The sequence below is a fragment of the Herpailurus yagouaroundi genome, unplaced genomic scaffold (genome assembly GCF_014898765.1).
Source record: "Herpailurus yagouaroundi ecotype Mexico unplaced genomic scaffold, PumYag 199, whole genome shotgun sequence".
Classification (NCBI taxonomy): Eukaryota; Metazoa; Chordata; class Mammalia; order Carnivora; family Felidae; genus Herpailurus; species Herpailurus yagouaroundi.
In genome coordinates this window covers 10347433-10491611 of record NW_024412430.1, presented here as the reverse complement: position 1 = coordinate 10491611, position 144179 = coordinate 10347433, and the positions used below count along the sequence as shown (strand labels likewise).

The 144179-nt window shown below is 39.0% G+C and overlaps 2 protein-coding genes and 1 pseudogene across 10 annotated transcripts in view; all 3 read left to right on the top strand.

The window, feature by feature from the left end:
* The window catches only part of MAMDC2 (MAM domain containing 2), a 398140-nt gene extending 379730 nt beyond the window's left edge, over positions 1 to 18410 (top strand). For all 5 annotated transcript variants that reach the window (XM_040449383.1, XM_040449385.1, XM_040449386.1 and 2 more), the window contains 3 exons: positions 10613 to 10872; positions 17137 to 17221; positions 17369 to 18410. In XM_040449383.1, coding sequence (XP_040305317.1) covers positions 10613 to 10872; positions 17137 to 17221; positions 17369 to 17433 — 410 coding nt within the window. In that variant the 3' untranslated portion in view covers positions 17434 to 18410. The remainder of the gene's footprint in view (positions 1 to 10612; positions 10873 to 17136; positions 17222 to 17368) is intronic.
* Positions 18411 to 34648: 16238 nt separating this feature from the next.
* On the top strand, positions 34649 to 131322 carry SMC5 (structural maintenance of chromosomes 5). 5 transcript variants are annotated; one of them, XM_040449376.1, is made up of 25 exons: positions 34650 to 34905; positions 37294 to 37435; positions 51449 to 51501; positions 59214 to 59376; positions 60597 to 60731; positions 62468 to 62608; positions 64000 to 64161; positions 65161 to 65232; positions 84763 to 85018; positions 87407 to 87561; positions 91153 to 91266; positions 93741 to 93835; positions 94464 to 94596; positions 97188 to 97361; positions 97456 to 97625; positions 109114 to 109237; positions 109601 to 109723; positions 122163 to 122288; positions 125005 to 125049; positions 125468 to 125563; positions 126004 to 126108; positions 126311 to 126430; positions 127252 to 127431; positions 127511 to 127606; positions 128975 to 131322. In XM_040449376.1, exons 1-25 carry the CDS (start codon positions 34712 to 34714, stop codon positions 129113 to 129115), a joined length of 3315 nt encoding a protein of 1104 aa, XP_040305310.1. In that variant the 5' UTR covers positions 34650 to 34711; the 3' UTR covers positions 129116 to 131322. The 5 variants fall into 5 exon arrangements, with proteins under 5 accessions (XP_040305311.1, XP_040305310.1, XP_040305313.1 ...); XM_040449378.1 differs by lacking the exon at positions 34650 to 34905 and adding an exon at positions 58572 to 58626 and having other exon boundaries at positions 37388 to 37435; XM_040449377.1 differs by lacking the exon at positions 125005 to 125049 and having other exon boundaries at positions 34649 to 34905.
* Positions 101123 to 102512, top strand: LOC121013708 (circadian locomoter output cycles protein kaput-like; annotated as a pseudogene).
* Positions 131323 to 144179: the final 12857 nt, after the last annotated feature.

The window sequence follows — 144179 nt, the reverse complement described above, 5'->3', positions numbered from 1 at the left end:
ACCAAGCATAGTGTTTTGAATGAAATCTTTGTGTCTCTGGCCTGTTCTACCCAAGGTCTTGCTGTATCTGAGATTGTGTTATCATACGGTGTTCTGTTCTTTGATGAGGGGTAGTAGGAGGAGAATATTAAAATTTACATTTCTATTGCCTTTGGCTATAAACTGCTTGAGAGACTGTAATTTTCTACTTCTTTCCCTTTATAACTCTCAATCTCGTGTAGTAAATATTGGAGACAACCGACACAGTACTAAAGTAGTCCGAAAATCTTTTATTTAATTATCATGGAAACCACTTAACAATCACCTCATATTTTTTATTAAAAAGTTATTTTTATAGTAAATGTAATATTGCTTAGATGAATGTCTCTGGAATTTCTCTCCAGAAGAGAATATGGTCTGAAAGAATAAGAAAATTTTAGTTGACTCAACAAGTTAATAACAGTTCATAGATTTATAGGATGCTGAAGGTAGATAGGATCTTCTAGATCCTAAGGCAACATAGTCATTTTAAATATTAAAACACTGAAACCCACTCAAGGGAGTTTTAGGTATTATCTCCTTGGATCCTAGGATAGCAACAGCAAACCTGTGTGTGAGTAGATGTATGATTTAAACAATAATGGAATTACATCCAGAAAGATCTCTTATTGCCTGCTTTGTTGATTTACTGCTATTTTTGCATTTAGTCCTAACAATATTTGCCATGTGTCTTTTGATAATACAGGCAGTAAAATAATGGAAGTATGAAAAAATGGCAGAACTTTCTGTCCTAGACATTAGTGAAATAATACGTTCAGACTCTGGACCAGCAGCACAGTGTCTTTCTCCTTGATGACTGGAGGGTATTGGTTTGGTGTAGGTGATAACAGAATCCTTTTTGAATGCAGTGCATTCTGGGACATTCAGAGGATATACCCGTACTTGTGGACTGCATTCTACCTTTTTGCTTCCCATCCTTCCTTAAAGCCTATCAATTTACAGTTGGAAGAACACAAGAAGAAAATGGAAAGAGGAAAGGCATACAAAACTGTTTACAGACAACTGGATTAGACGGACAGAAAATATGGGTCCATTAAGTAAGAAGAGAAGCTGACAAAAGGCACAATGTGGACATGCCAGTTTATTGTGTGTTTATTAGACTTAACACTTCATCATACATAGCAAGGGAGCTGTAGTTCCTGACTCACTAACTTGCCATGCAAGTTTTCCACAATCCAGGGTGTAGCGTGGTGTAGTCTAGTGGAAAGTGTTATGCCCAGAATTTGTGATCCCCAAAGACCACTCGGGAGCCGAGTCCGATGTAAAAGCAAAAGAGCCTTTATTCGAGCTAGCTCGAGCTCAATCCCCTACCTGCACCGACGCAGCGGTGAGATACCGGGGGAGAGAGAGCGAGTTTCAAAAGGACAAAGGTTTTATTGGGGCCTAGGGGCAGTTGGTGAGGTAATGGCTGTGGCCTCAGCCGATTGGCTGGGGAAGGGTCCGAGTCCTGTTAGGCAGGTGAGCGGGAGGTTACTCAAGGGGAGGAGGTGTGGTCAAGGTGAAGGACACAGAACAAGAGGAGTTGGCCGGTGGCGTAGGCCCGCCCTTTCAGAAAGACCAATGGATGCACAATGAGCTAGCTCTGCCACTTGCTCCCTGCATAGCCCGGGGCGCGATCACAGGCGTTCTCTGAGCCTCATTTTACCCATATGTGAAATAAAGATAACAAAGGATGTCCCGCTACTCTCTTAGGGTTGCTGTGATGATTAATTGAGATTATATTTGTGAAAAGCCTTGATACTGTATCAGCTCCACTGACATGAATGGTGTTGTTATTTTTTACAATTAGTGAAACTTTTATAAAATGTGCTGTTCTCTGGGAATACTTTCTTGGATTCATTGTTCTGCCTCATCTGTGCTTTTATGAATAGAAAATCATGGCCTGTGGTTACAGATAAAATGACTTAGTAGAAACCGGAATGTTTGGTAGACCTTGAACCAATGTTCTCCAAACTACCACTGGGTAACTTAAGTGGTATGTGGATGAATAGTTTTTAATTTGATACTAATATCCATGTATAACAAAAATATATAACCAGTCCATCAAAGCCATTATTTCACAGATTGATAGTATTTTTTGTTTGTTTTCATCCTAATGTGGCTTCCTATTTGAATAAGAGGATTTATGTAGTAAAAGTGGCATTTGAAGAAGAACGTTAAGTGCTGTAGGTATGTGGGCAGACAAAATAAAATCATGAAGTTGGTATTTGTATGACTACAGTTTGGGAAAATGCCCAGTGTTTAAGTCAGTCACATAGTAGAACAAGTCATTATAGCAGAACAACAACAAAGACAAAAAAAAAAAAAAAAAAAAACAAAAAAAAAATCCACCGGCCCCACAACTTGACTCCTTAATTAATAAAATAACACAGGCATTTGTGAAAGATGAACCTAGACATGCATGGAAAAGGGACAGACTCCAGGATTTGTCTTTTCGGACGGAAATGCTTCTTTTTTGCAAGACAATAAAGATAAGCTTTAAAGATCGCAGGGTTTTATTGTTTATTGCAGTTTTATTAACATTTATATGATGCCATGCTGTCACAATGCTTCTAAACAATTGCTTTAGTTGCCCTAGAGTTTAGAGGGATTTTGTGGCCCAAAGACAGAGGGATAAGTAAATCAGTAGATAACTATCTAGTTTAGTGAGAAAATGCCTTCACCTGTAACTCCTAGCTTCTGGAGTCTACCAGTGAGTAGATTAAAAGTCCTTCAGGCCCTCCTCCCCACACCTACATTCTAGAAAAGCAACTATTCATCATTTTCTTAACAATTTCCAGAGGGAGAGACACCATCCATTTCTTTTGTGACATTGTTGAATGTTTCAGTAAGTCTTCCATGTTTCTGGTAATTAAGGTAGAAGTCTTCTTCATTTCTAAGAATACTCCCTCTTGTGTGATAGAAATATCAAGAGTGGGGGTGCCTAGGTGGCTCAGTCAGGTAAGCATCTGACTCTTGATTTCAGGTCAGGTCTTGATCTCAGGGTTTTGAGTTTAACATATGCAGGGTATGAAGCCTATTAAAAAAAAAAACTATCTATCTATCTATCTATCTATCTATCTCCACACACACAATAACACACACACACACACACACACACACACACACACATCTCAAGAGTGCATTAAAATACCAAATGATCTGTATTTATAAAGTTATGCTGTCAGACAAAAGAAAATCACAACTATATATTTAATGTGTTATTTATACAGCTAAAATTTACTAGCAGTCGTATTCAAGTCCTTGTCTTTTAAGAATTATAGTAGCTGAGGGGCAGTCGGTTAAGCATCTAATTTCGCTCCGGTCATGATCTCGCAGTTCAAGACTTTGAGCCCTGTGTCGGGCTATGTGCTGACAGCTCAGAGTCTGGAGCCTGCTTCCGATTCTGTGTCTCCCTCTCTCTGCCCCTCCCCTGCTCACACTCTGTCTCTCTCCCTCTCTCTCTTAAAAAAAAAAAAAAAAAAAAAAGAATTGTAGTAGCTGATATCCAGACACGTGAGAATGATACCCAGCTAGTCTGTAACTATCTGAGAAATTAGCTCCAAAATATCAAAATCTCCAATGTCCTTCAATCTTTTTATAATTGATCTTATCACTCTAGTTTCTGATGTTGTCAGGTCCTACTTACACACAGAAAGCTTCTTGGCAAGCTTTTGTTAAAAATTGATAATATTTACATCACACAGAATTTACCACTTTAATCATTTGTAAGTTTATAGTTAAGTGGCAGTAAGTACATTCACACGTCTGTGCTGCTGTCTCCGCCCTCCGTCTCCAGAACTCCTTTCCCCAAACTGAAACTCTATACCCATTAAACAATAACTATCCATTTATGGCAAGCTTTAAAAATCACTTGGAAGGTATTGTAAAACAACAATTTTAGGGAGACACATTTAACTGTTGTTCTGCCCAAAGTACTGATGTCTTTTTTTTCCCCGATTGTTAAAAATCCTCGTCAGCTTAATGAATGCAGCTTAGCTGTTCATTCTACGTGGCTCGTACAGGCCACTCGAGCTCCTTCCCAGCCCTGGTGAAAGGGGGCAGACACCAGGAACGAAGAAGGAACAGCTGCCTCACCGTTCCAGATTATGAATCCGGGGTGTATCTCAACACATCACAGTTGCCGCACAAAGAACAGATGGGACCCTGATCTCCCAGTAGACCCACTGGAACCCCGTCTTGAATGTTAAACAAGGACCCACGGAGAGAAAGTGATTTCACTTAATACTCCCTTCCACAGATTGAAATCCTTCATGTGTAGGAACACGTGAGCGGGTCTGAGGTTTCAGCACTGGGGCTTCCTGGCTCCCATCCAGAGCTTTTGTTCCCTGAAACAGACAGCATTTGGAGTTATAATGTGGCAAAGCTTGTCAACACATGGGGCTTTTCTCTGCTTTCCAAACACATGTGAGACAGACTGGCTCTCAATGAAGCTCTGATCTTTTCTGGGGAAAGGAAATGTCTCATGCAAGTCAAAAAAGAAAAACATATTTGGAATCAAGAGGAGTAATGGTGCATCAGAGAGACAGATTCTGATCAGTTGGCAAATATGGTGACATTGTAGTATAGATGTTGATCTAGATTGGTTTACATGGGTATTACATTATGGAATATACGTATATGGGATATATGTACTTACAATAGAAACCGTATCAAGGATTTTTGGAAAGACCGACGTTACTCAAGAAAAATAGACTGGTGTCAGCGTCCCAGAAAGACACAGGGCATTGTACTTACGTTCCCCTGGATGTTACGTCTCTCTTCCAAAAGTGAGATGATTACACAGCTCAAAAGCCTGGGAGATTTCCTTTCATACTTTATGGCCCGAAACACAAAGATCTCCGGAACCGGAGACCTGGGGTAATGGTTTCAGCCTAATATCTGAGACCCAGAGGTGCATGAGCTGAAGGCATTTCCAGAGTAATGCTTCACCCACTGGAGGCTAAATGGCTAGTGCTTTGTACCCCAAGAAGAAAGAATTTAATTTAATCCTGGAGACGATTAGAGGTTTCCCTCCCTCCAGGACCTCAGACTAATTCTGCTCGGGACTCCTACTGTTATCAGTAGGACAGACACTGTCATCACTAGAGGGAAGGTGCTTCTTAGGTCATTTCACACTCATGACGGACCCGTCGCTTCCTTTCCATCCTGCAAAGATGTCGTGTCTCAGAGTCCAGTGTCCACTTTCCATTTTCCCAAAGACAGTGTCCTTCAGAGTAGCCTCCCTCCCCTCCCTCACTGGGCGGCTCATCTTTCACCAAGGTCCTTCACTTCGGATTCAAATGGGCCTTCTGAGAGCCCAAAGCCAGATACAAAAGTTCTTTTTCTTTGGTTTTCTTATTTTTTTTGGAGGAAATGTTGTTTAGGTTAAACATGTATTAAGGTAGGATTTCAGGGCACGATGCCATTAATTTATGTATAGGATAGCAAGGGATGCCTTTGTGCATAGCTAGGTGACAAACCATGGTCATTTTCATGTTTTGGCCTCATTCTTAATGGAATTCAATGAAATACATCCTTCTATTAGGGTGATGTAGATCTGTATTTTGTTTTATCCAGCCTCGCTTAAGTTAGAAGTGCTAAAGAAAAGAATTATAGAAGTTCCTTTCGTTGCTGAAAATGCAAAAACCCCAGTGTTCTTACATAGCAATTTTCTTGCCAATGAAAAAAATGAAGGTAACAATGTACAAAAATGATCTGTGTGTGTGTGTGTGTGTGTGTGTGTGTGTGTGTGTGTGTGTGTGGTGTGTGTGTGGTTTAAAAAAAATACATTGGATGACATGGAACTAGTTTGAGAATATTTGCTTTGATATCACTTTAATTTTATCAAGACTTGTATTTGTTTTACTTTTGCCTTGGAGTGTCCTGGTCAAGTGCATGTCTTGTTGCCAAGCCCCTCACAAAACTGGACATATTGTTTGGCCTTGGCCTAACTGGTTTGTGGCTTAGAGCTGCTGAAGAAAATGCATTCATTTGTTCATTCATCAAATACTTATTGAGTATATACTATGTTCCATGCACTGCTGTAGGAGCTGGAGGCATAGCAGTGAAGTAAACAGGAAAATGTCTCTGCCTTTGTATGTTCTAGGGAAGGGAGATGGACAAAAAAAAAAAAAAAAAAAAGTACACTATCTTAAGAGGCAATTAAATGCTATGGAAATAATAGAGTGTAGGAAATGAGTACCAGAGGCAAGTTGAAGTTTGAAATAGTGTAGTCAGATGGGACCAGTGGAAAAGGAAATATCTGAGCAAAGACTTAGAAATGATAAAGTGAGACCTGAGATTAAATGGAGGGAAAGCCATTCCAGGCAGAGGCATTAACACATGCAAAGGCCCTGAGGTAGTAGCATACCGACTATATTCCAGGAGCGGTAAACGGACCAGTGTGGCCACACAACACAGAATGAGTAAGGAGAGAGGCAGTAGGAGAGGAAGGTGGTAGAAATAAGAGGTAAGAGAATGGACAGGAGATTATAGGGCCTTAAAAGCCATTCCCAGGCCCTCGGCATCTACTCTGAGGGAAATGGTGAACCAATGGAACGTTTTGAGCAAAGGAGTGGTAAGATTTAGTGTTTGTTCATTATGGGTACTATGTTGAGATTAGATTGTAGAGAACAAGGGTAGACACAGGCGGACTCACAGGTAAAGTGTTGGATTAATCCAAGTGAGAACTAACAGCAGCTCGGACCAGGAGGTAGCAACGGAGGTCACGAGAAGAGAAATGACTAGAGTCCGTCCTATTTTGAAGGTAGAGCTGACAGGAGCTCCTGATAGCCTGGATGTGAGATGTGAGGAGAATAGGGGTGGGTGCAGGACTTCCAGGTTTGGAACCTGGCCAACCAGAAAGGATGCAGTAGGTTTTAGGGTAAAGCTGTTAGGAGCTGAGTTCTGAAGGTGTTCAGCTGGAGACGTCCACTTGACAATAAAGGGAGGTGTCCATTAGGCAGTTTGAATAAACACATCTGGGTTTCAGCAAAGGGGTTGGAAATTTAAATTTGTGATACAACGTATGTAGCATTAAAAGCCACAAGACGAGGGGCGCCTGGGCAGCTCAGTCGGTTGAGCCTCCAACTTTGGCTCAGGTCATGATCTCACAGCTTGTGGGTTCGAGCCCCACATCCAGCTCTGGGCTGGCAGCTCAGAGCCTGGAGCCTGCTTTGGATTCTGTGTCTCCCTCTCTCCCTGCCCCTCCCCCGCTCATGCTCTGTCTCTCTCTGTCTCAAAAATAAATAAACACTAAAAAAAATTTTTTAAAGCCATGAGACAAGCTGAGATCACTCAATGAGTCAGTAATCAGTAAGAATAGTGCAGTTCCAGACCTGGGGCTTGGAGCACTCCCAGGGCAAGAGGTCAGAGTAGAAAGGGTGGACCAGCAACGGGGTGGCTAGTGAAGTGGGAGAAAAACCAGAAGAGTCCAGTGTCCTGGAAACCAAGTTCAGAAAGTACTTCTGGGAGGCAGCAGTGATGTGTTATGTTCAGTGCTGTGGAGGAGACAAGAATGACGAGGACTGAATACTGATGGTTTCGGGATGAGGACGTCATTGGTCAACACTCCAGAAACACTGGAAGTATCATTTCTAATACTTAAAAATATTTTTAAGTCTTTATTTATTTTTTTTTTTTTTTAAATTTTTTTTTTCAACGTTTATTTATTTTTGGGACAGAGAGAGACAGAGCATGAACGGGGGAGGGGCAGAGAGAGAGGGAAACACAGAATCGGAAACAGGCTCCAGGCTCTGAGCCATCAGCCCAGAGCCTGACGCGGGGCTCGAACTCACGGACCGCGAGATCGTGACCTGGCTGAAGTCGGACGCTTAACCGACTGCGCCACCCAGGCGCCCCGAGTCTTTATTTATTTTTGAGAGAGAGACAGAGTGTCAGCAAGGGAGGAGCAGAGAGAGAGGGAGGCACAGAATCCAAAGCAGGCTCCAGGCCCTGAGCTGTCAGTACAGAGCCCGAACCCACTAACCATGAGATCATGACCTGAGCCGAAGTCAGACGCTCAACCGACTGAGCCACCCAGGTGCCCCTCTAATATTTTAAAGGAGATCACGGGGATGACCGGTTGATGAAGGCCGCATCCTGTGACTCTGATGGCGCAGTTTTGCAGGGCGACACCTTTAGTGAGTGGAACGCTGGGGAAAAGGGTTGCACGGGGCATACAATCTGATCGGACGAACCTAAGCGGAACTCTTTCTACCCACCGGTTTCCTAGCCTGTGGGACTTCTTGGCTCTGTGTTTGTGGAAGTGGCAGAGAGGGAAAGGAGGAATGCCCTGAAGACGCACAGATAGAGATATTTCTGATCAATTCTGGCTGGAATATTTCAAGCCCTTCATTTTGGGAAGTGACTAGAGCTAATTGATTGAATGTCAAATTGTAAAGAAAGATGCCTAGAAACCATTTCGTTTGCGTGTGTTATTTGCATTCTCTTTCTTTTTGCCCTCAATGTGGCCATTAATTTCTGCATGAAATAATAACAGACATAACACCATGTAAAGATTATGTTTTACATCACGTACATAAGAAAATCGATATTGGCCAAGAAGACAATAAAAATGCATGCGAGGGTGCCTGGGTGCCTCAGTCGGTTAAGTGTCCGACTCTTCATTTCGGCTCAGGTTATGATCTCATGGTTCGTGAGTTCGAGCCCTGCACCTGGCTCTGTGCTGACAGTGCAGAGCCTGCTTGGGATTCTCTCCCTCTTTCTCTGTCTCTCCCCTGCTTGCTGTCTCTCTCTCTTTCTCTCTCTCTGTCAAAATAAATAAATAAACTTAAAAAAAAAATAAAATGAGTCTCAGGGATACAGAATTATATCACTAGTGCATTTATCTACGAGTTACTCTTCATATATTGCTTTATTTCAGTAGCTGGATGATAATTATCTGACATTAACTAGCTCTGTTGGGGGCTGTGGATGATTTGTAGCTATGTCCAGTTTCTGTGGGATAAGTGGGACATCCATCATGTCCCATTTCAGACCACCAACATGAAGTCATTTGGACCCACCCGCAAAAGTCACACAGTGGACTTGGGAGCCAGTGGAAGCTGGTTCGAGCACACCCTTGTTTTATTAATGTGCAGACAAATCTTGTTTCTGTCTGAAACCAGCAAATTAAAAAGAAATTAAAATTAAGAAAGGAAAATGGAAATGTTATATAATTAACATTATAGTTATATTATATATATATAATTATAATATATGTAAATATTTATAAAGGTAGTTTTAATCCTTATTTCAAAATGATAAATGTAGGTTCAGAGACGATAATCCCTTGGTCCAGGATCAAATCTTAGAATCAAGACTTGAACCCAGACCTACCGGATTACAAAATCTGTGCTCTCTCCCCTAAACCAATGTCTGGAAGCTCCAGAACATTATCCATGAATCAGTAGGATACATTCTCTATGGTAATCACCATTTCAGTGACATAATACTAGTATTCTAGTAATAACATTAACTACATCCTCTATACAAAACTGAATTTTAAATTACTAAATGAAAAAAAATATTTTGATGGGTCACATTTTGTAGCATATGTATTCCTCTTGGATTACACATACTCCCCCAAATTATAAAACCCTTCATCAGTATGGTGGTCAGGTCATGCATTTATTCCAGTTTGTTTCCAGGAACGCTACTCAAAAGAGAAAGCAGGAAAGATACCTTGTGGTGGTTGTTGTTCTTTCTTAAAAAACAACATCTTTTTAATGTTTATGTATTTTTGAGAGAGGGAGAGAGACAAAGAGTGAGCAGGTAGGGGCAGAGAGAGAAGGAGACACAGGATCTGAAGCAGGCTCCGAGACTCTGAGCTGTCAGCACAGAGCCCGATGCAGGGCTCTAACTTGTGAACTGCGAGGTCTTGATCTGAGCTGAAATCTGACGCTTAACCGACTGAGCCACCCAGGCACCCCATGGTTTTTATAATAATACCTGGTTTTACAGTGTGGAGGCTCCTCAAAAAATTAAAAATAGACCTACCCTATGATCCAGGAGTAGCACTGCTAGGAATTTACCCAAGGGATACAGGAGTGCTGATGCATAGGGGCACTTGTACCCTAATGTTTACAGCAGCACTTTCAACAATAGCCAATAGCCAAATGATGGAAAGAGCCTAAATGTCCATCAACTGATGAATGGAAAAAGAAATTGTGGTTTATATACACAATGGAGTACTACGTGGCAATGAGAAAAAATGAAATAAGGCCTTTTGTAGCAACGTGGATGGAACTGGAGAGTGTTATGCTAAGTGAAATAAGTCATACAGAGAAGGACAGATACCGTATGTTTTCACTCCTATGCAGATCCTGAGAAACTTAACAGAAGATTGTGGGGGAGGGGAAGGAAGAAAAAAAAGTGGTTAGAGAGGGAGGGAGCCAAACCATAAAAGACTCTTAAAAACTGAGAACAAACTGAGGGTTGATGGGGGGTGGGAGGGAGGGGTGGGTGGGTGATGGGTATTGAGGAGGGCACCTGTTGGGATGAGCACTGGGTGTGGTATGGAAACCAATTTGACAATAAATTTCATATTAAAATAATAATAATAATACCCGGTTTTATATTTGCTCTCCAGGGTACTACATGTACATCGAGGCCTCCCACATGGTGTATGGACAAAAAGCACATCTCTTGTCCTGGCCTCTGAGAGGAGTCACCGGAAAACACTGCTTGACCTTTTTCTACCACATGTATGGAGCAGGGACTGGCCTGCTGAGTGTTTATTTGAAAAGGGCAGGCGATAGTGAAGAGTCCCTCTTATGGCGAAGAAGAGGCGAACAGAGCATTTCCTGGCTACGGGCGCTGATCGAATACAGTTGTGAGTCCCAGCACCAGGTAAGCCAAAGGGGAGAAGAACGAAGTGAGAGCAAATGTTCCTGTGAGCTTCTGATCTGTCTTTTTCTTGCTACCAAAGAGAATGTTCTGTTCTGTTTTCAGGGTCATAGATAAAGACAGTACATGTTTAAAAGTAAACATAATTAGTCTCTATTGATTAAATCTAAGCAGTGAATGGGAGATTAGGCGGCGAGAAAAAGCTTTGGGTATTTACGCATAAAGTGATTTTTGCAACTCAATGATGACAGGGTAGCTATTTTTGTCTTGGCACATTCTGAATGTCAAGTGTATTCTCTGCGTCCCGCACGTCTCCCAAACAGTCTCCTTTTCTTCTAAACATGGTATTACCTAATTAGTATTTTCCAGCTGTGTCTTTCCCTCGTCATTACCCACACACGAGGGCTTGGTTGCAAGCCTCTATTTAAGAGTGCATGGTCCACAGTCAATTATTAAGGCTCTGTCTGCATGGGTTTAGAAGAAACTGAGTCCCGGTCCCAATTCCTGAGTCTTGCCCTGGGTTTTCTCGTGTGCTGTAGGAGACCTCCATCCCACAGCATCTAGACTATGAGAGACTGTAGGCAGTGACAGGAAAGAGCCTTTCAAATGCCAATGGGTGAGGCTGAGCAGCCCATCTGGTCTAGAGGTGAGCAGGCCCTCCTGACAGCTCCTGACTTCCCCTGCCTACCATGAGCCAAAGCTCCAGAAGGCTCTGGGAAGATAACCTTCGGACCCTGACATTCCTGAAATTGCTCTGTAGAATTCTCAGCTGTGAACTTCTACTAAAAGCCCTGCTTCCTCCTCATCCTTGCTTCTGACTGATCAACCTCTTGGATCAGCACCCCTCCGCTTTAACCACTGGCTTGTTTGGTCTAAGCCCAAATCTTCCTGGAAGAGGTGTTCAGAATAAGGGCTTTATTTTATACCATCACACAAACACCCTGAATTTCCTGCGGATCTAAACGGGAAGGAATTGCAGAAGTTCAGGGGGCCAGGTTGCAGGGCCATCGAGGGTGCTGTGTTGCTAAAGAACAAGTGACTGAGGGCAAAGGAGCCATTATCTGGGGGTGGCCCATTATCCTGGCATGGATAAACCTGTCTAGAGATTTAGGAAAGAATAACAGATAGCTCCAGAAATGATTTGGATGGTGCTTTAATGTCTGCTACAGAAGAAAAGCAGATCATTCAGGAGCTTAATAATATAACTGATCATCATTTTGAGATGGTGGATTAATTTCATTCGGCTATCCGGGCACCCCTACTTCTACCCTGTTCGGATGTTCTCCACGTGTGGTCCTGAGACCAGCAGCAATGCTTGAAGTGCAAACCCACCTCAAATGACATTGACCTAAAATGCACACTCTGGGCTGCACTTCAGAACTACTGAACCAGATACTCTGAGGGAGGGGTCCAGAAATCTATGTTTTAACAAGCCCTCCTGATGATTCAGATGTGCACTAAAGACAAAGCATCTCTATCCCAGAGCAAGTGGGTCTGAGTCAAGTGCAGCCCGAGCATTGATGTTTTTGTGATTCCCGAAGGGTGCTAATGCACTAGACCTCTGGGGAACAGGTGACTTGTCAGCGTCTAATCCCAGGAAGTTGAGTACAAGGCCTTGAATATGCTAGACTTGCTGGGTAGCTGGTTGTTTGAAATGGTTTTTGATCCCAGAAGTAATTAGGCATCTATTGGTATCTACCCTCTACCCTCGTGGGGTATTCAAATTCAAAGGGTGCAGAATGGCCTGAGAGGTTTTTTTTAAGTTTATTTTCATTTATTTTGTGAGGAGGGAGGGGCAGAGAGAGGGGGAGGCAGAGTGTCCCAAGCAGGCTCCACATTATCAACACAGAGCCCAACTCGGGGTTCAAACTCACAAACTGTGAGATCATGACCTGAGCTGAAGTCAAGGGTCCGACGCTTAAGCAACTGAGCCACCCAGGCACTCCTGGCCTGGGAGAGTTTTAGCTCACAACTTTGTAAGAACCAAGACTCCAGACCATTCCCTTTGTCTTAGAATGGAACAGATATGAATCTGCCCTGAGGAATTTCCTTCTGGATTTAGTGATTCCCTCAGGAATCCCAAATGCTATCTGGAGACCAGGCTGAAGCTAGTTTCTCCAAAACATCTTAGTGTCTAATAAAACACAGACACATCCACATGAATAAATTGGCCATCTTTTACGTGCCAGGCACTTACAGCACTAGGAGCTATACGTAAGTTCTTCCTGTTGATCTTGTAGCTCCTCTTGACAGAAGGAGAAACTCAATGTCCAGCTGGTAACTGACAGTGTGAGAATTCAGGCCCAGATCTGAGTGGTCCCCAAGTGTGTATCCCTAAGCCACGGTTCCACACTCTCTCTCTTCATCAGTATGTTGATCAAGTCATGAATTTATTACAATTTGTTTCCAGGAACACCACTCAAAAGAGAAAGAAGAAAATCAGTTCCAAAATAAACTCATTCCCCTGGGTGTCATAAGCCCTGGGTGATCTTGGGGAAATCTCATCCTCCCTGAGAGTGTTCGTACATTTTCAAAATGGGGTAATAATTCCTGCCATGCTGACATCACCAGAGTTAGAGGGTCAGTGAGGTTATGTATGTGAAAGGGTTTTATAAATTTTTTTTTCAACGTTTATTTATTTTTGGGACAGAGAGAGACAGAGCATGAACGGGGGAGGGGCAGAGAGAGAGGGAGACACAGAATCGGAAACAGGCTCCAGGCTCCGAGCCATCAGCCCAGAGCCCGACGCGGGGCTCGAACTCACGGACCGCGAGATCGTGACCTGGTTGAAGTCGGACGCTTAACCGACTGCGCCACCCAGGCGCCCCTATAAATTTTAAAATCCCAAAGTATAAAAATATATTATCGTTTCTAAAAATATGTTCCCTCCCAAATATCTCTGGTCTCTAATTCATATCACCATGGCAACCCTGGTATTCTCAATAGTTACATTGGCATCCAGACTGCGTTCCTAGAGTATGAGGCCAAAATATCTCATTTTGGTAAATATTTGTTGACTGCTGGCTATTCTAAGTGCTGAGGATGCAGCAATGAACATAACATGTAAAGCTCCTCTTCTTTTAGAGTTGACATTCTAGTCGGGGAGAGGTAGAAAAAGTAAATCAGGGGCGCCTGGGTGGCTCAGTTGGTTGAGCGTCCAGCTTCGGCTCAGGTCATGATCTCACAGTTTGTGGGTTCAGGCCCCGCATCGGGCTCTGTGCTGACAGCTCGGAGCCTGGAACCTGCTTTGAATTCTGTGTCTCCCTCTCTCTCTGCTCCTCCCCTGCTCATGCTCTGTCTCTCTCTCTTTCTCCTTCAAAAATAAATAAAAACATTCAAAAAAAATTTTTTTAAAAAGGAAAAGTAAACCAAAGATATATAATGTACTATCAAGTACATTATAATAAATGCTATGGTGGGGGGCACCTGGGAGGTTCAGTCGGTTAAGCGTCCGACTTCAGCTCAGGTCATGATCTCTCAGTTCACGAGTTTGAGCCCTGCATCTGGCTCTGTGCTGACAGCTTAGAGCCTGGAACCTGTTTCAGATTCTGTGTCTCCCTTTCCTTCTGCTCCTCCCCTGCTCGTGTTCTCTCAAAAAAAAAATTTTTTTTAATTAATAATACTAAGTGCTATGGAAAAGAATAGGTCAAGCCAAACAGGTACTGAGATCAAAGAAGTATCAGGGCATAATTGTGAAAGGCTTTGAACATCATGGTAGAGTTTGAAATTTATTCCAGAAGCAATGAGGAACCATCAGATGGCTTTAAGGTAATGTGATCTGGGTTTATATTTTTAAATGATCACTCCAGCCACTATGTGGAGAATAGACTGTAGGGGACAAGGAGACTTTGGGGGCTACTGCAGTGGTGCTGGCAGAAAGAGTGAGTGGCAGGGGTGAGATGCATCAGAAGCCCACGGGATTTCTTACATGTGGAATGTGGGGCTTGAGAGAAAGAGGCATCAAGATGCCTCCTTGAGTTTTGACCTGAGTAACCAGTAGAACGGAGTTACCATTTCCTGAGTTGAGGAAGGCTTTCGGTGGAGCACATCTGGAGGTGCGAAGGCAGTGCGCATGGGAGGGAAATTAACAAGTGAGTTTTTCAGACACGCTTAATTTTCTGTGTCAGACATCCACGTGGGCATGTCAGGTGAGCATAGGTGATGAGACTGAAGTTCAGAAAAAAGAACAAGGCTGGAGGAGTAGATGTGTGCCTCACTGGTGGCGGTGGGCAGGTGTGGATGGCTTTCAGAGTGGTATCGTACTGCCACTGTTTGTTTGAGACTCACCCTCTAGGGGAGGTGAGTGGGTGGCCTCCAGATGACATTCCAATCATCCTACCATCCTTGTAGGCGAAGTGCACCAAGTGGCAACCTTTTAATCATGCTCCTTCCTAAGTGCTAAGCTGTACCTGACTTGCTATTGATCAAAAACGCAACGTGATTTTATTTCCTTTGGATTCCTTGCTTAACATTTCCTCCTGTGCTCTCTCTTCTTTCCTCCCTGGGTTCTTTTATTTTGATGCCATTGAAAGAAAGAATGTGTTAGACAAATTCTTAGCTCATCGAAATATTTATATCATTCATATTGTTCATTATACTGCCTAACATTTAGTAAGTATTATTATGTGCTAGGTACTCATTTAGGACCACGTTTCCAAATTTTCTTGTTCATGGTATGCTTAGTCTCATTAATGTTTTTCCTGGTGTTCCTAGACCAAAAGCAATACCTAAGAGTTTCATTTATTAAGTAGTTGCAGACAAACAACTTAGTATTTATGTCCTAACGACTTAGTAGACATTTGGAAAAATAGCACACTTAAATTGAAGGAAAAAAATAAATTTTTATCTAATTCTTAAATAACCACAATTATTTACTAATAGAATGTGTATATATAGGACAAGGGAAAAATCATAATGGTATAAAATAGTTACCACTCAGGTAGTAAGGAAATTCAGAGGAAAAGGTTGTATAAAATCAAGTATTTGGCCCAACCACGGACTCTTCAGAATATAATTCCATCAGGTAATTTGTGTATTATACTTTCGTTGTAGACTTGGTGGTCAAAAACCAGATTTTATTGATGTCCAGAAAACCAAAATGGTTATTAACTGCACTCATATATCCTCCTATCGATGTATTAGAGGCCATTTTTTTCCTCTTCTAACCATTTATTTGTATTCTTGTTTGGGATTGTGTCCTTAGAATTTTAAATAATATTATTGTGCCCATATCTGTCATTAAAGCTTCTTTGAGTCATTAATTTTAAGATAGTTTCATATGCTTATTAATTATCCACTTTATATTCTTTGATTTAATTTAAATCATAAACTAGTCCAAGGGGGAGTCATTTGCTCATAAAGTGAGTAGACCAAACGTGTCTTCTGGATAATTTTCATTACCCACAAGCCTCCCTGGAGTATTCAGTGGTTTATTAACCATTGTTGGGGCAGCGTTCGAGCTGGTAATGTAAGCTATTTTCCCTAGAACCTGAATATTTGATCAGTTATTTTCTTCTCAGGATCTGAAGTTATGAAACTGGTTCTCTCCTCCTGGGCTATTCTTGGATGTTATGGTATTTAACACAATAAGCGAACCGTTGCCTTTGTGGTAAACTTAGTGATTATATATCACCATAGATTTGTAGAGAGCCTAAGAAAACTTAAACTTCTGGGCCTATGACTTTCATAGGCCCTGTGAGTGCTGGGTCTAGAACATTCGAGGTGGGAAAGAGAAACTAGGTCACCACCAGGAAGCATTTCTAGGTAAGCATTTCTGGTGAATGGCCTAAAGAGATCTCAGAAGCAACCTAAATCTCCAAGACTCTAGTAATTTATTGTGCATTTCTTTAAAATTCCAAATAAGTACTCTCTTTTGTACCTAAATTTGAATTTGTGATGTTGTAGTCTTTTCCTTAAAGGAGGTTGAACAACAGTCTAAGCTTCCAGACCCACACAACATGGATCTTCCCCTGATGAGTATTGTTTTATCAAGATGACTTCATTTCTAAAATGTTTTTTAATGTTTATTTATTTTTGAGAGAGAGACAGAGTATGAGCGGGAGAGAGGCAGGGGGGCGGGGGTGGTGGGGAGACACAGAATCTGAAACAGACTCCAGGCTCTGAGCTGTCAGCACAGAGCCTGACACGGGCTCAAACTCACGAACCTCAAGAACATGACCTGAACCGAAGTAGGACGCTTAACCGACTGAGCCACCCAGGTACCCCAAGATGACTCCATTTCTAAATTCAGACCTCATTACTTTTCAGGTAATTTTTGAAGCCATTCGGGGAGTGTCAATAAGAAGTGATATTGCCATTGATGATGTTAAATTTCAAGCAGGACCCTGTTCAGGTAACAATATTTTCCCCAATTATATCCTCTTGATTGAAAAGGGATTTTGCAATAGTCTCAAATCATAAGAATGCAAATTAAGAATTTTTCTATAATAAACACAGAGAAAACTATTTTTGTCTATTTTCTATTTGTCTTTCCTGACAGAAATGGAACATATGACCCAGCAGTCATCAGGATATTCTGAGGATTTAAATGAAATTGAGTTTTAAGAAATGATCTGAATTGGATGAGCTAAACAAGAGCCATACCTCTCTTCAATCAAAATGAACACAAAACAAATAAATACCGGACAGTCTTAACCATTTTGTGAATTATAAGACGACTTCACAGCACAGTATTCTTTTTCATTACTTTTGCAAAAAATACTGACTCAGGGCTTTTTGGTGTTTTTGTTTTTGGTTTTTGGGTTTTTTTTTTCCTTTTTGCCTATGACAACTGTTACGGAAATACAGGCTATTGATTTTGCGTAGATCATTCATCTTAATTTTGGTTCCAGTTAGAAATACAAATATACTATATTGCAGTCGCTTTAAAGTATGCAAATGGAAGGGCACAATCAAAATGAGATGTGTCATTTAAATCTGCATTCAGTGAATGTATTGGGAGGAGAGGATGTCCCGTGGGTTTCTTTTTGAATTTCAAGTATCGCAGCTGTTTTTAAAGTAATAATGTGAGGTGTCAGTATCTGCAGAATGAATGCAGTTTTTCATGGTAACAAGTTAGTCTAAGAAAATAAAATCTTATTTTCTACGTTTTATTCATAGAAATGGAGTGTTAATTGTTAAATATTTTTACCATACGTGATAACTAAGGATCTTTCCTGAATGTCCCAGGGTAAGTCAGTATTAATTAATGCTGTATTACAAGGCAATGCTACTTTCTTTTTTCCCCCCTTTGAACTACTTTGGAAAGTCACTATGAACACATGGGTTAGAAATTGCACTCTTTTTTTGTAAAGCAAGCTTGAAAATGTTTATGTACACACACCTGAAAATTTTTAGGACGTGTTAAGCAATTTTACTGATTTTTATAATAAATGTTTTGGTAAGGTTTTGAGGAGTATGAATTCAAGCAGACATACTAAACTGCTGCTTTTTATTTACGTGCTTAGAAAATTGTACATACGTATTTTATACCCAAACAGCTGTTTTAAGATTACCTAATAAAAGGTAATTTGAAAATCTTTTCCCTAGCAATGAACTCATTTCTATGTCATTTTCCTTGTTCAGAATATCTTCGGTACATAACTGCAGATTCTAATTTGAATTTCTGCTCTGCCAATGTTAAATTCTTCTTATGCCTTCTATTAGTGACATGAGCGTTGCTTACATTGATACAAGAATTGATTTTTATTTATTTATTTTTAAAAATTTTTGTTTATTTTTGAGAGAGAGTGGGGGAGGAGCAGGGAGAGAGGGAGACAGAGAATCCCAAGCAGGCTCCCCACTGTCAGTGCAGAGCCCTGACGTGGGGCTCAAACTCATGGAGAGATCATGACCTGAGCCATAATCAAGTAGGACGTTTAACTGACTGAGCCACCCAGGTGCTCCAAGAATTAATTTTTGGAGTGTTTTATTTTATATAAGCTAACTTACTTTTTCACCACATTTTATCCTATTACAACGTAAACACTATGAGGATGAGGATTCTTGCATGTTTTGTGTTACTTTTGTAGTCTCTGTACCCAGAAGAATGTCTGGTATGTAGTACGTGTTCAATAAAGAAATAGTTGTTGAATGAATGAATGAATTTAAGCCTTCCAACATCCTCCAAAATGGAGATATTATTAGTTTTTTTTACAGAGAAGGAAACCGAGGTTCAGAAGAGTGAACACATTATTTAAGTGGAAGAGTAGAGTCAGGTGTCTCTGACCCCAAAGTCCATACCTCTTCCTGCTTTGTACGGCCAAAAATCCATGGTCCTCACAGACTTGGGTGGTATTCTCACTGAAGAATGTCAAAACTCTTCAGGTGCCTGGCTGTGTGGCTCAGTCGGTAGAGCATGTGACCGTTGATCTCGAGGTTATGAGTTTGAGCCCCACATTTGGACATAGGGATTACTTTTTTTTTTTTTTAAGTTTTTTTTTTTTTAATTTTTTTTTCAACGTTTATTTATTTATTTTTGGGACAGAGAGAGACAGAGCATGAACGGGGGAGGGGCAGAGAGAGAGGGAGACACAGAATCGGAAACAGGCTCCAGGCTCTGAGCCATCAGCCCAGAGCCCGACGCGGGGCTCGAACTCCCGGACCGCGAGATCGTGACCTGGCTGAAGTCGGACGCTTAACCGACTGCGCCACCCAGGCGCCCCGGGATTACCTTTTAAAAAAATGTCAAAACTCTTAAGTTAATCCATAAAGAGTAGTATACTTCCCTGAAGACCACAGTGCTTGGAAAACAAAAATTCTCAACTGTACAAAATTAACATCCTGAGGTTTATGGAGAAAATAAACTTCGTAGTAAAGCAAAATTTTGCAAATCACATCCTTTCTATTCATGATGATTTTAAGTAAGTAAGTAATTAATTATCTATTAATCCCTAAATAAAGCTGAAACATTGAGGAAGGAAGATTTCAAGGTGTGAAGCAACTCAACAGTATGCTAGACGGTATAATCTCCTCAACCTATTATTCCTGTCCAGAGCTTAGTTATATTTGCTGAATAAAGAAATGAAAATTGTGTCTCTGGGACTTAACACAGTACCTTCATGCATAGCAAGTCACTTATAGATAGTGACTGAAGTCATTCACCAACCTCCTTGCTTATAGATTACGTAAATCCATAGTAATAATCAGAGCTAACATTTATTGGATTTTTCTATCTTCAGACATTTTTCAAAGGGCTTTATGTGAATTCACTCATTTAATCCTGATAACGACTCATGAAGTCGATCTAGTGATATTTCCATTTTATAAATAGGGAAACTGAATTTGTCCAAGTTCAGCAGCTAGTGTAGGGCTTGGGTTTGAACCTGGGCGTGTTTCACTGCCAAACCTGCGTTCTGATCTTTGACTGCCTCCTGAACCTGCCAGCCCTCCGGTTGACTTCACCCCCAATACCAATTTAAACCTCAGGCAAAAGTTCCAGGTTTCTCTCACTCCAGAGGATTTATTGGCTACCAAAATTACCCCAAAGTTTGCCAAACTAGAAATACTACTTGGGCCTCCGGCTTTGGTAATTGGGGAGAAAAAAAATGAGGGTTGGCAAGTAGTTATTAGGGAAGAAAGGAAAGGAGTAATTGTTACCAGTTGTTGCTAAGAAACAACCTGAAGTTCATACAGAAGAGAGGAGGTAGAAGGTGAGTGGATTAATGTACCTTCCTCACTTCTGTTCCTTTTGGAGGCTTCAGATTTTGGATGCTTCTCTTCCTGTCCAGGTTACCCATGGCATTCATTTCAACTATACTTCGCCTGGATGAAAATACAAAAGGCTACTTAGCACAGTATAGTTTCCTCAGGTTTAGAAATGCCTTGTGGGAAAGCGTACTAATAGGTACCACGCGGTATTTGCGTTGATTTTAAATCTTCTCTAAACACACAAGTGCTTCGAAAACAAGCTACTTTCTCCACACAGATTGCCTTCTCCCCTACAATTTGCTGTGTGGGTTGGAGATTATTTGTGTGTAGAAGGGAGTGGAGGAGAAAACAGTAGCTCTGATAGAGGGTCTGGTTTAATGTGGAGGAAGAAAGGGTTCAGCAAAGATTCAGTGAGAAATCTACACTCCAGGCATTTTGCCAAGCATGGAGGTTATGAAGATACTCACAGATTAGTGAGGAAGACACAGGTCCAAACCGATCAGCACAACTTGGAGTGCTAAATCCAATGAGGTCATATGCCCAGGTGCTATGGAAGGGTCTCGGAGGGGCATCTGACCAGGAAGGGCAGGGCCAGCCTCCCGCGGCAGCCCAGGCTGAGGTGAGAACCAAAGGAGACCTCCTAAGGCAGCGTTCCAGGTGCACGGATGTCCTCTGTGACTCTCGGGGTGGAGACTGGCCTCTCTTCCGTCTTATTCCCCTATAGGAGACGCGTTTTCCAGGGTGATTTAACCAGAACTTGGGGCAGTAGGTGGGGAGAGTTTTCATAAGTAATCAATCATTCTAGTGTCGCATTCTCTACGTGCTAATTGCTTTACAGATTGATACGGCATAGTGATTAAACACAGGGTTTCTGGATTCAGGGTGTCTCTGTTAAAATCCCGGCCTTGCCTTTTTCCGACTTCGGGACTGGGGGCAAGTCACAGACACCCTCTCTGATCCCTATTCTTTTTTTAATTTTTTTTTTCAACGTTTATTTATTTTTGGGACAGAGAGAGACAGAGCATGAACAGGGGAGGGGCAGAGAGAGAGGGAGACACAGAATCGGAAACAGGCTCCAGGCTCTGAGCCATCAGCCCAGAGCCCGACGCGGGGCTCGAACTCACGGACCGCGAGATCGTGACCTGGCTGAAGTCGGACGCTTAACCGACTGCGCCACCCAGGCGCCCCTCTGATCCCTATTCTTAGAAGAGAGGGAAGTAGAGACTCCTTGTCTACTTCTTAGTAGGTTGCTGTAAAGATGAAATGAAAATATTACCTATCAACGCTTAGTGTCTAACACATGCCATTCTAGTTTATACTGAAAGGTCTGAGTGGGTGTTTGGTTTTGGGTTTGGGTTCTTTTTTTTTTTGATAAATTGTAGTTATTTTTAATGTATTCTTTCTCTACAAAGAACTGTGAGTTTATAGTGCCATCTTAAGGATAAAACAACCATATAATCTTGTTATTTTATCACGTTTTTCTTTTTTACTAGCGATCCTAGGCTCATTTTAACCAGCAGCTGGGTAAATGCCTTCTCCTTTGCTCTCCCTGTTCCATCCACTGTTCCTGGTTCTGGGCTGCCCACTCTGTATATATACCCTAGGAAGATTTATTATGCTAAACCTAAAGTCGTGTTTTCATGCCTATCTCCTCAAGAATGGTTGCTTTTCCAACTTTGTATCCCCACTGCCTACCATGGTCAACAAATATATCTGCATTAAATAAGAAAATGCTCAAAAAAAGTAGTTTAATACGAATCTGTATGTGTGTTCCAAGCATCATAAGGGATATAAACATTCTCTTTCTGTCCATGAACATTTCATAGCCTGGAAATCCACACTCTAAAAAAAATTTTTAATGTTTGTTTATTTTGAGAGAGAGAGAGAGAGAGAGCGAGAGCATGCGCACACAAGCAGGGAAGGGAAAATAGAGACAGAGGATCTGCAGCAGTCTCCATGCTGACAGCAGCAAGCCCGATGTGGGGCTCCAACTCAGGATCAGCAAGATCATGACCCGAACCGAAGTCAGACACTTAACTGACTGAGTCACCCAGGCGCCCCTCCACACTCTAAATATTTAAAATTTTTTTTTCAACGTTTATTTATTTTTGGGACAGAGAGAGACAGAGCATGAACGGGGGAGGGGCAGAGAGAGAGGGAGACACAGAATCGGAAACAGGCTCCAGGCTCTGAGCCATCAGCCCAGAGCCGGACGCGGGGCTCGAACTCACGGACCGCGAGATCGTGACCTGGCTGAAGTCGGACGCCCAACCGACTGCGCCACCCAGGAGCCCCGACACACTCTAAATATTTAACATGAAATTGTGTCCCTGGCCAGTGAGGATAGTTGGGGCGACTGGTGAAAACAAATTTAAGCCTTCTTTAGAGGGTCATGTGCTCTCCAACCAGGCAGCACACGTTTCCCATATATAAAACTGCACAGGAGGCCTCACAATCCAACATTACAACACATTTGGTCAGTGGTCAACACACAGCAGAATTAGATACTCAAGACTTCATAGGATAAGAGTTTTTGATAGACACTTTAAAATAACTATTTTAAAAATGGAGACCACCCCTGCCCCCCAAAAAGTATTGAGCACTTAACAAAAGGCAATAAATACTCTATGAAAAAACAAGCAGGCAGATTAAAGGGAACCAAATGGAAATTCTGCACATGAAAAATATAGTCACTAAAATTAAAAATTCAACAAAAAGGCATAACTAGACCTACTAACTAGACATATTTAATGGAAGAGAACCCGGTGAACTAGAATATAAGGTAATACCGTGAATGCAATACAGAGAGATAAAGAAATGAAAAATATGAAGGTGGCAGAGATTGACAGTATCCAGTGTATACAATGAGGTTTCCAAGAGAGAGAGAATGGGGGAAAGGAATATTCAAAGGGAATATTAGACGGTTTCAGAATTGGTGACAGATAAAAATGTTCAAAATCAGGAAGTCTAACAAATCTGAGCAATTAGTGAAACTAAATCCACACCTCGATCCATCATTATGAAATTATGAAACAGATTCAAATGAAAAAGACAGATGAATTACAAAGGAATAAAAATGAAACAAAATCAAACTTCTCAACAACGAGGAAAGTTGGAATAATACCTTTGACACGATGAGAGAAAATCATGTCACCTGGGAATTTTAGCATTCAGAAGGACAAAATCATGACATTTTCAGATAAACAAGGAAGAAATCTTGTATTTTTCATATGCATGTACATATAATTATATATATGCATATATATGCATTATATATATTATATATAATATATATATATATGCAGGTATATATACAAATACAGGTATTCCTCAACTTACAATGGGGTTATGTCTGACAAACCCATTGTAAGTTGAAAATATCATAAGTCAAAAATGCATTTAATACACCTAACCTACTGATCATCAGAGCTTAGCCTAGCCTACCTTAAACATGCTCAGAACACGGGGCACCTGGGTGGCTTAGTAGGTTAAACATCCAACTCTTGACTTCAGCTCAGGTCATGATCTCACAGTTCATGAGTTTGAGCCCCACATCAGGCTCTGCTCTGGCAGTATTGAGCCTGCTTAGGATGCTCTCTCCCTCTCTCTTTCTTTTGCTCCATCCCTCCCCCTCCCCAGATAAATAAACTTAAAAAGAAATAACATGCTCTGAAGACTTACATTAGCCTACAGTGGGACAAAGCCATTTAACACAAAGCCTATTTTATAACAAAGTGTTGAATGTTGTATGTCGTTTCTTGAAACTGTGAAAAGGAGAATGCTTGTCTGGGTACAGAATGGTGGCCAGTTCTTTACCCTTGTGGCGCTGGGACTGACGGGGAGCTATAGGCACTGCCCCCCGCACAGCACCGGCAAGGAATTTTGTATGTCGCCAACCCAGGAAAAGATCCACGGTCCAAATCTGAAGTACTCTTTCGGCTATGTGTTGCTTTCTCACCATTGTCAAGCAGAAAAATTGTAAATCAAACCATATCTATATCAGTGATAGTAAAAGTACCACATATCGACATTGATGGGATGTAGCTAAATCGATACATGAAAAGAATCCTGTCACCTTAAACAGTTCATTTAAAAGCTGAAAAAAGAGGAAGTTATTGAGCCAAGTAACACACTCAAGAAGTTGGAAAAAGAACAGAAGATCTAAAGAACGTAAGAAGGAAAACAGAAAGAGCATACATTAATCCAATAGAAACAAACAACAAGTAGGGAAAGAATTAATAATCTGTGCAAGTATCTCAAGAATTAGACTAGCAAATTAAACCTAAAAGTACTGCCCTAGACCCAGGCAACCCACCCTGGGGCCTGTTGTAGGGCTTTAAACATTCCATGAATGTTCTCAGATGGTGCTGTGAGTTGAGAATACTGGGCTATCAATGTGTCTCATTGTTTACATTTGATACCGCCGATGGAAGCAGCCAACAGGTGGGCCTGTAGGACCAAAGGGACTGTTAGCAAGCCCAGGAAGAGCTATGGTCTTGGGGAAAGGTTGTATGAGAGGGACTGTGGCCAGAGGTGGAAGAACACAGCTATTCTCCAATCCCCCCGGTAAACCCAATCAAAAGTCAGAGGGCAAATGAGCCTAGATGATGCGGGTCATAGAAATGAATCTCTCAAGCCACAGAGCAGGGTGGAGGAGTGGATGAAGGATATAGTGAAACAAGCAGAAGAAAACACAGCCCCGAATCTTTAAATCTCTTAATGTGTTTTCTCATCTTAGGGCATTATCTAGAATCTTTAATAGTGGGGATTATGGCATCTTTCTTTTGATCTTAATGAGGACAGACAGTTTCTCCATTAATTATCATGTGTGCTTTAGGTTTTTGATCAGCAGCACTTATCAAGTTAAGAAACTTCAGTGCCGTGCATAAGAATGTAATAAGTTCCTAAGAACTTATGACAAATAGACATTGGGCTTTATCAGATGCTTCTTTGCATATGATGAGATAGTATGATTTTTCCGCTTTAATCTTTTAGCATGCAAATTACATGGATACAGTGTAGATTCTTTTTTTCTCAGTTAGAAATGTCTTGAGGTGCCTGGGTGGCCCAGTGGGTTAAGCGTCCGACTTCAGCTCAGGTCATGATCTCACAGTTCGTGAGTTTGAGTCCCGTGTCAGGCTCTGTGCTGACAGCTCAGAGCCTGGAGCCTACTTTGTATCCTGTGTCTCCCTCTCTCTCTCTCTGTCTCTCCCTGCCTCAGGCTGTCTCTCTCTGTCTCTCAAAAAGGAATAAATATTAAAAAAATTTTCTTAAGAAAAGAAGAAGGAAATGACTTGATTTTTACGTGAAACATAATTTCACTGTAAAACAGCATACAGCATGTTTGTAAATGTTAAAGGATAATAATAAAATGACCACTCATTCGCACTGATACAGCATGAGAAACGGAACACTGTCAATAACCTGGAGGCACTGTGTGGACTGCGGCCCAGTCACATATCCTTCACTGCCCAGAAAGATAGCCATTATCCTCAAATTCATGTTAATCGTTCCTTTCCTTTGTATTCTGTAGTCCTCATTCATGTGTATGCATCCTAATATATATGGCTTAGTTTTACTGCCATTTAAAAATTATGCAGAGGAAATCAGTGCATATTAATTCATCGTCATTTGTCTTTTTTGTTCAAAATTATGTTTCTGAGAGTCAGCAATGCTGAATTTCTAGCTGTAGTTCATTCATTTTCATTACGGTATGGTATTCCATTAAGTGATTGTACTGCAATTTATTAATTAGTTCTGCCATTGATGAATATTTGAGTTGGTGGCGACAATGCTGCTAAAATATTTTTGTATAAGGGCCCAGGTACCCATGGGAAAGAATATCTTTGGGCTGCATGTCTAACATGTGAATTGCTGTTTTGTACGATAGGTACGCTCTACTAAATCAGGAGAAACTGCTTCCCAGCTGGCTGCACTAATCTACATAACTCCTACCAGTGTAGACTGCACGACTCCTACCGGTGTAGATGAGTGCCCCCAACATGCTAATGTCAGATTTTAATTGTTGCCAATCTGATAATTCTGAAATGGCATTTAATTGAGGTTTTAATTTGCATTTCTCTAGTGACAAGTTAAATTGAGCCTCTTATCACATGTTCTATGACCACTTGCATTTCACCTTATGCAAAATGCCTGTTTATTTTGCCCATTTTTCTAGTGAACTGTGTATCATTTTCTTACAGATTTGTAGGAATTCTCTTAATATTCCAGATAGTAAGCTTCTGTTTATTTTTTTTTTAAGTTTATTTATTTACTTTGAAAGAGAGAGAGAGCTGGGGAGGGGCAGAAGGAGAGAGAGAATCCCAAGCAGGCTCCACACTGCTAGCGTGGAGCCTGATGTGGGGCTTGAACTCACAAACCGTGAGATCATGACCTGAGATCATGACCAAAATCTAGAGTTGGGTGCTTAACTGATGGAACCACCCAGGCACCCCTAAGCTTCTGTTTATTGCAAGTGTTGCAAATACCATTTTTTTCTTTTTCTTTTTCTTTTTTCTTTTCTTTTCCTTTCTTTCTTTCTTTCTTTTTTTTTAACCTTGTGGTTTCTCTCCCCACCCTATTGTGGTGAATTTGTTTAATGAAAGGTCTTAGTTTTTAATATGTATGAATTCATAATCTTTTTACATTCTTTATGATTTATGTATTTTTTTGTCTTAAGAAACTCTTCCCTACCCTGTGTTTTTAAAGATATTCCCATATGGTTTCTTCTAAAAAAGTAAACTTTTGCCTATTCCCTTTAAGTGTGTGATTTATCTGGAATTATATCCAGCCAACCTGCTAAGCTATCTATTATTTCTCAGAACAGACTCTATATTTACATTCATTTCCTACTGCTGCTATAACACATTACCACGCTCTCTGAGGCACAAAACAACACATTCATTATCGCACAGTTCTGGAAGTCAGAGTCCCGAAAATGAATCTCATGGAGCTAAAATTAAGCTTTCGGCAGGGTTTTGTTTCTAATGGAGACTCTAGCAGAAAATCCATTTCTTGTCTTTCCCAGCTTTTAGAGGCTTCCCGCATTCCTTGGCTCATGGCCCATCTCCAGCTATGCCCTCGCTCTGACATCTGCTTTCATTGTCTGACTCTGACCCCCTGCCTCTCTCTTCGAAGGACACTTCTGGTTATACATGTCCACTGGATGATCCAGGATAATCACCCCATCTCAACACTCTTCACTTACTCACGTCTACAAATTCCCTTTTGCCCTGTAAGCTGCCCTATTCACAAGTCTCAGGGATTACAATGTGGGCATTTTCGAGGAGCCATTATGCTGCCCACAGCAATTTTCTTTTGCTGTAGATTTCTTAATAAGGCCCGTTTTGGTTTTCCTTTTTTAAGTCCTCCAGCTGCTCTATTTTCTTAAGTGATTTGGCAGGCTAAGATCTCCATAAAGTGCTCAATAGAAGGAGTAATAGAATTGTCCTGAACTTGTTCCAGAACTTAAGACAATATTGCTAAACATTCCATCATTGAACATGAGTTTGCTGAAGGGTTCTGAAGTTGCCTTTTCCTGGTCAAAGGGAGTTTTCTTCTACTTGTATTTTCCTAGAAATTTTGACCATGAATGTGTGTTGAAAACAATTGAATGCTTTTCTTTTTCTGCCTTTATCTTTCTCCTGTAAGTTTCTAATCTGGAGAATCATAGTGATTTATTTGATTTGCTAGTATTTAATCAACCTTGAATTCCTATCACAAACCCAATTAGGTCACGATATATTTACTTTTACGAGCATTGCTATATATTTGCACATATGTCCATGAGTAAGATAGATAGGAAATTTTCATTTCCATTAATTTACCAAGAAATTAGGAGATTTAGACATGGTAAGATTCATAAGAGGAGTTGGAAAGGCTTCCTTCTTCTTCTGTACTCAGAAAGTATGGGTAGGATTAGAGTGCTGCTTCTCAGCCTGGGGGACGGGGGCAATTTTACCTCTTCAGCGACATTTACCAGTGTCTGGTGACATTTTTTGTTGTCAAATCTGTGGAGACACTGCTGCCTTCTAGCGCACAGAGGCCAAGGATGCTGCTATCTTACAATGCACAGGACAGCTGCCTCCTCTTTCCCCCAGAAAAGAATTTTATCTTACCCCAAATGTCAACAGTGCTGAGGCTGGGGGTTTCTTCTCACTCTGAAATAAATCATCACCATCCTAATTTGTAATTTTGTATTTTTTGAGAGGGGCTTCAAAACTTTTATAAGCTTCTAGGACCTAGATCTTGTGGGAAAAAGAGAGAGCACTGTGTAGAGGACAGGTGTGTGTGTGTGTGTGTGTGTGTGTGTGTGTGTGTGTATGTGTGTGTGCGCGCACGCGCATGTGTGTAAGCAAGAGAGACAGACAGGGAACAGCCAGCTAGTGGGCCAAAGCCAATATGAGAAACAGGTGGAAAAAGAGAGAGATTTTTGTCTTCATATAATTCTCAATCACAGTTAGTAAGAAATTGGCCACATGTAACAATGTCAAGAAACTGAAGGAAAGTCATCAGTATGGCATATAGTCTAGCAATTTTAATTCTTGGTATCTATCCTAGAGAAATGCTAGCACATATACATAAAGTTGTGTCTGAGGATATTCCCTGAAGCAATGTTTGTAAAAATGAAAAATTGGAAGCAATCTGTATGTCAAATCAGAGCAATAAAGTGAGATACAGTCATACAAAAACCCTACAGCAGTTATAAAGGAACTAGTTTTATATGTGTCAACATGGATATATCTCAAAAATACATTTTTTCATGAAAAACAAAATTGCATAACTATTCTTACCATATTTTGAATGTTAATACATTTATATATGTATGCATGTAATATCTTATATCTTTATACAATACATTTATGTAATGCATTCACACTCAAAATAATACTACATATTTTCAGTAGGTAAAATGCATGTAAATATAAAAATGGCCTTAAAGGACATCATGTTACACCCTGAACAAGTGTATAGAGGTATCTAACTCTGGAGAATAAGGAGTACAGCAACAAGATTGAGAAAAAAAATGTCAAGTGCACACTAATTTGATCTGTGTTGTTCTAATTTTTAAGAAGAGAATGTATACATGTGTTTCATGGGTTATTGTTTAAAACGTAGACAATGGAAAGACAATGAAATCATGCCCCATTGTTAACAGTGTTCATTCTCGATCGCAGGAATAATGCATGGTTGTTGGTTTCTGGTTTGAGTTCTTTTGGGTTTTCCAACTTCCTAAAATCATAACAAAAACACAAGTACAATTTTAATTGTGAAAGGAACATGATGGCTATTAGTCAAAGTGTTGGAGGTGAGAACTTAAAACCAACAAGTTCCTGGGAGAGTTTATCATTTGTGTGGCCGATTTCAACAGATTTAGCATGGTTCTGACAGTCACCAACTTTCTTTCCTTTGGGAAGTAACACGGTGCGGGGGGAGACACTAGCCCTTCCCCTGGAGACCCCTGACCTAGTCTGAACAAGGACCATCAAATCATTTTGCAAGGACTGGTGGAGGGGATTGCTCCTAGCACCTTGTTCCTGATCTTTCCGAAATTGAAGGCAAACTCCTCTCAGAGCAAGTTAACCGTTCTTCCCATTTCATATCTGTAAAAGAAATGAAGGCCCATTTAGCTGTATAGACTCTCTGTCATGCCACATTACAAAGCACATGTGAAACCTGATATTAATCCCTAATGATCTTTCGATCTTTCCATTGGTTTCTGTATCCAAGAGATGGAAAATTGAGAAAGACGCAAATCTGTTGAGATACTGATCCAGAATAGAAAAATGAGTTATGAAAAGGTACTTAGAACAGTAGCTGGTATATATGGTATATGCTGTTAGTATTAGCTATTACTACTAATGGTATAGCTATTACCACAACCAATTCCAAGGCTAATAACACCACGGGAAGAAGAAGCAGATATTTTGATTGTTTAGAGCTTTTCTATGACGTTAGAAACAAATTTTTTAGAAGTTAAAATCTAGAGAGAAAGTGTCCTTATCTCTAGCAGAAGCTTGCTGTCTGTGGTGTAAGTCCCCCCCCCCCCCCCCGAAGGGCGTCCACTCTCCTCAGGACCCCTCATCCCTGCCTACACCCTCCCCAGCTGTACTTTAACAGGGTTAATCAGAAAGTGTGGATGAGGGGGAGCTGGGGAAGAGGGGTTGTTTCTGGGTCCCAAGGACTTCCGTTTCAGCACCCTTTTCCCTCCTTTTCAAGCCTTGAGGGCTCACTTTCCACTATACGAATTAGCCGGAAGCAAAGGTAGCATTTCCTCCCACTTGGTATGTAAACCAGGAGATCATCTCTGTCATTCTGTGAAGGTTCTTATCAGAACTGGAAGAGTAAACCAACTTAGACTCTGCAGAGTCTCAGTTCGTGTATCTTGCCCCACCTTCTTGCTATTATAGCACCATTATCAAGGGCTTGGAGTAAAGCCAAGAAAGACAACACAGAAGGTGGCATTTTGAGGGGGAGGTGAAATATATTCATGGTCCTTGACCCTGCCCCTTTCTTAACTTTTTAAAGTTTGTTTATTTATTTATTTAGAGAGAGGGACAGAGAGAGCTCATGAGCAGGGGAGGGACAGAGGGCGGTGGGGGGGGGGGGCGGTGGTGGGCAGAGAGAGGAAATCACAAGCAGGCTCTGCACTGTCAGCAGAGAGCCCCATGCAGGATTCAAACTCATGAACAGTGAGATCATGACCTGAGCCAAAACCAAGAGTGGGACAGTTAACCTACTGATCTATCCAGGCATTCTGAGCCTGCCCCTTTCTGCCAGGTTTTTGCCAGTAAATAGTTTATTTATTTTGAGAGGGAGAGAGGGAGAGAACGTTTGAGCAGGAAAAGGACAGAGAGAGAGAGAGGGAGAGAGAGAAAATCCCGAGAAGGATCCCGACTATCAGTGCAGAGTGCGACATGGGGCTTGAACCCACAGACCATGAGATCATGACCTGAGCCATGATCTATTTAGTAGATCTATTAGTAAAAAGCTATTTACTATTTATTTATTTTCAGAGGGAGAGAGAGCAAGTGGGGGAGGGGCAGAGAAAGGGAGAGAGAAAATTCCAGGCAGACTCTGCACTGTCAGTGAGGAGCCCGATGTGGGGCTCAGACCCATGAACCATGAGATCATGACCTGAGCCGAAGTCAGATGCTTAACTGAATGAGCCACCCAGGTGCCCCTATAAATAAATAGACTTAAAAAAAAAAAAACTATATCACAGAAAAAATATTTAATGTCATGGAAATACAATCATATTATGTGAGAAAAAGAGGGTGTAATAACAGTATTATAAAATAATATAATTCATGCAGCATCATCCTGAGGTTTTTTTGGCAGAGGGGAACAAAAGGAGTATATATATCATACATACACAAGGAAAAAGATTAAAAAAAAATGCACTAAAACCTTAGCAGTGATTAGTCTGGGTAATTAGGAGAAAATTTTCCTTTTGTGTATGTTTTTCTGTGTGCTCCCAAAGTTCCTACAGGAACTTAACCAGTTTCTATGCTGGTTTTGTAATTAGAAGCAAAAGCAATATTTTCCTTTTTAAAAGGTGGTCGTAGAGCATGACTGGCTGGCTCTTTAGATAAGAACTCATAGCCTGTGTGCATTTGTGGGTCATCATACGCTCAGGGACCCCTTCTCAACTTTCAAGGTCATAAGCACAATTTGATTCATCCACTAAAGAATAATGGCACAGAAATGAGTTCCTGCCCTCAACTACCATTACTCTGCCTATGTTATATTTCCATTAGGATAGAGTCCCCCAAATGTAGTAATTTCTTCAAAGAATTTGACTCTTCGAAGGCTCTTGAAGTGCGGTAACAAATTACTTTTTAAAAACTTTGTAGTAGCGTGGTTAGGGAGCGACAGTCTAGCGCTCTCCTACACTGAGCATTTGGGCAGTTTTAAAATTCTTTTCTGTATTATAATTTGTATTTATTTCTAGTAACCCTGACAAGTTCATATGCTTTCTTTCTCATTATATGTTCTTTGGTAAACACTTTTAGAGAGCACTGATTCCACTCGTGTGAGAGGAAGAAGCAGGCGCCTAGGAAAGGAACACTGTTCTTCGGAGTCAGGAATCAGTGTTCCTGATTTCTTTTCTTTTCTTTTTTTTTAATGTTTATTTTTGAGAGAGTGAGCCAGAGCACAAGGCGGGGAGGGCAGAGAGAGAGGGAGACCAGAGGATCCCAAGCTGGTTCCATGACAACAGAGACCCGGATGTGGGCCCAAAACACACAAACCCTAGATCATGACTTGAGCCCAAGTCAGCAGCTCAACCGGATGAGCCACCCAGGCGCCTCTACTGCAATAGTTTTCTGCATGGCCTCCCCACCTCCATGCTCAAGCCCCTCCAAACACCAACCAGAGGGATTCTTTAAAATTTTTAAAAATTTTTTTTTCTTTTTTCCAACGTTTATTTATTTTTGGGACAGAGAGAGACAGAGCATGAACGGGGGAGGGGCAGAGAGAGAGGGAGACACAGAATTGGAAACAGGCTCCAGGCTCTGAGCCATCAGCCCAGAGCCCGACGCAGGGCTGGAACTCACGGACCGCGAGATCGTGACCTGGTTGAAGTCGGACGCTTAACCGACTGCGCCACCCAGGCGCCCTTCTTTAAAATTTTTAATCAGGGGCGCCTGGGTGGCTGAGTTAGTTAAGGGTCCAACTTCAGCTCAAGTCATGACCTCCCAATACCTGAAACCCGTCAGGCCCTGCCACTGGGCTCTGTGCTGACAGCTCGCAGCTTGGAGCCTGGAGCCTGCTTCAGATTCTGGGTCTACCTCTCTCTCTGCCCGCCCCCCCGCCCCCCCCGCGCCTGCTCTATCTCCCTCTCTCAAAAATAAATAAAAATTAAAAAAAAAAAAACAACACCCACACAATCTTTAATCAGATCATGTCCTTCTCCTGCTTAAAACCATCCAATGGCTTCCCAGTGCTTCAAAAATAAAATTCAGCTCTTTCCTGGTGGGCAAGGCTCTGCTTTGCGACGCTGTTCACTTCACTGCAGCCACACCAGCCTTTCCTTTGTTCCTCAAACATCCCACTTATTCCCATTCCAGAGCTTTTGTCCTTGCCCGGAATACTCTTTTGTCATTTACCTTAGTTCCCCCTCATTCTGGGTTTAACTCAAGCATCGCCTCTGCGCCTCCCCCCATCACATTTGTTCTGGTTATTATTTTTCATAGCACCTAGCATAGCCTGGAAATGTCCTAATCCTTTCTTGCTTCACTGGTTCTTTTTCTGCCTCCCGCATCAGAAAGCGCTCAGACACCCAAGCTTGACTGGCTCCTTCAGTACCGCGGCCCCAGCCTCTTGTAGGTTGCCCATTATTAGCCGAGTAAATGAGGAGCTGCGTAACCCTCCGTGCACCTCTTCTTCAGTGAGGTTAACCACCTGCGTGCGAGTAGGTTTCAGTGAAAGCACGCGCTCATTGAAGCCAGTGAAGCCTAGCTCGTGGATTTCTAGAAACTTCGGGAGAGGAAGCGTTAAAAGGCAAGGAGGGAGCCAGGGGGGCAGAGAGTCTCTGCCGAGTCTGTTCACAAGTGGGAGCGCGCAGGGGACCTAGCCCGACGCTTTTAGGGGAGACACGGGCATAGGGTCATCGCAAGAGTTTCTTTTTGGGACGCGGGGACCTGATTGAAGGCAAACAGGGAGCCAAGTGAGAAGACGAAGAGCCAAAGACCGGCGAGCCCGGGTGCGCTCGGTCGGTGTCCCGACACAGCTGGTCGGAGGTCGCCCGCCCTCGCTCTCAGGTGTCGCCGCGAACGCCTCCCTCTGTCCCCTCGCGGATGGGCTTCCTCAGAGGGCTGAAAGGACTTTCAAAGTACTAAATGCCATTGACATCTCTGAGTTAAAAAAAAAACAAACAAACAAACACCCAACTCTGAAAAATGCACAAACGCTCGTAGAGAAAGATGAGGTAGCCGTCTCCCGGGAGGACGCCGCCCCCACCCGCTCGCGACCCTCATCCTCGCCCGCGTTCTCTTTGCCTCCCGCCTCCTAGGCCGCGCGCCGAGGGGCGGAGCGGCCCGCAGACACCGCCCGGCGGGGACTGCGCAGGCGCGGGGGCGGGCTCGCGGGCGGTGTCGCGCGCCGGGCAGTTCGCGCGGGAGCCGGGCGCAGGGGCGTCGGGGCTGCAGGTCAGTGGGAACGGAAGCGCTTGCGGGGCGGAGGGGAAGCTAGGATGGCGACTCCGAGTAGGAAGACGTCGACCCCAAGCTCCCTGGCCTCCAAGAGAGCTCTCCCGAGAGACCCCTCGTCGGAGGTCCCGAGCAAAAGAAAGAGCTCGGCCCCGCCGGCGCCGCCGCCACTGCCGCTGCAGTCGTCCAGGCCTTTCGTGGAAGGCTCGATCGTCCGTATCGTGATGGAGAACTTCTTGTGAGTGGCCGGAGGCCGCGCCGCGGCGGGGAGGCAAGCGGGCCCGCGCGGGCGGGGGCGCAAGCTGCGTGGGTGGGTGAGGGTGGGTGGATGTGTGGCCGGCTGTGGGTCTGGTCGTGAATTCAAGCCGGCGTTACCGTGAGGATTTTTACTGAGAGGCCGTGGGGATTGACGTAGGTGTTGGTGTGGTAGGTGTGCGTCTGATGTGATGCGGATATTTTATTCATTCAGCCAGCGTTTTCTGAAGGCGTCATATGGCGGGCAGTGGACGTGGTAGGGAATAGATTTCTGGCGGCAGGGAGTCACGGCCTACAGACGGAGGACATAATCTGTAATTGACCAAAGTATGGGCGCTGGGAACTCACAGGAAGCAACAGTTAAATCAGAGGGGCAGTGACGCTGTGGCAGAATCGTGAAGAGTAAGCAGTTGCCAGGGGGACAAAATGGTGAAGGTTGTCGCGGATGGAGGTTGAAATGTACCAGAAAATTAAGCCTTACTCTCAATTGTTGGACCTCCCAGCAGACCCTTGACCCCTCCAAATCCAGCTATCTTTCCTGGTTCCTTTTCTTTCTCTCCACACAACTAATAATCATAATAATCGTCTTAGAATTTAGTATGTTTTAGCACAAATACTGTGTATCTCTCTAGCATCTTACATTTCTTTTGGTCGAAGTCTTTTTTTTTTTTTTTTTCTTTAAAGCTTGCACATAGTGGCTTAGGGTAACAGAATTGTGGTAGCAATACCAGTGTGTTTTTCTTACCCCCAAGTATCTATCCTGTGCCAAGTATAGAAGTAGATGCTTTATTTACACAGTGCTCTCATTCTTGTAACATCTCTTCATCTCCATTGATGAGATGAGCTTGGAAAGGTTAATTTACCCATGTTTACACTGCTAGTAAGTAGCTGAATTGCTGTTTGAGTGCAGGTCAGGAAAGATAAATATAATCAAATGAGTTATCTACCATAATAATATAGATGAGTGTGTGTGTGTGTGTGTGTGTGTGTGTGTATTTGTATTTGTGCCATGGGGCACAAAGAAGTGGTTAATTTCATCCACAACTGTGAGAAAGAGCTTTGTACGGGAGGTTATAAAAGTCTTGAAGGAAGAGTGTCGTAGACAGAAGGAACCACCTGCAACAGTTTGTATATTTAGGAAGTGTCTAGTATTTTAGTATGGCTGGAACGTAGGATGTGAGCGAATATGTGAACAGAGCTGATACTGAAGAGGGAGGCAGCTATTGAGAATCTGCGTTTTCTATACTAAGGAATTCCAATTTCATCCTGTTGGCAACCAGGATGCATTTTAAGCAGGAAATGACGTGATTTATATTACTCTGGAAGCAGTGTGAAGGATGATTTAGAAAGGGTGCAAGATGGGAGGCAAGAAGACTTACAACAGTAAGGGATGATCAGAGTTTGAACCTTGGAGTAGCAGTGGGAAGTAGGAGCAGAAAGAAGAGATTTGTCAGGATTTGGCTTTAGACTGGGAGGCTGAGGGCAAGAGAGTTATGCAGCATTTTTCTCAAGTCTCTGCCTTGGTTCTTGGTCAGATGTGATGCTATTCAGCAGAAGGAACAATTTGGGGGGAAGAATAGTAAATGCTTTTTGGATCCTGTGATTTAAAGTTTCCTGTGGGACATCTGAAAAAGATCTCACATAGGCAGTGTTTTTAAGGGTCAGGAAAAGTCAACAGGTGAGAGATTTGAAAATCATGCATGTAAGTTGCAGAAATGCTTGAGATTGCCCAAAGGGAAATATTAATAGGAGGAATAGAAGGCCAAGTATAGAGCCCTGGAGGAATGCCAACATTTAAGGATGAGCAGAAGAGGACCTCGGACTGAGAAGGAAATGTTCAGGGAGGCAAGAGGAGAACCATGGGAGAGTATTCTCTCAGAAGCCTAGTGGAAAAAGTGTTTCAAAAATATCTGCTGCACCGGAGTTGGATAATAAGACTGAAAAGAGCCCACTGCGTTTAGCAAGTAGAAAATCTTTTACCCTTTGAAGCCATGGAAGCAGAAAATTTTGCAAGTCCTAGAAGAATGAATGAATGTGAGGAAATAAAGCTTGGGTGTGAAGAGAAAGAAAAAGGTGGCTGCAAAGTGTAGAGCTAGCCTGTTTTATTTTCAGGATGAGTGGACTTTGAGTTTTAGGAATGAGGTAGGAGATAGGAGAGGTAGGCTTAGAGAACCGAAGTGGCCTGGAAGACAGTGGTTACTGGAAGAATTCCTATGAGTGAACCAAGTCCAGTTGGATTAGACGGTAAGGTCAGCTGGCCTTTAAAGGAATTCAAGAAAAGCCTGTAGGTAATGTAAAGCAAGAATAAATGTTTTGGCAAAGAAAATATTCACTTCTTATGTCTTAGTAATTTCGCCTTTTTATAATTCAGGACGTATGATGTCTGTGAAGTATCTCCCGGACCTCACTTGAATATGATTATTGGAGCTAATGGGACAGGAAAGTCGAGCATCGTGTGTGCCATTTGTCTTGGGTTGGCAGGCAAACCCGCTTTCATGGGACGGGCAGACAAGGTGAGTTAACAGCAGTATTTTTAAAAAATTGGGAGTTGTGACTTGCTTTTAGTATCGAATCACTTCCTGTATCTCAATTCCTCGGGTGTAACAAACATATAGAGCTTGAATATAAAGAATGAAGTTGGCAGGTAGAGATGGCTGGAGGAGATTGCCACTGTAAAGGTATTTTGGACTATATATGAATCTAGAGAATTCTCCAAGTATGTGACACTTAAAATTCTTAGGAGTAGGGTAAAATGTCTTCTTAAATGTGTATTGTTGGGCTTGTGGAAAGGTGAAGTAAATTTACCAAGGGCGGAAACAAAATTGTGTGGATCTGAAGACTTAAGCTCTGGAGTTGTTTCCCCAGGGGCATTTGCTTACTTTGCACCCTAAAGCCTAGTTTTTGATTGGTTGCTCTGGATTGGGGGTCCTGAAGGTAGAGGAGGGCTAGAAGATGAAACTTGAAGTCAAGCACTGTATTTAGTAGGAAAAATAAACACTGCAGAATGAGATACAGAGTTACTTACTTACCCTGATTGTTAGCTCTGAATTTGGTGGAGAAAAAAAAAATCTTCAAAGAATTACTATTATTTTCTATTGAAAAATAATTGACATACGATATTGTATTAGTTTCAGGTATACAATATAGTCAATATTTATATATGTATGAAATGGTCACAATAAGTCTAGTTGCTGTCTATCACTATACAAAGTTGTTAGAATATTATTGACAATATTCCCTATGCTGTAATTACGTCCCTATGTCTTACTTATTTTATAACTGGAAGATTGTACCTCTGAATCCATTTCATCTGTTTTGTCCACTCCCCTGTCTCCCCTCCGGCAATCATCAGTTCTCTGTGTTTATGAGTTTGTTTCTGTTTTGTCTTCCAAAGAATTCTTAACCACAAGCCTTAACACATGTTTAGACCCACGATTCATCTTACCTCTGTGGCCTGATATCATAAATGATAATTTTAAAGTGGTCCCAGTTAGTAATATCTCCAGGCACCTGGCAGAAGCAGGTGCAAATCCTATGAAGAAAAATACATGAAATTCAGTCCTAAAAATTCTAACGTAAAAGTCCCGAGGAGTTCATGAATCCATACTTAACAATCAAAACATAGGAGGAAATGCCAACACAAACAGCAGATTGCATCATCAGACATGCAAAGCTTGTAGATGGAGAAAATAAACTAGGGATATTTAATTTGTTTAAGGAAATAAAAGAAGTTTGGAAGAATAACAGGAGTAAGTAACAGATGAAGTAAATTCGACACAGAATCAAATAGAACTTAATAAAAATATGTTCCTTGAAGATAGAAATTTGGTGGACAGGTGAAACAAAGCAGACATATTTGAGAAAAGAATTTGTAACTAAAATACTTGAACATATTTCTTAAAATATTATAGAAGTAAAAAGAGAAAAATCAAGGTTAAGACACGATAGGTAAAGGAAGATGATCCACTGTATGTCTGAGTATTTCCAAAGAGAGACAATAGACGAGGAAAAAACAATATTTCAAGAAACCATGACTGAGAATTTTCTAGAAACCTTAAAGTTTAAATCCTCAGAGTCAAGAAGCCTGATCTAGGCAGGATAAATAAAAGAAATACACAAGCAGACATGTTGTAGTGAATTACAGAAGAACAGGCACAAAAGTATTGATCTCAGAATGAAAGAAGTGGAAAAAAAAAAGAAAGCCTGAAATTCTCTCACTGAAATATTTTTGAAAGTATATAATTTAGGAAGAAGAAAAAATAATCCTGGAAGAAAACTCTTAAGAAGTGAGAAGAAATGTTGAGCAAAAAAAAGGCAAATGTATAGGGAAATTATATGGAAACTGCATAAAATAATGTCTAATTTGTGAAGTTTAGATCAAACCAGATAGAACTGTTGTCTTTTCTGGTAGTAACCAGAGTTAAAACACTCCATGGATTTGTATTTTCAGGGAGAAGTTAAGATAATTGGTTAACTTCCAGTTTATTAAATTAAATATGCATGTTAAAGTTACGTAGGTAAACAAACCACTAAAACAATTGAAATTTATAAATCCTCCAAACAAAGATAAAAACATAGAGAGAGGGGAAGGAAGAAACAATGACTGCCCAAACAAGACAGAAGAAGCCTTTAGAGAGGAGGAGAAAAGAAACAAATATAGAAAAGGAGATTATTACAAAACATAAAATGGTTGAATAGTCGCAATAATTATTAGTGGTCTAAGTTCATGTTTAATTTGGAAGTCTGCTGGAGTAGATAAAGAAAGAAAGCTCAGTTCTCCTGTTTACAACAAGCCTATTTAAAGTAATAAAGCAACAGAAAAGTTAAAAATGAAAAGATGAAGAAATACATAGGCAAATATATGAAAGAAAGGGATAACTGACTTGATACCAGGCAAAATAGACCTTAAGCAAAAAGTACTTCTGGAAGTAGATACGGTCATTAAATATTGATGAAAGGTCCAGTTCAGCAAGAAGGTAATTCATTTCTCAACTTGAATTCACTTAATGTAGGTCTAAAACATATAAACAAAATCAGAATTCCTATTGACAAGTTAACAAATTCATAATCGTGGTTGGAGAGCTATCGGTAATCAGATCGGTCAGATAAAAATTAGAATACGGAAGATTTGAACAACAGTTAAGCTTGAGCTGGTGGTCGGGTTATAAACACTGCGCTAAACGCTCGGAGAGCTCACATTCTTCTTAGGCACAAACGGAACATTACTAAATCCACATACTGAGCCATATGCAAATATAAAAAAAGTCAAAAGAATTGCTACCACACATACCATATTCTCTGATCATAATGCTATTAAGAGAGAAATAAGATAAGTGAAGTTTTCCCATTTGTTTGGAATGAAAAATATGCTTCTATATTATATATAGGTCAAAGAAGAAATCTTAATGGAAAATGAAAATAAGAGCAGAAATTAATTAAAAAAAAAAAAAAACCCAAATCAGTAACTTTTGAGAAGAAAGGTGTTGGGGGTAGATAAAGTAGAAAAAAGGGATGGGGGCGCCTGGGTGGCTCACTCAGTTAAGTGTCCAGCTCTTGATTTCGGCTCTGGTCATGATCTCGTGGTTAGAGGGATCAAGCCCCACTTTGGGCTGTGCTCACAGCGTGGATCTTCCCCCCTCCCCCTCTCTCTGCTCACACTCTGTCTCTCTTAAAATAAATAAACATTTAAAAAGGAAAAGAAAAAAGGAATGTAAAAATGCAATAAAGATATGTTGTGTGGTGATTGAAACAACTCCAAAATTTAAGTGGTTTAAAAATAGAGAAGGTTAATTCTTGTTCTTGCTGCTTACCCAGTGTAGGCCCTTTTGTGGTCACTTGGGTACCTAGGCTCATGAGGTCTTCATTTCAATATATACTTCCATGATGGCCACCTTGGGAAAGGGAACTGGCTGTTCATATTTCCTCCAAAAACTCATGTATATTCTACTCACATTTTCACTGGACAGAGCCAGGTAAAACACCACACCTTGCATCAGAGGGAACGAGCAAATGCAGTCCTCCTGTGGGCTTGGAGCAGAACTGGAGTTTTCATGAACTGTTGTAATGCCTACCACCAGGGCATTATCAGAATGCAGTCAAGATTTAAATGATTATAAGAGAATATCATGGTGCCTGCATGTGTCTGCCACTGTGGTGCTGCTTCTGTTGGGCCGTGTGCCTTGTGCACTGGGCTCAGCGGCTGCTGCCCACCGGGCCTGCCCTGCTGGGGACAAAGCTTTTGTTGAATTCGTGAGTGATGAAATTGAGGAGGAAAAGAAGATCTGGAAGCATAAATTCCTCCCCAAGATGTCTCGTGGTTGAGAGCTGGAAATGTATGGGACAGAAGCCAAATTATTGCAGAAAGGTGCTGGAGAGAAGGTCACTATCACTTCAACATTAACAATAGCATGCTGCTAACATTTGATGGGGGGGGAGCAGAAGGTTGAAGAACAGTCTGAATTGATGGCCACTCTCAATTTCTTGGAAGTTACAAAGAATGGCTTAGTGCTGGACTGTCACTATCCAGAAGATGAGGTTGGGCATGAAGAGGAGGTTGGGAGTGATGTTTTCTCATCAGGGAAGTGAGCTATTGATCCATTGGCAAGTCTGCGTGGAAGGATATGAATTACACACTCAACACTGGTCCCCTGGGCTGAACTTTATATGACCACCTGATGGATTTCCCAGTGGACTGAGGATAACACTTTGGCAGATGAGTTGGTAGACTCAGCACAGCCCTGGAGCACCAGGAATACATGACTTTTTTCAAAGATCTCTAAGGTTTGTCAAGAGCCAGTAAAGCAGGCAAGATGTTGAACACCTTAATTTTATGGCCGGCTTTGGCCAGGGAACAAAGCTACTCCGAAGCCACACACACATGTACTTTGAGATAATTTTCATGCTAATATCATGGAAAATCATTCAAATTTAAATTATTTCCCTTGCCCTCTTACTTACTCATTTATGTCCTCTCTATAAATCTGTTGTTCCTGGAGTTTTGGATAATATAATGATGGACAATAAAATTGATTTATCTCCTCCAAAAAAACAAAAAAGACTATTATGAACAACTTCATGCTAGTAAAGCTTAAATTCTTAAAGTTGTAAATGTATAGTAGGTTTCTACCACTGTATAAATGATTCAAGCTGATTCTTAGTAGAAAAAAATCAGCTGTTAAATTTTTTCCTAGGACATCAAAGACCATTAGTTTTAACAACGGTCATTTTGTATTTTACACAAAGAACATGACTTAGGTACCAGAATCCATCAAGGAAAGAATGGGAAAACTATAAGCTAGTCTTACTCATGAGTATAGGAGCAAAAATCTCAAGAAAAAGAAACTATAGTCTGATGAATCTAATACATAAAATGCATCATACGTTGTGACCAAATAGAATTTATTCAAGGAATGAGAGATTGAACATTAGAAAAAAATGAACACATCACGTTTTATTTTTATTTTTTACATGTCACATTTTAAAGGACAACTGCATGAGCATCTCAGTAGAGAAAAAGCATTAAGTTCCACAGTAATTTATGATTTAAAAAACTCTTAGCAAATTAGGAGTAGAGGATACCTTTCTTTCTTTTTTCTTTTTTTATGAATATAATTCGTCAAATTGGCTTACATACAACACCCAGAGCTCGTCCCAAAAAGTGCTCTCCTCAATGCCTATCACCCATTTTCTCTCTCCCTCACCACCACCCCCCCATCCACCCTTAGTTTGTTCTCTATATTTGAGTTTCTTGTGGTTTGCCTCCCTCCCTTTCTGTTTGTATCTATTTTTTCCCCCTTCCCTTCCCCTGTGGTCTTCTGTTCACTTTCTCAAGATCTACATATGAGTGAAAACATGATACCTGTCCTTCTCTGACTGACTTATTTCACTCCATGATACCTTCCAGTTCCATCCACATTGCTGCAAATGGCATGATTTCATTCTTTCTCATTGCCAAGCAGTATTCCATTGAATATATAAACTTCATCTTTATCCATTCATCAATTGATGGAAATTTAGGCTCTTTCTATAATTTGTTGAAAGCGCTGCTGTAAACATTGAGGTACATATGCCCCTGTGCATCACCACTCCTGTATCCCTTGGGTAAATACCTAGCATTGCTATTGCTGGGTCATAGGGTAGCTCGATTTTTAATTATTTGGGGAACCTCCACACTGTTTTCCAGAACAGCTGCACCAGTTTGCATTCCCACCAGCAGTGCAAGAGGTTTCCTGTTTCTCCGCATCCTTGCCAGCATCTGTGGTTTCCTGATTGTTCATTTTAGCCACTCTGACCAGTGTGAGGTGGTATCTCAGTGTGGCTTTGATTTGTATTTCCCTGGCGATGAGTGACGTTGAGCATCTTTTCATGTGTCTGTTGGCCATCTGGCTGTTTGCCTGTTCATGTCTTCTGCCCATTTTTTTACTGGATTATTTGTTTTTCAGGGTTGAGTTTGGAAAGTTCACTATAGATTTTGGATACTAACCCTTTATCTGATATGTCATTTGCAAGTATTGTTTCCCATTCTGTCAGTCACCTTTCAGTTTTGTTGATTGTTTCCTTTGCACTGCAGAAGCTTTTTATCTTGATGAGGTCCCAGTAGTTCATTTTTGCTTTTAATTCCCTTGCCTTTGGAGATGTGTCGAGTAAGAAATTGCTGCAGCTGAGGTCAAAGAGGTTGTTCCCTGCTTTTTCTCTAGGGTTTTGATGGTTTCCTGCCTCACATTTAGGCCTTTCATCCATTTTGAGTTTATTTTTGTGTATGGTGTAAGAAGGTGGTGTAGTTTCATTCTTCTGCATGTTGCTGTCCAGTTCTCCCAGCACCATTTGCTAAAAAGACTGTCTTTTTTCCATTGGATGTTCTTTCCTGCTTTGTCAAAGATTAGTTGGCCCTACATTTGTGGGTCCAGTTCTGGGTTCTCTATTCTATTCCATTGGTCTATGTGTCTGTTTTTGCGCCAATACCATGCTGCCTTGATGATTACAGCTTTGTAGTAGAAGCTCAAGTCTGGGATTGTGATGCCTCCCGCTTTGGTTTTCTTCTTCAATATTACTTTGGCTATTTGGGGTCTTTTGTGGTTCCATACAAGTTTTAGGATTGTTTGTTCTAGCTTTGAGAAGGATGCCAGTGCAAGTTTGATTGGGATTGCATTGAATGTGTAGATTGCTTTGGGTAGTATTGACATTTTAACAAGATTTATTCTTCCAATCCATGGGCACGGAATGTTTTCCCATTTCTTTGTATCTTCAATTTTCTTCATAAGCTTTCTGTAGTTTTCAGCATATAGGTCTTACATCTTTGGTTAAGTTTATTCCTAGGTATTTTATGCTTCTTGGTACAATTGTAAATGGGATCGATTTCTTTCTTTCTTTCTCTTTCTGTTGCTTCATTATTGGTGTATAAAAATGCAGATGATTTCTGTACATTGATTTTGTACTCTGCAACTTTACTGAATTCATGTATCAGTTCTAGGAGTCTTTTGGTGGAGTCTTGTGGGTTTTCCATGTAGAGTATCATATTGTCTGTGAAAAGTGAAAGTTGGACTTCTTTGCCAATTTTGATGACTTTTATTTCATTTTGTTGTCTGATTGCTGAGGCTAGGACTCCCAACACTATGTTAAACAACAGTGGTGAGAGTGGACATCCCTGTTGTGTTCCTGATCTCAGGGGGAAAGCTCTCAGTTTTTCCCCTTTGAGGATGATATTAGCTGCAGGCTTTTCATATATGGCCTTTATGATGTTTAAATATGTTCCTTCTATCCCTACTTTCTCGAGGGTTTTTATTAAGAAAGGATGATGTATTTTGTCAAATGCTTTTTCTGCATTTATCGACAGGATTATATGGTTCTTATCCTTTGTTTTGTTAATGTGATGTATCACACTGATTGATTTGCAAATATTGAACCAGCCCTGCAGCCCAGGTATGAATCCCACTTGATCATGGTGAATAATTCCTATATGATGTTGAATTCGATTTGCTAGTATCTTGTTAAGAATTTTTACATCTATGTTCATCAGGGATATTGGCTTGTAGTTCTCCTTTTTTGTGGGGTCTCTGTCTGGTTTAAGAATCAAGATAATGCTGGCTTCATAGAATGAGTCTGGAAGTTTCCTTCCATATCTGTTTTTTGGGAATGGCTTGAGAAGGATAGGTATTAATTCTGCTTTAAATGTCTGGTAGAATTCCCCACGGAATCCATCTGGTCCAGGACTCTCAATTTGTTGGGAGATTTTTGATAACTGATTCAGTTTCTTCACTAGTTACAGACGGGTCTGTTGAAATTTTCTATTTCTTCCTGTTTGAGTTTGGGTAGTGTGTGGGTGTCTAGGAATTTCTGAGGGATTGGTTTTGATAAATCCATTTTCATTCATGATTTTATCTGTTTTGGTCTTCCTTTTGAGAAGTCTGGCTAGGGGTTCATCACTTTGGTTTGTTTTTTTCAAACAACCAACTTTTGGTTTCATTGGTCTGTTCTTTTGTTTTTTGTTTCTATATATTGTTTATTTCTGCTCAGATCTTATTATTTCTCTTCCTCTGCTGGGTTTAGGGTTTCTTTGCTGTTCTGCTTCTAGTTCCTTTAGGTGTGCTGTTAGATTTTGTATTTGGGATTTTTCTTGTTTCTTGAGATAGGCCTGGATTGCAATGAATTTTCCTCTTAGGATTGCCTTTGCTGCATCCCAAAGGGTTTGGATTGTAGTGTTTTCATTTTCATTTGTTTCCATATATTTTTTAATCCTCCTTTAATTGCCTGGTTGATCCACTCATTCTTTAGTAGGATGTTTTTTAACCTCCATGAATTTGGAGGTTTTCCAAACTTTTTCCTGTGGTTGATTTCAAGTTTCATAGCATTATGATCTGAACGTGTACATGGTATGATCTCAGTTCTTTTGTATTTATTGAGGGCTATTTTGTGAGCCAGTATGTGGTCTATCTTAGAGAATGTTCCACGTGCACTTGAGAAGAATGTGTATTCTGTTGCTTTGGGGTGAAAAGTTCTAAATATATCTGTCAAGTCCATCTGGTCCAGTGTATCATTCTTTATGGGTTTTCCGTCTAGATGATCTGTCCATTGTTGTAAGTGGAGTATTAAAGTTCCCTGCAATGACCACATTCTTACCAATGAAAGTGCTTAGGTTTGTGATTAATTCCTTTATATATTTGGGTTCTTCCAAATTTGGTGCATAAACATTTGTAATCGTTATCTCTTCTTGATGAATAGACACTGTAATTATTATAGAATGCCCTTCCTCATCTCTTGTTACAGTCTTTAGTTTAAAATCTAGTTTGTCTGATATAAGTATAGCTACTCCAGCTTTCTTATGACTTCCACTAGTATGATAGATGGTTCTGTATCCCCTCACTTTCAATCTGAAGGTGTTCTCAGGTCTAAAATGTGTCTCTTGTAGACAGCAAATAGATGGGTCTTATTTTTTTTTATCCATTCTGATACCCTGTGTCTTTGATTGGAGCATTTAGTCCATTTACATTCAGTGTTGTTATTGAAAGATATGGATTTAGAGTCATTGTGTTATCTGTAGGTTTCATGCTTGTAGTGGTGTCTCTGGTCCTTTGTGGTCTTTGCAATACTCACACAGTCCCCCTTAGGATCTCTTGTAGGGCTGGTTTAGTGGTGATGGATTCCTTCAGTTTTTGTTTGGGAAAACCTTTATCTCTCCTTCTATTCTGAATGACAGACTTGCTGGATAAAGGATTCTTGGATGCATATTTTTCCTGTTCATCACGATGAAAATTTCCTGCCACTCCTTTTGGGCCTGCCAAGTTTCAGTAGACAAGTCTGCCACTACCCTTTTGTGTCTGCCTTATATGTTCACCCTGTAGGTGAGGGCTGTTTATTCCTGGCCGCTTTCAGAATTCTCTCTTTATCTTTATATTTTGCCAGTTTCACTATGATATGTCATATAGAAGATTGATTCAAGTTACATCTGAAAGTTCTCTGTACCTCCTGGATTTCCATGTCTGGTTCCTTCCCCAGATTGGGGAAGTTCTCAGCTATGATTTGTTAAGCACACCTTTGGCCCCTTTCTCTCTCTTTTCTTCTGGAACTCCTGTGATACGGAATTTGCTGCATTTCATTGAGTCACTTAGCTCTCTAATTCTCTCCTTGTGATCCAGAATGTTTTTATTTCTCTTTTTCTCAGCTTCATCTTTTTCCATAATTTTATCTTCTATATCAACTATTCTCCCCTCTGCCTCTTCAATTCTGGCTGTCCCCACCTCTAGTTTATTTTGCACCTTGTTTACAACATTTTTTAATTCATCATGACTATTTTTTGGTTCCTTGATCTCTGCAGTGGTAGATTCTCTGGTGTCTTCTGTGCTTTTTTCAAGTCCAGCAATTAATCTTATGACTGTTCTAAATTCTTGTTCAGTTATATTGTTTATATCTGTTTTGAGCAATTCGTTAGCTGTCATTTCTTCCTGGACTTTCTTTTGAGGGGCATTCTTCCATTTCATCATTTTGGGTAGTTTTTTGTCCCTTATGTGTTTTAAAAGCTTGTTATGTGCCCTACACCTGCGAGCACTATTATATTAAAGTGGGGTCATACACTGTCTAGGGCCTGGCCCTTCAGGAGGTGTTTTTTGGAGAGTGTCACTTGCCCTCTGTTGTTGTAGTGTAGTTACTTTATCTCCCTACTTGTAGTGATGTTTTGAACCCTCCACTAGGTGTGCTTTGATTTGTTCCTTGAAGTGTCCTAGAAAGGAAAACAAAGAAACAAAAAGCAAACAGAAAACAAAAACACCCAAACACACAAACAAACCCCAAAAACAAAAATCCAGAAACATCAGCCACAAGTAAACAATAGGGTGGAGGAGGTGTTGGCAGAAGAGGCCTTGTCCCGAACAAAGAGAGAAATGACAGGAGCGGGGAAAAAGAACGAATAAAAATTGACCAGAAAAACTATAGGGCTTAATCCAGAGAGTGAGAAAGGGGAATAAAGAAGGAGGTGTGGAACATGTATCAAGAGAATGGATTAAATATGTCTGCTTAAACGAACCGACAACCAGAGTAACCAGACTAGAGGAGGGAAGAGATAAGAAGGAGAAAAGGAAGGAAGACTATATCTGTACAGTAAGAACTGTCTGAGAATTAAATCAGGCAATTAAATCAGTGCAACAGCGCTGGTCTGGAGGAAGGGCCGTCTGGTTCATCAGCTTCAATCCCACTCCAGTAGATACGCAGTTACCAGTCACGGAGGGGCGTGGTTTGGTGTAAGCAGGTCCTGCCTCCACTGTGGGCCCCGCTCTCCCTTTGCTGAAGTCTCCCCTTGTTGGTGATGGGAAGAAAAATGACGACACCGAAGTCTCTCCTCCATGGACCAGGTGTCCCAAACCACTCTTCTGGAGCAGTCTCACTGTGCCATGGGCACAAGTGAGGCGGTTTGTCCTGCTCCGCCAGCTCCTGTGCCTTGGCGTTTGGCAAACTCCTGCTCCGTTCACCCAGGTACTGGGGAAGTTCCTCTCAGCACCGCCGCATGAGTCGTCTGGCTGGCAGATGCAGGCAGGCTTTGGCCTGTCCCACTGCACTCCAGGGAGGGGATTGCTTTCTCCTACTGTGGACAGTGCCCTTGGCCTAGGCAGCTAGCCTGGGGCTGGCTCCCCTCTTACCCAGGTGTGCGATCCGGGCAGCCCGCCCCAGTCTGGAGAAAGCCCTTCAGAGATTGGCTCCTTCTATGTCCTAGTCCCTGTTTTTTTTCTTGTCCACATACAGTCCTGTGCTTCCCCAGCTGCTCTTTCTCTTCCCTTTGTCTCTCCACAGAAGGGGAACCCTCCCCTCTGTTCATTTTCTCTCTCCCAGTTCGCAGTCACCCACCTATGGCTGGTCAGGTTGTCCCTGTGGGTCCCTGTAAGCAACTGTCTCTTTTCCTCCCGGACTTTGGAGTTCAGCATCCTTTAGCTTCAACACTGCTTTGTTTGTGAGATGAGGGAACTTAGGATCCCCCTACTTGTCCTCTATGTTGGCCCGTCCTTCAAGGATACCTTTCTTAATTGCATAAAAGACAGCTAAAATATACAGCAAGTTAAAGAACAAGTCAAGGTTGCCTACTATCTATCACTCCTATTCAGCATTGTACTCGAAGTTCTAGACAGAACAGGAAGGTAAAACAAAAGATACAAGTTGGAAAGAAAGAAAAGTCATTTATAGGTTATATGAATGTTTGCAACGAAAACCACAAAAGAGTCCTCAGATAAGCCTTCTGATGAATTAATATGAAAATTTATTAAGATTGCTAAATACAAGATTATATAACAAATCTGTTGCATTTCTGTACACTAACAATGAACAGAAAAATACAATTAAAACTTGATATCATTTACAGTAGCAACAAAAATGCAGCTTACATAGCAGTAAGTTAACAAAGGATGTATAAGACTTACACACAATGTAGAAATTATACAACTTTTTTGAAAATATTAGGAGTTTATAATAGATGGAGAGATGTACAGTATGAACAGGCTGGAAGACCTAATATAAAAATTTCATTCTTCACATTGATGCACATATCAGCATCGTTCCAGTCATAGTTACAAGCAGGTTCTGAAATTCAGATGGAAGAGCAAAGGACCAAGAATACCTAAGATACTCATAAAGAAATTCAACACAATGGGAAAACTTGCCCTCTCGGGTATCAAGACTTAACATGAAGTTAAGACATCGTGTAGAATGTTATTCAGCCATGAAAAAGAATGAAATCTTGACATTTGCAACAGCCTGAATGGACCTAGAGGGTGTTATACTAAGTGAAATACGTTAGGGAAAGACAAATACCATATGATTTCACTTGTATGTAGAATCTAAAACAAAATAAAACAAAAAACCCACAAACAGACTAACAGACTCCAATATAGAACCAGGTGGTGGTTGCCAGAAGGGAAGAAGACAGATCTTACCCTGAGTGGTAGGGTTTTTGGTTTTTTTTTTAATTTTTTTTTAATGTTTTTATTTATTTTTGAGACAGAGAGAGACAGAGCATGAGCAGGGGAGGGGCAGAGAGAGAGGGAGACACAGAATCCGAAGCAGGCTCCAGGCTCTGAGCCGTCAGCACAGAGCCCGACGCAGGGCTCGAACTCACAGACTATGAGATCATGACCTGAGCTGAAGTCGGACGCTCAACCAACTGAGCCACCCAGATGCCCCTTGAGTGGTAGGGTTTTTGAAGAAGACTGTGGAGTGCAGGGTTTCTTAGGTGGCACATTGCAGACCTTTGGGTATCCCTAGATATATTTAGGGGCTGCACAAGTTCTCACTAAAAACATGTTTAATGTTGTGTTTACCGTTAAATCCTGGTATGAAAATTTAACACTAGCATCTTCTATATCATCCATATGTACACTTGATAATAAGAACTGCCTCATGATTTTTTTCCTTCTTAGTGGTACCAAGTATTTTAACTGATGCAAGGCAGTGAGCAGATAGCACTCTTACAAAGATGCCATTGTTTTTTCATGTTTATGAAGAAACTAAAACGGTTTAAGTAGCCTCATCAGAATCAAACAACTTATATGTTTATGGCAGAGTTGAGATTGGAACCTGAGTGGTGTATATTAATGCCTGTACTCTTAATCATTAAGCTGTACTTACTAGTTACAAGGCAAGTCCTCCTTTTTCATCTTTCTGGGCATCAGTTTCATCATCCGTAAAAGGGATGTAATATATACCTCATGAGATTGGTTATGAGTATTAAAAAAGGAAATTATAAATTGCTTAGCAGAGTAGCATATGGTAATGCATATTAATAAATGTTCACTGTTGTGGTTTCAGTTGTCATCATTGCCGTTACCACTATTAAAAAGATAATTATTTGCAAGGTATATTTTCACTTTTTTTTTTTTTTTTTAAGAATTATTTATAGCCTGATTCAAGATCCAGTCTGATTTATTGTTTTAGTCCCAGGGTCCGTCTCAGGTTTTTGGTCATACATGTATACAAACTAGCTTAAATATGAAATATGTCTGTTTTATCCCATAGATTGTACTTAAATTGTATTTCCTATGTGTATTGCTCTTCTTAAGAGAATGACAATTATATCTTCATTAATGACAGGATGGGTAATATTAGAGTGATTGTTGATATTTTATCGGTGCCACTCCAAAGAAGTCTCCAATGGTAATAAGGAGATTTGGTATGGCTCTATAGTTAAACTGTAGAACCTATTTTCCCACTGGCTTTTTTGCCTGTAAGGAGAGTTTTTAGTAGAGAGGCTAAGCACACAGACTCTGGAGCCAGATTATGTGGGTTCAGTTCTTTGCTCTGTATCACTTACTGGCTTTGTCACGAGTTTTTTAAGAGGCTGTCTGGCACATAGAATGTTCGGTAAATGGTAACTAATTTTTGTCACTGGTGGGTGGAAACAATGGAGGGACTCAAATCTGGGAAAGTGATAGGAGTGGACAGAGAAAATACTTAATGAAAGAATTTTAATTTGATAAATAATAATGACTTCACTAAATCTGGGATAACCTGGGAATGTCATCGCTCAGTGCATATTGCTTTTTTTTTTACTCTAGGTTGGCTTTTTTGTGAAGAGAGGATGTTCCAAAGGAATGGTTGAAATTGAATTGTAAGTGTTAAAAGTACTGAAACCACCGTTTTCTGTACAATTTCTTGATGTTCATGCATTCCTCATGACTTTAGAAAACAGTAATAACATAACGTTATGATGTAAATGTTGGAACTACTATTTCAAGGATGTTTTATCCAGAGAAGTTATTTTTTTAAGGTGTCTTAAAAACTAAATTGTAAGAATTTTTTTCAATAGAATTCTTAAAGAAATTACCTCTTGGCAGCCATTTCTGATGGATCAGAGTTAGTATTCAAGATGACACCAGTTAACCCTCCTTCGTGTATATACTTTCAGTCTTTTTTACACAGGTTTGTTTACTGCTTAGTTGATTTTTAGTGTTGTTTTTTGGAATGTTCTACAAAGTCCTGGAATTTCTAGCTTTAGGTTTTAAAAATTATCTGATAGCCTCATCGTTTTATAGGATATGGGGATATGATCTTTTTACTCAAAAACTGTGGGGGAGATGTTATATTTATATAGCAATGAGAAATAGGCATACACAAAAGATTATACTCAGTTCATTAAAATGTAATGATAGTATTTTACTGAAAGATATAAAACCAAGACTTGAATAAATGGAGAAGCTTACTATGTTCCTAGAAGCATATAGTTAATATCATTATTAACATATCAGTCCTTTCCAAATTAATATATAAATTTGACACAATTCCAATCAGAGTATCAACAGGTAAGTTTGATTGTAAAGTTTATCTGGGAGAATAAATGTGCTGGAAAACCCAAGAAGATTTTGGAAAAGTAGAGTCATGAATAAGGTATTTGTGTACTAGATGTTAGAGTGGACTATAATGCTGTTGATAGTGTGGTGTATTAGTACAGAAAATTGGAGGAGCAGAATGGAAAAAGTAGGGGCAGACCTGAATATATAACAGGATTTATTGTAAAGATGGCAGTTTAAGCTTAGGCTATAAATTACGCAAATTGAAGTAAGTTAATTGGCTATTAATTTTGTTAACATAAATTTAGAGGTTTATCAAATATTCATGAATAAAACCTAGATGTGTTAAAGGCTGAGTGAAAAAATATGTAACTTTGAAAATAATAGGGAAAAAAATGTAGATTTTTTTAAGTCTTAGGAGAAGGAGGCTCTTCCAAGCACAATAGGACCCAGTAACCATAAAAAGGAAGATAGGAAATTTAGATTGCATCCACATGCAGCTGAAAATAATGATACTGTAATTAAAAATGAGTAATAGGGGCGCCTGGGTGGCGCAGTCGGTTAAGCGTCCGACTTCAGCCAGGTCACGATCTCGCGGTCCGTGAGTTCGAGCCCCGCGTCGGGCTCTGGGCTGATGGCTCAGAGCCTGGAGCCTGTTTCCGATTTTGTGTCTCCTTCTCTCTCTGACCCTCCCCCGTTCATGCTCTGTCTCTCTCTGTCCCAAAGATGAATGAACGTTGAAAAAAAAAATGAGTAATAGACGGGAGAAAACATTTTCAGCACAAATAACCTGTACATGTCTTAAATTTACTAAAATACCAAGTCTCATGCAAGTCAGTAAAATTACTAACTGGTAAAAGAAACAAACAAAAAAATTTAACACCAAGTAAAATAAGTGGCCAAAATTATAAAAAGGATATAACTCATTAGTTATCAAGGAAATCAAAATGAGGACTTTTTTCCTTTTAGCTTAGAAAAATTTTTAAATAAAATTTAGTAATATGAAGGTATAGAGAAGTGAATCCTGTCATGTACTGTGGGAATGTAAGCACTTTATCTTACTTGGGAGTATATTATCAGGTTTTATTTTTTTTTATTTTTATTTTTTTAAAATTTTTTTTTTTTCAACGTTTATTTATTTTGGGGACAGAGAGAGACAGAGCATGAACGGGGGAGGGGCAAAGAGAGAGGGAGACACAGAATCGGAAACAGGCTCCAGGCTCTGAATCATCAGCCCAGAGCCTGATGCGGGGCTCAAACTCACGGACCGCGAGATCGTGACCTGGCTGAAGTCGGACGCTTAACCGACTGCACCACCCAGGCGCCCCTGTCAGGTTTTAAATAAATCTTTGATCCGGTTACTGTCGTAGACATTGTTTACTCATTTGCACAAAATTAGCCTTTTCTTAATTTTAATAGTGAAAAATTGTAAACACCCCAAATGTCTGTCGTCTGGTAAATGACTAAACAAAATGTGATACATTCACACAATATCTTATTCAGCTACAGAAAGGCAGGAAGTGCTGATGGATCCTGCGACATGGGTGAACCTGGAGAACGTGCTTGGTGGAAGAAGCCAGACACAGATGCTACAGACTGTATCACTGCATTTATATGAAATGTCCAGAATAGGCAAATCTCCAGAGACAGAAAATAGATTTGTGGCTGCTTAGGAAGGAGGAGTGGAGAGAATAGGGAGTGACGACTTAACAGGTTTGGGCTCCTTTTTGGGGGTGGTGAACAGATTTCGGAAATAGATGGTGGTGATGGTGACACCACCTGTGAATATGTTAAAGACCATTGTTGAAGCACATCTTCCTTCAACTATACACCTAAAAATGGTTAAAGTGGTAAATTTTATGTTATGCACATTTTACCACAATGAAAAAAAGCATTGATTCGTATATTTAAAATGGTATGTGAATTATATCTCCATTAGCCAAAGATAACTCCTGTGTTAACCTTGGTACCATTGATGGGTCACAGTGGTTTCTTCGATATTGCAACTGACATAAATATATGAAGCCAGGTATGTTTCTGACCTACAGAGGAAGTGTTAATACTTCAGTTTCAGTGTCTTTTACGGATGGCAGCAGGTGTTAAGCACTCCTGATTTTCTACTCCATCCCCATGGCCCAGTTGTTTTCTTACTTCTCTGAAGAGGCACACATGCTGGCATGCAATAGCCACTAGCTGTTATAATCTAACCAAGTGACCATGAACCAGAGTTCTGTTACCACATCTGACATGGGGGAAGTTTCCGTTTCCCCAAAGTCATTATAGTTACATTGTGGTCACTTGTTGGGAATACCAAACACAAAATCGCTCATCATTAGTTGAAATTACTCCTGTTGAACAAATCTGTTAACTGGTCACATACTCGTCGAGTGGAACAGTGGATAGAATAATCTCTGGCACACACTGATGCAGTCATTTTCAAGTAATTCTGGAGTACCTATACATTGAGGGGGAGGGGTGTACAGCATTCTGGAATTTATGGTTAGGGGCATGAGGAGAGGGACGGATACATAAATAGGTAAAATATTATTTTAGGTGATGATAGGTGCTAACGTAGAAAATCGAGCAGGAAAGGAGGACAGGGAGGGAGTGCCAGAGTAGAGTTTATGGTATTAAATAGGGTGATCAGGAAAGTTCTCACTCAGAAGATGGTACTTGAGCAAAGACTTAAAGGAGATAAGGTGATGAGCATGGAAATGCTTGGGGAAATAGCATTTTGGTGTCTGCAAATGCTAAGACTCAAGTGATATCTTGTGTGACCGCATTGCATTGAACAAGAGAATAGTAAGAGGTAAGGTCTGAAAAGATCAAGGAGCCGGCTCCTAGGGACTTGTAGGCTGCTGTGAGGACTTTGCATTTATTTATTTTTGGTAAGCTGTGAACCCACCAGGATTTGAGCAGAGACGTGGCATGATCTAAATGTCTTCTGTAGTAGTATTAACCTCCTTTGTTTTTTTACCCCTTAATTTGAAGGATTTGATTTGTCAGTTTTGTTAGTCTTTTCAGTGAATTGACTTCTGCATTGTTGTTTCTCTGTTATATCATTGTTTTCTACTTCATTAATTTCTACACATATCTTTACTAATTTTTCTTTAAACTTTTGGGTTTTTTTTTTTTGCTTTTTCTAATTTCTTGAAATTGATATTTATTGTACAAATGTGTAGTCTTTTATTTTCCTTAATATAAACAGGTTAAAAATTTCCCTGTCAATACTGCTTAGCTCTTTCTCCTAAGTTTTGGTATATAAAGCATTTTCCTATTTTTCAGTTCTGAATATTTTCTTCATTTTCTTTATGAGTTCATAATTAGAAGTTCTTTAAAATTCTCATGTAGTGGTTTTCTTGTTATATTTTACTATTGATTTCCACTTTGATGATAGTACTGTAGTAGAAAAAATATATATTATAAATAATATGTTAAATTATATATGTGCTCTTGTATAATATATAACATTACTATATTATATAGAGTTATATATATATGGTCATGTTATCAACCCTTTGACATTTGTCAAGGTATACTTATCATAGTGAGCTTTCATAAATGTTACCCGCTGGATTGAAAGAATGAGTATTCTGCTCTTGTTATGTGCAGTATTGTCTATTTGTCCATTAGTTCAACTGATTAATGATATTTTTAAATCTTGTAAATTTATGATTTTAGTCATCAGATCGATTCTTTACTGAGAAAGGTGTTTTACATTATACTTCTGTGTAGATTTGTCAGTTAGCCTCATCCTGTCAGTTTTTGCTTTATGTATTTTCAGGACGTTATTAGTTGCAGCTAAGATTCACATTGCTTGATCTTCCGAGTGAATTGAACTTTCTGTTGTTGCATACTGACTTCTTTGTCTTTTGATGCATCACCCTTAGAATGTGTTTAACTTGCCACTAATGTAGTTGGCAGCTTTCTTTTTTAAGTATTTTTCAGGTTTTATTCATTTATTTCAAGTTTTTTAAGACCTTTAATATCTCATTTGAACAAGGATAGCTGGTGTTGTTTATATTGCTTTTTACATAATGCATATGATCCATTACATGTATTGAATGACTTACATTTTTGGATTTACTTTTACTGCCTTATTCCATGCTTTTTATTTGTTCTACTTTTCAGTATATCTTTTTTCTCATGCCTTTGTTTGGATTTTTGTTTGCCTTAATATTTTCTTTACTGTTTTGAAAATTAGTCATTCTTGTTTTAGTGGTTAGAATTGTTAACATATATATTTGAATTTGAGTCTAGACTTAGATGTCTTTATTTTCCTATTGAATAAAGACCTTAGATTACTTTTATTTGAATAATTTCCCTGAACTATTTTAATTTTATCTTATCAAGTCTTTAAGATATAATAACTATAAATAACTCTCATTGTTTGTTTAGAATTATCCTGTGTATTTTTGGTTTGCCTTGCTTTTTATTCTTTCTTGCATTTTTGTGATTTCCTCTGGGATTACTTTCTTTCTGCCAGAGGACATTTTTTAAAGTTTTCTTTAATGAGGATCTTCTAGTGGAACACTAAGTTTTTGTCTGAAAATGATGATCTTTTGCTATCAATCTTGAAAGGTGTATATGCTGGATATAAAAGTCTACATCGATAGGTCTTTTTTCTTTTTCTTTTCTTTCTTCTTTTTAAGGTTTATTTATTTTTGGGAGAGTGCATTCAGGGGAGGGGCAGAGAGAAGGGGACAGAGGATCTGAAGCGGACTCTGCACTGACAGCAGCGAGCCTAACGTGGGGCTTGAACTAACAAACTTCAAGATCACGACCTGAGCCAAAGTTGGGCTCTCAACAGACTGAGTCCTCCAGGTGCCCCAATAGGTCTTTTCTCAACATATGTGAAGTATTATTCCATTGTCTTCAGATGTGAATCTGATCTTAGTTTCTTTCATAGTAATTCTCCTTTTCTGAAGTGATTTTTTAAAATCCTATCTCAGTTTTTGGTGTTTTATAGTTTTACACCATATATTTAGATGTGGATTTATTGTTTGTTTATTTTGCTTGGGATTTAGTGAGCTTCTTAAATTTATGGTTTGGAAAATTCTTATATATTATCTCTTCATATATTGCCTCTGATCCATTCTTTGTCTCTCTTCCTTCTGGAACTGTATTTTTTTTTTAACGCTTATTTTTGAGAAAGAGATAGAGGGAGGATGAGTGGGGGAGGGGCAGAGAGAAGTGGAAACACAGAATCCAAAGTAGGCTCTAGGCTCTGAGCTGTCCGCACAGAGCCCAGCGTGGGGCTCGAACTCAGAAACTGTGAGATCATGACCTGAACCAAAGTCATACACTTAACAGACTGAGCCACCCAGGCTCCCCTGGCACTCTTATTAGATATTGGGCTCTAAGTCATCTGTGTCTCTTTACATCCTTCATATTTTTCATTTTTTTATGTCTTTGTGCTCCATTCTAGTCCATTTCCCTGTGGTTCTTTTTCACATCCTAGATATAAGTCAATATTTTCCATCTTCTATTTCTTGAAATACAGTGAATATACTTATTCTGTACTTGCCCATTGTTTCCAGTATGATTCTTTGTTATTTCTGCTAGTTCGTACTCTTGATGCTTTGTTTTTGTGTGTTTACAGTAAGCCGCTCCTTTCTCTTTGAACTTCGTGTTAATTCTTTGAGGGTAAAGGTAGATTCCTGCTGAGGGCATTTTCACTGACTTCTGCAGCAGATCATTGGATACTTTCAAACCAGGATCAAAATACACACAATTCTCAGTTGGTGCATTTTGAATCTTAGGTATATCATGTAACTAAATTCAAGATACTAATCTGTTTGAGACTGACTTGTGGTTAATAAGCGTGTCAGGAGAGACTTTTTCCATCCAAGCCATAGTTTGCAACAGGCACTTCGCTGGGTCTGGTGATGGTGGTGGTGTACTTCTAGTTTACCCTTCCATGAGGGTGTAGTCTTCTGGGGCTGGTTTTTATTAGACCCTCCACTTTGGGTAGCTGTAGGCCTCCTCTGCAGCCCCTCTGCTGGGTGATTATGAAAATGTGTAAGGCTTTTTGGTGGAATACATGCTCCCAGGGTAAAAGCCATTTTCATTTTTCCACTTCTGGATCTCCACCTGCACTGGGTTTGGCCAGAATTACTTACTTTCAAGCTAACTCATAAATGCATTTGTGAACATATTTTAATATTTCATTATTTGTAGTTTACAGCAAGAAGCTCAGGAAGGGTACTTCATTAGTCATTCTGCTGGAAATGAAAATTTAAAACGACTTTTTTTTAAGTTGTGAAATCTTAATGTTTGGAGTGTTCTGATTACAATATAGTCTATATACACAACATTTACAAATTATCATTGTCATTTAGCCATTGAATACCAATAATTTATCTTTCTACCACATGCTGCTGATTCCCAGTGAAGAAGATGGATGGGAGGTGTGGAGCAGTAGTACTTCTAAAAGCAAGAAATAAGTAAATACCCTTCTTTCAGATTCTGTATTGCTTAATGTTCCTTTGTAAGGCTGTATGTTGTGGTCTCCTCTGAATTCAGAGTAGAGTATGTGATGAGGAAGGCATGGGCTACCTGTATGACTGGGCTAGTTCTGATGTCTGGAAGTGCTTATGCAAGAATTGGTTTCTATTCATATATTTTCCAAGTAGTGGAAGTTTCAGCGTTTAGTTTTTGTATGCTTTAATATGCCAACCTGTTTTGAATTGCAGTCAACGCATGTGATTGGAGAATAACATAATTTAAAGGATAAATAACTTCAGATATATAAATTCTCTGTCAGTGTTTGGAAATTAGTATTGGCATTTGCTGTAACAGTTTAAATAATTGTGATGTTGAATCTGGTAACTTACGTGTGGTCAATTAAGTATCATTACCAATAAAATATCAAGATTTCCTTCTTTGGAGGGGCCAAAATATCAGAAGGAATAAAAATTGTAGTAACAGTCCTGCCTGGCAACCTTTGTTGCAAGAGAATTTTGGAAATTTTGTTTCTAAAGTGATACATACAATTTTGAATGTAAGGATTTTTAAATTATTTTTTAAATAGGTTCAGAAATTCTGGAAATCTTACCATCACCCGTGAAATTGACGTGGCAAAAAATCAGTCATCTTGGTTCATCAACAAAAAATCTACAACCCAGAAAGTGGTGGAAGAGCAAGTTGCAGCCTTAAATATTCAAGTGGGCAATCTTTGCCAATTTCTACCTCAGGTATGAGAGAAATCAGTGTACAGATTGGAAAATTGCATGTTTCTTCCTCTTCATGCCATATGAGAATAGAAATACTTTTCACGAGATGTTCTCATGGGTGCTATTTAAACTAACAGCCTGGTAATGTTAATACTCACTGTTCTTTGTAAAAGATAGCATCTCATCTCCTATTATGATCTTATTGTAGTGATTTGAAGTGATAAGTTGAAAGTCTCAATTGCAGAATATTGTAAAGGGTATCAAGTTGTATTGTTTTGAAGTAGAGTAACTTGGATGGCCATGTGCTTACACTTTGTAGTCTCTTAAAATTTTGTTAATAAATAACTTCTTAATCGTGTTTTTGTATAAATACATCAAGTATACTTGATACGCTAAAACTCTTAAATCGGTACGTGTGCCTTCTAAAACTTTGTCATATTTTAAATTTTAGTAAAAATATCCTGAAAATGCACATTAGATGTTAAATGTTGAAGTGAATGTTATTACATCTTTGAGTGCTGTCTAGTGTCTGAATCATAGTTCATATTTTCCATTCGGAAACAATGATTTGATTACATATGTCCAAATTAAATACAGATTTAAAATTTGAAAGCATTGTTAGCTGGTGTCTGATATGAAGTAGATGTTTGAAATGTCTTTTTTCTTAACTTCTAACATTCCAACTGATGAGTGGTAGATAATGATCATTTCAATCCAGGGGACTGTTTTTTCTTTTATTCCCAAGCTATTTATTATGTGTATATAAACACTTTGCCTTAGAAATATTGGCATAGAAATTTTTAAAAGGTTCTCAGAAAGATGAGAGTTCATACCCTAAGTTTATATTTATCATTTAAAAATTTTTTTTTCAACGTTTATTTATTTTTGGGACAGAGAGAGACAGAGCACGAACGGGGGAGGGGCAGAGAGAGAGGGAGACACAGAATCGGAAACAGGCTCCAGGCTCTGAGCCATCAGCCCAGAGCCCGACGCGGGGCTCGAACTCACGGACTGCGAGATCGTGACCTGGCTGAAGTCGGACGCTTAACCGACTGCACCACCCAGGCGCCCCTATATTTATCATTTTAAAGAATAGTGTATGAGGGACATTTATATTGGCACATCTTATAATTTTTTTCTTTTCAAAGTTTCATCTTGACAGGCGCGATCATTGAATGATATATGTTTTGAAGATATTTATAAGTGATAATAGTTGTTGATATTTAAATTTTGTGCTCTAGGATAAAGTTGGAGAATTTGCTAAACTGAGTAAAATTGAACTCCTTGAAGCTACTGAGAAGTCCATTGGACCTCCAGAAATGCACAGATACCACTGTGAACTCAAAAACTTCAGGGAGAAAGAAAAACAACTAGAGGTATTTATAAATAGACAACTCATTTCTATTGTTCCTCACTGATTTTTGTCTTTCATAATGTGGGGAGTGAATAGGAGCTCTGATTCATTGAGTGACTTCATTTATTTGTGATTTTTTTTCTCACGTAGGATTTTATTGCTAACATGAAACTAGGTGACAAAAAGTGAGAAATGGATTTGATCATGGAAAGTTTGAAAAATCTGACTACCATTTCATCAAACACATGTTACGAATTAAATTTCTAAAGAACCAATCATACTATTTTAAAGTATGTTTTTACCTCTCAGGAAGTTTCAATATTATTCTTTTACTCATTTAGCATTTCTTAAACACCTGCCATGAGTCAGGACCCAAAAGGCTTTGGGGGAGTACAGCAGATACCCTGTAGCTTTTGACACAGTGTCTCTTTTGAACCATTTCTATATTTTTTCAGTTGCAGGAGGTAGGTTAGACTTTATGAGTCCTTTTATAGAATATCCTCTTAAAAGGTGTTTTGTGTAATGAATCATTCTCCATGTCCCAGCCACTAAAATAAATCCAGTATATTTTTGTAATCAGACGCCTTATAAACAAATGCTTTCTCTTACACCGTAACTGCCCATACTTAATAATATGCATATTGTTGTAATTTAATATTTATTCTACTTAATCAGACTGAATGACCCAAGGAGTAGTAATTATTTTATATTGCTCTAGATACTTATTAAGTCTTTTTACCTTTGCCCCCACGGACCAGTCTCATACATTAGTTTCCCCACCGCCCCCCTTCATGCTTTTAGTTACTGCCATTTCATTTACCTGCGGTCACTCGCGGTCTAGAAGCAGATGATCCTCCTGACATATTGTCACAAGTACAGCAATAATCTGACATTACATCACAGTGCCTCTGTCGGTCACCTCACTTCACGTGCCATTTTATCACTCATGTCAGTCATCACAAGCAGAAGGGTGACAACAGTGCAGTATTTTGAGAGAGACCACATCCACATGACTTTTATTACAGCATATTGTTACAGTTATTCTGTCATGTTATTGTCAGTCTCTGTGTCTCATTTATAAATTAAGCTTTATCATAGGTATGCATGTATAGGGAAAACCAGGTATGTAGGGTTTGGTACTATTGTGGTTTCGGGCATCATCTAGTGGTTTGGGGCTGTATTCCCCACAGATAGGGGAGGGACTACTGTACTCCATCTGAAACACTCCCCGAGACCGCTGCCATCCTCTGAAAGAACGCAAGCATGTATTGTACTAGGTTCTGAGTACATCTTTGCGCTTGTGAACTCGCAGTCTGAAAGCCAGATCTTACCTTCCCTCGTTTCATTTCTTAGTCCTTAACTCATGAGTTACAAATCTTAATAACTCATAACATACAAATCTTAATAACTCATAACATACAAACCTTAATAATACTACTTTTCACGTTCCAGCTTTTGTTGAACTTGCACTTACAGTAAGTACATCACTTGTGCCCTTGAGGCGAGTGGGGCAGATACCTGTCTTCTCTTTAGGCAGGAAGACTCTAGGCTCAGGTGTGGCAGGGCTTCCTCACAGTTGCCCAACTAATAAATTGTAGAGCCTAGACCAGAACTCAGGCATGCATGTTAGTTTTACACAGTTCTTAAGAACTCCTGTGAAATTCTTTATTGTGAAATTTTGCTAGCATTGTCTTTCATTATTAAAAGATTTGACCTGTTGTCTTCTCAGTTAAGCGACTTGTTACATATTTGTTTTAGACCTCGTGCAAAGAGAAAACTGAATATCTAGAGAAAATGATTCAGAGGAATGAAAGATATAAACAAGATGTGGAGAGATTCTATGAACGTAAGCGACATTTAGATTTGATTGAGATGCTTGAAGCGAAAAGACCATGGGTGGTAAGTCTTAATTATCAGAGGCAAAAATAGTGACTCTTTTTACTGGCAGAAAAGCTATGAAGAAGGCACTAATTGCTCTGTATTCAGATTAGGTGTTTTTGTTCATTTTTGCCATAAAAATCATCATAAAGTTTGTCTCTGTGGTATGATGTAGCTGTATACTTGTAGAGCGGGTAACAGTTGATTGTGCTCTTTATTTTTCTGGATATGAGTCCTCAACAGGTAGTTTTGTTTTATAAAATGTAATGATCTAAAAATGTTTACACATATAAAAATAAACTCTTGGAGTGTCCGTAGGTCTCTGAGCATTCACTTGGCGTGTACTGCTGATAACTGATTTTTGGTCTGGAAGGAGCTGCACGCTATGTGCTGTAATTCTCTACTCCTGCTTCATAAGCTTATTGATGCTGCTGTTTTCTTCCTAATCACCCTATGATGAATAGTGTCCCAGACCATAGTTTGGACTCAAGAGTCAGTTCCCTCAGTGCATTTCTTTTTGATGGGCGGAACAGATTGAGGAAGTTTCATAATGTTTGTTCCAGGCTTAGGATGGAAATAGTTGTTAATAGAATGGAAAAATGAGTGGCTGTATTTGTGGCCTTTCTCCCCCCACCTCATCACCCTCTCCTGTCCCACGATCCCATTTTTCTTAAACTTTTTCCTTTCTTTAGCTTGTTTTGATTACATTTTCCTGTGTCCATTATTAGTCTTAAACCTACTTTATGTTTCTCCTTTAAAGTCTTTTGGTTAATCCTTTTCTTTCTAAGATTGATTTCAATCTTTTTTCGTTTTTTAAAAATTTACTCACATGTTTATAATCTTTTCTTCCTCCCGTTCATTCTTACTGTATGCTCTCTTAGTACTCCACTTACTTTTGTTATTTTTTAGCAAATGTTTATTAATTCCTGTGACATGACAAGCCTCATTTTTACCTGCATGCTGCTTTTTGTTCTCCTTTTGACCCATTTTCCTCGTTTTTTTTTTCATTTTTACTTTTTACATTTTACTGTTTTTCATTTTTACTTTTACCATAATTGAATTTCTTTTGTTTATTTGTAAGTTCTGATATCCTTCCTCTATTGAGAGACTAGAGGAAACCCTTATTTTAGTAGCAATTAGTATGTAAGTTTCAGAACCCGGGAGGGATGGAAGTCGGAGTCTGACCTCGTAATAGAGACAAGTACTATGAGAGTGTCAAGCTTCTTTATACGTCGTTGGAATTCACTATATCTGACGTTGTTTTTTATGGCAAACTTTATACTCGTGGACCTGCCAAAAGGATATCAAAAGGGTTTTTTCATAGATTTGGTTTTTCCTGCACCTTGATTTTAGTATATGTCTTAGCTTAAGCTAGTAGTGCATTAACTTCTGTTTTTTGAATTAATTACAAGGAATATGAAAATGTCCGTCAGGAGTATGAAGAAGTAAAGCTAGCTCGAGACCGAGTGAAGGAAGAGGTCAGAAAACTTAAAGAAGGGCAGATCCCTATGACACGTCGAATTGAAGAAATTGAGAGGCAGCGTCAGAGTTTGGAGGCTCGAATCAAAGAGAAGGTACTTCTCTGGCTCATTTTTGAATTTTCTGTGTTTTATTTTAGCAAATACAAGAGCTCTTTTGCCATCTTTTAAGGTATTTTGTAGATGGACTTGTAGCTTTCATCGTTTACATTCTCTGACTGAATTCGGCCACCACGGGGTTTTTAGGGTCTAATCGTCACATTTGGACAGTTGCTACTTTATAGAAATTCCAAGATACAAAAGGGAAAACTGAAATGTGATTGTTTTAATTATAAGAGGATTCAGAGTAGTGTTCCTAGAAACATTGAACTCCTTTTGTGAGTGCATTGTAGAAAACCTTGTGTGTCTTAGAATACATAGTATTCTATGTATTCTGTGCCATATTCTGTGGCATATGGAATATACTATTTTTTAAAAAATGTATTTAAAACATTTAAACCTAAGGGGTGCTTGAGTGGCTCAGTTGGTTAAGCAACTGACTCTTGGTTTGCCTGAGGTCATGATCTTGGGGTTTCTAAGCCGGTGCAGAACCTGCTTGGGATTCTCTCTTTCTTTCTGCCCCTCCCACGCACACACACGCATTCTCTCTCTTGCGCGCGCGCGCTCTCTCTCTCTCTCTCTCTCTCAAAACAAATAAACTAAACATTTTAAACCTAAATTAAAAATTTTTATGGTCATGGCTGTTAACTTTAGGGAGATTTTGGAATCAGATGTTAAGAATGGTTTAAACTATGGGTTCCTGCTATCCTAATAGGATTATTTTTAGGATCAGATGAAATAACATGAGATAATAAATGTGAAGAAATAAAGAAAACATATGTATGCATATTGCTACAGCTGTTGTTAATATCAATAGGAATAACCTTTTATAGATTTGCAGGTAACTTAGTATTTTTGGTGATGATTATGAATTTGGTTTGAAAGAAATCATGAAAAAGCGTGGTGGGTTAATTTAATATTTTGATGGCTGGGGCCACATAATTTGCTTGCTTGAGATTTTAACTAAATTCCCCTCCTTCTGGTTCAATCTTACAGGCAACAGATATTAAAGAGACATCTCAAAAATGCAAACAAAAGCAAGATATTATAGAAAGGAAAGATAAACAGGTAAGATTTTGTATTGACATTTTTATTATGCTAATTTACCCTAACTTTTTGGTGTTCGGGTCTGGATTATGGGACGACTTTTTGTTCGGGAGTTGTTTAAAGTTTTCTTCATTCTCTGCCTCTTAATCTGTGAGGGATATTAAGATCTGGAAGTAGAGAAGTTGCACAGAGGGTAATTAGGAAAAATTCTCAAAACTACTTATCAATAAGCATTATGATCTTTGTAACTGGGTGGCTATAGTTTTTTAATGGTAAAATTGGATTTAGTTATCTCAGTAGCAGAAATTAAATTTTAAGAGATTCTGTTTATGTTAAGATAGGACATTACAAAGCTAATGCAGATTCTTTGTGCACAGGTGTGGGGCTTGATGGCAAAATTATTTTAGGATGACTATGCAAGAAGACGGGCTTTTTAGCTAAGAGATCCCCAGCTATATGTGGGGTTTTGTTCTTTGGAACCATTCAGAAACTAAAATTTGAATTACCTCTCTTAGGGAAAGGTGTATAACCTGAAGCATTCCTGGCAGTTGAAGCATTATGTTAATCTTCCAGTTTTCAGCCTCACCCTTTTTTCTGTGCCTTCATCTTCAAAGCCCAGGCAGGCACCTCTCTAATTTCTCCAGAGAATAAACCTCACATTTCCATGGCAGAAGCTAGGCTGTCCGTGTCAGGTGCTCAGGTTGTCTGTATGGATGGGGTGCAGGAGGTAGGGCAGGGCAGTCCTTTTGTACTTGCCATCTCCTAGTTGTTGAGAGTCTCTGGGATTTGTATTTTGGTTTTTGTTTTGGAAGAGTCTTTTCCGTGTCCTTTCATGCCTTTTACCCTGTAGCTCTTAGACTAACTAGGCTGCTAAATTAGTTGTCCCTGTGCTGTCTCTCCTTTTATGAATGTTATTGAAATCTCCCAATTGCTGGTGTCTCCTCCCTTGTTCCCTCTATCCTTGTGGGAGTGAACCCTTTTTTTAGAGTTTAGAAGGGAAAAGGCATAAAGATTTCATCTTTAAAACCCTGAACAGGAATACAGGTTGATAAGTTGTGTAATTAAACCATCCTTATGTTTCTGTCACACATCTTACTTGGTATTTTAATATATTGCTGGATTCAACTAGAAAATCTTGTATTTAGGATTTTTCGCACCATGTGAGATTGGCCTAAAATTTTCTTTTGTTTCATCCTTAACTGGTTTTTCAGTGTTATGCTGACTTCTTAAATAGTTTAATGCTCCTTGAACCGATATTGTCTTTTTTTTCCCTAATGTATTTGTTAGGGCTTGTCATTTTTATAAGTTATTTCATTTTTAACTTTTAATAAATAACATTTTAGGGTATAAATACTTTTCTTGTTATCACTTGGTTGTATCTCCTATGTGTTGATAAGTGCATTTCTTTTTTTTCCCTTTAAGATTTTATATTTTCAGTTTAATATTTTTATTCATTTAAGATTATATAGGAGTTCATACTGTTTTAATGTCTATGAATATGTAATTTCAAAACCTTAATGTAGAGTTCTAATTCTGTTCCTTGATGGTTAATAAATGTCGACCTTATTGTAGATATTTTGAGATCTCTTTGGACTTTTATATTTGGTTTTATACATGTTCTTTATATATATTCAAAAAGAATGTGTATTCAGTCTTTAGGTGTGGAGTTTTATATGTGTGTGTATATATATTTGTATGTATGTATGAATATACTTACATATGTGTTAGAACAGGTTTACCATGCTTATATTATGCAGATGTTCTACATACTTTCTTACCTACCTGATTTATCCATTTTTAAAGTGAAATACTTTCTGTGAGTGTAGATATGTCTATTTTGCCTCAAAATTATATTAGTTTTTGCTTCCTAGATTTTAAAACTATGGTGTTTTGTTACTCCTGCATCATGTTTTAATTTATTTGATCTGGTATGAGTAGTATATACTGGGTTTTGTTTTGTAGTTTTTGTTAATTTCGTGTGTTGACACTTTTTCATACAGTAAGGGAGTTGAACCAGTTCCATTTACTGTTGTTTTCTACTTACTATACTTTTTGTTTGATTTCTCCTGCTTCCCTTCCTACTTTCTGTTGCTGTTGATAAAGGTTTTCTTACGCCATTTTTCCCCTAAAATTGTATATTCTAATCCTATTCTACTGATTACTCTTAAAGTTTAAATAACATGTTTTTCATAGTTATCAGCATTTGTATTCTTCCATTTAATTAAGATACTTTCTCTTCCTCCGCTCCATGTCTGTACTCAGAAATTTTACTTGTCAGTTATTTAAAATGTTATTTTTTACCATCTGTGGTTATTTAGACTTAATAATGTTTTATTGGCTTTTTCGATCTTAGTACTTCTTATATCATCCTTCTGCCTCTTAGGAGGTGGTTTTTTTGTTGTTTTTTTTCTTGCTGGATATTTTCTGTGGGTGTTTTAGAAATACGCTTTGGGTGATGAACTTTCTGAGGCCTTATATGTTGGAAAATACATCTTTTGCACTCATTCTAGAATATTAATATTGATGAATCAAATTCTAAATTCTAAATTGTTTTTTCATAACACTTTGACAATCTTTCCTGTGTGTCCCACGAGGTCCAGTATTGTTCCTGAGAAACAGCAGATATGAGAGATAGGCCCTTGAAGAAAAAAGAAGGGAAATTAAATTTGATTCTAAATGCTGTGAGAAACTCAGAGGGTGTTGGAGGTTTTTAAGCCAGAGAGAAACAGTATTTCATATATTTTTTTAATAACACCCAGGATTGCCTTATGGAGAATGGACCATGTGGGACAAAAAAGTAGAGGGTTCAGTTATGAGGCTGCCGAGGTAGGCTAGGCACATGAGAACGGTGGCTTCCCCTCACGTGGTAGCAGTTGACAAGCTAATTTAGAAAACTGAACCACAGAATTTGCTGAGGGAGTAGATAAAAGGATTGAATTGTGGAGGAATCAAGGATCATATCTAACATTTTCACTTCACAATTGGATGGATAATTGTTCCTTGTACTGAAATGAGGATTGTGAAGAGGGGGAAAATGAAGAGTTCTGTTTGACTATAGAAAGTTTCATCCTTTTACTTTAAACCTGTTTGTGTCTTCAAATCTAAAATGTGTTTCCTAGGGCACCTGGGTGGCTTAGTCGGTTAAGCATCCAACTTCGGCTCAGGTCATGATATTACTGTTCGTGGGTTTGAGCCCCACATTGGGCTCTGTGCTAACAGCTGGGAGCCTGGAGCCTGCTTTGGATTCTGTGTCTCCCTTTCTCTCTGCCCCTCCCCTGCTCGCACTCTGTCTCTCTCTCTCTGTCTCTCTTTCTCTCTCCCTCAAAAATAAATGTTGAAAAAAAAATTAAAATGTTTTTCTGGTGGATCACGGCTTTTCCTTTGTCTAATTGAAATAAATATTAACGTACAGTGTTACGCTGGTTTCAGGTGCACCACATACTGATTCAACAGTTCTGTATATTACTCCTTGCCTTATCATAAGTGTAGTCATCACCTATCATCATATGATGTTATTCCAATATTATTGACTGTTTCCTTATGTTCTTTTCATCTCTGGTTTATTTTATAACTGGAGGTTTTTATCTCCTTAATCCCCTTTACTTCACCCATCACCCCACTCACTCCCTTCTGGCAACCACCAGTTTGTTTTTTGTACTTAAGAGTCTTTGTTCATTTGTGCGTTTTTTAGATTCCATATATAAGTGAAATCATATGGCATTTGTCTTTGACTTATTTCACTTAGCATAATTCCTCTAAGTCCATTTATGTTGTTGCAAATGGAAAGATCTCATTCTTTTTTATGGCTAAGTAATATTCTGGTTGTGTGTGTGTGTGTGTGTTCTTTATCCATTCATTTACGGATGGACACTTAGGTTGCTTCCATATTTTGCCTGTTGTAAATAATGCTACGGTAAACGTAGGGGTGCGTATATATTTTCAAACTGGTGTTTTCGTTTTCTTTGGGTAGTGGAATTACTGGATCTTACAGCATTTCTGTTTTTTATTTTTAAGTTTTCAGGGAACCTGTATACTGTCGTCCACAGTGACAAATGGTCTGCACCATTTTATATTCCTTCCAGCAGAACACAATGGTTACATCCTTGCCAACGCTTGTTAATTGCCTTTTTGATACTAACCTTTCTGACTGGTGCTAAGTGTTCACTCATTGTGGTTTTGATTTGCATTTCCCCAATGATGAGAGATGTTGGGCACCTTTTTATTTATCTTTTGGCCATCTGTATGTCTGCTTTGGGAGAATGTCTGTTCAGGTTCTCTGCCCATGTGTTAATCAGGTTAGTTGTTTTTTGTAGTTTTTTTTGGTATTGAGTTGCATAAGATCTTTATATATTGTATATTAACTTCTTACCAGATTGGATATTAACCTTGTATCGCATGCAAACATCTTTTTGTTCACTAGATTGCCTTTTTGTTTTGTTGATAGTTTCCTTCACTGTGCAAAAGCTTTTCATTTTGGTATACCAGTAGGCCCAATATTTATTTTTGCTTTTGTTTTCCCTTGCCTGAGGAGACATAGCCATAAATACCTTGCTGAGGACAGTGTCAAAAAAATTACTGCCTATGCTGTCTTCTAGGAGTTTTATGGTTTCAGGTCTTACATTTAGGGAATTTAATCCATTTTAGTTAATTTTTGTGTATGGTGTAAGGAAGCAGCCCAGTTTCATTCTTTTACACGTAGCTATTGAGTTTTATCAACAGCATTTATTGAAAAGACTTGTCTTGTCTTTATTGTATATTCTTTCCTCCTTTGTTGTAGATTGACTATATGGGTGTGGGTTTATTTCCAGGCTCTGTGTTCTGTTCCACTGATCAGTGTGCCTGTTTTTTTGGACTGGTACCATACTGTTTTGATCACTATAGCTTTGTAGTATATCCTAAAATTTGGGATTGAGATACTTCCAGCTTTGCTTTCTTTCAAATTTTCTTTGGCTATTTAAGATCTTTTCTGTTTCCATCCAAAGTTTAGGATTATTCTAATTCTGTGAAAAAATGCTCTTGGTATTTTCATAGGGATTGCATTGAATCTGTAGATTGTTTTGGACAACAGAACAATTTAATGATACTAATTCTTCCATTCCATGAGCATGGTCTGTCTTTCATTTGTGTCACCTTTGGTTTCTTTTATCAGTGTGTTGTAGTTTTCAGAGTGTATGTCTTTCACCTCCTTGGTTAAATTTATGCCTCGGTATTTTTTATTTTGGGGGTGCAGTTATAAATAGGATCATTTTCTTAATTTCTCTTTTTGCCCTTATATTAATAGTGTATGGAAATGCAACAGATTTCTTTATATTAATTTTGTATTCTGCGTCTTTACTGAATTCACTTATCAGTTCTAACAGTTTTTTGGTGGAGGCGTTAGAGTTTTCTGTATGTTAGTGTCACGCCATCTGCAGATAGTGACAATTTTTACTTCTTTTAACAGTTTGGATGTCTTTTATTTTTCTTGTTTGGTTGTTGCAGCTACAACTTCCAGTATTATGTTGAATAAAAGTGGTGATAGTGGATGTTCTTTTCTTGTTCTTTTTTTTTTTTTTTTTAATTAAATTTTTTTTTTCAACGTTTATTTATTTTTGGGACAGAGAGAGACAGAGCATGAACGGGGGAGGGGCAGAGAGAGAGGAAGACACAGAATCGGAAACAGGCTCCAGGCTCTGAGCCATCAGCCCAGAGCCTGACGCGGGGCTCGAACTCACGGACCGCGAGATCGTGACCTGGCTGAAGTCGGACGCCTAACCGACTGCGCCACCCAGGCGCCCCTCTTTTCTTGTTCTTGATCTTAAAGGAAAAGCTTTCAGTTCTTCATCGAGTGTGATGTTAGATATGGGTTTTTCATAGATAGTCTTTATTATGTTATGTTTCTCTCTAAACATGAATGGATGTTGTATTTTGTCACATGTGTTTTTCTGCATATATTGAGATGGTGATAGGATTTTTATACCAGAGTATCACATTGATTGATTTGCGAATATTGAACCACCTTGCATCCATGGAATAACTTCTACTTGGTCATGGTGAATGATCCTTTTAATGTGCTGTCGAATTTGGATTGCTAATACTGTACTTTGTTGAGGATTTTGCATCTGTATTCATCAGATACTGGCCTGTAGTTTTTTGGTTGGTTGGTTGGTTGGTTGGTTGGTAGTATCTTTGGTTTTGGTATTAGCGAAATGCTGGCCTCATAGAATGAATTTGGAAGTTTTATTTCCTGTTCCAATTTTTGGAATAGTTTGAGAATAGGTATTAACTCTTTAAATGTGTAGTAGATTTCACCTGTGAAGCCATCTGGTCCTGGCCTTGTTTGCTGAGAGATTTTTGAGTAGTGATTCAATTTCATTACTAGTATTTGGTCTGTTTGAATTTTCTGTTTCTTCCTGATTTGGGGAAGTTACAGGTTTCTAGGGATTTATCCATTCCTCCTAGGTTGTCTTATTTGTTGGCCTATAATTTTTCATAATATTTTCTTATTTATATTTCTGTGGTGTCCATTATTTCTTTTCCTTCACTTGAGATTTTATTTGAGTCCTCCCTTTTTTTTTTCTTGATGCGTCCAGCTAAAGGTTTATCGATTTTGTTTAATCTTTTCAAAGAACCAGGTCTTGGTTTCTTTTATCTTTTTTTATCTTTCTATATTTCATTTGTTTCTACTTTCATCTTTATTATTTTCTTCCTTTTACTAGCTTTGGGTTTGCTTTGTTCTTTTTCTAGCTTCTTGCAGTGTAAGGTTAGGTTGTTTGAGATTTCCTTGTGGAGATAGGCCCTGTATCACTATGAAATTCCCTCTTAGAACTGCTTTTACTGCGTCCCAAAGATTTTGGCCCATTGTGTTTTCATTTTCTTTTGCCTCTGTGTATTTTTTTATTTCCTCATTAATTTCTTGGTTGACCCGTTCATTGTTAAGTAACATTTTGTTTAGCTTCCATGTGCTTATGTTCTTTCCAGATTTTTCTTGTAATTGATTTCTAACTTTATACCATTGTAATCAGAAAAGGTGCTTGATATGATATGATTTCAGTCTTCTTAATTATTGAGACTTTGTGGCCCAATGTGATCTATTCTGGAGAATGTTCTGTGTGCACTTGAAAAGAATGTGTATTCTGTTTTTGGATGGAATGTATTGTATATATCTGTTAGATCCAGCTAATCTAAGTGTTGATCAAAGCTACTGTTTCTTTGTTGATTTTTTTTTTTTTTTTTTTTTTGGTCTGGATGATCAAAGTGTTAAAGTCCTCTACTATTGATTTCTCACTTTGTTTGTTAATATTTACTTTATGTATTTAGTTGCTCCTTTGTTGGTTACATAGTTATTTACAGTTGTTATATCTTCTTGCTGGACTGATCTCTTTATCAGTGTGTAGTGCTGTAGTTCTTTGTCTCTTGCTTTAGTATTTGTCTTAATGTCTGTTTTGTCTGATATACACACTGCGACCCTTGCTTTTTGTTGTTCTGCTTTATTTGCATGGAATATCTTTTTCCATCCCTTCACTTTGGTCTGTAGGTGTCTTGATGTCTGAGGTGAGTCTCTTAAAGGCAGCATATACATGGGTATTTTTTTTTTTTTAATCCATTTAGTCATCCTATGTCTTTTGACCGGAGTGCTTAATCCATTTACATTTGAAGTAATTATTGACAGGTATGTACTTATTGTTGTTTTGTTTATATTGTTTTCTGGTTCTTTTTGTAGTTCTGTTCATTTCTTCTCTTGCTCTTATATTATGGTTGAAATTTTTCTTTAGTGTTATGCTTGTATTCCTTTCTGTGTTTTTTTGTGTATCTATTTTAGGTTTTTGATTTGTGGATACCACTGAGTTCATATATAGCATCACATGTGTGTAGCAGTCTATTTTAAGTTAGTGGTTCCTTAAATTCAGACACATTCTAAAATCACATTTTTGCTCCCCCTTTCACATTTTATGTATATGATACTGTACTTTACATCTTTTTATTTGGGTATCCCTTGACTAATTTTTGTAGGTGTAATTGATTTTACTACCTTTGTATTTTAACTTCCATACTGACTTTTTAAGTGATTAATCTACCTTTTAGTAGATGTTTGCTTTTACGTATGAGGCTTTTTCATTTCATCATTTTCTTCTAGTTGTGGCCTTTTCTTACAACTTAAAGAGCTCCTGTTAAGTTTAGTGAGAACTCTATTAACTTTTGTTTGTGTGAAAAACTCTTTCATCTCTCCTCCTATTCTAAATGATAACTTTGCTGGGTAGAGTATTCTTGGTTGTGAGTTTTTTCTTATCGGCACTTTGAATATATCACTGACCCTCCCTTTTGGCAGGCAGAGTTTCTGCTGAAAAATCACCTGATAGCCTTAGGAGGTTTCTCTTGTGTTTAACTTTTCTCTTGCTCCTCTAAAAATTTTCTCTTTATCATTACTTTTTGGCATTTTAATTATTATGTATCTTGGTGTGGTCCTCCTGGGATTTATCTTGTTAGGGGCTGTCAGTGGTTCCTAGACTTGGATGTTTTTCCTTCCCCAGATTAGGAAATTTTTTAGCTAGTATTTTTTAAAATAAGTTTTCTGCCCCCTTTTTTCTCTCTTCTCTTCTCTCTCTCTTTTTAATGTTTACTTATTTTTGAGAGAGAGACAGAGACTGAGCATAAGTGAGGGAGGGGCAGAGAGAGAGGGAGACACAGAATCTGAAGCAGGCTTCAGGCTCCGAGCTGTCAGCACAGAGCCCACGTGGGTCTCAAACCCACAGAACACAAGATGATGACCTGAACCAAAGTCAGACACCCAACTGACTGAGCCACCCAGCCGCCCCACTCTCTCTTCTCTTTCTGGGATCCCTATAATGTGAATGTTATTATGCTTAATGATGTTGCTGAATTCCCTTAACCTAGCCTCATTTAGGTATTATTTTTTCTTTTTGATATTCAGCTTGATTGCTTTCCATTACCCCACCAGATCATTGATACATCCTCTAATCTGTTGATTCCTTTAGTATATTTTTTCAGTTATTAAATCTTCTACTCTGTCATATTTTCTTTGTTGAAGTTCTCATTGAGATCATCTGTTTTCTGAAGTCCCAATTTTTGTTACCTTTGTTTTGAGGGTTTTTTTTTTTTTAAGTTATTTATTTTGAGAGAGAGAAAGACATGAGCAGGGGAGGGGCAGAGAGAGAGGGAGAGAGAGAATCCTAAGTAGACTCCATGCTGTCGGTGCAGAGCCCAGTGCCGGGCTCGATCTCATGAACCATGAGACCTGAGCCCAAAAAACCTAGAGTCTGACATTTAACCAGCTGAGTCACCCAGGTGCCCCTAAATTCTTTATTAGGCATGTTGTTTATCTCCTCTGCATTTACCTTTGTGAATTTTGTCTTGTTCTTTCATTTGGGACATATCACTATCTCATTTTGTCTTTTGTTTCTATGTATTAAGTAGGTCAGCTACATCTCCTAGTCTTGAAAGTCATGGCCTTGTGTAGAAGGTGGTCCTGTGGTACCCTATAGCGTAGTCACCCACTGGTCTCCAGAATTTGGTGTTCCAGGAGTGCCCTCTGTGTGGGCTGTGTATGCCCTGCTCTTGTGACTGAGCCTCTCTCACCTCTGTCCTTGCTGGCTGCAGTGACCCCAGATATTTGGTGTGGGTGCACTAGGCGGGGTTTGGTCCCTGCGCTGAGGCCTGAGGTTGCCTCAGGCTTGCTGGTGGGCAGGACTTGCCGGCAGCCTAGGTGTCTGCAGTTAGCCTCGATGCCATACTTGCAGGAGCGTCAAAGGCCATAACTGGCTCCCTGCACCCCCAGCTAAGAGTCTGGGCTGCTGGAACTGCGGATGTGCGGGTGTGTGGGGTTATGTCCCCCCAGGGCGGGAGTCACTTTGGAGTGGCACCACTAACTGCTGGGGCTGTCTGCAGCATATGGTGGGTTAGGGGCAGTTGTTTGGGTGGGCTGGCCCCCAGGAGACTGCTTGGGCGGAGCATGTGATGCTAGCAAGGTAGATGGAGTGTTAATGCCAGCAGACAAGCTACCTAAACGGAGGGAATGGAAGGGCAGCGTCATCTGCGGCATCGCCAGCACTTTTGTTCCTGGAGAGATCTCCTGAAGATCCCTGCCCCTTTCTTTGGTACACATTCTAAGATTGGTCAGTAAATTCACTTGTCTTACATCCCAGGTACTTCTCAAACTGCTGCTTCTGTACTGTCTTGAGCAGAGTTTTTTTGTTATGTTGGCTCTTTAAGGGCACAGGCTGAATTTCCTCTTGCCCTCTGGCTCTTTCAGAGTTAAATTGTTGTTTTTTTTGTTTTTTTTTTTTGTTTGTTTGTTTGTTTTTTTTTAACACACATGCAAATTGGAGAGGGGTAGAAAGAGAGGGAGACAGAATCAGACGCAGGCTCCAGGCTCTGAGCTGTCAGCGCAGAGTCCAACATGGGGCTCAAACCCACGAACTGTTTGATCATGAGCCAAAGTCGGACGCTTAACCGCCTGAGCCACCCAGGTGCCCCAAATTCTGCTGATTTTTAAAGCCACATGTTACGGTCTTCCCAGTGCCAGGATTGGCTCGTGTGGAGTCTGATCCTCTCACTTCTCTGTGCTTGTAGGGTCTTTGCCATTTGTGGTTACTCCCTCCAGGGCTTTGCTTCCCAGAAGTGTCTCTGCCCTTCCTCTTTTTTTTTTTTCCTTTAATGTTTGTTGATTTTTGAGAGAGAGAGTACTTGCAAATGCACACGAGTGGGGGAGGGGCAGAGAGCCAGGGAGACAGAGGATCTGAAGCGGGCTCCATGCTGACAGCAGAGAGCCCAACGAGGGAGCTCGAACTCCATGAACTGTGAGATCATGACCTGAGCCAAAGTTGGACACTTAGCCAACTAAGCCACCCACGTGTCCCCTTCCCATCATTTTCTCTGTGGCCTCCTCTTTTCAGTTGACTGTGGAAGATGTGTTTTGCTAGTCTTTCAGATTGCTTTCAGGGTTGGTTTCATAGATGTTACTGTTACCTTGATGTGTCTTTGGGACAAAAGGAGCTCAAGATCCTCCTACCTAGCCATCTTCTGTATCCATTTTGCCTCTTCCTGCCTTTAATTGGGAGTATTTAATCCATTTGATGTAATTACTGGCAAGGCAGCATTTTTGCTAATTTGTTTCCAGTGTATTTTAGGACTTTTTTGTTCCTCTAGTTCTCCATTACTAGTTTATGTTAATAAGCATTTTCTCTTGTACCATTTAAATTCCCTTCTTTACCATGTATTTTTTGAGCTATTTTCTTTGTGGCTGCCTTTAGGATAACAGTATCTTAATTTATAGTAATCTAATTTATATTAATACCAACTTAATTTCAGTAGTATGCAAAACTTTGCCCCTGTATATAGCTCCATTCCATTCTCCCTCCTTTGTGCTGTTACTGTCCTACAAATTGTACTTTAATTAGTATAAGCCTGTTAGCACAGTTTATAATTCTTTCTTCATGCAGTTTTGTTTTTGTAATGATGTTTGATTCTCTGACACCAGCCGTGTCCTACATTCAATTCAGTTTGGATACTAACTACGTGGAATTAGAGCAGACTATAAGCTAAGGGCTTGGTCCCATAGGACAGCCTTTGCTTCATATATCAGTCTCAAGGACCCAGGACCCAGGGCAAGATAAAAGATAAATCAGTCCTGGTACTGATAAAAAAGATACAGTTGGTCTTACTCCCTAGTTCCTGGTTTGGAGTTCTTAACACCCTAGAAATTGCCTGAGTGACAGGGGTATCTTTTGTTATTGATACCTGCACTTCTGCTGGACTTGACTACAAGTGCAGGGATTCCCACGGTCCCCCTTTAGGTTCTACATTCATTATAGTGACTCACAGAGCCCAGGAAAATGTTACACCTAACAATTCCCATTGTTTTGTTTTTTGGGGTTTTTTAAAAATGTTTATTTACTTATGAGAGAGGAAGAGAGACCAAGCGAGTGAGCCAGGGAGGGGCCGAGAGGGGGACAGAATCCGAAGCAGGTTCCAGGCTCCAAGCTGTCAGTACAGAGCCGGACGTGGGGTCAAACTCGTGAACTGTGAGATCGTGACCTGAGCTGAAGTCAGACACTTAACCGTTTGAGCCACCCTGGTGCCCCAAGAATTTTAAATTTTTAATTAATCTCTACACCCAGTGTGGGACTTGAACTCAAAACCCTGAGATCAGGAGTCTCATGCTCTATCAGTTGAACCCACCAAGGTGCCCTAACAACTGCTGGTTGATTATAAAGGATACAACTCCGTAACAGCCAGATGGAAGAGATGCGTAGGACAGGATATGGGGGTGGGGTGTTCAGAGCTTTCGTTCACCTCTACTAGGTGCTTTGTCTTCCCGGCATATTGACCTCTTCACCAACCCGGAAGCTCCAGAACTTTGTCGTTTTTATTGACATTTTATTATGTAGGCATAATTGAATAAATTATTGGCCATTGGTAAATGAACTCTATCTCCAGTTCTTTTCTCCTCCAGGAGGTCAGGGCATGGGGCTGAAAGTTCCAGCCCTCTGATCTTGTGGTTGATTCTTCAGACAACCAGTCCCCATTCTGAAGCGATCTCGGGGCCCTTCCAAGAATCCTCTTATTGGCATAAAATCAGGCATGTTCAAACTTGCTCAGTATCAATAACAAAAGATACTCCTGTCACTCAGGCAATTTCAAGGATGTTAAGAACGCCAAACCAGGAACTAGGGAGTAAGACCAACTGTATCTTTTTTATCAGTACCAGGACTGATTTATCTTTTAAATCAGAAAAGAGAAAAAAGTTACAAACAACAGATACATTTTAACTATTTTTTATATTAATTATGTAGTTACCTTTACTGCTGCTCTTTGTTTCTTTGTATAGATTCAAGTTACTGTCTAGTGTCTTTTCATCTTGGCATGAAAGACTGACTTTAGGATTTCTTGTAGGGCAGGTGTGCTAGTGATGAATTATCCCGGTTCACGTTTATCTAGCAATGTCTTAAATTATCCTTTGTTTCTGAAGGATAGTTTTACTGGATACAGAATTCTTGTTTTTTTCTCCCCCCAGCGCTTTGAATATGACATCCTGCTGCCCTCTAGCCTCCTCGGTTTCTGATGAGGAAGGAGTCAGCTGTTAATCTTCTTGGGGATCCCTTGTACTTGATGAGTTACTTTTATCTTGCTTTCAACGTTTTGTCTTTTAGCAGTTAACAATGATGTTTTTCACTTTATCCTACTGGGAAGTTATTTAGCTTTTTGGATATGCAGATTAATGTTTTAGATCAAAGTTGGGAAGTTTGGGGTTTTTAATTTCCTCAGGTAGTCATTCTGCCTGTTTTTGTTCTCTCCTTCTGAGATTCCTATTCTGCGTATTTCGATCTACATGATGGTACACTTTGATACACATTTTATTCATTTGTTTTCTTTTCATCAAACTGGAGAATCTCAAGTGACTGATGTTCAGGTTCCCTTTGTTTTGCTTATTCAGATCTGCTTTTAGCTCTACTAGTGATTTTTTTATTTCAGTTATTGTACTTTTCAACTCCACAGTTTCCAGTTGGCTCTTTTTTATACTTGATTCCTCTATTAATCCTCTATTCATTGAGACATTATTTCCTTGTCTTTAGTAATCTAGACATGGCTTTCTTTAGTTCATTGAAAACATTTTTAAAATAGTTGTTGTAAAGTCTTTACTTTGTAAGTCTATTTCTGGACTTCCTCGGGGATATTTTCTATTGACTGCTAATTTTCTGGTGTATGACCTATATTTTGTTTTTGTTGAAACTGGCAGTTTAAATAGCATGATGTGGCAACTGAAATCATTTGTCCTTCCCTCCCCAGGCTTTTGTTGCTGTTTGTTGATGATGTTTTTGTTGCTGTTGGTTTAGTTACTTTCCTAACTGATGCTTTGAAATTTGTAGTTTTTGTTGTGTGTGACAACGGAAGTCTGTGCTGAGTTAGCATACTGGGCAGATATTTCCTTAAATGATTGCAACCACTCTGTCTCCCAGTCTTTGTTGAGTGTCTCTTCATGCATGTTGGGTCACACCTTCAACACATAGCAGGGCAGTGTTTTTACTTTCCACCAAGATTCAGTAAATGCTCCCTGGGTTGTTGCAAACTTTGGTTAATATCCAGTGCTAGTTTACAGCTCTGTTTTGGGTTTCACTTCCTACTTGCACATAGCCTCAAGGTGAAACATTCTTTGCACAGAGCCTCTGTGAGAGCTTAGGATCTCCTCCAGTCTTTCTGGAGAATGTGTACCATCCTAGACATGCGCACTGTCCTACTCCTATAGCCTTCTAGATTCTCAGGAGCTTCCAGAGTCTCCTATGGGTGTCCTCTCCAGCTTTTTAAGTTTTTTTTGGTTAGTTTTGCCACAACTGTTATTCGAAACAACTGTGGTGTTAAAACACTGGCCACTGATTGTCTTTGACAAATGCCTTCAGGGGAAAGACTTCCAGCTGTGGTGGAGTCACATCAAAAAAAGACAACCTTTGCAGGTAAGGTTTTCGAGTAAGTGCAGACGGATCAGATAATGGCACTTATCTGAGAATGAGAGCTTGAAAACTTTCTAACCTTGTTCTGACCTCTACAGTGGCCGTTAAGTAGCTGATTTGATTTCACTGTGATTGTGGGCAGTTGATTTTCAGGGCTGCCAGCAAACTGGAAGGGAATAGGACATGTTTAAAATCCCACACATCTTGGGGTGCCTGGGTGGCTCAGTTGGGTAAGCGTCCTACTTCAGCTCAGGTCATGATCTCAGGGTTTGTGAGTTGGAGCCCCACATCGGGCTCTGTGCTGACAACTCGAGGCCTGGGGCCTGCTTCAGATTCTGTGTCTCCCTCTCTCTCTCTTTCTCGCTCTCTCAAAATAAACATTAAAAAAAATTTTTTTTAATCCCATACATCTTGCTGTTTTTACCAAGATTCAGGCATTTTTCTTGAATAAACAGTCTCCAGGTTATTATAAGCCTTTGATTAAATTCCAGAATTTCAAAAAAAGTTAATTTTGACAACTTTTGTCAGTGCTTTCATTGCTTTTTTGGAGGAGAGGATTTTCAGTTAGATTTTGCCATTCCTGATGATTTCGAAATCTTTTCTGTATCTATAAAAAATGTTGCTGGGATTTTAATAGGAATTGCATTAAACGTGTATATCAGTTTGGGGAGAACTGAAACCTTTACTTTATTGGGTCTTCCAGTCTTTCAACATGGTATGTCTCCATCTATTTAGATCTTTTATTTCTTCAGTGACCACTGTGTAGTTTTCAGCATGCAAGTTCTCTGTGTTTTGTGAGATTACACCTAAGTATTTTTTTCTCTCCCTTTCTCTTTTTAAAAAATAGAGTCCCTGGGATTTTCTGCATAGGCAATCGTGTCATCTACACATGGAGACAGTTTTTTTTGTTTTTTTGTTTTTGTTTTTGTTTTTTTTTTTTCTGATTTGTATGCCTTTTATTTCCTTTCTTGCCTTACTGCACTGGCTAGAACTTCCCGCACTGTGTTGAATAAGAACGGCAAGAGTGGACATCCTTACCTCATTCATGATCTTAAGAGGAAAGCAGTTTGTTTTTTATCATTAAGTGTATTGTTACTGTAGGTTTTTTTTATAGATTTTTTTAATCAAGTTTGGTAATTTTCACTCTATTCCTATGTTTCTGGGAGTGTTTATCATTGAGTGTTGGATTTTGTTAAGTGCTTTTTTTTTTGGCATTTGTTGATATGATAGTGTTCATGTTCACCTTTAGCATTGCATTACCTTGACCTTGATTTTTTTTTTATCAAATCAACCTTCCATCCATGAAAATCCTTCTTGGTTGTGGTATATAATTTTATAATTGTTGAATTCTGTTGACTAACAGTTAAAGGATTTTTGTGTATGTGAGGGATATTGCTCTGTAGTTTTCTTTTTGTACCATCTGTTTTTGGTATCAGAATACTAACTAGCTTTATAAGATAAATTCGGAAGTGTTTCACCTCTTCTGTTTTTGTTTTTTTTTATATAGAAGAGACTGTGAAGAATTGGTGTTAATTCTTTAAACATTCTGAATAATTCTCAAATTACACTATCTGGGTCTTTAAGATTTTGGCGGAGGGAGGGGAGTTAAAATTATGAATTAAATTTAATTAAGAGCTATTCAAATAATCTATTTCATACTTAATGAGTTGTGGTAGTGTTTTTTGAGGGATTGATCTGTTGTGTCTAAGTTGTCAAATTTGTGCAGAGTTTTTTACTATCCTTTTGATGCCTGTAGTGATACAGTCATACTCCTATTTCATTTCTGATATTGGTAATTTGTGTCTTCTTTTTGGGGAGGAAAGGCAATCTTGTTAGAAGTTTATTAATTTTATTGGTTTTTGCAAAGAACCAGCTCTTTGCTTCATAGATTTTGTTGTTCTCTTTTTAATTATATTGACGTCTGTTCATATCCTAATTATTTCCTCTTTTCTGCTTGATGTGGGTTTATTTTGCTCTTTTTCCGGGTTCTTGAGGTGAAATCTCAAGATTACTGATTTGAGACTTTTGTGTATGGACTTAATGCTATAAACTTGCCTCTCGTCACTGCTTTAGATGTGTCCACAAATTTTGATACTTTGTATTATTATTTTTGTTTAGTTTGATGTACTTTTTCACTTTTCTTGAGGCCACAATTTATTCACCTATTGATGGACATTAAGATTGTTTCTGGTTTGGGGCTGTTACCAGTAAAGCTGCCATGAGTATTCTTGTGCAAGTTTTTGTATGAAATATATGCTTTAATTTTCTTTGGTAGTTTCCTAAGAGTAGAATATCATAGGTATATATTTTACTTTTGAAGGAATTAACAACCTGTTTTCCAAAATGATTGTAATTTATTGTAGTTGTCATTGATAAAAGTTGACTTTTGATGGCTTGGAATTTTTAAAACATGGTCCTTCACCATAAGTAATTAGAGAAGACACTGCTTGAAATGGCCTCCTTTAGATATAGGTAGCTACAAGGACTGTCCTTGTACGAGATAAAATGGAGTGAGTATAGATGGAGATACGGTGATGGGTTTTAAAGCAGGAATTTTAACTATGCTGTTAATGAAGTGTGAGGCAAGGTCATCAGCTGAGTGAGCAGAGGGCCTGCAGCAATAAAGGATTGAGGAAGGTGGAAGACAAGATGTGAAGTCACTTGAGAATGAGCACACATTGATTAGAGAAATGTGATAGGTGTGTCTGGTAGTTTTGAGTTTGTATTTAAGTTTTGTGGCCGTCAATTCAAAGTGAGATGCCTTTTTGGAGAGTTTCTTCAATTAGTTCAGCCTCTTGGATAGAGATAGACAGAAGGTATGTAGTTAGGTTTGATAGAGACTATGCTTTTTTTTCCTGGCTGATGTGACATAGGAATGGTGGAGGAACAACACGTCTTTGCAGTGGGTCCTGTACTGGGTTGTGGAACCTCAGGAGGTTAAAAAAAGAAATGAAGGGGATGATGGATTGTGAAAAGATAGTAGGGTCACTGCATTACAGGACTCTGCGGGGTCAAAGAATAGTGTGAATAATACCACAGTAAATAAAATGCAAGTAAAGGGGACTGGAAGAACAGGATTGTAGAAATGGTTTTCAGGTGGATGATTTTGGGTGATTTACATGATTTGAAGTATAACCATAAGAGAAGGTAGCTGCAGAGGGGTTTAGGAAAAGATGGTTGAAGTTGAAGTCCAGGAACACAAGGGCCAAAGAGATTGATTTTCTATATATGTGATGGGCATAATGATAGGAAAGCAGTGAGTGGGGAGCTACAATCATCAACGAATGGAGTGATGAAGGTTTTTTGAGGGAGGTAGTTAACACAGCAACAGAGATAAGGGTGGTAAAGCCTGATACCATGGTCTTGAAGGGAATTCCAGTGGGGCTCAGTTAATGGAAGAAATAGTACAATGGGGATTCATGAAGATTAACACCCTCTCCCCACCTCTGAGTCCTGAAGCAGTCTGAAGGATTATGGCAGGAGAAGGTCTAGAGAGGGCTCTAGAAGTGTCTTTCAGGAATAGCCAAGTGTCAGTTGGAACAATAGAGAACATTCATGGAAATTGAAGATGATGAGTATGGGATTAGCATGGAAGTTTCTTGGATGAGAGTGACACATGAATTAGAGTTCAGAAAACTTAGCTGGAAGGGCAGGGATATTTGGCTGCTTCCCAGTTTTTCAAGTCAGACAAAGACCTCTTGGTACAGATTTCTTTAGTAGTCCAGTGATTTTTGGTAGCTTGGTGGGTCTGTTTTGCTGGGAGTGCAAAGGTTTTGTTAAATTTCTTGTCCCTTTTTCATGGAGCTGGACTGCCTCATGTATTTGGTGATTCTTAATTCTGTACCTGTTAATTCTCATTGCCTTGGACTTCATGGATTTCCAGCCCAACGGTGTGGCTTCTTGTCTCCTTCCTTCTTTTAATCCTATTGAACATTGTGAACTTTCAGGCACAGATATGTCTCTTAATTTTTTCATATATTTCCATCTTCTCCATGTTTGTTATGGAGAGGTGATTTTGGCATATTTCAGTTTGTTATCATGACACTGTCAAAGTTAAATTTTTAGAAAGGAAAAAGTTGATACCAACCCAGATGTCCAACAATAGGGAATAGGACAAAATATCCATAGATATTATATCCAATGAACATTACACAGAAACCAAAATTTTGTTTTGCCAAGGACATGGGAGAAATGAGAAACTGTTCTCAATACATATTTAGTGGTGTCATTTAATAAAACATGTTCTATAGAAACATGTAAATAAGTAGGTATTAAAATGGAAGTGTTTAAGGACATTGAGATTATAGATGATTTTTATTTTCTGTTTTCCATATTTTCTATAATGAATATGTTCCTACTTTTATAATGGGGAGGAGGTAAGGGAGTAAATATGACTTGGAAGGAAAGCTAGCTAACAAATTATGTGATATGTTAACCTTAATTACTATACTATGAAATTCTATTTCTGGAAAAAAACAATAGGTTGTATACATGTACATGTGTGTGTGTCTTAAAAATCTTAGCTCTAGGTAGGCTTTATATGGTTTTGATAAAAATCTAGCAGATATGATTTTTTGTTTTTGTTTTTTAATAATTTACCCTGAATATAAGTCAGCAAATCTAAACATGTAGATTGACAATTAAAATCTCAAAATATTATTTTCAAGTAATAGTAGTAAATAATTTTGTTGAAAGACAATAGTTAATTTCAGTTTAAAATTAAGGGTTACATAATCATAATCATTTATATTCCTGCTTAATTGAAAGTCTGTCATATACCATACAAATGCTGTTTTAATTTCAGTCTTCTGGTGTGTAGTATGCATTGACTTTCTGTCTGTATTTAGAAATGTCTCATTGGCTTTATAAATATTTTGTTCATTGAGCACATATTTAATGAGTGCTGACTGTAAGCTAAGCTTTGCTCTAGGTAGGTAGGATGTATTAGTGAACAAATAAAGATAACCCAGGTGGTCTGGTAGGAATAACAGCCCACAACACAATACCTTTTAGTGAAGAAAACACCTATGTACTTAGTTTGCATTTTAAAGACTGTATTACTATAAAAGTCTTGTAAAGCAGTACTAACCTACTTTTGTTTTATTAGATTGAAGAACTGCAGCAGGCTTTAACAGTAAAACAGAATGAAGAACACGATCGCCAGAGGAGGATAAGTAACACTCGGAAGATGATCGAAGATTTGCAAAATGAACTGAAGACCGCAGAAAACTGTGAGAATCTTCAGCCCCAAATTGATGCCATCACAAATGATTTGAGACGAATTCAAGATGAAAAGGCATCATGTGAAGGCGAGGTGATCGATAAGCGAGGAGAGAAGGAAACCCTAGAGAAGGAGAAAAAGAGTAAGTTTTATTAAACTTAGTGTGAAGAGATGTTTATAAAATGGAGATCTGTTTCTGTTGATGGACTTTCTTCTTCCCCTGGAACCAGGTCTTTACCTGCTCAAATCCCCTTGTTGAGGAATCTCCCCTAGGGTTTTCCAAATTGTTGCCTTAATTACCTAGATGTATTATATACTGTGCTTTGCCACTGGCTACCACTGTCTTATGTCAGATAATGGTGGTTGATTTAATTCTCCAAAAATGCTTTCCTTTATTTTCTTCACAAAGTCCTCCACCATTGTTTATCAGATCAGATTTAAGCTCTTCATTCTAGTCTTCATAACCTTCCATTAACTTTGCCCCTTCAAACCTGTCCCAAATCATCTTTGCTTTTCTTTCCTGTAGACCATGAAAATAGATTTATAACATGAGTCACATAAAACAGGTCTTAAATTCTATCTGCTCAGTGTATACAACTAAGATCAGTAAAAAAGAACAAAAACCCCTAACTTGGTCTGTTTATCAAAGTACGAGATGTGTGTGGTTAGAAAAAAAAAAAAAAGAAAGAAAGAAAGAAAAACTAGAATAAAAGTGTGGCCCAACCTCTTTCAAACCTCCAGACCTGCTCTCAGGACAAAGCATGTTTAACTCCCTCGGCAGTGTTTTCTTTTTTTTTTTTTTTTTTTTTAATTTTTTTTTAACGTTTATTTATTTTTGAAACAGAGAGAAACAGAGCATGAACGGGGGAGGGTCAGTGAGAGGGAGACACAGAATCCGAAACAGGCTCCAGGCTCTGAGCTGTCAGCACAGAGCCCGACGCGGGGCTCGAACTCACGGACCGCGAGATCATGACCTGAGCGGAAGTCGGCCGCTTAACCGACTGAGCCACCCAGGCGCCCCTCGGCAGTGTTTTCTAATAGACCTTCATTTATATTTTTATCATGTTCTTGTTTTGCCCTGGCTAGATGAATCAACTTTAGACATTATCTTTTGATGTTTTGTACTTTGGATTTAGATTTCTGCTCATAACATCTCCTGTCCCTATTGTAATTCCTCAAGTGGCATTATTGTATTAATACTAATTACTAATCTTTAACATTTATTATCGGTTAACTGTAGTATCTTTAAATCTTTTGTCATTTAACAATTGTCAGTATTGCTTGAGTGCACACTTTGTCAGCTAAAAATACCGATATTTTCATCCTGTTTACTTTTCACCCTTCTGACACTCTAAGTTCTCTAATTTGGTCTCTTGAAATTTCTTTCAAGGCTGAAAACATTTTATTGAACACCATGTCAAGTTTTATGGGCTCTGTTTATGGGTTAATTCTAAAAGCTAGAAATATCAAGTATTACTTGTTACTACAACAGTGAAACTTATTCACAGAAGAGCCAGGTAGTACATTTTGATCTGATTTCCTTTTATTGATATTTTTTATTTTATTATTTTTTAAAATGTTTATTTTTGAGAGGGAGTGCAAGCAGGGGAGGATCAGAGAGAGAGGGAGACAGAGGATCTGAAGCAGGCTATGTATGCACAGTTAGGCGCTAACAGCAGAGAGACCAATATGGGGCTTGAATTCGTGATCCACAAGACCATGACCTGAGCTCAAGTCATATGTTTAACTGACTGAGGCACCCAGGCACCCTGATAGCTTTTTTAAAGGTTTTAGTTTTCCTTCAAAAACAAAAACAAAAACAGAAAAACATTTGCTGTAGCGTTTCTTTAAAAAACAATTGAGGTGCCTGGCTAGCTTAGTCAGTAGAGCATGTGACTCTTGATCTCAGGGTTGTGAGTTCAAGCTCCATGTTGGGTGTGCCGCCTACTTAAAAAACAATTAGGCATTCTTGTGAGTTCTGGAGCCCCCCTATCCCCCTCCTTCCACCTAAATGGATTGTTTCCAAAGCCTCCGTGTGTCTGCCATCTGGGATTTGTCACAGATCCTTGTCTGTATTGGATAAAACTATTCCGTGTCTTTTTCTTGCATTGCTCCATTATACATCTTTGGGTAACCTTGTAAGAAGAGATATTTGGAATTTAATTACAGATATCTGGGATTTAATGACAACACCTTCATTTTATGGTCCCCTTTTAACCTGGTTTTGTTGTATATATGACTCTAGGTTGAAAATAATTTTTCTCTCTGAAGTTTGAAGGCCTATTGCAATCACCTCGTGTTAGGAAATATAGCGATTTCTTAATCTTCTTTATGTGGCCTATTTGTTTTTGATAGCTTAAAGATCATTTTTTTATCCCAAGTGTTTGGAAATTTGATAATAATTTCTCCAGGGTTTTGCTTTCTCACTGTGTTGGGTACTTTCTGAGTGGTGCTAACTTTGAGATCTAAGATACCCTTTTGTATTATTTAATGCAGGTTTTCGAAGATATACTTTGTTTTCCTTTTTTAGGCGTGGGTGATAATATTGTACGATTTGACAATCTTATGAATCAAAAGGAAGATAAGCTGAGACAGAGATACCGTGACACATATGATGCTGTTTTATGGCTAAGAAATAACCGGGACAAATTTAAGCAAAGGGTCTGTGAACCTATAATGCTCACGGTAAGAAATTTTGTTTGTCTTGGTAGCATCTGTTAGTTTTATTATTGCAATCATTATAGATTTTTGTTGTTTTAAGAATTCTTAGTTTTATTAACAACATGCTTTTCCATTATCAGACTTGTGGCAGTTGGTAGGCTGCTGAATCCATACCTGAGTTTTCTAAAGGGCCCTTGACCAACAATAGGAAAAGTAGGAAACTTAGTTTGGTTAGCTAGTTCCTTCTGGCTGTTGTTGTTCTTAGGTTAGATAGCAGGCAATAGATTAAATGCTGCCAAAGGGCTGGAAACTATTGTAAATAACTATGTTGATATGGGGGAACTGATAGAAGACAGAAGAGAATTACCTACAAATATTAGCACTCTGAGAATTCTGAGAATGAAACCAGCATAAACCTTTGATAGCTCTTTTTGATGATCATGGGTCATTAAGAAGAAGGTAAGCTATATTTAGCAAATCATTTAATGAAGTGTGGCTTCATTGGAATTTAGATGGAATGGCTAGGACAATTTCCATCTAAAATATTTAAAATAATAATTTTGGCCGTGGAAAGGGAAAAGAAAGTAAACACCACAGTCTTTGGTAGCGATATATTAGGTATAATATGAATGTAAAACTTACACCAAAATGACTTAAGGATTGTTTTTGCTGGGTAATTTTTTTTTTTTTACTTTAGAAAAGAATGCACTATAGATCCTTGCAGGATTCATGAAAACTTCTATTTTCTGTAATTCGTGTTTGTGTTATCCTTTATTTAAAATCATTTCATGTAGTTTTCTTTTTTATATCTTAGATTATGTTAGCAAAATTAATATGCATAATACTGTATTCTCTTCTTGCTCAGGTATGTATTATTAGAGTATTTTTGCCAGATCAAGAAGGGAATATCTATTTTGGATGCAGACATTATTGTTTTGATTAATCTGGTAAGGACTGAAAGAAAATATAAGAAAATATTTTGATCCTTAATAAATTATAATGCAAATAATTGTCAACAGATTTTTGTTAAAATGTCAACCTCAAAATTATAATTCACAACGTTAGTAAATTTGCCATCCTTCTATCATTTCATCTCCTATCAGTAGCCTGTCACCAAGAGGGATTACTAGCAGGCATATATTTACATTACAAATTACATTCGAATCTTTGAGATGAAAAGATATACCCTTCTTTTTTTTTTTATCCTTTCTGAAATAACCCTTCACCTTTCCTACCACCTTCTTCCAACTGTGTTGCTCCCCTAGCCCCATCCCGATACACACACCTAACCCTCCAATATCTAGTTGAAATGTCATCAAGGTAGGCAAGTTAACAATATATCAACTTAAAATTTTAGTCATAGAAGTTGTCAACTGGCAGTCCATTTCCAAGCGTTATTTCTGACCATTCCAATCTACGATGGGAGAAGTGTGCAAAGATTTGTTTATAGTTCTGTTCCTCACAGCAGTGTTTATAATACTGTAATGGTGGTGGGACAGAGAATGAAATTCCCAAAGCTGTTGTTTGGTCATGCAAATTACTGTACATCCATTGAATGGAATACTATGCAGCCATTAAAAATGTTCTAGGTCTCTTGATATAAAAGGACATTTATGACTTATTAATGAATTATAAAGCAGGTTATAAGATAGGATGTATAGAAAGATTTTATTTTTTTAATGTTTACTTGTTTTTGAGAGAGAGAGAAAGAGCTTGAACTGGGGAGGGGCAGAGAGAGAGGGAGGGAGATATAGAATCTGAAGCACGCTCCAGCTTCTGAGCTGTCAGTATAGAGCCCAATGAGGGGCTCAAGCCCACCAGCCCTGAGATCATGACCTGAGCTGAAGTCAGATACTTAACTGACTGAGCCACGCAGGCACCCTGAAAAAGAGTGCATTTTAAAGAGCTGAAACACAAGTCTGCCATCAGCCACCACATCACCTTGGAGTGCTGTGCCTCCTCTGTCTACCTCTCTGTGTCTTTACTACGTCGCAAAGACGTGGCCTTGAAGAACTTAGCCAGGTATCTTCTTTACCAAAGAAGCTAGTGACAACATGATGAAATCTTCCTTCAGGATGTCACGAGGCCAGAATGAGTGCAATGCAGTTTGCATTCTACCTGGGGAGAAACGTGTGACTTAGTCACTCCTGGAAGTGCACCAACTGGGTGGGGATAGAAATGACCCCCCACCTGTGTGACTTAATTTTGAGACTCGCTGTCTAAATGAACAAGTGAAATTCTTCAAAGAAATGAACGACCACATAACCAACTCACACAAGACGGAGGCCCAAAGATGTGACATCTGTTACAGGAGAGAGTGATAAGGAGAGCTGAGTCTTAGGCTGGCTTATCCACAACTATTTTAAAAAGGTGACTTCCAGCAGTCACATTGGGGTTACTTTAACCCTTTCTAAAAGTTATAGCTAACGCCCACTTAAATTTTCTTTCATTTATACCATTCCTTCTAATGAAGTAATTTGGTACCAAAAAATATTGTGAAACAGTAAACACTAACTTGGTATAGTGTCTATGTCCTGGTGATGGTATTAATTTTTTTGTTCGTCTATCAGTTTTCCCATTCTTATGCTAATTGGTATTTTATAATTTAAAATACTAATATTTGCCAACATTTACATGATAAGCATTGCACTAGATTTTTTATTCTGTCTTAATCCTTTTATTCCTGAGATACAGACTATTTTACTATACCCATTTTGGTAAAAAACTAAAATTTTAAGAAATTTAAGTTGTACCTGATTTGAAGCAACATCTGTCTGACCCCAGAGACTTAGCTCTTAACTAGTATGCTATATTTTATATATAGTACATATACTTTTTCTTTCATAAATCTTTATTTTTTCAAGAACACTGATTTCCATCTGCTGAAGGTAATCTATCCCAGCTCCCAAAATTCCATAGATAGCACTTTTTATGCACCTCTGTTATAGAGCTTTATCTTGTGTTCTGCTTTTCAACATACTTACCATCTGCAAAAAATAATAGCGTAGTCTTTTTGAAATAATGTTTTCTTGACCAATCTTAGTATTTTCCATAGCATTGAGTGTCATATGCAGAAGTGCCTTATTTGTTAATATTTTAAAAATAAATCTTAAAGTTTCTGTTCTAGTGGCACGAGCCTAGGATTTCTCTTGCAAACACTGTTAAAATTCATTCAGAGCAAGTTTTTTTTTTTCATGGTTTTTGAACTGATTGGTTATTGCCGTGTATAGTGTGAATTCCTCTTGAAGATTAAGAAGAAAAATACTAAAAGTGTGGGGATAGAGGAGAAATGTTTATACTCTTAGATTACAATCTAAGCCTATTTCAGAGGTTTTTAATGAGTGGACTAGAAAGGAACTTCATTATTTCTTGAATAGTATCAAATTGATAAGCTTCAGGTACTCATTCGTGTGTTGGCTTTTGTTTTACTATGTATTGAATGTTTCCTGGTACTAACTTATAGAGGTGTTGAAATGTTGTCTCAGTACAAAGTGTTTTTCATTTTTTTCCCTTAAGTATTTAATCTGATTAAATACATCTAAGTAAAACTAATGTTCTTGCAATCAGTTTGGATTTCATGAAAATCAACTTATATTTTCTTTTCATTTTGTTTAGATCAATATGAAAGATAATAAAAATGCCAAATATATTGAAAATCATATTTCATCAAATGACTTAAGAGCTTTTGTATTTGAAAGTCAAGAAGATATGGAGGTTTTCCTCAGAGAGGCAAGTAACCATCATAATACTTTGATTCATCTGGTGCTTACCCTCTAGTGCTTAAGTTTTTAAATTCAAACTACAACAAAAATAGTGACTAATACCAGCAGTAACTCTTGTGTAAAATCATTCAATTTTGTTAATTTCTTTTTTAATCTGTGTCATTACTGGGGAATGAATTTGTTTTGCAAGAGAAAAAACAGCCCATAATTCCACCTGAAACGTGTTTTGAAGTTATTTGGAATTCGTAAAAATAATTCTGTCACACTCTTTTAAGAGAAAAAAATGTAATGAAGGGCCTTTGGTCTTAGAAATCCTTTTTGGAAATGTATTGGAGTGAACTCGGTTTTTCTTTGGCGGGGAGCGTGGGAATCAATATGTTGTTGCTTTCAATAAAACCTCTTCAAAAAGGATGAGAATTCTGTATCTGGCTACAGAAACACCACTGAGAATCTAAGGCACTAAAAGGCAATGTGGATGGCTTAGTAGTTAGAAGCATAGACCTACATACAGGTAGGCTGCCAAGATTTGAATTCTGGCTTTGCTACTAAGTTGGTCAAGTTTCCTGTATGTTTTATGCCATAATTTCCTCATCTGTAAAATGCAGATCCATTATCTACAAGATGGTTGTGAGGATTAATTCTGTTAATCAATGGAAAAGTATTTAGAACAGTGCTTGCAAATATTTTTATTATATATGGGTATCTATAAGTAATTTTTTTAATGTTTATTTTTGCAAGAGAGAGAGACAGAGTGCAAGCAGGGGAGGGGTAGAAAGATGGGGAGACAGAGAATCTGAAGCAGGCTCCAGGCTCCCAACTGTCAGCACAGAGCCTGACATGGGGCTCGAACTCGCAAGATGTGAAATGACCTGAGCCGAAGTCAGATGCTTAACTGCCTGAGCCACCTGGGTTATGGTTATCTATAAAACATACATTGTTAGCTGTTATTTGCTATGGTAAGATTTCTTTCCTTTTACATACACCTTCTGCTTTTTAAAAGCCCTAAAGATCATGTTTAGATTTTGTTTTGGTTAAACTTTCGCTACAAGTGTGAGCAAGGACAGGATCCTGAATCAGCTGCAGTGGTCCTCTTTGTGTGGTACACTAGTGATTGGAAAGAATCCCTTAGTTTCTTTGGCTTTTATCGAAGTGCCCTCCTGGTTTGGGAGTTGGCAGGGAATGTGAATATATAGTAACTGGATGAGAAGTCACATGTATCAAATTATAGAATGGACTCCCAGAAGTTAGACATGTGTATAGTTTAGAATTCTTTAAGCTTAACCAGTGAGTTTTTGGTCCAGTGTGAGAAGTAGGGCATTTGGATTACAAGTGGAGGACACACTGCAAAGGGCATTCAGTCGGGTGTAATTAGATGCTTTCTGTTGGAAATGACCAGCTTAGCCTACACTGAATACCTTTTTTGAGTCAAAAACTCAATGCTTCGTCTGTGCTAAGGATTTGAATCTCCTATCGATAATGTGACGGGGGTTCCTAAAACTTTGACCTGTATTTTTGTGTGTGTGCTCTGATAATTAACTTTCCATAACTTCTCCTCAACAGGACCAGAACTCCCTCATACATGTATGACTTTGTATTTTAAATTGTGAAATGTATTTAACTGCCTCCTGTACTCATATCTACTAGAGTACCATTTCCAATACTGTGTATAAGTATTATGTCTGCTATACATCTATCATAGACACCCTTTATCAGGTTAAGGAAGTTTCCTTCTAGTTCTGGTTTGCTGAGAATTTTTTATCATTATTTTTCTGTATCTGCTGGGATGGTCATATGGCTTTTGTACTTTAGTCCACTGATATAATTAGATCGAGTTTTGAATGTTACATCTAGAATTTCTGGGATAAACTCTACTTGGTCATGTGTACTATTCTTACATTAATGGATTCGGTGTACTAATATTTTGTAGAGGCTTTTTGCATATGTATTCATGAGGGATATTGTTTTTGTCAGGTGTTGGTGTCAGGATTGTGCTGGAATCATAAAAAGGATTTGGGAAATGCCTGTTCCATTCTTCCTGTGTCTGAACGAGTTTTGGTATTACTGCTTATCTGTTAGAGCGTATCTCTTTCACTATTTTCACTGATAAACTCTTTAAAAACATGGAAGTGTAATAATCATTTTCACACTAAAAAAATTCCTTGTAAGTACCATTAAAGGGGCGCCTGAGTGGCTCAGTCAGTTAAGCCTCTGATTCTTGGTTTCTGATCAGGTCATGATCTTGCAGTTCAAGTCCTGTATCAGGCTCTGCACTGACAGTGCGGAGCCTGCTTAGGATTCTCTCTCTCTGCCCCTCCCATGCTCCCTCTCTTAATATAAATAAACTTAAAAAAAAAAAAAAGTAAGTACCGTTAAATATCCAGCTTCTGATCATCCCATGGATGCCAGGAGGAATGTAACTTAAAAAATCATTTTGATTGATAGTATATGGTAATTAAAATATTTTCTTTTCCTTATATTCAGATTCGTGACAATAAAAAATTAAGAGTAAATGCTGTTATTGCTCCCAAGAGTTCATATGCAGACAAAGCCCCTTCACGATCTCTGAATGACCTCAAGTAAGTCTTAAAAATACTATTAGAACTAACCTGTTACTTTGAATATTGAATAACCATGTTTAGCTCTTACATATATTTTAATTATCTCTCACATAAATATGGATGTTATAGGCTGTATTATTCCTTTTTAGGATCTCTACTTAAGTCTAAAATAAGGAAATATCTAAGAACAGACAAACCATGGAATACTTACTATATGATGGTGATGTTTCAAATCAGTGCAATAATATTGGACTGTTTACTAAAAGATCCTAAAATAGTTGGTTAGGTATTGGGAAAATAAAACAAATCATCACTTCATAACGCAGAAATAATTCCAGAAGGACTAAATGGAAAATTTGCAATTATAGAACAGCTATAAGTAATTAACTCTGGATGTAAGTAGACATTCTAAATGTAAACACAATGGAAGAAACAAAAAAGATTAAAATAGTTTGTAATCATGAATATATTAATATACTTTTCTGACAAAGAAGTCTTAATCACTTAAGTGATTTTAAAAGACACCAAGAAAAACTTTTTCTGTACTATCATTAAATTACATTTTGTTTATTTGCCACTTGTCGACTGTCAGATTTCTGTAAATGATTTTTAAGAAGAAAAATCTAAGAAGTGCTTTTCATTTCAGACAGTATGGGTTTTTCTCTTACTTGCGAGAGTTATTTGATGCACCTGATCCCGTCATGAGCTTTCTTTGCTGCCATTATCATATTCATGAAGTTCCTGTAGGAACTGAAAGGACCAGAGAAAAAATTGAACGGGTAAGGAAGTACTGAATCAGTACCCAAACCTTGTTTTGTTCAAACTTCTTGGGGCACCTGGGTGGCTCAGTCGGTTAAGCGTCCGACTTGGGCTCAGGTCACAATCTTTCTGTTCGTGAGTTCGAGCCCCGTGTTGGGCTCTGTGCTGACAGCTCGGAGCCTGGAGCCTGCTTCCGATTCTCTGTCTCCCTCGCTCTCTGCCCCTCCCCCATGTGTGCATGCTCTCACATGCTCTCTCTCTCAAAAATAAATATTAAAAAAAAAATTAAAAAAAAAAACTTCTTAGCATATTCAAGAAGTAGGTCATTCTGTTGTTTTTAACCACACAGATTCTTTGTATTTTACATTTTTTAATACAACAGAAAACTGTTGACTAATACTTTATGACAGGTGTGATGTGCAGGCCCCTAGAGTAAATACTCTAGATCTTTATTTATTGAAGAAAGCTGAGGCCTGTAAAGAGACACCTGTCACTCTTACCTCACTTTTTTCCTGCTTGACAAACCTATGTTGAGACATTATATTAATGGTTTTGTCATTTAAGGTCTCATATTCTAGATTATTTTTCAGATACATTACACTTTAGGATGATAGGCTGGGATAGAGAACTGTTTCGGTAAGCCCTTTCTTTAAGCTGCTGCTTAAGATTATTTCATATATGAGGGTCGCCTGGGTGGCTCAGTCAGTTAAGCATCTGACTCCTGATTTTGGCTCAGGTCATGAGCTCACGGTTTGTGAGTTCAAGTTCCACATTGCCCTCTGCTCTGTCAGTACACAGAACCTGCTTGGGAATCTCTGTCTACTCTCTCTGTGTCCCTCCCCCACTCGTTCTGTCTCTCTCTCACAAAACTAAATAAACTTAAAAAAAATATTATCTTCTATATGAATGACCTCCATTTTAGGATCTCATTTTCCTGGCTAGCATAGCACACAAACTCATAGCTCCCATATTCTGCTAATGCTGCTGGGAGTTCTTTACTCCTCATATAAATCTCCAAGACTCCAAAATATATTCATTGCTTCTGTTACAGACAGAAACAGGAAAGAAATCTCTTCATCCAAAACAGGTTTTTTTCATAACACCAGGCTGCATATTTTTGCTTGTAAGTATCTAGGACCCAGCTAGAGACCTAACTACTATTACATTGGATTTATTTAAAAATATGTTTTAAAATTTTAACACCTCATGTATCAGTATCCCTAGGACAATTTATTTGTAATATAGGGACTCTTTGTACTTTACTGACAGCAGATAAGAAATGAGGGCTCATTACCAATGCATTTTGCCAGGGGGCGTGGACACCTCACCAAGCTAATTATAGTAAGTTGCCCGTGTCTTTGATTAAAAATTACATTCTGGGAAATATTTGGGGAAATGAATACTAGAACTCTGTATGTGGGTACACCTCTTTTCTATCTTATGAAAACAGGATAAGACCATACATGGAATTGTTCTCATTAATTTCCAGGACTCTCCCCTTTGGTTAAAGGATCTCCTGCCAGCCTTAACTCAGGGTGTCCTTTTTGCTGGGAGTGCCCTTCCCTCACCATCTCTATCAATTTAAATTCATTAGAACTAGAGTAGGCTAACTTCTTCTAGGCTTTCCTTTCATTCCAGAGTATTCAGCAGTTTATAGATGCCACGCTATACGTTGTTGAACTGAGGGTGCTTAAGTATGTCTAATTTCTTTAGACTATAAACTTCTGGTTAGAAGCAAGCCACAAGAGTATTGGTGGTGAGGCTGCAGATATCAGAAAAAACTGTACTACAAAAGGCTATTCTTAACTAATATACAGAAATATAGTAACACTTTTGTGTTTAGAACGTGCTTTAGTTTACGGAACTTTTTTTTTTCAACGTTTATTTATTTTTGGGACAGAGAGAGACAGAGCATGAACGGGGGAGGGGCAGAGAGAGAGGGAGACACAGAATCGGAAACAGGCTCCAGGCTCTGAGCCATCAGCCCAGAGCCCGACGCGGGGCTCGAACTCACGGACCGCGAGATCGTGACCTGGCTGAAGTCGGACGCTTAACCGACTGCGCCACCAAGGCGCCCCTTACGGAACTTTTTGTATAAGTTCTTGAGAGACAAGATCTCCAAAAAATGCAAAGAAAAAGTTTGAAGTAAAGTGTTTCCATTTAAGTATTCTTCCAAATATACAGGAATTGAATGTGATCATGTGTCTCTAAACAGTAGAACTGAGGGAAGGTGAGAGTAAATGATTTACTTGAGCTCCCCACATTTCTGTCTCTCGGGCAGCTGGTTCCTCTTATCTCCTCCGTAGATCTAGCAAAGCTCCAAAAGGACACTTACATAGGAGAGATTGTAAAGTCAGGTAGAAACGTAGCCACCTTTGCTACAGATGTTTTGGTTTTCTCCCTTCTCTCTTCTTCAGTGTTTTCCATAATAATAATCTGAAGTGTATCAGCCACCTTTTTAGAGATGTACCTGGAAAAGTTTTAAAAAGAAAGAAAATATATTTTGATCTTCTAAAATGGACTTGGTCTGTGTTTTCAATGGTTTAATCCTTTTAAAAATATTTAATTACTATTACATGTGCACTAATACTTGTTTGACATTGTTTGACAGGTAATACAAGAAACCCGGTTAAAACAAATGTACACAGCAGAAGAAAAGTACGTAGTGAAAACTTCCTTTTATTCAAACAAAGTTATTTCTAGCAACACATCCCTGAAAGTAGCCCAGTTTCTCACAGTCACCGTGGACCTAGAGCAAAGAAGACACTTAGAAGAACAGCTAAAGGTTGGTTATTTTGAGTACTGTATTAGAAAATATTAACTGGATTTGTAATACTTTAAGTAGATCTGTTTTTAAAATAATTTTGAATATCTCATAGGAAATTAATAGAAAACTGCAAGCCGTGGAAGCAGGGCTGATTGCCCTGTATGAGAGAAACAAGCATCTAGAACACAAAGACAATGAACTTAGACAGAAGAAGAAGGAGCTTCTTGAAAGGAAAACCAAGAAAAGACAACTGGAGCAAAAAATTAGTTCCAAACTAGGAAGGTACCATTCAGCCCCTTTGGGTAGAGGGGGCGGGCACAAAGCACTGCCAGGCTATTATGAGTTACATAGGCATACCTCGTTTTATTGCGCTTTGCAGATGCTGCGTTGTTTTCTTTCGTGTTGTTTACAAATTGAAGGTCTGGCAACCCTGTGTCAAGCAAGTCTGTTGGCACCATGTTTCCAGTAGCTTTTGTTTATGTTGTGCCTCTCACATTTTGGCGATTCTCACATTATTTCAAACTATTTGATTATGTGTTGTGATCAGTGATTAGGACTCTGAAATCTCAGATAACTTAGCATTCTTAAGCAGCAAAGTATTCTTTAATTAAGGTACGTACATTGTTTTTAGATACAACGCTGTGGCCCACAGACTATAGACATATAGTCTATGTGGCCCATAGACTATAGCATAGTGTAAGCATGACTCTTACACGCATTGGGAAACCACAAAATTCTTTTGACCTGCTTTATTGCAGTGGTCTGGAACCAAATCTGCAATATTTCTGAGGTATGCCTGTACCCTGTAAGGCTGATGCAATTCCCAAAAACACGTTTTGTAATAATTTCCCTCAAACTTTAATCCTACTGCCCAAAATAAAATTGTAGGGCAAAGGTTGGTGAATTTTAAGTGCTGTTCTTCTGTCCTTTGACCGCTGGACCTCTTCCCATACTTAAAAGTTATTGAGGACCTTGAAGTTTCACTTATATATCTAGTGATATTTATACTACATTAGTAATTAAAACAGAATGTTTAAAATATTTATGAAAACCACTGTTTTCCAAACAAAATACATTTAGCAAGAAGAGTGGCATTGTTTTGCATTTTTATCAACCTCTTTTGATAAAGTTACTTGTTTATTTCATATCTGTTTTTACTTTCAGTCTATTGTGAGAGGTTGCTTTGAAGTAGATTGATAGAATTTTCAGATAGTTACCTATATCGTCTTGTTTAATATTGCATCAAAACCTGCCAAGATTGTGGTTTGTTAAAGTTCATTTGCACTGTGGAGTCTGCAATTAGTGAGGTAGATTATTCTTATGTTAAAACTCATTGTATTGTAATTGGATCTTTTACCCAGTGATCTTGTTCCATCATGCATTGGTCATTTATAGGTCTTTCAAATATTGACATTTTAGTGTGTAAAGAAAATAATTATGTTGATTTCCAATCCCATCAGAAGGATCTTTAAGAATTAGGAAGCTATCAAGCTTACAGTGGTAGATAAAGATTTTCCAAATTCTACTTTTCACTTGAAAGTTGAATTTTATCATTGGGGGCAAATATTATTAGTTATTTTTCTTGAACTGATAGGCTCACTTCATTCACTTTGGGTTGGGAGGAACAGTCTGCCAAATACCTGAGTCTAACCATAGTTTGTCTGTTATTCTTTCAAGAAAAACTGGTATTTCATGAAAAAAGTAGTCCAGCTCCCAACTCAGTCATGCAAATGCTTTTCCTTGAGGCCGCCATCATACTTTGGTATACATTAGAAGTACTGTGTACTGTATACTTCATCACGCTATTATAAAGATGTATGTAGTCAGTTACCATGGGGAGGTGGTTCAAGATGGCAACATAGGGAGATACTGAATTCCCCCCCTGCCACAGACACAGCACATCAACTGCTACATATGAAACAATTTGCTCTGAAAAAGATCAGAAAACTAGCTGAACTGCTCTTCTGTAACAAGGGATGTAAGGTCCACATCAAGGGGGGTAGGAACTACAGAGATAGGGTCTCAAAACCCCGCCCCTAGTGTGGTGACCAATACTCAGGTAGTGTTGTGATCCATATCACAAATATGGAGCTCTTCCCTGAGGAGTTTGTGCCTACAGCAGGCACCCCAACCCTTGGGACCTGCACCAGAGAGATGAGTCCCCAAAACATCTGGCTTTGGAAACCAAGGGGGCTTATATCTAGGAGAAAGGTACAGCAGTAGAGAATACAGGTTCTGCTCTTAAAGGGCTCATTCAAAGACTACAGGACCCTGGGCCAAGTAACCGTTTGAAAAGTAGTTAGCCCCTATGTGAAGGAGATTCATTTGCTAATCTTAAAGTATCCACCCAAGAGGCAGGAGCCTAATGGAAATTCCTCCTGGGACAGAGGCACTGGTGGGCACCATTTTTGCACTCCGCCTGTAACCTGCTGGCACTGGTGGGTGTATGCCATGCCCACATCCCCGCCAGAGCTAGGTGGCCAAGGTTCTGAAATGATCAGAGACAGTTCTTGGCAAGCTACTATCCCATGGCCCTGCATAGACAGCAATCAGAAACACTCTCCAGTCTTCTTGTGGAAAAGACCCCTTCGTCCTAGAACCACAGCTTCAGGGGTTCCAGGACTACCACACATCTAGAGGCTACAGAATTGTCCTCAGGCAACATGGTCTAGGAGATGTCATCTCTGTCATACTGTGTGTTGGCCTTGCCACAGCCCACCAGTACCTCCGAGAAAGGGCTCCTCTGGAGCCCTCATTTTTGCAGCAGTTTCCGAGGAGACCCCTCCAGATTGTGTGGTGTGTAAGCCAACAGGGTTTATGGTTGTGGTCCCGTAGGACTCTCTCTCTATAGTTGCATAGCTTAAAAGCTGCTGCCTGAAGTTCTGCCTTCTAGTCTAGCTTCTGTTCAGCCTGAATCTAGGGGCAGACTGAGATCCCATCCTCTGGAACACTCACAGCGCTTGGCAGTCCCTCAGCAACTGGGCTGTATCGAGGATCAATCAGGCTGCTTAGACCACAAAAGTTCATGTGACAACCAAGAGCTAAGCACAGTTGAATGACAGGGTTCATCTCCATAAGGCCAGTTCAAGACTTGTTGAAGCTTGAGAGGGTTGAAGGTTGTTTCATCTGCTGCTTAGAAATCAACACAGGACCAAAAAAGAAAAAAAAAAGAAAGAAAGAAAGAAATCAACACAGAATCAAGCAAAATGAAGAGACAAAAGAGTGCGTTCCAAATGAAAGAACAAGATAAAACACCAGAACAAGAACCATTATGAAATGGTGATAGTTTACCTAAAAAAGAATTCAAAGTAATGGTCCTAAAACAAGAGGAATGAATACAGCAAGAACTTCGCTAAGGAGAAATACAAATAAAGTCCCACACAGACTTCACAATGCTGACGAACACAGTAACTGAAACGAAAAATACACTGGAGGGATTCCAGCAACAGACTAGATGAAGCAGAAGAAAAATCAGTAATGTGGGAGACAGGGTAGTAGAATTCATCCAAAAACAATAACAAGAAATAATTTTAAAAAGTAAAAATAGCTTAAGGGACAACATCAAGCAGAGTAACTTTTGCATTATATGAGTCACAGAAGCATAAAGAGAGAAAGGAGCAGACAAACATATTTGAAGAAATAAATAACTGAGAAGTTCCCTAACCTCAGGAAGGAATAGACATCCAGATCCAGGAAGCCCAGAGAGTTCCACATGAGCACAAGAGGAAATCTCTTCTGCAGAAGAGCATTGATTTTTTTTTTTTTTTTACTGAAAACAAATCACTTTACAGTCGGATGCCAGTGACATTTGACAGTACTGGAAACCGGCATTCCTCAGTAGTGAAGAATTTACACAATGTTCAGGGCTCTTGGTGTTTCATTTAAGCATCCCTGATAGATGGGAGCATATTATTTGTGTCTGAGTATGTAACTTCATCACTTTAATGTGTACCATCTGATGTTATGAATCAAAGTATTTTATCTCAGAGAGGGAACATTCACTGGTTTATAAAATGCTCTCTACCCATCTGCTTGAAAGTGATTCATTAATGCCTGAATATTTAAAATCAGAATTCTCTTTTCATATGCTTTGAGGAACAGTAGACCCAAAGGAGTAATACACTTATGAATATGTGGAATTTATAGGAAATTTCAAATCATTAAACACTTTACCACGGAAGGGTTTTGAAAGAACTATACAAGCTGTCATAGGCCTTATGATGATTGAGATTGTATTGTAGCTACTGTCAGATGAGCTACACCTCAGTTCATCAAGGATGTGTACTGTTGAAGAGCCTAATGAAGAGTTTTAGACATCTAGACGTAGTTTAGAATTCTATTTCTAGGTTACAAGGAATTACCTGTGATAGGGCATTTGCCATTTGAAGTTCTCTGGACATCAGGGTAGGATTACATCATGTGGATGGTCTAGAACATTTGGCAAAACTGTCATGAGCACCTAATGCAGTCTGGGAAAGGCAAGTCATGTGGCTGTAGCTCACTGATCAAAGGTCCACAGTGGATTTGGCTTCACAGTCATCATATCGTTTATCATCAGTGGAATTCAAGGCCAGAGTTTGTTGTTGGTAGTCACACCATAGTAAATTAACTCAGTAGGTGGGACTGGAAGATGAGTACTTGGCATTGAAGAGTCTCTTTATGAGACAACTGCTGACAAAGGCCAAGATTCTGTGTCTGATAATCCTATAGACCCAGTCTCAACGAAGTATTGGAAAAGTGTGATCATAGCCCAGCCCCTTCTGCTTCCTTCCAGAGTTCAAGAAAATTATCTCACGCAGCAGTCTCAGACCACTCCTCAACACCAACCAAGACCCAGCAGATAGTTGCACTCCTCCCAGACAGTATGTACTAGCTCCTAAAAAGATGACACAAAGGAGGTCATTGTTTAGTCCATAAATTCCCCATCTGTTGTTCAGTCATTAATACAGCTTGATGTCTCAAGCTGCATCTGTACCAGTTCCTTAAAACATGTCTCCGTGTCAGTTTTTAGCTCAGTTATGAGCCATGCAGCATCTTGAGAGACCAATCAGAGCAACAGACTTGGATGATAGAGGCAAATATTCATCAGCCAGAAGATATAAGAAAAGAAAAATTCAAGAACAGCTTCAAATGGTCCATGGTTAAGGGCTGCAGATTTTTTTTTTTTAATTTTTAATTTTAGGGAGTGAGCAGGGGAGAGGTATAAGGGAGAGCGAGAATCTTAAGCATGCTTCACACTAAGTGCAGAGCCCGAGGCAGGGGTCAATCCCACAACACTGGGACCACGACCTGAGCCAAAATCAAGAGCAGAACACTCGACCAAATGAGCCACCCAGGCACCCCAAGGGCTGCAGTTTTTTGTTGTTGTTGTTGTTTTTTTAAAGTGATCAGCCCCTGGGTTGAATATTGATTCTGTTCAGCTTTCTTCTGAATTCATCTAACATCTTGCAGCTTGTATCTATAAATATTAATGACCAGATTAAATATTATTAACCAAAATCAAAGTGGAATGAATACTGGACACATTGGCTCCACTCTGCATAGGACACGACAGCAGCCTTTAAAAAGTACATCAAGTCAGAGTCAACAGAATATACTGAGCTGGCACAGAACGTAAACACCTCTTTCCAGTCACAGCACTCTTACAGCCCCACTGTATGGACACTATTATGATTTCGTAGCTAGAAGCATGGTCCCCATTCCACCTAGTATGCCACAAAACCGTACCCAAAGTGCTGCAGTAACTGCATTCACTCAGGACAGACAAGATTTTCTCAAGGTCAGCAGTTTGTGATTAGAGATTAAATTACTAACTGCTCCTGTAGCTTATGGGGCCGTCTTGGTACCTAGCACTATGCTTACAGGTCAGGTGGTGACTGCCTGCCCTACTTTGGCTACACAGCAGCAGCAGCCGCAGCCACAGCCACAGACTTTATCAGTCACGCGGCACAGTTCCCAGGAATCTCCGGCTCAGCTCACCCAACTACTGCAGCAGTTTTTACAGACTTGAAGGATCCTCAGGGAGCATCCTTGAAATCAGCATATCCTCTCTGCTGCTTTTCCACTACAACAGAGCACTTTCCCCACGATCACATTACCAGCAATACCGGTCTCAGCAACAGCAATATGAGTCGGCACAGGACTGACAGTTTGACCTGTTCTTCTAGGGTTCACCCACGGTAGCACATATGCCTCTTCTGACCTCCAGGAAGGAGGGGATTGGCCATCAAGAGTTGCTCAGATGGTCTGAAGCTAGGAGAAGTCCTGGCAGCTTCACAAGAGGCAGTGTTGAATGTTCTAGTTCCTGGAATTAGTTAGCAGGGAAAATGCTGCCTATTGCTCCAAATACACATTAAATACCAGCCAACAGGAGATGATCTTGGGGCCATAGCCAATTCTGACAGTGTTCTACTTGCCCATCTATTTTTCGATGGAGAAAAGTGTATTGCCAAATGTCAAGCTCAGCTGTGAAACATGATCTTCAGTCATCAGAAAGGCACCAACATTATTAGTAATTTAGTGGTTCTGTGCCTGTTTTCAGGTGTTAGAGGACACATCACTGTCGTGTTTGGTTTGCTTACAATAATGCCATGAAGGTAGTCTAGAAGACTCAGTAGGCCCTTTCTCTCTTCCTCTCCTTTTCCAGATAAGGATAGAACAGTAGTTAGTGTCAGAAATTATAGTAAGGACTGTATATGACAAGTGTATAGCTAACCTCATATTCAACAGTGAAAAGCTAAAGTCTTTTCCTTTAATATCAGGATCAAGGCCAGGAGGCCCCCACTCTGTGCACTTTTATTCAGCACAGTATTAGAAGTGCTAGGGGCACCTGGGTAACTCAGTCAGTTAAGCATCAGACTCTTGATTTTAGCTCAGGTCATGATCTCACGGTTGTGAGATTGAGCCCCACGTTGGGCACTGTGCTGAATGTGGAGCCTGCTTGAGATTCTCTGCCTCTCTCCCGGTCCTGTGCTCTCTTAAAAAAAAAAAAAAAAAATCTGTCCCTCTGCTTGAAAAAAAGCAAGCAAGCCTAGCTAGAGCAATTAGGCAAGAGAGAAAAAGCAAAAGAAGTAAAACTGTCACTATTTGTGAGTGACAGGATTTTACATAGAAAACCCTAAACCTTTCTCTACCAAAACAAACTGGTAGAACTAATCAACAACTTCGATAAAGTTGCAGGGTACAAAATCACCATACAAAAATCTGTTGTATTTTTATATACTAACAAGGTACTCTGAAAGGTGAATTAAGAAAACAGTCCCAGGGCACCTGGGTGGCTCAGTCGGTTAAGCGTCTTGACTTCACCTCAGGTCATGATTTCATGGTTGGTGGGTTCGAGCCCTGTATACTGACAGCTATGAGCCTGGAGCCTGCTTCAGATTCTGTGTCTCCCTCTCTGCCCCTTCCCCACTCAGTGTGTCTCTCTTTCAAAAATAGGTAACAAAAAACATTAATAATTAAAAAAAAAAAGAAAAAAACAGCCCCATTTACAAAAGAAAATGAAAAAGCAAATGCAAAGGAGTAACTTTGATCAATGAGGTAGAAGACCTGTATAGTGAACACTGTAACACATTGAGGAAATAAACTGAATAGGACATAAATAATTAGTAATTATTATTACTATTATTAGTAATTCTGTGCTCATGGATCAGAAGATTGTTTAAATGTCCATATTTCCCATAGCCATCTGTAGATTCAGCGCAAGTCCCATTCATTTCCAAATTCCAGTGGCATTTTTCAGAATTCGAACAACTCCTAAAAATTTTGGGGACCATAAAAGATACCAAATAACTAAATCAATCTTAAGAAAAAATAAACCTGAAGGCATGACATTCCCTGATTTCAAATTATATCACAAAGCTATATTAAAACAGTTAGGGTATTGACATAAATACACATAGATCATTACCACAGAACAGAGAGCCCACAAATAAACACATGTATCTGTGGTCAATTAATTTGTGACAAAAGAGGTAAGAATATACAATGAGGAAAGGGTAGTCTCTTCAATACATGGTGCTGGGAAAACTGGACCACTGTCTTACACCATGCAGAAAAATCAACTTAAAATGAGTTAGAGACTTGAATGTAAGAACAGAAATCATAAAGCTCCTGGAAAACGACAGGCGGTAAGTTTCCTGACATGGATGGATGTTGGCAGTAATTATTTTGGAATCAACTTCAAAGGCCTCGGTAACAAAGCGAAAATAAACAAATGGGACTGTATCAAACTAAAAAGCTTCTGCACGGTAAAGGAAACCATCGACACACCAAGAAAGCAACCTATGGAATGGGAGAAGATACTTGCAAATCATATATTGGATAAGGGCTTAATATCTAAAATCTGTAAAGAACTCATTCAAGTCAATAGCAAAAAAACCAATCTATAACAGATGGGCAGAGGATCTGAATAGACATTTTTTCAAAGACCTACAGATGACCAAGAGGCACATGAGTTAAAAATAGAACTACCATACGATCCAGTAATTCCACTTCGGGCTGTTCATTCAAGGAAATGAAAGCACGGATTTGAAAAGATACCTTTTGTGGTCATTGCAGCATTATTTACAAAAGCCAAGACATGGAAGCAACGTAAGTGTCCACTGATGGATGAATGAGTAAAGAAGATGTGAGAGACGTGCACACGCTGCAATATTACTAAGCCATTAAAAGAATGAAATCTTGGGGCACCTGGGTAGCTCAGTCGTTTCAGCGTCTGACTTCAGCTCAGGCCATGATCTCACAGTCCATGAGTTTAAGCCCCACGTCAGGCTCTGTGCTGACAGCTCAGAGCCTGGAACCTGCTTCGGATTCTTTGTCTCTCTCTTTCTCTGCTCCTCTCCCACTCTTTCTCTGTCTCTCAAAAATAAATAAATAAATGTTAAAAAAAAAGGGGGGGGGCATTTAAAAAAAATAAGAGAATGAAATCTTGTGACAACAGAAGTGGAACTTGAGGGTATTATGCTAAGTGAAATAAGTCAGAAAGACAAATACCATTTGATTGCCCTGTAGTTGAAAAAACAAATGAACAAACAAAACAATGCATAGATAACAGAAAGGGGATTGGTGGTTGCCAGAGAGAGGAGTGTTGGGGGGCTGATTACTTGGGTAAAGGTCATCAAGAGGTACACACCTGCAGTTATAAAAACTCATGGGAATGTAATGTATGGCATGTGACTGCGGGTAATAATACTGTATTGCATATTTGAAAGTGGCTGAGAGAGTAGATCTTAAAAGTGTTCATTACTAGAAAGAAAACTTACAACTATGGTGACAAACGTTGACAAGATTTTTGTGGTGATCATTTTGCAATGTATACAAATATCAAATCATTACATTGTACACTGGAAACTAATACAACGTTAGGTCAGTTATACTTGAAGTAAAAAAATAACATACTCAAAATACACGATTTAATAAAATTAATTTTTACTGTCATCAAGAATATGAATTTGACATTTTAAAATATCTATTAACTATAAGTACACTGTGGGGCTACTACCCAGATTCATTCTAGAGTGCTTGCATTTTTATTCACCACTGCTGGTGTACCATCAGTACAAATATCACTACAGTGAAAAGGGCAACTGAGATCATCTTACAACAGTGAAAATGGTTCATGATTCACCTGAAATGGTTTCAGGGATCCCCAGAGGTCTCTGAACCACGCTTTGAGAACCACTGACCTAGACTTGTATCCATTGAATTTGGATTGGTGGGAGAGGAGAGAGGAAGGTACAGGCAGGGAGATTATCAATCCAAGCTATTAGGCTATGCGCTTTCTCACCGATTCTGAAAGTAGTAATAGGCAAGGAGGAGAATATGCTGATTTTCACAGAAGAGGATGGGCAACTGGGGCGTGTATCTCCTTCAATTGTAATCTCCCTTATTACAAGTAGAATTGCGTTTGCTTGGCCTTAATGGACAGATTCCACAGAATCCTATAAAAAGATGTGAATAGTCTTCACAAGTCTTTTCCTAAAAGATAACTGCCAAGATAACTTACTGTGAATGTCCCTGCAACCGTTCTCAGAACTGACTATATATTTTGTTTTGTATTTGGATATTTTATAGAAAGTGGAATATAGAAGGGGGTATAAAAGCTATTGGGGGGTTCTTTCTAGGGGAAAGGAACATGGCTTCCAGTTTAAAGGTGTTCCCCATGTCCTGCCTCAGACCTTTTTGTGATTATTCTTTTATGACTTTCTCTGTAAAGATTTAGATATGACTGACATAGTCAATCTTTGATAGTAAGTGACCATTCGTTGCCTTTAGTTATCTGTTTACCTTGACCTAATATAGTATGTGGTTTTAAATACATTTGTTTTTTTTTTTTTTTAATTTTTTTTTTCAACGTTTATTTATTTATTTTTGGGACAGAGAGAGACAGAGCATGAACGGGCGAGGGGCAGAGAGAGAGGGAGACACAGAATCGGAAACAGGCTCCAGGCTCTGAGCCATCGGCCCAGAGCCCGACGCGAGGCTCGAACTCACGGACCGCGAGATCGTGACCTGGCTGAAGTCGGCCGCTTAACCGACTGCGCCACCCAGGCGCCCCTTAAATACATTTGTAAATTGAATCATATATGAAATGCAGTAAGAGAATTTTTTTTTAAGTAAACAATTGTCCATTAACTATTACCGGACAAATAATGTACCTTGGTTGCTTAAAGCAAGATATTATTTAGTCTGGCTGCCCAGGTTTTTCATCTCTACGCCTCTTTTCAGCCTTCACCTTTCGCGTCATTTCTATCTTTAATCATCTATAAGACACTTAACCTTTTCTGTTTGACCGTTCTGTCGGACCCATGGTCTAAAACTCAACTTTCTCTGTATAATGTTGTTTTTTGTAGTGAAATGGCCTTTCATACCCATCACCCCACCACCTGTAGTTACAACACTCCTTTCCTTTAGATGGACTTTCAAATTTTCCCAGTCTCCTTTCACTTGACCTATTTCACCTCAGCTCCCTAGCCTCCTCCACACTCTCTTCCATGTTCTGTTGAAGCCCCTCTCTGCCACATCTGCTGAACTTGTTCATCCTTGTTTATTATTGCTTCCAAAGTGTGTTCTTGCCTTTACCTTACTTTTGCCCTGGAGGCAACGCGGCGGAGTAGAAAGTACTTGGACTTTGGTGTCAGACACCTCTTACCACATACTATACATGATCTTATGTAACTTAATTAATTTCTGATCCTTAGTTTCATCTCAGATAACAAAGTATTAATTTTTAGGATTGTTGTATTACCCTTTTACTATATATTTTGAATCTGTTAATCAAATCTCCCAGTTAAGCTCCTTAAGGTGAGTGATTGTGTGTAAACAACATTAATAACAACAGTAGTAAATAATATTTATCAATCAGTTCAGGGCCAGGCAGTATACTAAGTGTGTTGCATATTTTACCTTTTTTAAAGCTTCACCATTGCCCTATAGGAGAAGTATTATTTTTTGCAGTTTATAGATAAGGAAACTAAAGTTCAGAAGAGTAACTTGTCTGGTTACACTGCTCATTATTGGCAAAAGGAGATTCAGATCCATCTTTTTGACCCTAGGTCCTACACCATTATGGCATCATTACTTCAACTGTGCTGGGCACATAGTGTCTCAACAGATACATTTTGATCCTGCATGGTCACATGATTGTTTAGTCCAGTAGCCAGTAGTTTATGTCTGAGTAGCTTTGCTAAAAAGCCCATGAAACGGCAGGAGACCTGGGCGCAGTCCTTGTGTTAACTCCGATTTCTACACGATTATGTGTTTCATATAGTTTAAAGCTGATGGAACAGGATACTTGCAACCTTGAGGAGGAAGAGCGAAAAGCAAGTACCAAAATCAAGGAAATCAATGTTCAAAAAGCAAAACTTGTTACTGAATTAACAAACTTTGTAAAGGTAAGGCATTTTCTTAATTTTGGTCACTTTATTATGGCAGGTAGATAAGTACATAGATTAAAAAAACTCTTGCTAAGATTTTACCATTGACAGTTTTAACTTTGCTTGATATTTCTCATTATAGGTCAATAATTTGGTTAAAAGCACTCATTAAGCTAAATTATTTTATTCCAGATGATTCAGTTAAATCCAGAGAAAGATATTTTAAAAGTCTCTTGTAAGAAATAGTTGTAAAAAGAACTCTTTGAGGTATCAGATTAGAAAAATGTTATTTTTCTCCTGGTTTGTAATTTTTTAAAAAACTATATATTTTTTTTCCTTAGTTGAAAAACAAATTAAACTTTCAGGGGTTTTTGTTCCTAGATTTGTACTTCTTTGCATATACAAAAAGTTGATTTAATTCTTCAAAATACTACAGTGATCTCTGAGAAGAACAAATTAGAATCAGATTACATGGCTGCTTCATCACAGCTCCGTCTCACAGAGGTACAATTTTTGCTTTTAGTTTTTGATTATGGGGTGCCAGCCTCAGACCAGTTTGAAAACCTGTATCATCATTTGAAATATGCATTTTGTTATATGCTCTCTAATTTACAAATTTAATGCATTCTGCTGATGAGGAAGCCCTGTGTGAAACACTGTACGATGCATCTTACGTTATTGATTGGAGGAGGTGTGGTAATGTGAGAAATGAGAGCATCTTAGTCACTTGACAGGCAAAGTCTCCTATCTGTTCCCTTAACCCATAAAAACTTCAGTCATTCTGTCACCACGTAGCCACTAGCAGCTTTTATTACGGTTTGTACGTCTCATAAAGTCAACTGCAGGTGAGTTATAATCAACACTGAGAGTGGCCTTAGTGTACAGTTTTGGTGATTTAATCTTCTGTTAATATCATTCGGTGAAATGATAAATATTAAAATAGCGTGCAGAGGGTGAAATGTGATGCACTAAGGTCATGAAAATCCCCAAGAAGAACTGGCAACAAAATGATGGTGACAGTGGCATCGTCTTTTGAGTCTTCGGAATCCTTTTCCAAAAAATAGAAGAGCAGCTAGGATAGCAGCCACAAGCCCATGGACAGCGTATAGAGCAAAACTAAGTTTCAGAGTATCCCTGTTGCTGGTCCACAGTACACTCTCCCACCACCCGCCCAGAGTTAGCGTCCGACTGGACAAGGTAAGGGCACGGTCTCCAGCAAGACTCAACTTCAGTTTCTAGCCCCTTTCCCCGGAAGGCTCAAGAATAGGTCCGGGGGTGCCTGGGTGGCTTCGCTGGTTGAGCTTCTGACTTTAGCTCAGGGCATGATCTCACACTTTGTGGGTTTGAGCCCCATATCAGGCTCTCTGCTGTCAGCATGGAACCCACTTTGGGTCTTCTGTCCCCCTCTGTGTGCCCGTCCCCCACTTGCACTCTCTCTCTCAAAATAAATAAATAAACTTAAAAAAAAAAAAAAGGTAAGACAGTCGTAGGACTCAGAACCCCAACCCTCTAACCACAGGATTTGTCCTTCTGGCATTGCCTATCCCCATCTTGAGTCATCTCCTAAGCCTGAGTGTAGGTGTGATTGAAGGAGAAGTGTAGCTCCTCGTGAATAACAAAGACATTCCTATCACTCAGAAAATTCCTAGGGCTTTACAGTCTCCTTCCCAAGAACCAGGGAGTAAGGCCTGATTCTTTCTTACACAACACCTGCGAACTCCAGAATATCAGCAGGGAAGATTAAGTCAGCAGCAAGCTAGCGTGGTATCAGGAAGTACGTGCTAAGCAGAGGGAAAGCTCAGAGAAGCCAAAAATGAGGTCACCAGCAGGTTCTCCTTTCTAAAGGAAAGAGGCCCCACTAGGTGTGGAAAGCTCTGCAGATCAGTTTGAAAACCGCTGAAGGCGACTGTCGACTCTAGGAAGGTCGATGGTGCTGTGGAGGTCCAGGCTTGGCGAACTCTCAAATTAGCCTAGACTGCTGTGCAGAAGCACGCTGCTTACTGAGAAGTAGACCTATACTTCTACTGAGTACTCAGTACTTCTACTGAGAAGTGATAGACTAGGAAGACCACAGAATTGGTATTTATATGGTTATGAGGCAGACAGGGTAGGTAACACACAACACTAAAATGGGGGAAGGGAGACAATAGAAGTAAAATAGAATATACTTCCTGATTGTCCTATAGGAATCGTAAGGAAATAAAAGGATATAACTTCAAAGTGGGTACTTTGGGAGACGGAAGTAAGGGAGAATTTCAGTATTACTTACAGTGGGAACCAACAGACAGTATTCTAAAAAAGATATAAAGGACATAAGGGTATTATATAAGGTATTTGTGTAAACTTTCCTAAATACCAAAAGATAGAAAAGGGGAAGGAGATAATAAAACAGATCATGTCACTTAAGATATTTTATATATATACATATATGACATGAAAATAAATGACATAAAAAAGAAAGGGATTCAGAAAGGTTTAAAAAGGAAGACGAAGAGCCCAAGGGATCTTTTTTAAATCACAAAGGCTCAAAAATATCCAAATTTATGAAATCATAATGATAGTTAATATTGGTCACCTTTGGAGGATACTGGAGAACTAGTTCATTATTTTGAAAAATGGCAAAGAAAAAATCAAGCATTTATCCAGAACTTCCTAGGTGATTTTTTTTTTTTTTTTTTTTTTTTTTTTGAGAGAGGGAGAGAGAGCACAAGTCAGGGAGAGAGAATCCCAAGCAGACTCCACGCACAGCTTGGAGCCCGACTCTGAGCTCAATCCCATGACCTAAGCCAAAATCAAGAATTGGACACTCAACCTACCGAGCCACCCAGGTGCCCCTGTGTGAACTACTATCTTGGTTAAACAAGTAGAAGTGCCTCTTTACAGAAGCATTTCAGAAAATAAATGCAGAAGGAATGATAGTATTAGAATATCCCCCTTGCAGCTGCTTATGAATTGGTGGCTCACATTAGCTGCTGACATCACAGAAAAATACCCAGATGTTTATGTATGTGCCGACGAAAAGACATAATATGAAATTATTTTATGAAAAAATTCCACTCTGATTAGGCCTCTGGAACAGGGTGTGTTCACATCATCACGGTCAACATTTTATACTGGAAAATTCTTACTGTGGGAGCTGTGCTGTGCATTGTAGGATGTTGAAATTTAAACCCAGTATCCCTGGCCTTTACTTTCTAGATGCCAGTAGTGTACCCCTCCCCACTCCATTGTGACAACCAAATGTGTCTCCAGACATTGCCCAGATGTACCCTGGGGAACAAAATGGCTCCCATTTCAGAACCACCGCCCTAAAACTACCAGTTTAGTCTTCAGAATAATCCATTTAATACTCACATCTCAATTTAGATGATAAATTGTCATCAGAAATATTTGATCGTATTTTGATTTTATAAAAGTTACAGTTGAAGGGCACTTGGGTTACTCAGTCGGTTGAGCATCTGACTCTTGATTACGGCTCAAGTCATGATCCCAGGGTAGTGGGGTCCAGCCCTGCTTTGGGCTCCGTGCGGAGTGTGGAGCCTGCTGGATTCTCTCTTTGTCTCGCTCTCTCCTTCTGCCTCTCCCCTCCCCTCAAAAGAAGTTTATAGTTAAAAAAGTAAATGTATATACTCAAGTTGTTCTAACTAAACATTTTCTAATAGCTGGAGTATTTGTTTTTAAGTTAAACTGAAAATTTAGTTTCTCAGTCACACTAGTCACATTTTAAATGCTTAATGGCTGCATTGGACTTGTTCCTTCTTTACTGGATAGTGCAGTATCTAAGAAAAAAAGGAAAAAGGAGATAGAGAACCTAGAAGTTAAAAAGTATTTTAAAACATTAACCAAATACAATGTGTGGACATAATTTAGATCTTGATTTGAACAAAGCAATTGCAAATTTTTTTTTTTCTAAGAAAGGCATATGAAGGAAATAGAATGTTGGAATTCCTTCAAAATCTTCCAGAAAGGGGGCTGTTTAGGAAGGGAGCATGGATGACACAGTCTTGGTCACGGGTTGATAATTGTTGAAGCTGGACGATAGGTACATGAAGGTTCATTATACTTTTCTCTCTGCTTTCGTACATTGTTGAAATTTTCCACAATAAAAACCAAAAAGCCTCCATTCTTGGCCATGATGAAATAGCAGGGGCCAAATGTACCCAGTCACTTTAAACCACTAAAAGATAGGACCAAATATATGAAACAGTGATGTGCAGACACTGGATAACAGGCAGCACAGGACAGTGATTTTGGGGAGAAGGAACAGTGCGAGGTGAGCCCTGTGGCTCCCTCAGCTTACTTCAGGGAGAGCTTCCAGGCCACAATGTAGGCAAAAGGAACCCGGCGGGAGATCTAACATAGCACTGCAGTTCTTAGATGTGGTAAGCGGGTGTCAGGAGAATATGGTGAACAACTTTCTGGCAGTAAATTTGACAATTCAGAAGAAATGGGCAAACTTTAGAAGCCATGAACTATCAAAAGTTCCTGAAGAGCAATTAGAATAGCCCTCTTTTTACTAAAGAAATTAAATTTGTACTTAAAAACCTTACCACAAAGAAAGCTCCAGGCCGAAGCACATAACCGAAGAATTAATAGCAATTCTACCTGAAGAGGAGGGGAATACTTCTCAACACATTGTATGAGGCTAGCATTCCCCAGTATCAAAACCACACAATGGAAACTACAGACCAGTATCACTCATGAACCTTAGATGCAAAAATTCTTTTAAAAAGGTGAGCCGATTTAGAAAGTTAGCAAATGAAATCCAACAGCATGTAAAAGAGTATTACATCCTAACCAAATGAGTTTATCCCAGAAGTATACAAAGTTGATCTCACGTTTGGAAAGCCATCAGTGTAGTTCATTATGTGGACAATACACAAAAACCAGATGATCATCTCAGTGTATACAGAGTAAATATTTGCCAACATCTAGCATCCTTTTTATGATAGAAACTTTCTGCATCTAAGAATAGAAGGACATTTTTTATCCAGCTTATGAAGGGCATTCACCCAAAACCGTTAGCTGATACCGTACCCCTTGGCGAAGGAATGGAAGGAAGCTTTCTCCTACTGATTGCGAACAAGGAAATGCTCACTACTCACCTCTGTTCCACACTGTTCTAGCCAATGCAATAAGGAAAAAACAAAAACCTATTTCAGACAGACATCATTTCTGTGGAAAATGTTAAAGAATTTACAAAAATGCTGTAAGTTCTGTTAGTGCATTTAGCAAGGTTGCGGAATACAAGTTCAGTACAGAAGTTCAAAATCAGTTGTGGCTCCGTCTACTAGCAATGAACAGTTGGAAATCGAAGTTTAAAAACAACACTGTGTTTAATAGCTTCAAAAATATGAAATGCTTAGGGATACATTTATAAGACCTGTCTGTATACTGAAAAGTACAAAATTTTGCTGAAGTTAAAATAAGATGTAAGTAAGTGGAGAGAATCATTGTGTTCATGGATAATAGAATCAGGATTTGTTAAAATGTCAGTTCTCTCCCAAATCTATAGATTTAATGAAATTCCCAGCAGGGTTTTTTAGAAATTGACAAGCTTATTCGAACTTTGAAAAAGAACAAGTTCCATGACTCACCCTTCCTAATTTTAAGACTTCTTATAAAGAAAGCTGCAGTAATGAAGACATCATTGTATTGGGGTAAAAATAGACCCATATGGCTCAGTGGAACAGAATAGGGAGTCCAGAAATAGATTCACACATATACAGTCAGTTGTTTTTTGGCAAGGCAATATCAAGGCAATTCAATGGAGAAAGAATAGTCTAACAAATAGAGCTAGAACAATAGAATAGTCATATACAAAAAATGAGCTACAACCCTTACCTCATACCACATGTAAATGGGTCATAGACTTAAGTAAGAACTAAAGCTAAAAGCTTTTTGAAGGCAAGAAAAGAAATCTTTTCTTTTGCCTTCTTTGAAGGCAAGAAAAGTGATCTTAGTTTTAGCAAAATAGAATAGAACACAAGAAGCATGAACTACATTAAGGAAAAGGAATCAGAAGTTTTACTTCAAAATGAACTTGCTTTTCAATAGATGCTGTTAAAGGGCAGGCTACAAACGGGGAGAATGTATTTGTAACACATACAACTAATGAAGTGTATCAAGATGAAGGGCTGTCACAGGGGCAATATCTAGCCTAACATCTGCTTATACACAATCCTTACAAGCTAATAGTTTTTCCATTTTTTTAAAAAGATTATATATAAGCCCTCGACACCTAAAATACTTACCTGCTGGCCCTGTGTAGAAAAAGATTGCTGACCCCTGAACTTTTATACAACTATCAATACTAAGAAGACTAACAACCTACTCAGAAAATGGGCAAAAGGTTTTAGCATGATCTCCACTAAAGAAAATACACAGACAGCAAATAAGCACAGGGAAAGATGCTCAGCTTTGTCAGTCACTAGAGAGTGTGAATTAAACTTATAATGAGCTACTACCACAGATGCACTAGAATGACAGACTTTAAGACGGACCATACCAAATCGCTGGTGAGGAAGTAAAGCACCTGGAACTCACATACATACTGGTAGAGACTTAAAGAGTGTAACCACTTTGGAAAATCATTGGAGAGATTCATGAGTGCTAAACGTGTGTATGCCATATGATGCAGCCATTCCTTTCCTAGTATTTACCCAAAAGAAATGAAAGCTTGCATCCATGAAAGATGGGTACAGGAACGTGTGGCAGTATGGTAACAGCTAAAAGCTGAAAACAAATGTCCAGCAGCGGTAAGTGGTTGCAAATTATGGTCTGTCCACATAAGGGGATATTACTCAGCCATTAAAAGGGATGAATTACTGAGACCCAGCATGATGGTTCTCAGTTAATGCTGAGTGTAAGAAGCCAGACCAAAAAAACTGACTCCATTTGTACGAATTCTATGGAACGTAGAATGCGCAGTAACAAATCAGTCAGCAGTTGCCTGGGCAGGGTCAGAGGGGATGGATTACAAAGGAGGACAAGGTGTTGACTGTGATAGATATATTTGTCATCTTGGGGGTAACAGGTTCACTGTTGTGTATGTTCATCAGAACTCATCAGGTTGTACACTTGACGTGTAGTTTGTTCACCAATTACACTTCAACTCTGAAAACACATTTAAAGAAAGTCTATTTTTCGAATATTTTCAAGTCTGAAATTGTAAAGCTACACCAGGGTAGGAGGAGTAACATAACTTCCATGTGCCCCTTATCCCTGCCAGATGTAACACTGCCATATTTGTTGCGGCTTTTGAAAGCTTGTCGTGTGTTTGAAGTCCCCTTGTGCCCTTTGTCATCCACGCTCCTACCTTCCCAGGGTCTGCTACGCTCTGGCGGGGTCTGTAGATGATTCACTTTACGCCTGTCTCTTGAAGAACACTCGTGTTGTGCAGTAGCGAGGTGTTGTAGTGTCGTTCAGCAGCAACAGCCTGAGATGATAGGTTTTAAGAAATGCAGGACCGCACAGAGAAGTGGGAACATTAAATCAGAGCAGACTTGCAGCTTCATTATTTGGAAGGCAGCTTCTTCACTGCACTTCCTGAAAAAGCTCATGGCTCAAAGAAATCAGAAGAAACAAGATTTTGCTAGCAGATAAGCATCTGAGAGTAGTAAGCAAGCATAAACACACGTAGCCAAAAGGAGCTAAAGGTCAGGTTTGATATGGTAGGATTGATTAGTTCACTTAGAGCCAAAGCCGGAGGCTTCAAAGATGGGAAAGTCCTTCCCTCCCTTCTTCCCCTCCCAAGCAAAAAAGGGGGAGGAAGGCAGCAGGAGTAGCCATAGTCATTCTGAACATGTGGAAGGGATCCAGGAGAAAAAAGACAAAAACAAAGATAGTACCCAAATGGGGTGGGGGACGGGAGGCCATGGGTGCCGTGGGGGACTGGATATGGAACTCGCCTCACCTGTATTTATTTCATGGAGTGTGAGGGAAGTCATCTGCCCTCATGTGTTCTGGCGATAAATAATTATAGAGAACGTGCTACGCTGAGTGAGCCTGTGAACCTGGTTGTTCAGGATGGGAAGTGGGATCATAGATGGTATCATGAAGAAGTTGACCCATCATGCCAGTGCCGTGTGGACAGAGTCCAGTCACGCAATACAGTCTTGGATCCTTGTGCCTCAAGTTTTAATTTCGAATTAAGCATTAATGAGCTGAAGAAACCTATGGGTTTGTGTCCTGTTTACAGCATCAGAAATCACCATGGCTTGGGGGAAGCGTTCTCCCGGACTTCACCCTACTCTTGACATAGAGCTGCTCTTCCAGCCTTCGTTCTGTGTCAGGGTTTTCTGTGTTCGTAGCAGCAGCAGTGTTAATACTTTGAGCAGAGTGGACTACTCTAGGGAATAGGAAAGCCTCTTGGGAGGAGGTTTTATTTTCAGTCCTTGAGTCAGTAATTTTTTACAAAGATGGCCCCATCATACCGTCCAGACAGATAATCTCTGGTTTGTTGCTTATCCTTTTAGATTTTGTTACCTGGAACTAGCCACTCAGTCGTCAGCCTCCTCACCCCTCGCAGACATGCCTGCACGCACACAGGTTTTTCCACACCCATCTTACTCGATGCTAGCCAACTTGAGTTTGCATTTCCTCAGCAGTATCTTGCACCATTCCGTTTCTCTTTGTAACGAGTTGATCTGAAAATTGCTTTCTCCATCTCCTTTGTAAGGTTGTTTGATTTTTTACACTGGGTCCTCAGTAGTAGTTGTTTGTTGCTGACTGACCGTGCTCCCTGAGCCCGCATCTTGAATCACCCAATGAGGGAGAGAATATGTGGCACGATGTGTGGCAGTGCACCTTCTCTTTCGCTTGTTCTCTTTCTTCTGCTGGCTGTCATTGACCCACAGATGCTCTTACCGTTCTGTCTTGCTTTCCTCCTTCATTTGAAACAAGGAGAACTAGTGGGGTGTTTTTTCTGCTTGTCCCCTTGAACACATGGCAGGTTACACCAAGGACCCGTTAGTACCACTTCCCATTTTAGCCTCCTCATGAAAACATGTTCACAAAAGAATATTGACACAGAGTTTCAGTAGAGATTGTGTCCATGAGGGAACCCAAGGTGACTTAACCATCATGTAGTTTGAGAAGTCCTCAAACTATTGGAAGGCAAATAGGGCAGCAGGGTTCTGGACCTGTCAGACATCCCAAGGGAGGCGAATGGTGGTGAGCCTGTTTGGTAATGACGCCTGGAGTATCGTCAGGACAAGTTTGTAAGCTGTACGTCTAAATGTGGAGGTGGACACAATGGATATACCTATTACTTGGTTGGGTTTTTAGTTGCTTTTAAACCACGCACTGGTTTTCTAACTCTACTCCATGTCTCTTGTTTGTTTACAGCCATAGGTATTAAAATACCTGTCTGACTTGTGGGAATATTGTGCTCATTCACTTTAATTTTTTTTTTAATGTTTATTTATTTTTAAGAGAGAGAGAGAGAGAGAGAGAAAGAGAGAGACAGACACAGAGTGTGAATAGGGGAGGGGCAGAGAGAGGGAGACACAGAATCTGAAGCAGGCTCCAGGCTCTGAGCTGTCAGCACAGAGCCTGACACGGGGCTTGAACTCACAAACTGTGAGATCATGACCTGAGCCGAAGTTGGACGCTCAACCGACTGAGCCACCCAGGCGTCCTCATTCACTTGAATATAGATCAAGATGCTTAAATATACTGTCTAGCACAAAGACAGTTTCCTTAAAAAATATAGATTTACATCAGAATTAGTGATAAGAATTAGAAATTGTTAAATGTATTTAGCCTCCTACTAAATTTAGAAATTCTGTTCTTTCATCTAATACTGCCCTCTGTGGCTACCTGCTTACCTCTCCTGCAAAACGATTTCAGAATTTTTTTTTTATTTAAGGGAGATCTCTTTTGGGCCGAGGGGGGATCATGTAACAAGTCAATAGTATTATTGCCATTACTTCATTTGTTTTCACTATTTGATTGAAATACAACTTGTAGTCTTGTATATTAGTCAAGATCACTATCTTTTCTTTCCATATTTCTAAGATATGTATTCTATGTGATATGCACTAAAACTTAATGTTTAAATTTGAATCTGTTAAATTGCTATGAAATGTGATGCTTATATTTACAGTAGAGGAAAATTGAGGTAGAAATGTTTTTATTTACTAATATTCTAGTAGCAATCCATAAGACCTAGAACTCCAATTTTTTTTCATATAGGAAATTGTTCGTTTTGACTCTTCTTTTAATAAATTGTCAAGTAGAATACTTAACTGTGTTGATTTTGTGTGCAACATCCTATTTATAGTTTACAAGAAATGCTGTGAACAATTCTGATTTGTTCCACTAGAGGGCCCTCTTAGAGAGGTTTTTCCTTGTAAAATGTCCTTGGACGTGGTTCATGACCATTGAACTTTCTCAAAAAGAATTTCAGAGAAAAGCTAATGCTTATTCTTTCAGAATATATACCCACAGAGTAGTTCTTTCTGAGATGTTGGTGAGCCATAGTTGGTAAATTTGCCTTTTTCTCTCCCTAGGTCTTACACAGATGAAGTTTGTTGCCTATTAACTGTTAAAGGGTAGACTCTAAGCAAAATTATTAATAAAGCCTTTTTCACTAGTCTGACTTGACAACATTATCTTACATAATTGTATGCTCTCTTTCTTGCTGCCCCTTACCCCCACAAAAAAAGCTCACCATGAATTCTGGTTTGGAGTGGGGGAAAAACAGGTGCTATATGTAGAGGTATGTCAAAAGCATGTATGTCCAGAAAGAACATTATTCTTTGGGAAAGATTTAATTAGGCGACTGTTGAGTGAGGTTTTGTCTTCTGAAGCCCAGAGTCCTCGGTGTTCGACTCCTGTATTTCTTTGCTGTACTGTTGCGATCCTTTGTCAAGGCCCAGAGGAATACAAAAGAGTGGAAGACTCGAGGAGTGTTTGGTTTCCACCTGGCCCTTGTTTATACTGCTTCAGTGTGATCTGCCCTGAGAGCAAAGCAAGGGTGATAGGGAGTCTTTAACATTCTCCTTCTTTTCTCTCAGATACAGAGACCATAGTACCATTGATTCGTGTCAGGCTGGCTTTGTATTTTGAGTTCTGTTCAGTATGTACTCCTGAATTTACCTGCTATCCAACTTACAATGCACAAAAATCACCTGAGTACCTTGTTAATAATACAAATGTCCAGGCCTCTGCCCTAGAGATCTTAATCAGGAGATCCGTCTCGTCTCGTGGCTGGGCATCAATACTGTTTTAACAGTCTTCACCATCCCCCTCCCTCACCCCTCTAGTTTTTTGTGTGTGGGCAGACCAAAGTTTGAGGTTTAATGGAAAGAGCAAACTAGACCGGTTTTCTTAGGAACCTGTTTGCTTGCTATAACCTTGAGCAAGTTTCTTAGTATCTCTGAGCCACATGTAAAAAAGATAATGCATTTCTCTAAGACTGTAATGATGACTGGATCAATTAACACACAGGATAGTGGTTATAACCAACTTGGCCCACAGAAGGCATTCCACTCCGCCCTCCTCGTTACCCAGAAACTTAACGTTTGGCTCTTGCCTACCTTACCACCCTGATATTTACAACCTTACCTCCTCTCCAGCTATGGTAGTTTTGTCATTCCCTAAATAAGCCTCCAAGGAGGCTTTCCTTACATCATTTGTAATCAGCTGTCCTAGGAATGCTTTCTGCTGCTTCCTCTTTAGTCATTTCTTACTTGTCCTTGAAGACCATTCACCTGTCATAGCTTCTGTGACCACTCTGCCCTTCCTGCATTCTCTCCTCCCTCCCCCCTCTCACATGCTGGCTTTGCTTTCCCCTGAGAGGCATGGTGCCATAATGAAAGGAGCAGGAGTTCTAGAAGCAGGCAAGGATGTGAATCCTGACAGCCTGCAACTAAATGTGTGAGGTTGGCCAAGATGCTTTAATTCTCTTTTTAATGTGCAAAATGGGAAATAATATCATTGTACGGTATTGTGAGGAGGGAATCTTATGTGAAGCGCACAGCACATAAGCTTTCAATAAATAGTAGCTGTTTCTTTTATGATAATAATTTTGTGTAGCTTTCTCCTTATTCACCTCTCTGTTCAGTGCATAATAAAATACTGACATTTATATAATGGATTCCCCGTAATTATCTGGTGAAGGAATGAATGGGTCCATGAATAAATGATAAGTACATGAAAGGCACTTGGAAAACTACCAAACACTATTGAAAGGTTCTCTTTACATTTGAGTACTGAGTTTTCAGATAGGAAACCTATGTACTGTGTATTTCAAATTTTATTCGAGCATGATTATATATAGCTAAGTTACACTGTTTCAGGAGAAAGCGAATTTAAATTTCAGAGGTCTTAAGGACTAGAGAAATGTCACATTATGTGCTGATAAATCTTAAAGTTTAAGTTCAAATTTACTCTCTAACAAAAGCTGTCAGGATTTTTGAGGTATGGTTTTTAGATGATTTATCAGTTGAAATTCCCTAATTTATTTCATATGAGGCATACCTCATTTTATTTCTTTACGTGCTACAATTCTTCAGATATTGCATAATATTTCATTATTATATTTGTTATGGTGACCTGTGGTAAGCAAGAGGCTTTGCTACTAGCTCACGTGGTGGTTACCATTTTTTTGGCAATAGAATTATTTTTTAAATAAGGTATGTACATTGTTTTTTTAGATAATGCTGTTGAACACTTACTAGACTACAGTATAGTAAATAACTTTTATATATATGACATGTTTATATGTGTATATATAATATATATATATATATATATGTTTGGTTATATAGGAAACCAAAAAATTCATTTGCCTTGCTTTATGGTGATAGTCACTTGATTAAGGTGGTCTGGAACTGAATCCACAGTGCCTCCCAGATACATGTATAATGTGGTCATTTCATAAAGTCATCCTCTAACGGTAACCTACAAATTGTCAAAAATGTTTCCTTACATTTAGCAACATTTCATTGAGCTGGATGAAAGCAGACAGAGATTACTGCAGAAATGCAAGGAGCTGATGAAGAGAGCTAGGCAAGTATGTAACCTGGGCGCAGAGCAGACGGTTCCTCAAGAATACCAGACAGTAAGTATAAAAAGTATATACGGCTACAAGTTATATACTCAACACGTTATTTTTAAGCTCAAAGTGTGTAGTCATTGTAATGTGCCATAAGAAACATAATGTGCTGAAAGAAATAATGGGATTTTCCCATTTTTAAGCTGAATGTGTATGTCATCAATCTTAATGGATTTTCTTTACTGTCTTCAAACTTGGGCACAGTTGTCGGTTGTTGCTGTCCCCTTGCCCAATTACCACTACCAGAACATTCATTCTTGCGACAAAAGGCTTTTTTCCCCCAACCTACCTGTAAGAGGTGGGGGCAGGAGGTGGGGTGTAATTTTTTAAGGACACATACCATTGGTAATTAGTTTATAAGAAACAGTAAATAGAGGATGTTTAGAAAAAGGCAAAGTGAACATATTTTTCTGGAAATGAGGGTGCTTATTTATGGTTTGATCTTTAGGGCTAACATCTGTTGGTAAGAAAAGGAGAAAAGAACCTTTCCTCCTTGTATTTTATGTGCTAACATACTGTTCAGTTCAGTTAATAAATGAGACGCTGCCCGTAGTTCACGTTCTACCATGACTTGGGGCCCCGTGACCCTAAGCTTTATCTGGCAGGTAGGGATCACACCTTGTCCAACATACCTACTTCTTGCAGAGTAATGTCTAAATAAAATAGAAAACTACTTTTAAAATATTTAGATAAAATAAATACTTTATCTTAATTTCAGTAGGTAGTGAAATATGTATTTCCCTATTTCAATAATTAATGTCTAATCTCTATTTTAATAACTAATGAATGTCTACTAAAGATATAAATAGAACTGGAAAAAAACTCATTTAGATTAGAATTTTCAAATCCTCAAAGATTTTACTCTACTGTATCAGACACAGACACCACAGAGAACGGATTAGGGTACATAATGGGGATTTAGTAGCTCTGAGACAAATTGTGTGGTTGTTGTTTCTATAAAAATATACTAGAACTTTTCTTAAGTACGTTTAGTTACAAAAGAAGTAAATATTAGTCCAATGTCTGTAGTTTCTTTCCGAGTAGCAGTACAGTTCTACCCTTGATAAGTTGTACTGTTTTTGAAAGAAACAAAATTAGAAGATAATTCGTATATTAAAAATGTTACTGATCTATCAGGCCTTGAACAAGACAGATACTTCTCTACTGAAATTTACATCCGAGTGTGGAGGGTGGGGCAGACAAACGAATTAAAAAGCAAATAGATAATGTCAGCTATCGACAGGTGCTGAGAAGAAAAATAAAACAAGGTAAGAGGATAGAGTGTCAGAGAAGGTTCCTTTGAGAAGATAACTATTTTAGATGATTCCTGAATGCAGAGAAGAAATTAGTCAAGTGAGTGTTTGGGGAGAAAAGTGTTCCAGGCAGAGGAAATTGCTCCTCATGAAGCCCCGAGGCAGAAGTGTGTGCGTCATGTGTCAGTATGGAAGGAATCTCAGTCGGTTAAAACTTGGTAATCCAGGCATAAACGAAGGCACAAGTCACACCATGTCGGGTCTTACAGCCCACAGAAGGAGTTTGGGTTGTATTTTGAGATGGCACCCACTGGAAGATTATGAAGAGGGATGTGGCTGACGGGCATGTAGGAAAGCACTCTAACTGCCAGCCAGGTGAAGAATCAAGTAGGGACACAGAACTAGTGCAGTGAGACCGTTCAGAAGATTATTGCTTTGGACCAGGCCAGAAATAATAGCAGCAGGGATCGGGGTAGGAGGCTGGAGAAGAGGGAAGCGTGCCAATCTGCGGATCTGTTACTGACAGTAGCAGGACTTGCTGATGGATTGGAGGTGGAGGGTGAGAGAGAAGACCAACCCCTACATTCTGCCATTGACTGAGATGACGAAGATTGAAGGAGAAATAGGTTTGTTCACATTGGTAGGGAGGGTGTGTGAAGTGAAGATTTCTGCGTGACCATCTAAGATTTAGGATGCCCGTTAGGGAGTCAGGTGAAGACACCCAGCACATTTAAGTCAAGCACAGGGTGAAAGCCCAGCGGACAAGTCACGTCGACAGCGGATACTTCCTATCTGAAGGGCTGTAGATGTTGAACTGCTTTCGGAACGGTTAAAAGACATAGATATTAATGTATCATTTCAAGGTCTTTTTCAGAGTTTTAAGGTTCATTTTGTACTTCATACCACGCGATCATTGCAGGTTGTGCTACAGCACAGTGTACCATTTTCCTCCCAGATAGGAAGGGGTCTGCCCTGACTTGTCTCTACCGCCTGGACTCCAAAGGTCGTACAGGTGACCCTCGAACAACAGGGTTTAAACTGTGAGGGTCCACTTACGTGTAAATTTTTTTTTCGTGAATAACAGTGCTCTATTTTTCTCATGTTTTTCTTAACATTTCCTTTTCTCCAGCCTCCTTTATTGTAAGAGTACAGTATATAAAACATGTATTATCCACAATATGTGTTGATCCACTGTTGATGTTATCAGTAAGGATTCCAGTCAGCAGTAGGCTGTGGGTAGTTATGTTTAGGAGAGTCAAAAGTTATACGTATATTTTTGACTCACAGTGGGGGTCGGCCTTCCCAACCTTGTGTTGGTCGAGGGTCAGCTGTACTACGGTGAGATTCTGCCGTCAAAGTAACCGGATTCTTAAGATGCTTTTGTCGTTCTTCATAAGTACAGTATAAAGTTCTAACTTCTTGCTCTCTTTCAATGCCCCACATATTCTGGACCCATTCTACCAATTCAGCAAGTACCCACCATTCCAAATGGACACAACTCCTCACCCCCCATGGTATGCAGCACTCATTCTTTTTTCCAAGCTTCCTGTCTCCCCTCTGCCTTGCTTTTCCCTAGCTACTTGCTCTAAGGCCCAGAGATGAAGTTGAGGCCTCTTACCTTCTCTTAACTCTCTTGTAGCTCCTCTAGCATGAACTGATACTTCCCTTAGTCTGTATGATATGTACTGCTTACTGTAATACTCAACATTGATACTCCGCCTTAAGGTGTTACCCAGTGTTATTCAGTCAATATGTTTCGCATTTTTTAAAGTGTAAGCTATTTGAAGGCCTAAAGCCCTGTTTAGTTCCTTTGATTTCTTGTATGCTAGCATGCTGTTGAACACATAGTAGATACTCAGCAGAATATTTATTCAAATTGAACTGCCTTTCCTGTACTGTCTGCTAATAATAGACCATTCTTTTCTTCTTTAGGCTTTCCAGGATCTTCCAAACACGTTGGATGAAATTGATGCTTTATTAACTGAAGAAAGATCAAGAGCTTCTTGCTTCACAGGACTGAATCCCACAGTATGCTTCTTCCCCTTTGGCCTCCCTCAGGCACCGCCACTCTCCCCACACACCCCACACGCACGCGCGTGCACACACTTCGCTCCAGTGCCGGCCTCCCACTCTGTACTAGAGCTCTTGGTAATAATAAGCTAGACAGCAGGAACAATGTGCTTTAAATGCCAGATTCTGAATCTATTAGAATTTTAAATAGACTCTTCCTAAGGAACACACTGTTCTGTGCCTTTCCTTTATAAAAAGAATAGTGGGGCTAACCTGGAATACTGCAGCGTCTAGTTTTTTTTGAGGATGAAAAACACTTTCAGTACAAGAACATAAATGAGTTGCATACAAACAGTGTGACACAATGGGCATTTTCACTTCACGTTTTAATTGATGCACAATTCCCTGTAATTTTATCCTTTGGTAGATTTGTCTTCAATATTCTTTTTCCCTGGCAGGTCGTTGAGGAATACACAAAAAGAGAAGAAGAAATAGAGCAATTAACTGAGGAACTAAAGATCAAGAAAGTTGAACTGGATAAATACAGGGAAAACATTTCACAGGTAGTTATTTAACCTTTATCTTTTCTTCTGTTGCGTGCTCACCATTTATCCCACGGGCACATAGAACGGCGCAAAGTGAAATTACATGGAACGAATAGTTACACATGTCCTCGTGGCTAGATTGATACTACATTTCTTAGGGACAGTTTTCTATCAATATAGTAATACTTCTTTTGTGTTTTTATATTGAATTTATTTGCAGGTAAAAGAAAGGTGGCTTAATCCTTTAAAAGAGCTCGTAGAAAAAATTAATGAAAAATTCAGCAATTTTTTTAGTTCCATGCAGTGTGCTGGTGAAGTTGATCTGCATACAGAAAATGAGGTAAAACTGCATTTCACGTGTTTCCTGGCGAGTAGTTTTAATTATGTGCTGAGAGTACTGTGAATTGTTAATTCTAGAATGAGGCCTGTGACAGTTTTGCTTACTAAAAAATCGTTCAAAGGAAGGAAAATACCACTGCGGGAGTCCATCGCAGTCACTTGTGTTTGTGTGTGTATGTGTGTGACATTTGAGATCAGTCGCTAGCATCTTACTGACTTTTTGTATCCGGGGAGGTAATGGTTATTTGGCTCTGCGTGAATTGATTTATAAATCCACCACTGTCCACATTACAACATTCCTAAGCAGATTGGCAAACTTGACTGAAATACAGTCTATTAGTGGTTTCCGTTTTTAGCAAGAGAGAGTACACAGGAATGAAAATATTTGCAAATTTGTTACTAGTTTCTTGAGTTCTAAGTTAAGGCATTGCAAGTATAGGTAAAATAATTTCCTTTCAGAAATACATCAAGTGATCAACTGGGATTTGCTTTAAAATAATTGAAAAAAGGCGTTGGGGGAATTATAGATGAGAAACAGGATGATTGTTTAATCCTCACGGTTATTTTGTAAAGCAGGTACTGTACCTCAGTTTTCTTTTTTTTTTTTTTTATTTACAAATAAACTGCAACAACAAAGTATCAAAGAACTAGTTGCCGTCTACAGGCCTTTAGGCATCTTCACAGATCTGTTGAAATAAAACTACAGTCACTAAATTTACAGCTTTTCCTCTTCTAATGGATTTATTCAGTCTCTTTTCAAATAGTAGTATGTAAGTGCCCGAGAAACCTGGAACCTTCAACAAGTATGTGAACGTTTCACAGGAGGACTATGATAAGTATGGCATCCGGATTCGAGTCAAGTTCCGCAGCAGCACGCAGCTGCATGAGTTAACTCCACACCACCAGAGCGGGGGTGAAAGAAGCGTGTCCACTATGTTGTACTTGATGGCCCTTCAGGAACTCAATCGATGTCCGTTCAGAGTAGTTGATGAGATCAATCAGGTGTGGAGCTTACTCCTTTACCTGGGTTTTATTGCATCTTGTGGTGGATCTAAATGTAATCAGTATCATTGTTGTTTAGGGAATGGACCCGATCAATGAACGGAGAGTGTTTGAAATGGTTGTAAATACTGCTTGTAAAGAAAATACATCTCAGTACTTCTTTATTACACCAAAGGTGGGTAATGAGTAATCTTAAAGAGCTCATGTAACTCCGAAGTCCCCTGTGGCTTCATCATGTAGCAGATTTTATGGCCCAATACATAAAGGTGAGCAGAAATACTCCCACAAAAGGAACTCCAAGGATTACAGTAGTATTTACATTACTAAAGGGGACAAGTTCCAGTGACATACTTTTTTTTTTTCAACGTTTATTTATTTTTTGGGGGGACAGAGAGAGGGGGAGGGGCAGAGAGAGAGGGAGACACAGAATCGGGAACAGGCTCCAGGCTCTGAGCCATCAGCCCAGAGCCTGATGCGGGGCTCGAACTCACAGACCGCGAGATCGTGACCTGGCTGAAGTCGGACGCTTAACCAGCTGCGCCACCCAGGCACCCCTCCAGTGACATACTTAATCAGAGACCTTATTATTGCAAGAAGAAACGTAGGAGGCATAGAATTATGTTCTAGAACCAAGATTTCCTCCCTGGTTTTGGCACTTACTCCTTCTCTAGAGAAGTTCTCTGTTAGCACTTTTTTTTTTACAAGTGGCAGGGGATTCCACACTCAGACCTGAGATGCTCATGTCCCCAGAAGGGCCCGTCCAGGGATGCACTGCCCTTCACCATTCACCAGCACCACTGCCCTGACCCAGAGGAAATCGCAAATTAAGCCAACGTCGTCTTTTCTCACATTAACTTCGATAAAAGCAGAATCATCCTTACAGAGAATTTTCCGTAAGCTAGAACCATTACAACAGGAAATTGTCTTTTGTTACATCTTGTGCTGTAGGTGAATTGTAAGACCAGTAAACTCAAAGCTGTGTTTATTAACGTTACTGGATTTTCTTTTTAAAACTAAGTATGCATGAAAAATTTTATTGGCAAGTCCATCTTAAATGCACACTTTTATTGAAGAGTATAATCTGTCTTCTGGGTCTGGCACATACTCTCTGGAATAGCCAGACCTGTTAATGCTCTGTTGTCTACCAAACACCCTGCCCTTAAAAACCCACCCCTCTGTCACACACTTTTCAGGCTACCAATCTTCCACGACCGTACAAGTTGCTTGTGAAGTGTCTGGATAAATGAGTGAAAGAATGGATCCCAGGGATGTTCTGAAGGACTTACTTCCAGGGTCAACCTAGGAAGCTGTAGGATCTTATTTGGCCTGGGAAATACTGACAAGGCATGTTGATCATTAGGCCGGGCTTCAGGCGCGCTCGCTCAAGGAAGGATCACAGTCTGGCAGGGTTTATGTTGAACTGAGAACTTCAGAAGTATTTCATTTATGTTAGAAATAAAGTAACATTTGACTTGACCCACCACGTGAGGCCGGTAAATCGTGCTTAATATACGGCATTATGTGCCCCTTTGTTTTAACACAGCTCCTGCAGAATCTTCCTTATTCTGAAAAGATGACTGTGTTGTTTGTCTACAACGGTCCTCATATGTTGGAACCTAACAGGTGGAACCTAAAGGCTTTCCAGAGGCGGCGGCGGCGCATCACGTTCACTCAACCGCAGTGAAAGTAGAGGGCGACAGCTGTGACATTTCTCTGGTTAAATCCTGTTTCTAAGTGTGGCTCGCTTGAATAAAAGGAGATTCACTAAAGACTAAGAGATCAGTCATTTTTGGAAACCTGTTAAACACAAACGGGTTGATGATTGGAGACCGTAGTAACTTCTGTCTGTGGAACATTATCCGGTAGTAGAAATTAGTCTTCAGCTTTTGTTGAACTTGAGTCCTTGGCCCTCTGGCCGTATGTCACGGGGTTCCCACGATAAAAGGTGTTGACTGTGTTACATCACAGGTGCAGGGGAAGTGTGGTGGGCCTGCTAACCTCCAGCTAGAATTCCAGAGTAAGTTTAGTTACTGTCAGAGTCTAAAGAGGACTCTGCAGCTCAAGTCATAGTTTCCTCCCAGTGTTCTATTTAATTTTTTAAAAATTGATACGGAAATGTCTAGACTAATGTATAATAATTTATGACAAGTCTATTCATTTCTTCCTATTAAAAAGGATTACCTTATCTCCACTAGGAAATGTGATTTTATGGGCCTTTAAAAAAAACTTTATGAAACTTGACACTCTAATTGTATTGGTATCTCAAGGGAAAAACATGCTGGGCTTCAAAAACGGTAGGACTTGTTTGAAATGCCACAAGGTGGCCACTAGATGATGCAACATGCAGCAAAAGATTGACAGAAGAAAATCAAGTTTTTAAAGAAAAACCCTGTAAAGTGTGTGTGGGGAGGGTTTGGTTTGTTTTTTTTAATTTAAAGTCAACTGTATTTTACATCTTCAATTTCTAAAAGCATTTTTATAATTATTTTTAGAAGGGTTTTTTCTTAAGATTTCATATACTGGTTTCTACAGTTTATATTTGAAATTTCTCAGTGTTATGTCAAGAGTGAGGGAAAGCATTGATTTGTTTCAAAACATACTGTTTCTAGAACTTAAGCTTTGAGGTCCTTCCTTACCATGTTGATCCTACCCCACTGTCCTAGAAAATGTAGTTTGAACTATTTTCTTTGAGCATGGAAGAATTAGGGAATCATTTGTTTATCTGTGAGTTACACTAATTGACAGTGCCAAAACAGTTCTATTCTTTTAAAAGATAAATTTTGTAAGATAATGGACGAATCCAAGAACACGTCTCTCTGAACAACGGATTGGATCCGTGCCAGTCATGACAGAATTATTTTTTGACTTGGTAGCTTGAATAAATTGCAGAATTGCATTCAGTTTGGGCTTTGTATATTCATAAATAGCCATGGAAATTTATATTCTTATTAGGTCAAAAAATAATGAACTGCAAGTCTGTATCCTCTCACTTGGACATTTTCTCTTTAAAAAGGTATTTTTTTCTTGAAAAAATTTTAAAAGAGCCTTCTCAGTCTAATGCATGTATTATGAAAATATTTTAAAAAACATTTTTACTGGTGTAACAACTCACGTAAACATTGAAAAACTTGGTAACCTATTAAAGGGACAGTGCTCCCAGATGTTTCTGTTGTTTAATACTTTGCTTTCCACCAAAATATCTTTACTGATACACGCTTACTGTCCTGTGTTTTGTGTCTGAGTGCCAACCATCTTCCTTCTGCAGGCTGCAGGCAGGTGACCCGTGAGCAGGCAGAGCTTGAAGATGAGTTGTGTTTGCAAATCAAATGGTCAAGTTTATTGCAATTTACATATGCCAGTAATTATTCCATACTTTGTTTGTAAGCATTTTATATTTCTCTACTGGACAAATATTTAGTTTTACATTGGATTTTGAACTGTAAATGAAAAATTATGTATCATTTTAACATATTAATAAGAGAATAAGTCTAACACATTATATTCTCAGCCACTTAAAACTTCATATATTTTCTGCAAGGGTTGATTTCTAATTACATACAAATTGTACAGACGCCAAGTGAAAGTCTGATTTGATGAATAAAATATTCAAAACCTGAAGGTGACAAGTATTTTTAATGAGAAAATCCTCATTAATTTGCCTAAGGAGAGAGTCTCCATTCAAAGATTTTTAGTGTTCAAAGTAAAGATTTTTTGCTTTCTGACTGTCTTTTGGACACGTGCTTGTTTTCTTTGGAGTATGAATCTTTAGTCTGTGAAAAACGTAATTCTGTCCTGCCATAGTGTGTGTCTGCGTGCGTGCGTGTGTATCTCTGGGGAAAAAGACCTCTGTGGGAAACGCTTTGTTGGTAATAAATGCATATTTTCATATTCTTTTGGAGTATGGTGTTTTTTATTTGAGAGAGAGAGAGAAAGTACATATGCGGGCAAATGAGTGGGGAAACGGGAGAGGGAGAGCAAGAATCCCAAGCAGGCCCTGTGCTAGGCATGGAGCCTGACAGAAGGCTGGATCTCACAAATTGTGAGATCACGACCTGAGCCAAAATCAAGAGTTGGACGCTCAACTGACCCAGGCCACCCAGGCACCGCTAGCCTAGGTTATTTTAAGTGAAAACTGTTTTCACACTTTCAACCTTATTAAGAGTCATTTTGTTTTTCGCATTTAGTGGAAAAACCAGTCTGTCTGGTGTGCTTTTGCCTGTCCATGTTCAAAAGCCATCAAATATTTAGTTCTTTGCCTGCCTGCAAGGAGATTACAGTCTAACGGAAGCAATGAACATAATGAAAAAAGGTTTCAACCATCTGAGGACGCCACCTTACAACACGAGTGGCAACAGTTTTTAGCCTGAAGCCCTAGATTTGCTAAAAACGTTCACAAGAATCATTTTGTCTTCATACATTAAGCTCCTGTCTCGACTCCGTTCCCTTGTGAAATGAGAATACTTCATGCACAGAGTTGTGGGAGGGAGATGAGCTGAGGGGCGTCAACGGCACCCGGCATCCTAGTGGCACTTCGTCAGTGTCTCATTTTTTTCTCCAGCTTCATTGCAGTTTTGTAATTTAAATCTTAAAAAGCATAATATACGGTGTATTTTATACATCGAGGTCTGAGAATTCCCTTTCAACTGAAGTTAACGTAGAGTTCTATTTTATTGATTGTGTCAGTTTTTCAAAGGACACAGGCACCTGTACGCTTTGAGGGAGACTTTTGATGTAGAGATAAAATTATTTTCTTACACCTTCATGAAATTTGAATCCAGTCGATGAGCTACCCTCAAGATCCTCCACTCTGTCTCATTACTGTGTACTCACACCATCCATTTTGGAAAGCTTCTAATTAATAATACGCTTTGCGCATTGGGGAGATTTGACTCTATTGACCATTCGGGCTTATTTTTTATTCCCGGGGGAAAATTTGGATTTTGGGGGGTTGTTGTCGAGACAGGACTATGCCCTCGTTGCTCTGAAATTAGTTAACTGGCGATTGGTTGGAAGACTTTGGTTTTTTTAGCTTTTTCTTTTTGTTTGTAGCCAGCTTTGTTGAACCCCAAAGAGAAAGAGCATGACTGCTCTGCCTAGATTCATTCTAGAGGGTTTGGAGAAGCTGAGAGGGGCCTATGGGCAGCTTTCGGACTCTGGACCCCAGCTTCATCTGAGACACTGAGACGCAGGCTGGCTGTTCGGGGGCAGACTGCCATAAATTGTGCCTCACCTTTCTGGCCACCCATTAAGAAACTCGTTATTTCCTTTATTCTCTTGGGAGCAAGCTTCCACACTCGGGTGGCATCCAGGCCCACATGTGAAGAGGGGTGGGGGAAGGCACAGTGCCAGGGGGTCCCTTCATTCTTGCCAAATACCCACTGGGGAGTAGGTTGAGACACATCATTTCAGTGTAGAAGTTTGGGGACAAACTGTCCGGTGTTACGATAGAATAATAAATTTTAAGTTCTCTTCATATTATTTACAATCTTCACGTAGTGCCAGTGTTGTCTGACCTGTCATTCTTCACCTCCAAATATTAGCTGCTAGGCTGGAAACAATCTTCCAAGTGGCTTAGATCATTCTCTTCACAGTCTTAAATCATGAAGGGGAATCGTTGGAGTGATTAGGCTAGCCCTGGTAAGCCTCAAGTTACTTTGTAAACTAGATGGAGTAATAATCTGTTTATAAGCTGTATTGTACTCTCCAAGTATTTCCACCCAACAACCCTTTAACTGTAGATCAACAGAAACTTAGCAATGGTAAGACTTCTGCAAACTTTTACTATCGGTAAATGGGAGAGGTGAGGCTGAAGAAACAGGCTTAATTTTTTTTCCAGGATAGCATGCTGCCTTTTTATCAAGATACCTTGCCTTCTGGATTGTTGGGAGCTACCCCGTAAACAGTTGTTCCAGTTATGTAATGCACGTTGTTAGGGCTAAGACACTGCCGTTCCCATCAATACTTACACCTTAGTTCAGGTGCAAGTTCTGCTGTAACAAAAACCCAGATAGAGCTTAGATAAGATAGAAGTTTATTCTTTTCTTAACAGAGCATAAGCAGTCTGGGATTCCTCAACCAGTTCCCATTTTGCTGCTCTGCCATCCTCGAAACTGGGTTCTTTGTCATGGTCCAAGGTGGAGCTGCTTCAACTCTTGCCACCATTTGTATCCAAATGATCAAGTAGGGAGAAAGGGGTAAGAGGAAGACACAGTCACCCCTTTTAAGAGAACCACTTGCAAGCGGCCCATGTTACTTTTGTTCTTCTCCTGAACGGAGTCACGTGGCCTGTGCGACACTGGACTAGGTCATCTTTAGCTATGTGTCTCTTTTCCTAGTTAAACTCCAGCCACTCTGTTAAAAAGGGGAGGACTACAGCTCAGTAACAATATCATGAGCCAATCAATGCCCTCTCTCCCAGCACTGATGGATTTGCGCATATTCCATTATTTATATATTCAATCTTCATTTACATGTACTACAAGCAAAACACTTGCGTATGTATTTTAAGGGAAAAAAATCAGACCTGCATACAATTCCTCTCTCAAGAAACAGCCTAGGGTAGGGATTTGATTCGAGATGGAGACTAGGAAGATCTCGAACTCCCTTCTTCCCACACACTGAGCCTACAGCTACATAAGGAACAATGTCCTCAGAATAACCTAAAAGTTGACTGAGCAACACCTACACATTGGACAAAAGAGAAAACAAGTCAAGAGTAGGAGAGGCTGGGACACAAACTTGCCACAACCCCCCACCCCAGGTGCAGTGACCTACAATTAGGACGGAACTGCAAGCCCAGAGCTTCTCCCTGAGTAGTGAAGGGCTCAGCTCAAACCCATCAGGCACCCCAAATTTTAAAATGTGCACCTGAGAGACGAGCCCCCAAGACATCTAACTTTGTAAACCAATGGGGCTTGCAATCCCCCAAACACACAAGACTAGCAATCTGAGAAACAGCTGTGCAAGGGCTTGTGTGCTTGGCACTCACCTGCCCCAGGACCCAGCTCAGACACAGCTGTTTGTGCCTACACAATACACAGAGCCTCATCTCCTTATGTTAAAGCACCAGCTTGAGAACCTGGCATCACATTTAACACACACATCTAGGAGCCTGTGGCTTATCTTGTACATGAATTCACTTCTTCAAAGCTAGGAGAGGTGGCTGCTTCATCTAACACATAGAAACCAACAGAGAGTTAAACAAAATGAAACATCCAAAAAGTAGGTTACAAATTGAAGAACAAGATAAAAACTCAGGGAAAAAACTTAATGAAATGGCAGTAAGTAATTTACCCATTAAAGACTTCGAAGTAATGGTCATAAAGAAGCTCACTAAACTGGGGAGAAAAATGGATGAATACAGTGAGAAATATAACAAAGAGATGTACAGTATGAGAAAGTACCAAATGGAAGTCGTAGAGCTGAAAAATACAATCACTGAACTAAAACACACACTAGAGGCATTTAACAACAGGCTACATGAAGCAGAAGAAAGGATCAGTGAACTCAAAGACAAAGCAGTAGAACTCACCCAATCTGAGCAGCAAAAAGAAAAATTAAAAAAAGTAAAGATAGCTTAAGAGCCTTATAGGGCAACAACAAATGAGTTAATGTTCACATTATGGGAATTCCAGAAGAAGCAGAGAGAGGGGCAGAAGTCTTCTTTTTTAAAAATAATGCCTGAAAAATTTCCTAACCTGGGGAAGGAAACAAACATCCAAATCCAGGAAACCCATAAGTTCCAAATAAGACGAACCCAAGGAGACCCACACTAAGACACATTATAATTAAGATGTCAAAAGTTAAAGATAAGGACAAAATCTTCAAAGCCAGAAGAAGAAACAAGTTGTTATGTACAAGGAAGCTTTCAGAAGACTATCAGATTTTTTTCAGCAGCAACTTTGCAGGCCAGAATAGGGTGGCATGATATATCCAAAGAACTAAAAGAAAAAAAAAAAAAAAAAAACCTTCCAAGAATACACTACTCAGCAAAGTTATCATTCACAACTGAAAGTAAGATAAGGAATTTTCCAGACAAGAAAAGCTAAAGGCATTCATCACCATTAAACCAGCCTTACAAAAAAATGCTAAGGGACCTCTTTAAAAGCTGAAAGAAAAGGTTCTAATTAGTAACATATAAAAGAATAAATTCCACTAGAAAACTAAATACAGAGTAAGGGAGATTAATCACTTTTAAAGCTAGTATGAAGGTTAAGACAAAAGTAGTAAAAATAACTATGATAACAATAATTAGTTAAGGAATACACAAGATAAAAAGACCTGAAATGTGACATTAAAAACCTAAAATGTGGGGGAGAGAGTACTTTAGAATACATTCAAAGTTAAGTGTTACCAACATAAAATAGAGGAATAGATTTAAGTCGTTATGTGTAAGCCTGATGGTAACCACAAGCAAAAAACACAGAGAAAAGAATCTAAGCATCCTACTACAGAAAATTATCAAATAACACAAGAAAGGAACAAAAAAAGAAAGGAACAGAAGAACTACAACAGAGCCAGAAAGCAATAGCAAAATGGAAACAAACACATACCTATCGTTAATCACCTTAAATGTAAATGGACTAAATTCTACTTTCAGTAGACAGAATGATGGAATGGATTAAACAACAGGACCCATCTCTATTTTGCCTACAAGATACTCTAGATGTAGGGATACACACAGACTGGAAGTTAAGAGATGACTAAATCTATTCTATTCAAACAGAAACCGAGAGAGAGCTGGGGTAGCTATATTTACCTTTGACAAAACAGACTTTAAAACAAAAAAGACTATTGTAAGAGAAAAACAAGGGCATTACATAATGATAAAGTAATCAATTCAATAAAAGGATGTAACATTTGTCAACATTTGTGTACCCAACAAAGGAGCATGTATACATCAATTATTAGATGGATAAATAGACAGCAATAAAGTGGGGAACTTTAATACCCAACTTACATCAATGTATAGATCATCCAGATAGTAAATCGATAAGGAAACATCGGCCTTAAACAACACATTAGGTCAGATAGACTTAACAGATATATCTGGAACATTCCAACCAAAAGCAACAAAATATACAATCTTCTCAAGTGCACAGGATAGATCATATGTTAGGCCACAAAACAAGACAATAAGGATTAATATATCAAGCATCTTTTCTGGCCACAATGGTATGAAACTACCCATTAATTATATGAAGAAAACCAGAAAATCAATAAATATGTAAAGAATAATATGATGCTGAACAACAAATGGATCAAAGAAGAAATCAAAAGAGAAATTTAAAAAATACCCTTAGACAAATGAAAATGGAAACATAGCATATGGGATGCTGCAAACACAGTACTAATAGAGAAACTCACAGCAATAAATGCCTACCTGAAGAAACAAGGACATCTGATAAACAACCAAACTTTTTATACCTCAAGGAACTAGAAGAAAAAGATGAAGTCTACAGTTAATAGAAGGGAAGACTTAAAGATGACAGCAGAAAAAAATAACAAAATGGCAATAAGTACCTGCCTGTCAATTGCTTTATTCAATTTACTAACGTAAATGGACTAAATGCTCTAATCAACAGATATAAGGTGGCAGAATTGTTTGGAAAGCAACAACAATGACCTATCTATATCCTGCCTTCAGGAGATTCACCTCAGACCTAAAAAGACATTCAGACTGAAAGTGAAGGGATGGAAAAAAATTTCCCATGCAAATGGAGATGGGGGGGGGGGGGGAAGCCACGGTAACAACACTTTTATTGGACAAAATAAAGACTATAGCAGGAGACAAAGAAGGGCGTTACATAATGATAAAGGAATCAACCCAACGAGAGGATAGAACAATTGGAAATATCTACACACCCAACCTTGGAGTACCTCAATACATACAGCAAATATTAGTGGACATAAAGAGAGAAATTGATGGTAATACAATAATAATGGATTTCAACACCCATTTACAGTAATGGATAGATGGATCATCCAAGAAGAAAATCAATAAGGAAATAGTGGATACATTGGACCACATATATGTAACCGATATGCACAGAACATTCCATCCCAAAACAACAAAATATACATTCACAATCTAACCCTACACCTAAATGATCTAGAAAAAGACCAAGCAAAACCCAGAATGAGTATAAGAAAGAAAATAATATGGGGCACCTGAGTGGCTCAGATTAAGCGTCCAGCTTCAGCTCAGGTCATGATCTCACCAATTGTGACTTTGAGCCCCACATCAGGCTGAGCCTGGAGCCTGCTTCAGATTCTGCGTCTCCCTCTCTCCCCTCCCCTCCCCTGCTCACGCTCTGTCTCTCAAAAATAAACAGTAAATTTTTTTTTTTAAAGGAAAGAAAATAACCAAGATCAAGGAAGAAATAGAGGACACAGAGACAAAAAAAAAAAAGAAAAAAGAAAAAAGAAAAAAGAAAGAAAAGAAAAAAAATCAGTTAAACCACGAGCTGGTTGTTTGAAAGATAAATAAAATTGATAAACATTTAGCCAAACTCATCAAAACAAAACAAAACAAAACGACCCCAAGAAATAAAATCTGAAACTGACATCACAGAAACATGTAGGATCATCAAAGACTACAATAAAATATCATATGCCTACAAACTGGACAATAGAAAAAAATGGATAAAGTCCTAGGAAAATAATTTTCCAAAACTGAATCAGGAATATAAAATCTGAATCAACCAATTACTAGTAATGGAATTGAATTAGTAATTAAACAGGACCAGATGGATTCACAGGTGAATTCTACCAAACATGCTACAAAACTATAGTAATCAGAACAGTATGGTCCTGACACAAAAACAGATACCATGATTAATAGAACAGAATAGACAACCTGGAAATAAACCCATAATTAAATGGTCAATTAATCTACAACAAAGGAGGCTAGAATATGCAATGGGGAAAAGAAAGTCTTTTCAATAAATAGTGTTGGGATCACTGGACAGCAGCATGCAAAAGAATGAAACTGGACAGCTTTCTAACACCATACACAAAAATAAACTAAAGATGGTTTGAAGACCTATATGTGAGGCCTGCAACCATAAAACTCCTGCCAGATAACACAGGCAGTAATTTTTCTGACATCGACTATAGCAACATTTTTGTAGAGATGTCTCCTAAGGCAAGAGAAACACATGTACAAATAAACTATCGGGACCCTATCAGAATAAAAAGCTTTTTCACTGTGAAGGAAACCATTAACAAAACAAAAAGGCAACCTACTGAACTGGAAAAAGTATTTGCAAATGATATATCTGGCAAAAGGTTAATAACCAAAATGTAGAACAGTCTTATATAACTCAACACCAAAACAACAAACAATCCAATTTAAAAATGGGCAGAGGACCTCAGTAGACATTTTTTCTCAAAGAATACATCCAGGTGGCCAACACATGAAAAGATGCTCAACCTCACTAATCATCAGGGAAATGCATATCAAAACCACAATGAGAGATTGCTGCACACCCGTCAGCATGGTTAAAATAAAAAGCACAAGAAATAACAAGTGCTGGTGAGGGGAGAAAAAGGAACCTTCATGCACTGTTGGTGGGGATGAAAAGTGGTACAGCCGCTATGGACAAACTGTATGAAAGTTGCTCAACAAATTAAAAACAGAAATAGTATATGACCCTATATTTCCTCCATTGGGTATTTACCCAAAGAAAATGAAAAGACTAATTTGAAAAGACCTATGAACCCCTGTATTTATTGCAGAATTATTTATAACAGCTGAGAGACAGAAGCAAAACCTAAGTGTCCGTTGACAGACAAATGGATAAAAAAAGATGGCCGATCTATATATTATACACAAACATACATACACAATGGAATATTGCACAGCCATCAAAAGGAGGAGATCGTGCTATTGTTGGCAACACAGACGGACCTAGCAGAGAAATATGTCAGACAGAGGAAGATGGATACCATACGATTTCACTCATATGTGGAATCTGAAAGACAAACAAACAAAACAAATAAACACACAAGATAAAGCAGAATCAGATCTGTAAATACAGAAAACTATGGTTGCCAGAGGGAAGGGGTTGGGGGAAAAGGCAAAATCAGTAAAGGTGAGTGGGAGGTACAGGTTCGTCTTATGGAATAAGTCACGGGAATAAAAGGCACAGCATAAGGAACATAGCCAATGATATTATAATAGCACTGTATGGTGACAGATGGTAGCTACACTTGTGGTGAGCAGAGCAGAATGTCGAAACTTCTCAAATCGCTATGTTGTACACCTGGAACTAACATTATATTGTATGTCAACTATCCTTAAATTAAAAAAAAGAGGAAATTAAATAAAATCAGAAAGATGTTACAACTGATACCACAGAAGCACAAAGGATCATTAGGGACTATTATGAACAAGTATATCCCAAAATATTAGACAACCCAGAAGAAATGCCTAAATTCCTAGCAACATCTAACCTACTAAGACCAAATCATGAAGAAATAAAAAATCTCAACAGGCCAGTACTAGTAATGAGATTTAATCAAAAACCTAACACACAGAAGTCCAAATGAGACATCTTCCCCAGGGAACTCTATCCAACATTCAACGAAGAATTAATACCAATGTTTTTCAAATTCTCCCAAAAACTGCAAAGGAGGCAATGCTTCCAAATTCATCTTAGGAGGCCAGCATTCCATGGATACTGCTACCAAACAAGGACACCACAACTAAAGAAAATTATAGGCCAATATCCCTGATGAACATAACACACTAAATTCATCAATACTTTTTTTTTAATTTAAAAAAATTTTTAAACTTACTTTTGAGAGACACAGACAGAGTGTGAGTGGGGGAGGGGCAGAGAGAGAGAGAGAGAGGAAGGGAGTCACAGAATCAGAAGCAGGCCCCAGGCTCTGAGCTGTCAGTACAGAGCCCGATGTGGGGGTCAAACTCACGAATGGTGAGATCACAACCTGAGTTGATGTTGGACACTTAACTGACTGAGCCACCCAGGGACCCCCATCAATACTTTAAAGTATCATATACCATGATCAAGTGGAGGTTAATCCAGGGATGAAAAGATGGTTCAACATCTGCAAATCACTCGATGTGATATACATTAACAAAATGAAAGATAAAAATCTTAGGATCATCTCAACAGATGCAGAGAAAGCCTTTAACAAAATTCAACATCCATTTATATTAAAAACTCTCAAATGGGTATAAATAGGGAATTCCCTTCAATCTAACACAAGCCATATATGACCAGGTGAAAATCTAAAAGTTTTTCCTGTAAAATCAGGAGCAAGACTAGTATGATTGCTTTAGCTACTTTTATTCAATATGGTACTGGAAATGCCATATTACTAGATCAATTAGGCAAGAAAAATGAACAAAGGCATACAAATTGGAAAGGAAGAAGTTAAGCTTTTTGCATATGACATGATATTATATATGGAAAACCATAAAGACTGCATCAGAAACTGTTAGAATGAATTCGGTAAAGTTGCAGGATGTAAAATCAATATACAGAAATCTGGTGCATGTTTATACATTAATAATGAACCATCGGAAAGAGAAATTAAGACAACAATCCATTCATATTTGCTCCAAAAAGAATGAAATACCTAGGAATAAATTTAACCCAGGAGGTAAAAGACCAAAAACTATCAGACATTAATGAAAGAAATTGAAGACACAGGAAAAAAAGGGAAAGATATCCAATGTTCATACAATGGAAGAATTAACAATAAAAAAATCCATATTACCCCAAACAATCTTTAAAAAAAAAGTTTGTTCATTTATTTTGAGATATAGTGGATGCACAAGTAGGAGAGGGGCAGAGAGAGGGAGAGAGAGAGCACACATCCCAAGTAGGCTCCATGCCCAGTGGGGAGCCTGAGGTGGGGCTTGAAACCACAACCCTGGGGTCATGACCTGAGCCAAAGTCAAGAGTCAGATGCTTAACCAACTGAGCCACCTAGGCACCCCAATATAATCTTCATTCAATGCAATACCTATCAAGATTCCAATGGCATTTTCTACAAAATTAGGAGAAACACTCCTAAAATGTTATAAAACCACAAAAGATGCTTGCTCAGTAGCCAAAGCACTCTTATGAACAAAGCTGACTGCATCATGCTCCCTTATTTCAAACTGTATCACAAAGCTATAGCAACAAAACAGTATAACATTGACATAAAAACACCTAAGTTAATGGAACAGAAATAAACCCACTCATATAAGATCAATTAATTTATGACGGAGGTAAGGATATATGATTGGGAAAACCAGACAGCCCCGTGCAAAACAATGAAACTGGGCCACTATCTTATACCATACACAAAAATTAACTCAAGATGGATTAAAGACTGGAATGTAAGAGCTGAAACCTTAAACACACTCCCAAATAACAAAGGCATAGGTGTTTGTGGTGATTCTTTGAATGTGACACCAAAAGCAAAAGCAACAAAAGCAAAAATAAACAGGTAGGACGACCTCAAACTAAAAGTCTTCTACATAGCAGCCCATCCACATAATGAAAAGGCAATGGCAGAAGGTGTTTACACATCATATACCCAATTCGCGTTTAATATCCAAAATATATATGGAATGCATACAACTCAACACCAAACAACAATGAAAACAATCAGTTTAAAAAAATGGGCCGAAGTTGTGACTCGACGTTTTTTCCAAAGACAACGTACAGATGGCTAAGAGACACATGAAAAGATGCTCTACATCATAAATCATCAGGGAGATACAAATCAAAACGCCAGTGAGAGACCACCTCAAGTCTATTAAAATGGCTAGTATCCAAAAACAGAAGGAATCAAGTGTTGGTGAAGATATGGAGGAAAGGGAACCGTCATGCACTGTTGGCAGGAATGTAAAATGGCACAGCCACTATGGCAAAGAATATGGAGACTCCTCAAAAAATTAAAAATAGAACTACCATATTATCCAGCAATTCCACTTTGGGGTATTTGTCCAAAGAAAATGAAGAAAATTGAAACATTTACTTGAAAAGATATCCGCACTCCTGTGTTCATTGCAGCATTCCTTACAATAGCTAAGATACTGAAATGACCGGTGTCCATCAACAGATGAATGGATAAAGGAATTGTATATATACATAATGGAATATTATTCAGCCTTTAAAAAGAATGAAATCTTGCCACTGATAACAACATGCATGGAACTTGATGGCATTATGCTAAGTGAAGTAAGACTGAGAAAGACAAATACTGTGTGATTTCTCTTATATGTGGAATTTAAACAAACAAAAAACAGCCTCATGGATATACAGAAAGGACTGGCGATAGCTACAGATGGGGGGTAGGGGATGGGAGAAATGGGAGAGTGAGATCAAAAGGTAAAATATATATATATATATATTATACACATATAATATATATAATTACATATATAATACATATACAATATATATATAATTACATATATAATATACAATGTATTATATATTATATATGTAATATATATTATTTATATAATATACACGTACATATATACATGTAATATTACATATATTACATCTATAATATATATCTATATATAACTATACCTGTATCTATATCTATCTATCTATATCTATCTATCTATCTATCTATCTATCTATATATATGAAACTTGGTCTATGAAGATGCTTTAAAGTGTACCACAAAGAGGTATTTTGGAGCTAAGTGGCGTGCAGATTGAACACTACTGAAATTAAGAGGGTATGGAATCTGAGAAATGGGATATCATGAAGATACAGAATTTGGTTTTCACAGTGGGCCTTCCAGAAAGGTGAAAAGAACATGTAGGCAGGCTTTTGTAGGCTGTTGATAGAAATGGAAAGATACTCCTGTCATTAAAAGTATATGTCCAGTTATTTTCAGCCGATCCAAGATAATTCTGTCACACACAACTCCCAGGGATTGGTTCATAAAAAAACTAAGGTTAACATGGATAAGAGTTAGCTATTCCACCACGACCTTGACTACAGGATACAATCAAAGTCTTAGATAATTCTGCCAATCATAGACATTAGTTATGCATCTGTTATAGGTAAGCATAAAACTGTTCATTTACCTTGTTTTCTAAACATAGTGAAGTTCTAGGTCTATCGTTTTGGGTGATTTGATCATACATTGCATGAAAGGTTCACTTGTACCAGATGTGATAATAGTTCTTCAAATGGACCACCAAGAAATTCTTTTTTTTTAAATATATGAAATTTATTGTCAAATTGGTTTCCATACAACACCCAGTGCTCATCCCAACAGGTGCCCTCCTCAATACCCATCACCCACCCTCCGCTCCCTCCCACCCCCCATCAGCCCTCAGTTTGTTCTCAGTTTTTAAGAGTCTCTTATGCTTTGGCTCTCTCCCACTCTAACCTTTTTTTTTTCCTTCCCCTCCCCCATGGATTCCTGTTAAGTTTCTCAGGATGCACATAAGAGTGAAACCATATGGTATCTGTCTTTCTCTGTATGGCTTATTTCACTTAGCATCACACTCTCCAGTTCCATCCACGTTGCTACAAAGGGCCAGATTTCATTCTTTCTCATTGCCAAGTAGTATTCCATTGTGTATATGAACCACAATTTCTTTATCCATTCATCAGTTGATGTACATTTAGGCTCTTTCCATCATTTGGCTATTATTGAGAGTGCTGCTATAAACATTGGGGTATAAGTGTCCCTATGCATCAGTACTCCTGTATCCCTTGGGTAAATTCCTAGCAGTGCAATTGCTGAGTCAT

Excerpts from the sequence above, each read along its gene's own strand:
- SMC5 (XM_040449376.1), top strand. The coding sequence starts at position 34,712 with ATGGCGACTCCGAGTAGGAAGACGTCGACCCCAAGCTCCCTGGCCTCC. Across the intron at positions 126,431-127,251 it reads ATCTGCATACAGAAAATGAG|GAGGACTATGATAAGTATGG; the intron begins GTAAAACTGCAT and ends AACGTTTCACAG. Across the intron at positions 127,432-127,510 it reads TAGTTGATGAGATCAATCAG|GGAATGGACCCGATCAATGA; the intron begins GTGTGGAGCTTA and ends ATTGTTGTTTAG.